The sequence below is a fragment of the Pomacea canaliculata genome, linkage group LG1 (assembly GCF_003073045.1).
Source record: "Pomacea canaliculata isolate SZHN2017 linkage group LG1, ASM307304v1, whole genome shotgun sequence".
In the NCBI taxonomy this organism is placed as follows: Eukaryota; Metazoa; Mollusca; class Gastropoda; order Architaenioglossa; family Ampullariidae; genus Pomacea; species Pomacea canaliculata.
Window position 1 is genome coordinate 35,548,754 of NC_037590.1, and position 121,008 is coordinate 35,669,761.

The window sequence follows — 121,008 nt, forward strand, 5'->3', positions numbered from 1 at the left end:
ATACCCTGTGTTTATCCTGGTGAGTAACACAAACTGCAATGCTGAGGTGGATGAGACTCAACAGTTGTTTAACCGTCAGGTTTTGATCCCTATCTTGTCAATTTGTGAGAACAGTAATTGAAATAGAGGAGTTACAGATGATGTCCCATGTATGTCTGAATGAGTGAATGAGTGAATGACTGAAGAGATAAGAAATGTCTTTGTACTGTGAATGTGCCGAAGACGACTTCTGTAGCCGACTGAAGTGTTTATGTGTAATCATGTGACCAACAGTACAGTTCAGTTGACATTAGGACATTGCCACATCATGAGTGAACTGTGTGTGATCACAAAGGATGGACTGTAGCATATTTCAATCAAGAGGCAATAGTAACGGGACACAGCGATAAGCTGCGACATACTTCAGTCATGTTTCAGTGGTATTGGGGCATTGCGACAGCCAGGGTAGGATTTCCGATAAGATGCTTCGATTACATTTATCAGATGTCGAAACACTTAAAGGACAACTCCATACAAGGTGTCCTTTTAAACCCTCCCCAGCTCACCCTCCCTATCTCACCATCCCTAGCTCACCCTCCCTAGCTCACCCTCCCTAGCTCACTCACCTAGCTCACCCTCCCTAGCTCACCCTCCCTAGCTCACCCTCCCTAGCTCACCCTCCCTAGCTCACCTCCCTATCTCTCCTAGCTCACCCTCCCAGCTCACCCTCCCTAGCTCACCCTCCTATCTCACCCTCCCAGCTCACCCTCCCAGCTCACCTCCCTAGCTCACCCTCCCTAGCTCACCCTCCAGCTCACCCTGTCCTCTCACTCCCTAGCTCATCCTCACCAGCTCACCCTCCATATCTCACCCTCCTAGCTCACCCTCCCCAGCTCACCCTTCCTATCTCACCCTCCCTAGCTCATCCTCACTATCTCAACTGTTGGCATCACTAGAGTGTCAATCACAATATACGATCTTAAAGCACACCATTGTAATTGTTGTTTATCGTTTTCAATACAATTCACTGTCTACTGAAACTGGAGACAGACTATCTGATTGCTAAAGTTTCTAACACTTTTACTTATAAAGACATATAGACACTAAACCCAAATGGCGCGATCGCTAGTGTATTTTCATTGGCCGTTGCCATGAGACACGAGAACGGTACCAAGGGACCGATTACAGTCTGTTTTCCCCATCCCCTCCCTCCTCCCATTGGCTCGCGTTCTGGATCCCGGAAGATCGTTCGACGCACGCAGCGGAAACTGGTGAAGTTTAACGGAAACAAGCGGAAGTTGTACGGAAATTAGCGAGGTGCGCAAGGATACAGTTGGCAAAGGAGTGAGATTCATACGCGTGTAGTGCACGTTGTCAAGGACTGAGTGCGGAAGACCACATGCGTTGTGGCGCACAGAAAGATGGTCGAAAACATATTTTAAAAATGCTTTTATTTATTTATTACTAATTTTGATTGAGACAATTGTCTCCCTGGATTTTTTTTTTCTCACCGCTGAGAGCGAAAAATCATGTGCACCTGCACTGACCCTTTGACCCCGTTTTGACTAAATTAAATAACATTTCTGTTGCTGACCAACAGACTTTTTTTCTCACTGTGTGTTTTGTTTGACTTTTGTAATGTCAGCGTCTGTAAACGTTGATTCCGTACCGGGCGTCTCCTGCGTTAACGTTGAGAACGGTCTTGTCGGTTTGTCACGTGACAACAGAGGGCTCAAATAAATATCTTCTCTAGACTTAAAGTTGCTGAACTGGAACGATCAGAAACCGAATCTGGATAATCAAAAAACAACCGCTGAAAACTTCAGTCGTGTGTGGCTTGGTTACAAAGAAACCGCGGTCAGTGATTTCATGATTTATTCTTGAAGACATTATAGAAAGACAAAGTATTATCTAGGTGACGGCTCGTTAAAATTATTACAGTTTTTATTGTCAGTTTATTTTTAATTTTGATACAATGTTATCCTTTTTGTAAATTTCTGTGGGTGCTTGTGTACGGACGAAAACTGAAACAGAAGTTTTATTGCTTTTGAAATGTGATAGGAGTTCGACGATATTTTGACAAGATCGGAGTATATTTCAAACGCCAGAGAAAAATTTCAACTTCAACCTTTGAGTAAGGGTGAAAAAAGGAAGAGGGACGAAAAGTACCCGTACAGACATAAAGGAAGTCAATCACAAAGACCAAGAGGTGCGGCGAAGGAGGGAGTGGTGGAGTGGGGTTTGGAGAAACCTTTTAAGATAAAGAATAGAGATTACACCAAAGCAGGATGTGAACCCCATTTATGATTTCTTTTAGGACATTTGATGGTATTCATTTGTCATGGGCTGCTTATCTTAAAGGTGTAGAGTTGGTAGATAGCAAAAAGTATGTGAGAGAGAGAAAGAGAGAGACGGGGAAGCTACCTGTTGAAGATATAGAGAAGGGATTTAACTTTAATGACAACATTTAAGACATCTTAACGAAACTTCTCATAAATTTTAAGTCTTTATGTTCCTCACTCGTGTAGTTGTCTGAATTTATTTAACCAGTGCTATTTTCTTACTGTTTGAGGCAACATTTTGTGGTTGTTTTGCCTACAATTAGTGCTCAGCTTCTCCGAAATACGAGAAGACTTGTCCATGGTTACTGGCAGCGGGAAGACCTTTATCCAGTCCCCCAAATAAGTCTCAAATATTAAAAAAAAATGGTGTAGCAAGAAGAATAACAAGCATGGTTGTTTCCGAGTGCTGTTATTGTGCTGTGTGTGCGAACGTGTACTAAACACTGACTGGCAAGCTCTGGTAATTAAGTGTCTCGACGAGTCAGCAAGACGAGCGCCAGATGCTGTGAGCTCGAGCTGGAGGACGGCCCGCGGGTTGCGGGATGAGAGAAGATTGAATTAAGACTACTTCTTGCTTGGACTTATGTTCTACACCCTTCTTTGCTAATCTGTCAACTTGCGTCACACAGTGCTGCACCTTTGACCTCTCGGTTGCTTTCGTCAACGAATTATTGACCAGCCCCACACCCTCGTGAATTAGTATTGACTAACCTCTCGGTGTGGCTAATTACTGTTGGCTAATTACTATTGGCCAGTCAGCTTGCACTCGGTGACCTACTATTGACCAGAGTGCTTGCTGGTGTCTGTAGACTCTTGCCCACTTTTCTGATTTCTGTTTAGCCCCTATCCTGAGGACTGGTGGGAGTTTCAGGACGACTAAGTGCGCTGGGGTTTTGGGGCAGGTGTAATGCGACCCAGACAGGTGAGGTAGAGGGGGGGGTTGTTGTTGTTCCTGCTGAAGGCGGGGGAAGGAGGGACAGAGTGCTCATTCATAACCCAAAACAACCAGCTCGTGATTGGGGGGATGGGTGGAGGATGGAGGGTGAAGCGTGACTATACATCAGCGCCACCTGTCGCACATCATTGCTCTTTAATGGCGGCACCTGAAAGACTCGAGTCGCGAGAGACAAACGAGAGTTGACAGAAACAGCAGCAGCAGTTAGAACCTCGCTCTTCTGGTTTGGACTGTTGGCGTCGTCATCATCATCATGAAGGTACCACGTGATTACCTGTAGACGGCGCTGCATTCTGGTAACACGGGGAGGAAAGATTCGTGCATGTGTCTGTGTGTGTGTGTGTGAGAGAGAGAGACGGACAGAACGCGTGTGTCTGTGTGTTTGAGAATGAGAAGAGGAAGAGAGGTTTGGGAGGAACAACTGTGACAGTGTCGTTGTCGTCCGCGCCATCTGTGCGCTTGTGATTGATCGAGAAGTTTCTGCTGATTCGCACATTTTGTCTGGTGGTGTGTCCTCCCCGCCATGATACACTTCGTCAGCTGCGGGGGTTACTTCTTATTTATCCTCTCTTCCTTAACTGTCAATTGGCTGTTGTGGATTTGACCGCGAGACACGGAATGGACATCATTTGATTGGAAACCAGTCAGCAGAGCTCATCAGCGACGAGAGGAAAGACAGACAAGGTTAGGCCCATAAATTTATGTGTCATTTGTAAAATCTTTCTATTTTTTTTTTTCTCTCTCTCTCTCCACACCCTCCACTCTTTCGTCAACCAACACAGAGTATAATTACACCTGCGACATTCGTGTTTGGAGTAGGAGGGAAGGATCATTTGTTTGTGGATTTCGTAATGCTAGTCGACTGCTGCTTATTACCTGTCTTACCTGTACAGACCTGAAACATTAGTCTGTCACACCTTGTAAGCAAACAAACACACGCACGCGCCATGTGCGCACAAAAGCTTGTCCGTCACGTGATGTGATGTTCATGACGATGAACATTTGTCCTCGCTCCAGTTCACTTTGTACTCCTTCCATCTAGCTTTTTGTATTCGTTCTGTTTCAAGTTTCTCTCGAACTATTTAGAGTTTTTTCCAGTTTTGCGATGTGGGTAAATTCGCGGATAAACTTCCCCTTCCTCCAAATTCATCAATAGACGATGTTATCGAGAATATCGCAGTTTTGGCTATTTTAAATATATTTAGTTTGAGATAAAGGTGAATGATCACAACTTTGTTTATTCTGAAATGAAGTTTGTCTGGAAAAAAAAAGAAATAGCAGGGTTACTTTATGTAGTCGCAACAGAAAGCAGAGAGAATGATGACATTCAATATGCGAGGTGACGATGCAGTTTTGTCAAAAGCAATATCTTTTTCATTTCATTTTATTGGCTATAAGCCCAGGGGACACTTTCAGCCATAACATCAGATAAAACATACATCACAGGATAACAATCATGTCAACAAATGGGGACAATATGGCAAAGAGACACAGGTGACTACATGAGACTTTAGTTTCACAGGTAACAAAATTTTGTGGTTGGATTTTGAGAAAAGAATCGACTCCCAAGTTCAGATTTTGTTATTGTTTTCTTTTGGTCGGGGTACGCTGGGTGCATGTCGGTGCAAAATCGTTTCAACTCACAACCCCAAGTCACTAAGTGCTTGACATCCTCATAATTCACAAGGGTTACTCAGAAAAATATAATCCTTTAACATCGCAGTTGGGATGACGAGGCATCAGACAGTCCGCGATGATGGAACGATAATAAGACAAAATAAAAAATGTCCAGCATGACTAAGGAAGGGGTCCGCTTCCTCCTGCTCTTGGAGGGTCCTGGCAAGTCCGGCACGAGTGAGGAGCAGACTCCTACACGAGATAAAAGTGCGCAAATAGCGGGTGTTACCCCCACAGCTGGCGCGCCCGTGATTCGAGACGAGAGTCTGCCCGTCATGGACCCTCCCCATCCTGTACCTCCACTCACCACTCCCGTCTTCTCTCCCTCCTCCTCGCTTCATCTACAGATTTATCTTAGTCAGCTTACAGAAGTAGGTTTCACTCAACTCCTGCGAGGGTTTAAAATGATTCCGTTTGTTAGGGGCGGAGGTGGGAGTGCGTGGGTTCATCTGACCTCATCTTAATGTTTTCTGTTGGCGTCAGCAGGGAAAATTCTTGTATTTAGCAACATGTTACACTTAGTCTGTCCCTCTCTCTCTCGTACACTTTTCTTCTGAGAGAGGGAGAGGTAATTAGACTAGCTTTACAGGGGAAGAGTGGAAGAACAGGTGCCTTAATCCAGCGATGAAAGTGCAAGTAGCATCTGCCGTCAATGAGACCCACTTCGTTTGCTGTCCAACCACTTTTATGGTGTTTACAATTTTTCTACAAAAAAAACAACAACAACAAAAACAAAAACAACAGCAACAACCAAAATGAGTTTTAAGAATGTCGGTGAGTTCATTCCCAGTCGGTTAACGAACTCTTGGGAATGTTCAGACACTGAAGTCTTTCATTCTGATTCTGTGCCAGATATTACATTGCTTCTGTATCCTTCACCCCTCACATACCCTGTCCACCCCCACACCACGCCAACAACTTTCTTATCTTTATTATTAATGTATTAAACTATAACTCTTTCCTGTGTGTGAGAGAGGATTTCTTTCGGGGCACGACCTCTTGTACAGAAGCAGATCACGTGTCTTGATATCATGTGAGACTATGTGTTAATGTCGTACTTAAAATTCATTTAGTGCATAAACAGAAACTCCATCCGACTGAAGGTACCCGAGTCGGGTCACGTGGTGAAACAGTAGACGAAGCACTAACTAGTGAAGGTGAGTGGCCGTAAACTCTCGGCAACGCGGATTTTCTCTCAAGTCTTCGGTCGGCGCTGGAGTGAGAGGCGAGTTGAAGGAAGGAGCGTGTCACGAGGCTGACGGAGGGAAACCAAATCGTGAACGGGTGGCGCAGGGACGAATCGGTTGTTCGCATTTTCTGCCGAAAGAAGGTGAAATGTGACGTAAAGGTAGGAAACAAAATCTACCCCGGGTGGCGCAGCCACGCGTTTATGCCAGACCTGGAATGGGGCGAGTCGGAAACAAAATCGTAGACGGGTGGCGCCGAGAAATGCTAGATCGCGAGCTGCACGTGCGAGACATCGCAAGGTGTCGTCGCCCTGCGTCGTCAATCACACGCTCGCACGCGCGTGCAGGAATTTGAGACAACCTCTCTCTCTCTCCTCACTTCCCCTATATTTTTCTTCCCCTCCTGCCCTCACTTCTCCGTCCGTTGAATCCTGCGTCCTGTCCGCCGGCCGGCCAGTCAAGCGCCGGGTTGTGTGCCGTGCGCCAGGCCGCGAGACGGGCTTCGCTAGGGGGCGCTGCTGTGTGCGTGCATGGCGCGCGCGGTAGTCAGGAAGTGCGAGCGCCGCGAGGTGAACGTTCTGGGTCTTGTGACCAAGCTGCAAGAAACTCATCCTGTGGCCGCCATCCTCCCGGCCAGGCCGTCGCCATATCAGCGGCGCTCACGGAACTGGTCAGCTGATCGCCTCCTGTGACTTTTCTGGAAAGAATTGCGAGTCTGGAGGACACATCCTGACATCCTGGTGCTGTGCTGATGGTAGATTGTTGCCTTATTGGCACTCGACGGCAGGAGTGAGCGAGGTACTTCAGTACTTTCTTTTTTTATTGTGTGTATCTTTCATTCCGAATCTTTGCCGATGGCGGACTATTTTTGGAAAGTTAAGAGGGCATATTTATATCAAACATTTGCCGTCGTTTCCAACCGAAAGTTAACAAGCATACCCGAAGTTCTTCCTTTTGTACTGGACTCTGATATTTATACACCTAGAAAACAAGTTCGTCTTCGGGTGTTGCTTCATCCCATATTTTATTACGAAAGCTGATGTTTCCGGGTTGTGATGTACGACGGAGCTCGGTCGTGATGACGGTAAGAAGACGTGGGCATGTCGCTGTCGTAAAGCAGGACATGATGTCACGTAGGTTTTGTCTTATGTAGATCACGTGGGACAGGATGTCCTAGCACGATCTGGACAAAAGACATTGTATCTCCACAGACACGTCATGAAACTTTAAAGAGATTTATAACTCAAGACGACATCCTAAAGACAGAAGAAATGAGCGAAACTTTTAGTAGCAGTGCCACTCAGCATACAAGAGTTTGGTATGGTTTATGTCTGAAGTTTTCTGATTAGTTGACTTGTTCACGTGACCTGAACCTCGCGCTAGTCATGACCTCTTCACGATGTTTCTTTCTTTTCGCTCCTTCTATCACTTATTGTGCAGCCTACTAGCAAACATTTGCCACAGGGCCCAAAGATGTTCTACTCTCCTCCGAATGCTGACCTTCTGAAAATGTTCCCTGCACTTAATTAAAGCCGTTAATTCCCTCGTGCACAAGGTGACAGCAGCATTCGAGCGACAAATGTACAGAGGACGCGGTTTATTTTAGACTCTCCGTACTTCCTGTCACTCACCTGAGCACGCACGAGACTCGTGTCCACGTGACTGGCAAGATTTATTTTCAGACTGGCTAAGTTGGTGACATACATTTCCGGCTTGCTTAAAAGATTGCTTTGACCTTTCAACCCCAGCTGCTGTCTACGATGGCTTGACGGTAGAATAAATGCTGTAGAACAGGTGACGTCACCTTGCTGGTGAACGACAGCAACAACAGTAGCAGCCACAGCGAGAGCTACACCGAAAACATCGACTACAACCAAAGCATCAACTACAACTACAGCAAGAACGACAGAGAAACTCTCAACATGAACAGCAGCAGCGGCTACAACCTTAGAAAGAAGCTCTCCTCTGAACGTCGACTACAACACCACCAAGAACTCCAGCAGTTACAACCGCAACAAAACTACATCAAAACAACGATCACAACCACCGCAAGATGTATAGCAGTAGCAGCAGTGTCTACCAGAGACATGAGGTCACAACTGGTACCCGTTCTCCTGATACGGGTGTTACTGTTAGCAGCGGTGGTATCAAAGAAACGATCAAAGGGCAATGTCGAAATTAATTATACCGAAGAATACAGTGCGATTCCATGCTTGCACCTCCCGGCAAAGTGTAGTTTGTGTGCCCCCCCCAGGACAGAGAACAAAGTGTAGAATCTGTTCAACACAAGGAGAGACAAAAACAAGATGTCTCTCGGGGTCATTTCTTTGTCTGGCTTGCGTCAGTCTGTCTTCGGGTGAACAAACTTAATTACCTCCCCACCTCGCAAAATTTCACAGAAAGAACTCTGTGTTTCGTGGGTGTTTCAGGCTCACCCCTCCCCACTCACCCCCTCTCTCGTTCTTTATTTGTTCTTTATTGCCGTTCTTCCACCCTTCCCTACCCACACAGCTCTCATTCTGTGACCGATTCATCCTTTAAACAACTTCAAAAGCATTTCATGATCCGCCAGACCATAATTATAAACGAGGTTTTCGGTATGAACTAATCACCTAGTGTCAAGTACATTTATTGTAGTATGAACTCTGCCACTGTATTGTACTGCTGTCGCTGTCGTCAGTGCTGCTGAACATTTGTGGAGTGGACGTTGTTGTTGTTATTGTTGTTGGTGTTGGTGTTTCCCCTCCTTTCCCCAAACCGATCGTGAGGTTCACCATTTCTGTAAAGTGGGTGTAAATTTTTGATTGGAAGTGTTTTCCATAAAACATAATCATTTACTTATCGCCTCTGTGATAAAGGAAGACAAGCATATTATCTGAACTCTGACCTCTCGCTTTCTCTCCTTCCTCCTTACTTGCTTCTTCCACTCCCTTCCTCTTTCTTACTTTCAGTTCCTCATTCATCTCACTTGCTTTCTTTCAGTGCAAGTTGTCTTCTCAAGTCTTAGAGTTCGTTCTTTTTTTCCCACCACTTGGGTTCAGTCTACAGGTAAATGTAGTCATAAACTTTATTATCCTTCTGAACGAAACGAACAATTTCTGCAAGTGAGCAATCTTCGCTTTATGGGTTACTCGGGTTACCTGGGGTACATCCTTGCCTTCTGTTCTTTTTGCCCAATTAGTCATGTCTAGACTCGAGTGTTAGAATGCCGTGCGGCTGTTTTTATTTACATCCGAGAAGCAGGCCACAGCTTTGCAACACCTTGTTTATTGTTGATTGTTTACAGCATGTTTGGGACAGCCGACGTCACCCTGCGGCGTTTTTACCTGGTCAGGAATGGGGTGGGTCGGTCGTTAGGAGGACCACGCTTATAGCGGATGTTTCTTGTTCCTCCTATTTTTCCATCTTTCTTCTTTCTCATACACACCTTTACCTCTTATGACAAACTAGTGTCGCGTGGTCTTAAGAAACTGCGTATTCGTTTTAAGTTTTGAGACATCGTTGAGAAGTATTTTTTAAAAAAATCCCAAACAGTATTCCTTATAGATAAGACAGTCTGCAGTGATCTGTCATTCTTTAAGTAGAAAAAAAACAACAACTGGTAAACACCAGGAATTCGGTCACAACTCAAACTCTTTTTTTAGTTTAATTGCATCATCGCAATGTGCTTGCTGACTACGATGCCATGACACCTTACAAAAGGTAGTAACATCTCAACTTCGTCAGTAATCTTCAAGCAAGACTTATCAGTGTTGTAACCTAACTGTAACCCTTGACCTGTGTGACAGGACACAGTGCTCTAGAGCGCAGTTACCGTGACAACACACGTGCGGCGCTAGACCACCACCATGGACTCACTACACCCAACGGCGGCGGAGAACGGCAGCGTCCCGCTCCGCGACATGGGCTCGCGCCGAGACTTCAACGAGGAGGAGATCGACGTCAGCGGTGAGGAGAAGCCCTCGACACGGCTTACACTCATTGTTTTTACCTCTAATGTCGTTATCGTCACTTTGTACATTACTATGGAATGCAAGGATGAAACAGAGGGATTAAAAAATTGTGTGTGAGAGATGGAGGGAGAGAGGAACAAAAGAAAATTAAAGCAAAAAACAAAACAAAAGAAAAGATAAATAAAAATAATGAATGAATAAAAAAAAATCGGAAAATCGAAAGCGAAAGACACTCAAAGAAAAGAATCTCGGTTCACTGTTAAAATATCTTCAGGTTGATAAAATATTGTTCATTGCGTGAACGAAGAGGAAAAGGGTTAAAGAAGAGTTTGGATGTTTGTGTTGCTCTGTGGTTGTCATGTCAACGCTGTGTGTGTTTTTTTTCACGTGCAGCGGACAGCCATCGCGCCACCTACATCCACCTGCGACTACCCAAGCGACCTCGACGACCTCACCGGGGCAGCAGTCACTCCCGCAAGCGCCAGGCCGAGAAACCGAGCTCTGTGGTGATGCCGTGAATCCAGGTAAAGAGACGACACCTCGTCTTTCATTCTGTTTACAGCTCTAGGGTTAATTTTTATTTTCTCTCCATTGAATCCAATAGACTGAATAAAACTCAGTTCAAAATATTATTCCTCAGATGCTTGTACCTGATATTTTGACTTGTATCTCGAGAACGGAAGAGATTGTTGAGGGTTGGAGGTAGCCACCCAGTGTTTTGCTTTATCTAGTCATTAGAAAAAAATATTCCATAGACTGTCTCTAGTACATAGTAAAAAAGTTAACACCCTCTCCACCCTCATCCGCCCCTTGGGAAAATTAATTGCCCATGCAATGCTCTGACTGCATTTAGTAAACACAGAATGTCTAGATTTTTTTAAAGGTTTTGTTTGTGTGTGTGTTCTGTCAGTGAGTTTTATCCACTTACAATTTTAAACCAGTTATTATTTTTTTAAAGCTCGTAGTCTTGCATTTCTAAAGCGATGATGTAAATTAAATATTTTTTTAAAAAACAGTCGGATAGAGTTGGTTAACATATTTTCAATAAACCCAAAGGACATGATGGGGCTAAAGAAATGCATGATCACTAAATGTCGATTGTAAAAATTAATCTTGGTGGGTGAGACCACCGCAAGTCTGACTTTAATGTTGAGTAGCATGGTTAAGCAGAGTTCAAACCCAGCTGAAGACAACAGGAGAAATCGTTTTAGGAACAGCCCGAATTTTTTTTAACTGTTTGATGACCTCATGACCCAGCAACCTGTTTGCTTTGATCCAGATCCCGGCCTGTCCTTTCCAACCCCTTGCATCTCGACGTGAACGAATACTAACATACCTGCTCGACCTTTGACCCTGTTCATGTGTGTGTGTGTGTGTGCGCCTGCAGGCGCATTTGCACTAGCAGGTACGCACTGAACATTAACTGTCGAGCTAAGAATATTTTTAGAAATAAATACTTGTATTTTGTAGCATCCTTCTAAACATTCTTACATATTTCCAAATGGCGAAATGTGAGACGTAGATGTAAAACTGTTTACTTCTGTAGACATTAACGCAGGTTGAAAGCTCTTTTCTTACACGAAAGGTGGCAATGACACACCTTTAGAGTAGTTATCCCATACACAGACAGTGGTTGTGGGTGGGGGACAGAAACTGAAATACTCGGTGAAAACTACTATCATCCCTGTTACAAGATATCGCATCCATAAAAAGGTGTGTCAAGTCAAGATCCGAACCACGGATATCAGGTTCTTGCTCTCAGCGATAGAGTTGTCGGGGGCAGGTGGAGTTGAAGACACATGGACACATCGTTGAACAACAACCGTATCGGTGTCCAAGGTGTAATCTTTGTAGTTCAAATTGCTTGTCAAACACAATCAGAATGAAAGCCACGAGAAATATTTTACAGATGATGGGATTTCAAATGTCTGACTCACTCTTTCAGATCCAGTCTCAACATTTGTTCCACCAGGTGAAGACATATGACAAGTTTTGTGCAATGCTTTTGCTTATGTCATGTTTAAAAACAGATGATACGGTGGTATTTGGTGCCTGTGTATGTGTTGCAATTACAACATGGGTGGTCGGTGTACTTATTTAGTTAAAATACTTATGTCGATATCTATTTGGAATGCATACAGTAGCATATGGGTGTTACCGATCTTACTATAAATGAATAAGAATGTATGTGTATGTAAATATATCAGTACAGTGCTCAGATGATAAACTGTCATTACGGAAGAAAAATATTGTCGTATGCCAAGATTTGACCCCACACACAACTACTATAAACAATGAAACGAAAAATTTGTTTTAAGCACAAATGAAATAAAACCAAATTGGACCTATCAACATCCATACCAATAATGAGCACTGTACTTGTTTTTGCGATGTGTATTGGGCTTATTTAGAGCTCTTCACACAGCTAGTATTATGGGATGGATTGTACTGAATACTAAGGTGGCTGTGTCTGTGATATATTGGTGCTTTACACAACGGAAGCTTGTCCCTGTCCTCATCCTCAAAAACATAAATTTCTCCAGCAATTTTTTTTAACCAGATCATGAGTTGTCTTGTGACAAGTAGTTATTGCTCACGATTAAACCGTCCATCGGGAGGTTTAATTGTATTGGTGCTCGTTGCCATGACACTGGACAAAGCCCAGCATCAGGGAAATCAGAGTCGTTATACTTGTTGTCCCCTCCTGTAGCTATAAAACTTCTTGTAGTCAAGGATACCACAGTCCTCTCATTGTTTTGATGACAGGCCAACACTTTAAGCATATTGTTTATATTTTCTTTTTGCCTCTATTTCACTAGCTCCCTGTGTTTAATTAATCAGTTAAAGAACTTTGTTCATTAGTTACCTCTCTGTCATGCCAATTAACTAGTCTCGGGTTTCTCCAGCCTTCCTCAAACGCAACAAGAACTCGTTTCTCAAGGCAGGTGAGACCAGGTTGGGTCTGAATCTTTGTTGTTTACATTCTTCTTTATAGACTTCGATATTCTGCTTTATATGGGATGTCTTGCCTATGTATAGTTCCTGTCTGTGATTGAAATAAATTCTCCTGCATGACCACCTCTCTCTTTAGCATGTACTTGGGCATGTTCCAGTTTCGTTTCCTTTTGTTTAGCTTTGACTTTACTTTCTCTTTAGTTTTGTTTTAATTTGTTTTTGTTTATTTATTTTTTTTTTTCTTTTTTTTTTTTTTTGTTGTTTTTTTTGTATGTTTTTTGTTTTTTGTCGCTTGTGGCCAATGACTCTTGTCAACCATTGCTTCATATCGTCTGCATGAAGATATGTGTCCAGAGAAGACAATGAAGTGGATGACATTAACAATTAAAATGATCGAAAAGCAACTATGACCAGTTTGAAACACTACCTTGCATGTAATAATATCAATATCTGCGTAAACTAACTAGTTCATAGCATGTTTGGAGGTTTGTGCATCATTTGTATCGAACTAAGATTTTAATTGTTTAATAAATTCTATTCGCAATCCTGTGGTCGTGCACGTGAGTTTGGAAACCAAGAACGCAAACGGATGGCAACAGCTGTGAACTCTTCTGAAAGCCTAAACAAAAAGCAGCATCTTTTAACAGTTCAATTTTTTTTAATCTTTCTGAACCTGTGGTCTGTATAATGCCATTTTCACCTCTTTTGAGTTGTTGAAGTATTTGTATGTGTCCGCCTAATTGTTGCATGGTATAGTGATAATAGTTGGTGGGCTTCATAGTAGACACTGATGGTGATGTCATTTTCGTCGGTGTATGATTTAAATATGTATTAATGCCCTGATATATGCATTTGCTTGTTTTAATGTAAACAAACATAAAACTGAAGCAGAATTTTGTTAGAAGCTATTCATTGACATGTAAACAGATGCAGGCATTCTTGTTAAATGGTAACAGTGTTGAAGCCACTGTCCCGACAATGTAAACAAATTGAAAGGCTAAAGATTTATTAAACATTTATTTAAGCAATTTTTTGAGGAGGAGCTGACGATACTGTATATAGACATAGTCTTTACTTCCTTCCTCAACTTTTCATTGCTATATACGTCCTAATAGTGGATGCCATACTTAGAATTCAAAGATGTCGCATTGAGCAGAACGATGACCTTACTCGTGATGACCATAAACCATCTTTTGTTGCGGGAGGGTGAATATATTTTGTTTACCTGTATTTCCTTTAACTGTTTTGGTGCCGAGCAGCCAGTCTTTCGCCGAGTGAGCAGATACAGATCCTGCTGGGAGAAGGCGATGACAGGGATCAGGCCCCGAAGGTCTTCTGTCAGATGGACGCCTTGGAGAAGCCCACAGAGTCCTACCAGTGGAAGGAAACCGCTAGGTGTGTGTTTGGTCCCTCCACCTCTTGTCTGTGTTTGTTGTCTGCACGTGTGTGAGCGTGCACGCATGCAATTGTATGTGTTTGTGAGAGACATTATGATGCTTTACAAGCTTACAGGTATACCAAGACCTCGAAGCAGATGTCGACTTTGAGCAGGCCTAACATCGTGCCTTTTGACCTCTCATCCTTGACAGGTGGGTCAAGTACGAGGAGGATGTGGAGGAGGGAGGCGAGCGCTGGTCCAAGCCGCACGTGGCCTCTCTGTCCTACATTCCCTCTTCGAGCTGCGGTCTGGACTGACGGCCGGCGCGTGCATGCTGGACATGGATGCCCAGAACATCTTCCAGTTCGCTGACCTGCTGCTGGATCACATGATCAACAAGAAGTTGCTGGAGGAGGGCCTGCGGGCGGAAGTGCGATCCGCTATCGTTGCCCAGCATTCCTTTCAGCATGCCAAGCGCCGACGACAGTCCACACCGGACGGAGATGGCGCCGCCATGTTCCGCCGTCTGTCCATGAAGCGGACTCTGTCGGAGATCGGCCGGTCACTGTCTGTGAAGAGAGGTGAATAATGAATAATAAATATGTCACACCTACTTTTTTTTCAAACATTAAATGCAATGCTATATTGATGAAAGGTGGACATCTTCAAAGATTTTATTATAGTTCGTGCTTGTTGTTTAGATGCTTCAATATATATTGAGTCTTGTAATTTTTGAAACCTGTGACTTGGCAAAGAACACTTAGTACTTTGGGGGAGAGTTGTGGTGAGTGGTGCTCATTTCTTGATGGAAATTACATCATGGAATTGCATTGCGTGTTGCTGTCGTTGCAGACTCCCACGGCTCCATGGCACGCATGCGCAATCCAAACAGTCAGCCCAACCTGGAGATGATGAACGGAGACCTGGTGGAGTCTCCTTCTTCCACCAGGGTTATGCAGAATAAAAGCCATCATCATAATTAGGTTAAAGTTTGTCTAGGAAAGGCGTTGCTCAAATCATTTTCTGGGGAGGTAGAGGGTCATGACCTTAATGCTTGTCACGTGGTTCGCTTGAGAGTTTTCTGTATTTTGATAAAGTCCGCATTGACAAGGGTGTAAGGGAAGTGGAGTTGAAGGCGGAGGTGAACCTTAGTGCGTTTGGCTCAAACCTCACTGATGTTTTCATATCACTTTTGAGTTCTCTCAATTGAAGGGATAGTTACTAAATGGAGGACTAGGACGGAATACGCGCTCGCGCATACAAACTCACAATTAAATATTTCTTCTTTAATAATCGTCGACAGAAAGTAATAAAATAAGAAGGACGAAGAATAGTTTTATTCGCGCTTTTATTTCGTTCCCAAAACTCTCGTGGTGTGCTCATTCTAGTTTGTTCAGAAGTAAATATAGCTTGGGGCGGAGTGTAAGAGGTTATACAGTCCACGTGACACTGAAGTGCTCCCCGGGGCATTAGGTTTAAACTTTGTGCGTCACGTGCTTTTGAAAAGCCGAGCTTTGACCTACTCACCCTTGACTCCAAAATCAGATAACTATGTCCCATAACCCAAACGAAAAGAAGAGGGAGGGTTGTAAGTTGAGCAAAGAGAGGGAATGAAAATAGAAAGAAGGGGCAGCGAGAAAAGAGACGGAGGATGAAAAGAGAACGAAATTATTTTTTTTAATAAGAAATAGACGAAGGGGAGTGGAAAGTTTAGCTTTTTGGTGTTAGTCGTGAAGGATGGGGAGAAACTTGTTTCCAACATCGTAGCATTGTCGGTGGTTGAGATGGCAGGCTGTGGGGTTGATATCGTGGTGTGAGACACAGAAGAATGTAGGTATTCGGTTGTCTACAGCAGCAGGAGGAACAGCCAAGAGGTCGCACGATCTAAAGTAGTTTTTCGCGATAATTGAATTTACATCGCGTGATTACTTGTCTCAAAGCTCTCGCCGACCCCAGAATACCCGAAAACCCGAGGCAGACATAGTTCTGGCGCGGTGCCAGGAATATTCAGACACGAACTTCTACCGTGCTCAGCATCTCCCAGACCCTCTCATCACCTAATTGCGTCTGAGAACAAAAATAAATAAATTGGACTGGTAATGGGAGAAAGGGGGAGCGAGGGAGGGATGAAAGTGGAAATACTAAGTCGCAACATGCGATGTACACAGTGGAAGGGAACCATTGTACCGTGAAGTTTATCAACCCTGCTCGAGAAGTGTCTTGGTGTTTGAACATCGTTCTTTTCTGTCTGCAGCTGAACCAGCAGTTCATGCGGAAGATTCCAGAAGGTTCTGAGGCGGCCAACATCCTGATTGGTGAGATGGAGAATCTCAGGTACCAGGTGGTGGCCTTCGTGAGGCTGTGTGATGCTCGCCATCTCGGGACATCACGGAAGTCCCGGTTCCCTCACGTTTCCTCTTCCTGCTGCTCGGACCCAAGGGAAGTCACTCCAAGAACCTGGAGATCGGCAGGTCCATGTCGACCATCATGGTCGATGAGGTGCGTGGGTTGAAGCCTCACCTTTTCTCTTGTAAAACTTGAAAATTCCTAGTGTGTATCTGGTACAAATTTTATAATTCAATAGAAGGCACTACTATACCAGAGCCATACTAAAACATTTGAGAAAAATTAAATGAAAGGATTTTTTCTGAAGGGAAGAAAATAAATCAAGTGCTTTTTAAATGTAAGAGAAAAAAAAGAGCTTAATCAACAATATGAAGACAGGAATGAAGAAGATCTTCAAGATCTTCATCCATCAGTCTCTTGGTTATTGCTCACATTACTACCTGACATGTAACTGTTGGTAGGTGTTCCGGGAGGTGGCATACAGGGCGCGAAGCAGACAGGACATCCTGGCAGGAGTGGATGAGTTCTTGGATCAGGTGACGGCCCTCCCACCTGGAGAGTGGGACCCCAAGATTAGAATCGAACCGCCACAAAGTGTCCCGTCACAGGTATGTAACATTGTTCATTGTCCGTGTGTGTGGGCAATTTTATGTATGGATAGAGATATCAATATTTATGTAACCAGGCTCTGAACACCCTAAGTCATCATTAGGATGTTAGGTTAGACTTTGCTCGGTGCTAGGATATTCAAACCTTCTTTTCTCTTTCAGGACCAAAGGAAAGCTCCTCCGCCTGCGGCAGGGGAGGAAAAGGAGGAGGAGGAAGAGGAATCTCACTGTGATCCCACGCTACAGCGCACGGGCAGGTAAGATTCAGTCAGAGAGGAAGGACTGTCATGATTGTCCACCTGCCTCACATGCCGACTGCTCGACTAATCGCACGCATAATGATAATCAGGCAGAGGATCATCATGGAAATATTTTTTCTAATGTGTCTGGAGGTTGGGGAAGTAGCAGGTTGAAGAGGAGAGTGTGGATCTTTCGTGGGTCCTGGTTTCGTACTGTGACCCTTCGACCTTTTTAGAAAATGTGAATATGTTACTGGCAGATGATTTTTTTTTTCGCAGAAAATGCGAGACCAAGAATGAAAAGTGAAGAAAGTTAAGAACTCACTTGAAGCTTGGACGAGTAAGATTGTTACCTGTGCCTTATCTCTGTGTGCAGGTTGTTCGGTGGTCTGGTGTCGGACATCAAGCGGAAGCTGCCTTGGTACCCCAGCGACTTCAAGGATGGTCTGCACATCCAGTGTGTGGCCTCTGTTATCTTCTTGTACCTGGCCACCCTCACACCCAACGTCACCTTTGGGGGACTGCTTGGCCAGGCCACGGACCAGTACATGGTGAGGCCTTCACCGGGTTCAAAACCCGACGGTTATGGATGCGTGTGTGTGTGTGTGCGCGTGATGCAAGTGGACACAAGAAAGTTCGGCTGATTGCGAAATGCACTTTGACTTGCGGAGGACACATTCATGTGAACGGATTTTTTTTAAGCTCCAGCATGTGGCAAGTTTAACAACTGGGAAAGGTCGTTCCAGCGAAATTCTCTACATATGTCGTGAATTATTAAGCACCACAAGCACAGGAGGGCTGGCTGCTTGTCAACCGCAGATGGCCAGACCTAGCATTAATTCCACGCACCACCATGCACTTTCTCTTCCTCCCAACTGTCTCGTTCCATCGCGTGAACTTCGAGACCAAGATTCTCCCGTCCATCCCCTCCACCATCCCAGGGAAAAAACTGTTGGGTCTATTTTTCACTTACAGAGCATGAAGTAATACTGTGTGTGTTGTGGCTGACTGTCACCTTTGCCATCTTGCAGGGGACCATGGAGTGCATTTTTACGGCCTCGGTGGTCGGGGTGCTGTTTGCTCTCTTCGCTGGCCAGCCTCTCAACATCCTGGGCAGCACGGGCCCCATGCTGGTGTTGGAGATGATTCTCTACAATTTCTGCAAGTGAGTTGCCCAGCGCCAGGTATGCACTACAACACTGTAGTGTGATTGCCGTTTGATTGCCGTCACGCATCAATGAACACGCATGCTCGAACATAAGACAGATTCATGGATAGAAGACTTGAATATGCACACAGACGGACATGCAAGTACTTGCGCACGTGCTAACTCCACGATAAAAATAAAACTAACGTGTACTCAGTCTGATTGCATTTGTTTTCTTTTTAATGTGTGGTTCTTTTTGTGTGTTGTTACCAGGGAGAACCATCTGGACTTTTTGCCGTTTAGAGCCTGGATCGGCATCTGGACGACAATTTTCATGCTGCTGATCGTGGCCTTTGACCTGTCGGCCCTCGTGCGTTACATCACGCGCTTCACCGAGGAGTCGTTTGCTTCCCTCATCGCCATCATCTTCATCGCCGAAGCCTTTAAGAAGCTTTTCGGGATCCTGGACGAGGCGCCGATCAACACGAACCCTGGAGTGAGTAGACAGGGTTCTGCCATGACAGCTTGTCGAATCAGTCGACACTGGAGTTAGGAACGTTAGGAACGTTAGGAACGTTATGTCAGATTGCCTGCATGTGCGCGCTTAGAACGTCTGGACTCTAACGGTTCTCTCACTTTGTCTGCAGGCGCCGCTCGACTACGACTGTTCCTGCTACCCGCCCAACACCACCTTCAATGACGGTAACATCACCTTCCCCAACCTGACCGACACAGTGACAACCGTGACGTCACTGCTGCTAGGCGACAACAGCACGAGCGGCGAGATGTTCAACGTCACCGACGTCAACACCACTGACCTGGGCGTCAACTGGACGTCGCTGACCAAGGCCATGTGCAAGGTGAAGGGCGGCGTGCTGCACGGGACTGGCTGCGACACACCCGAGTACAAAGCCGACGTCTTCTTCCTCTCCCTCATCCTCTTCTGTGGCACCTACATCATCGCCAGCTCGCTGTCCGACGCCAAGACCAGCTCCTTCTTTCCTTCAGTCGTGAGTTTTATCAAGTGACCCCACCTTGACCTGAAACACCCACGAGCGACTTGACTCCTGACCTGGACAGACGTGACCTGAGAATAGCTTTCATTCAAAAACATATCAGCACGGTCGACAACTCAGTCGCTGAACTTTGCGAAAACTGAAAGCACAAACAACCACATTAAATTTATAGGATAAATATAAACAATGATATAAATTTCAGTTTTAGCTTTAATATACAGCTGCCTGTTCAAACCTGTCAGTAGCCTTATCGCATCTCCGACCCTTGTCCACAGGTGCGTCAGACGATGAGCGACTTCTCGGTGTTGATCGCCATCTTGCTGATGGTGGGCACCGACGCCATCATCGGAATCGAAACGCCAAAGTTGACAGTGCCAGTGGAGTTTAAGGTCAGTCAGACTCCTTAAATGTTTGTTTGTTTGTTTGTTTGGTTGGTTGGTTGGTTTGGTTGGTTGGTTGGTTGGTTGGTTAGTGTTTTTTTTTTGTACCTCTTATAAACCTTTTACTTTTAATATACTTCTCAATAATAATAATTATCGTCGTCATCGTATCTGCAGCCTACACGCAATGACCGGGGCTGGTTTGTTAACCCCTTGGAGTGACAAGAACCCTTGGTGGCTGATCCTGGCAGCGACAATCCCAGCAGTGCTGGCCGTCATCCTCGTCTTCATGGACCAGCAGATCACCGCTGTCATCGTCAACAGGAAGGAGAACAAGCTGGTGGTGGGTACCTTGCTTTCATCCTTCGTTTGTAACCTCTCCCTTCAAGTAGACCTCTGTTCTGTTCTAGTTTATATTTTTACTGTATTACTAATTAATGATATTCTCTTTGTGAAAAGTATTTTTATCATTTTGTCGTCTTCTCTTAAAGCAAAAGTCAGATGATGGCAACGAAAAAAAAAATCATGGTTGGCTATGCTGGAGGCCATGTGACTGTTAGTGTAGTTGTTTGCTTGATGTCACATTTCAGAAAGGTAGCGGCTATCACCTGGACATGTTCGTGCTGGCCATCTGCATCCTCATCTGCTCGTTGATGGGCCTCCCGTGGTACGTGGCGGCCACGGTGTCCGCGCTGGCTCACATCATGAGTCTTAAGAAGGAGTCCGAGTGCACTGCCCCCGGCGAGCGACCAACTTTTCTTGGTGTCCGGTGAGTAGCCCGGCCAGTGAGTGGTGTGGTGTGTCAAATGGGAAGAGCAGAAGTCAGTCTCTAAGTGTGTGAGGTCTGTACATTTTTTAATGTGAATATGTGTTACAGAATTTTCACAGATATGTTTGTCTTCCTCAGATGAAAAAAAAATGCATTCGAAGTCAAATAATCCATGTTCTTTGAGATCAGTCACTGACCTTAATCTTTTAAATTTTATTTACGAATGGATCCAGCTTTTGTCTTCAGAAATAGTAAAACAATAGTTTATACTGCCTGTTGCCTACAGGGAAAACAGACTGACCGCTCTGCTGGTGGGTCTGCTAAGCGGATTGTCCGTGCTGTTCACCTCAGTTCTTAAGGTTTGGAAATCCGCTTAGAGTTAAATTATTATTGTTGTTTTTTGTTTGAGTTGATATAATCCTGAGTGTGACACAAACCTCTTATGATGCAGACAGGACACATGAGAGTGAAGATGGGTGGGAGAGAGATAGAACTTTTTATTTACGAAAATTCTAGAATTAAGGAGTCAGTGTGCTTTTATTTTACATGTAGACCTTTCTTCTCCAAAGGGAAAGTATGCTAATCTACTACAAAAGCTAAGGGTAGCAGGATAAAACAAGAATGTGGCTTAGGAACACATGGGTAGACCTCAGTACAAGGGTCACAGGTGTCAGACGGGTGCAGGGCTAACGACTACGATGACTTTGTTGCAGTTTATCCCTATGGCTGTCCTGTACGGTGTGTTTCTCTACATGGGTGTCGCTGCCCTCAAAGGCATGCAGGTAAACAAACAGCTGTTTAACACCCCGAGTACCAATCGTCTTGATCTACCTCTTTTATGAAAAAAAATTGATTATATTTTTACTGTGGAAGTTTAGTTGATTATTGTTTTTTTAACTACTTATAAATGTGATATCGTATTATAGTGTACAGTTATAATAATAATAATAATAAAAAAAAAATAAATGATAATATTCAATAAGATGGATCGTCTACCTTCAAATGTTTCGTCACGAAAGCTGTTTCTTTTTTCTACAGTTCATCGACCGTGTCCTCCTCATCTTCAAACCGGCCAAGTACCAGCCGGACTATATTTACCTGCGTCACGTGCCCATCAAGCGCGTGCATATTTTCACTGCCATCCAGGTGTGCTGCCTGGCCGTGCTCTGGGTCATCAAATCGGTCAAGTCCGTCTCAATTATTTTCCCCATCATGGTGAGTGGCTTGTGGTGTCAGATTGTGTCAGAAAGTGGTTTTATCAACGGAAACCCTTATTTTTAACATTACACATGTGTGATAATAATTTCTTTATTTTAATGTATACAAGGCCGTCTGGCCCATCAATAGCAAATACATGTGTGTGTGTGTGCGCGCGTTCGTGTGTGTGTGTATGTGTGTGACATCTCGCTTTAGCAGCTGATGTTATGTTGCTGCAACTCTATCACAGTCGAAATACAATGCGCGATGTATATTTGTTAATCTCTGGTAATCTGAGTCTTTGCTCCACCATGTTAACATGATACCAGAATTTCGTAAGCATGGTTAGGTGCTCTCTCCACAAAGAGCATCTGTAAGCTCGAAGAACCTTTTACACACACACACACGTACATATACACTTTCTCTCTCACTCACTCTCTCCTCGCGAAATAATTCCACACGTACAATCCAAAAGCAAAAAAAAAAAAACACAAAACAAACAAAAGCAAAACAAAATTTAAAAAAAACACAAAAACAAAACAAAATATACAAAAAACAAAAAAATAACAAAAAACAAACAACACAAACACGCACACAATAAAAGTTTATCTTAGCTGCAAAGCTCGATTTTCATGTCACAGCTTCTGGACAAAAAAAAAAGGATCTTATGTCTACATGGGCGGCGAGAGATCTTGTTTCTTTGTTATATTATCTTTCTTGCTTCTGCTCTGTGTGTGTTTTGAGAAAGTTGAATGGGGTGATTATGGAGAGCTTATGGCGAGGCTAAGACCCGAGTGCTGTGCTGTTGATAGGTACTGGGCACGTGTTTTGTGCGCAAGGCCATGGACTACATCTTCACCCAGCGCGAGCTCAAATGGCTTGATGACATCATGCCGGATGCAGCCAAGAAAGAGAAGGAGGACAAGATGAAACTACAGGGCCTGGATGACGAAGAGAAAGAGGTGAGAGAGCTTGCCACAGGTCACGTGACACTTTCCGTTCTCTAGAGAATCTCCTACAAACATAATGCACAGAAAAAATCAACAACGCTGACGTCAGGCTTGTACTTAGATACGTTTATCTCGTGAAAGCCTCAGGGGGAGAGAAAGCTAGGACCACTTGTTTAAGCAGGCGTATCCGTGTACAAATATGACCTCTTTCTGTGTATGGTAGCCTCGAAAATGGGAGGAGATGTATTAAACCAGATTTAAACAATCAGTCTCTTGCACTGAGCTTTTTCAGCTATAATAAGCAAATTTTACTAAGGGGTGGGTTAGTGTTTTAGTTTGATTTTATTTAATGCACCTTGCCGAAGTGATGAGCCTCATTCTCCTGCTGTGCAGAATGCGAGTCTGCTGGGTGAGGAGTATGACCGGCTGATGGAGATCAAAGTGCAGCACGAGCGTATGGGCGAGAAGTACGGACAGCGCGTGACGCGTCGCGCCTCCCTCGACACCGACCGCGTCAACATCAGCGAGGAGATGACTCGCACCGGCATCTGGATGCAGCTTCGCAACAACAAGCCTGAGTTGGAGGAGAGTAACAGGTCAGAAGCCATGGGCTTGCTCTTTTTCTTTCTATTCCCCCGCCATCTCTCTCTCCTGTTTTCCATTTATGTTTGTGTAAACAAAGCAAAGAGCCTCGGAAGCAATAAATCATGGGATTAGCTCGGTACAAAATCTTTGATGACTTTATTGGGGCTGAATGGGATGTGTATGTGTGATTTGAATGACTGAGTAAAGTATGTAAAATCTTAATCGTGTTTTCGTTAGCTGCTCGTGGGCAAAGCAATGGATTGCTTCAATTTTGTAAGATTCGCCCTTCTCTTACCTGTTTCTACAGCAGACTCCCCACCAACCCATCCACCCATCCATCCTCTTTCTCATTGCAGACATCACCGAAAGAGACGAAGTGAGAAAAACAACATCGCCAACGCAAACGATAAGGCTGCCGCCTTTTATTTACAAGACGACGAAGACCACGATCCAAAAGCATAAATGATGGACTAGTCGATGGATTTGTCATCTACTTTTGACATCAGTGCAGCTGGACTGGGCCACGCCTAGCTCATCAGTGGATCCTTATTTTCACACTATTCGTCTCGACAGGAGACAGCAAATGGCCGCCATGTTTCCTCTCTCGTTAAAAGTTTTTTAGTTTCAAAAATTATTGGTTGAAGCAGTAACATTTCCCGTTTTATTTAGACAATGTGATGGCGATGTTTTTGTGATGAACTAAATCGGTTGTACAGAAAATCACAAAGACATCAAACGATATGGCAAACAACTTTTTGTTTTTTATTAAAAGGAGAATATTATATTTAAATTTAATAAATATATATAAATATGTATATTTAGAACGGCAGCTTATAACATGTCATTGTTCATGATTAGTCCGTAGAACATTCTAGTGGCAAGGTCCCAGTGAAGAAAGGTGAAGGTCTTTTGATAGCAACGACTGTCGCGTGAAGGCCACAAAGGAAGTGACTGGCACACTGCTCAGTGAGCATGCTGAGTGTTGCTCAGTGAGCATGCTGGGTGTTGCTCAGTGAGCATGCTGGGTGTTGCTCAGTGAGCATGCTGAGTGTTACTCAGTGAGCATGCTGAGTGTTACTCAGTGAGTATGCTGAGTGTTGCTCACGCCGATGTTCCACCAACCGCAGGGACTCATTTCTTTTTTTCCAGATCAGCCCACCTTCTCGATGCCTGCGATGATCAGGCGTTTCCAGATCGATGTGATATTATGTGCATTTATTCTCTGCAATTTTCGTTTGTTTCATTTTAGAAAAAATGATTGGGAATCTGGTTAGGTGTGATGCTGACTATTTTAATTTTAAAGAAACATACGCTACAATCAAGTTTATGTTTATTTCCATGATCGTGGGAGATCACGTGGTCTTTTTTAGGTGGAGTTGGGGAAGATGTCGAGGGTGAAGGTCTTGAGACTGGGTGACTGCGCCCTGCTGTGCCTTGTGAAAGTGCCTATCGTTGAATAGTTGTGGTTGCACCTGTGCTCTGCATTCTTTTTTCTTTTGCTGGGCATCCTGTGTATTTACCTGCCATGAAAAGCTGACTCGTTCAGCGTCTGGAGGGAAGATAGTGTCCATGGAGGACATTGTCCTGGATGTGAAGAGTCACTAACGCGTGCATCACATCGAGGAGCGGGGTAGCAGAATAAGAAGGGCAGGGGTAGGGTGGGGTGGTGTCAATGACCGAGCTTCTCCCACGTCATAGACAGGCCAGTGCATTTATGCCAGTGTTGGTGAACCGTGGAGCAGTCAGGAATCAATCCACGATTTAGCCCGGTTTTTTTTTTTTCTTTGAGAGATTCGAGGTCACGTGATAATTAGTCAACAAGCGATACACAAGTCTTCCCACATTCCTGCCCTCCAATCCACCCCAATCCCACCCCTTATTAAACATTACAGTGTTGAGTTATGGTCATAGTACATCCGGGCTATACGTGGGTGTGCTCGCACTCTTATCTCTCTCTCAGCCATTCACCTGTACACACGCTAGTTTTTACTCTTAATTTCACCTGCACAAGAGGGCTTGAGTACTAGCAATTATTATTTACATGTCCTTGTTTTGCTCTTTACTGTAAAAAAAAAAGCACAATACATTATGCAATAGTTTTAGAACGAAAGATGATTCTTGCTTCGTCACACCACACCTCTCTGACCACTGTTGATGACAACCTGTTGGTGAAGGATTGAGTGAGACTCGTGTGTATCATGTCACGTGCCGGACTGCAGGTAACACCAGGTGATCACAACGGTTTCCGAGAAGTTAAGCCCTCGAGTTCACGTCGACCTCCATCACTGTACTTTAACAGCTAAATGTTTTCCTATTTGTAAAGGTTTATACCAATGTTTTAATGAAAGATGTTGGCTATTTTATAAGCAAATTACTGTGAGTTGTTATAGTTTTATTTACTATATCCAGCATCATCAACACACTATTGTATGTATGGAAGATTGTGTGAGAGAGAGAGAAACTAAGAATTTGTAGGTTCTTCAAGAAATGTACAAGTAGAGAAAAGGGACTGTAAATACTACATCACGAGGCCCGAAATATCGGAAATTTAAAAAAAAAAAGATCTGTATGTTTTTAACCTACGGCAACTGAAATGTTGGTTCAGAAATAACAGCTATGAGTGACCCTTAAACAGCTTTAAAACATTTAATTTGCTTCTTACACCGATAGAACTGAAAATTCGGTACAGATGGAACTTTGTGTGTATGTTATAAAAATATGTCTTAATTTTTGCTGCAAAATAAAATGTTTCTGTTACAAGTGTCCCTTCCATGTGCAAGCTAAGCTCACTTGACATTTTATGGTTCATAATGTTTCCCAACCTTTTATAAAATAATTTATATTTAAAACGTTTATCGGATGCTTATTTTAATAATAATCTGACCAAATAGAGTATAGACCTGTATAAAGAGATCAAAGAAGTGAATTATGAACACGAAATATCAAATAGTTTTGTCTTTATTAGCTCTGTACTATTAGCATATAGTAATTTTTTTAAATAGGTATTCATTTATAATCAGTGTTTCATAATCTACAAACTAAACATGAATTTTTTTTCGTTGCTTGGGAAAATCGTTGTTTTTATTTGCATCATTTAGGAAATTTTGAAGTTTCTTCAAAAAGACAGTATTCACCTGTAAATAACAGATACTCATGTCACCAAACAATTTTTTTCCCGAGGATGTAACAAAATAGTTTTTGGAGAGAGTTCAGTGTTCATGTGTCATACTATGAGCCGCTTTCATTCCGACTCAGTGAATGGACATAATTTTCATGAGTTTATTTTTCTATGAACCTAGAAAAGCTGTTAGCAGCTGGCTTTGTGCCTTGATCGACGTCTAAGGTTCTAAGTTAATTAATACATCCTCCTGTACATAATTCCATTAATAAAACTCGAACCGGACAATTTACAATTTTCCTGCCTCACAATATTTTACCTTGTACATTTGACGGAAAAATAAAGGAGATTAAAATTTTTGACTGTGTGGCTTTTCTTTTTTTCGTTTTCCTTTTTTATTTTCTGTACAAAAATATTTATTAATGGTGAACACATTCTTGCAAAAATGTTGATCTTCGAGGGCTCTACGGGACGCAGGCTGCGAGACTGAACTGCAAGAAACATCAGGATAATGCTTGTCAGTACAAGAAGAAGAAATACGAGATGGAGGGATGAAAAAAAGAGAAAAAGAAAAAGTTTGCTTTGTTCTCACCTCATCAATCTCACCCCGGAACGGGTGGCCTTGTTGCAGGCAATTGCCGATGGTCAACGGCGCCTCTCTGGGTAACAGCGATCCTTGACAACAGAAAAAGGACTGATCAGAAATACGAGGGGAAAAAAAGATGCTCGAGAGAAGATATCTGCAGACTTTCTAAGAGGGTATAAACGCATGCAGTGAGGCTCACTCACACACACACACAAACACAAATAACAAGTGCAACCAGAGACAGAAAAGCCACATCATCCAAACTTCCAGAAGATGACTCACCGGTCAGAGGCAGGTGTCTCTGTATTCCGTTAGAATATCCGATGAGTTTATTGCCGTCGTAGACAAACTGAACATCATTCATGCCTGGTGTCTGCAACAAAAGTAGTTAATTCATGTTACATATGAGACAAACTTAGTGAGGGTCTCCGGTAAAACCACATTACATAGCAGGTCGCTCGAATCATCATGAAAGGATTAATGACCAGCTGTTAATCTCGAGCACGATTCGCATTTCCTAATCCTATACAACGTAATGCAACATCAACATAAGTAAATACAAACTTAGAGGAACTTTTAACATTAACAGGACATTCATTTATTTGTGTAGGTCTCTTTCTCTAACGACTGTCTGTTTCGATTTACAAGTCCAGTTTTTCCAGGTAGGAATTTCTCGCACTATGGATAAAGCGTTACCCTGTACCATGGTATCAAAGGTAAAGAGAGGTAATGCGGGTGGGGTAGAGAAGCGGGTGGAACAACTGTAATCCAAATTAAATATCATAGCCCATAAACTAAAACGAAGCTCATGGTAGATTTTCCACGTGGAAAAAATATTTCATTAGCCTGCGCGCCAGGGTGTGTGAGTAGGCTTCACAATCACTGCTGTGTGGTTTCCCCTCTTTTCTTTGGTCACGTGCCATACCCAACTCACAAAGTGTGAGGACGGGCCCAGCCTCTCTCAAACAACCTCACGTGCAGTGTGAACTCACAGCTGGCAGGGTCAGGGTAGCTCCAGATGTGTTGCTGGTAGTCCTGAGGGTCAGTCGCACGTTGTTCTCTGTAGCTTGCAGCAGGAAGGAGGGTGCATCCCCCCATTTCCCAATGGCATACAGTTGCCTACTATGTCTTCATACATGGTGATGCTCCTTTTCAACCTTCACATTCCAAAACAAAAAGCGGCGGGAATGCAAATAAAATGACATATTTACAAAGGAAAGGAAAGTGTTTCTTTCTTGCTAATAGAGATCACTACAAATGTACTTCACAACTATTTAAAAATTACAAAGGCACAGATCAAACATTGCTACTCAGCTGTTTTGATTTCCTCAATCATGAAATTACTTTTGAAATTAATAGTTAATCCTAATGCAAGACTGCTTTTTACATGCCAAGGTTTTGTTCATTCCAGGATTGTGCACGGATAAAAATTCATATAATCATACCTGCTTCCACTGCCAGGATTGGAAGAAGGCATAAGCGCCCTGACATCAGCAGGGATCTCGCCACTTCCACTCCTGACCGTGCCATCCGGCATAGTCACCTGCCAGGACCGCTTCACCTGACCCCCTCCACTGACGCCGCTGCTACCAGATGTCAAGGCTAAAAGGTCGGCGGGCATTTCCCCGACACCTGTGCGCCGTGTGCCATCGGGCATGACCACACTCCACCGTCGTTCCGTCCTCCCGCTAGTACCTGCGTTTATCATAGCCTGCAGATCCGCCGGCATCTCCCCTTCACCTGTCCGCAGCGAGCCATCTGGCATCCTCGCGCTCCAACTTCTTTTTCCCGAGGCGCCAGCGAGGGAGGTCACGTCCGAGGGCGTGTCCCCACTTCCGGTCCTCGCCATTCCGTCGGGCATCGTCAGGTTCCAGCGACCTCGTCTCCTGACAGCCGCGTCTCCAGCAGAGCCTGACTGTGCAGACAGTCCACGACCCTCCACGTGTCCAGAACCTCCTCTCGCGCTCAGCAGAGACTTCAGGTCGGCAGGCATCTCTCCCACACCCGTGCGCTGCGAGCCGTCGGGCAGCGTCACGCTCCAGTGACTCTCACCTTTGACCGAGGCTTGGCCAGCTTCCAGGAGGGCCTGGACGTCAGCAGGCACGTCTCCAGTGCCGGACCTTACCGAGCCGTCAGGTAAGGTCAAAGTCCACTGACGCTGAGTGGCTGTTGCACCCCGACCATCACCCGCGCTCTCTGTCGCACTCCTTGGCCCTTGGACTGACTTCTGCTTGGCGCCTGTGTGTTGATGACCCCCCTGACTACCTCTGTTCCCAACCCTGTACCCAAGGTAGTTGGATCCTGACGTTTGAGCGGCATCCCCGCCAGCAGGTGACCCTCCGGTCATGTGATGCAAGGCCGCCTGACAGCAAAAGCAAATTTACTGCCACACCGTGATAAACAATGTTTCTAAATTCTACTTCTTAAAAAAAGAAGCTACATAAAAAGTTCGATTATTAATGAAAATGCAAAACATTTCCTTATAATAATTATTGGAATTCTTTACCAACCTTGAAAACGTCTGCTGGCGGTTCGCCGATGCCGCTAGAGAGGACACGCCCATCCTGGCTCATCAGCTGCCATCCCCGGGTTCCATGCGCCTGGTGAGACTGCTGTACGATTGTCACCTCCGAAACGGATTTATAGAACTCAGGTATCTCCTTGGGAACGATTCCATACCCAGAATTCAACACTTTTCCGGTAGAGTCAATTATAAACCATCTGTAGACAGCAGATCTTCAAATGCGTTACCTGAATACACCATGTTGCTAGATAATATGTTCAAATTTAATAGAAAATCGTTCTGTTAAATTCTTGTGATATAAGAATCTTCTTACATGTCTGAAGACATTGTCAATACCATACATAAAAAATAGTTTACACAATTGTAAATATTGGCAAGAAACTTTTCAATTTTTAACAAACCTTTCCTGTGTCGCAGTCTCCGTGCTTTTACTGCCGCCGGATTTGTGAAAAAGGTCCTGCAGGTGATCAGGAATCTGGCCGTGGCCAGTCAGGCGAGTGCCATTGGATAAAACCACCTCCCACGTGACGTTGGTCGTGATGACGGGCAGGACGATCGAGCCCCGCACAAACTGGGTCACGCCAGAGGGCAGGCTGCCAACGCCCTCGACCAGCGTCGATCCGTCTGCGCGTTTGATGCTCCAGATGGCGCCATCGACGCCTGCGTCCGACTGCTGCAGCAGGACGCCGGAACGCAGGTCGCCATACTTGCTGAGGACATCTGCCGGCAGATCGCCGGAACCGGTTGCGAGAATCTCGCCGCCTGAGGACAGCACCGCCCAGCGTGTCACTGATTTCCTTTCAGACGACAGAACTTGGTCAAGCTTCAACTGCTGTACGATGCTGGCGGGAATTGACCCTTGACCGCCTGTTGCATTGCTACCGTCAGTTTTGGACAGTTTCCACTCCACCACCTCAGGGCCTACTGTTTTTCACTTCCAGCAGTTTTCCTGCAACAAGACATAACATCCGAGTTATTTATGGAACGCGTTCAGGAATCAAAGACAATCTCCAGCTATCACATTTTTTCAGTAAAACTTTAATTTTCTTTAAAACGCTGGATCTTCCAAACTGCTGCTAGTTTCAGAATCTGAGTTTGTTCAACATACCTGGAGCGAATCCTGCATACAGGTTCCTAATGTCGTCGGGAATGTTTCCGATGCCAGACTTGATGACTTTGCCGGTGGGAAGCATTATGAACCAGTGTGATGTCGGCGAAGCTCGCAGCTGGAAGCTGTACTGGCTGGCCACATCAGCTGGCACCTCCCCTGACCCAGATCGCATAACTCTACCGTCCATGCTTACCACCTGTCGAGAAGTCGCCACACAAAACTCATGAGACTGCTAAGTAATGACCTCGGCGGACTTCGAACCCATCCTCTGGTGATAAGCTAGTCGTCGCTAAGGGACTGATAATGATGTTGATGTTGACTCTTACAGGTTACAGCAATAATTTAAAAAAAAAAACAGTTATGACTTCCAAGTGTCACCACAAGTTACCTGCCAGCTGCCCAAATCGGCGCGTGATGGGGCCGGAGTGAGGACAAGGAACTGGCCCCGCCTGTTGGGCACGAAGACCACGCCCCCTGACACTGTAGTGTCGGTGATGGTTGCCATGCTGCCCAAGTCCAACATGGTCATCTCCTTGCCACCATCGGGCCAGGTTCCTCCCGCCGTCTTGCCAGCGTCCTGATGAATGACCGAGCCGTTGGGCAGGACCATCAGCTTCTCGAGAGCAACCGTCTGCTGACCAGAGGGCAAGACTGGGTCAAGTCCTTGATCTTGCACCTCTCTTCCGATGAATGTTACGTTGTGCTTGGTGGCGGTCTGGCTGTCGAACCAGTCCTGAACAAAAGTCAGTAAATAAAAATAAAATAATAGTTACTAGACGATTTCCTTAACATAAATAAAATTACAGTCTACCTTTGATTGATGGCCAAATGCAAGTAGCCTTATTGACTGGGAGCGCAGTTTGTGGATTTAGCAGTTTACGAAGCGACTTACCTGGAACCCCCAGTTATAGTGATCATTCCAAATGAAGTTTGAAGGACTGCTGTGGTTGCAGACGATAACGGAGATGGAGAACAAACTTATTCGAAAATGGTCAGCAGGCAAAGTGTTAATCTGCACTCGCCCGGAGCCATTGAAGTAGGCGGTGCCATGCTGGCTGAAAGCCACGCCTTCTGCGCGTGCTGGGTGACGTTGCAGAGACTGATCCTCCACAGAGCCATCAAACTTGATGTGAAGAGAGGACTGACAGCCTGGACATACGAAAAAACTAATCATCGATCATCAATCATCATCATCATCATCATCAACACCACCACCAACAACAACAACAGATGAAAAGATAAACTACAAAATTAATTATTTGATGCACGTAGCAGTGCTGACGAAGTCAGATAGCAAACCTATTGCAACTGTAGATTCACAGGCGCACTGACTGTGTCTGTACACCTGTGCCTGGACGACAGGGACGAGTCACGTGACCCTTCCCTGGAATCAGCTGGAGATAGTTGTAGACACTGTGTGGATCAGGCCGATATTCACAGGCACCTGTTAACAAAACTCCATATAATTAAACGAGCTGTTATTTTGTGATGTGTTTGATGGCTAACATATATATAATTTTCTTTGTTCATTGATCATTAAAATAAGTATTTTAAAAGCATCTATTTCAGTCGAAAATGAGGAAAAAAAAATGAATAAATAAGCTTTAATTAACCAAATTAGAGGTATGATGGGTACTTTGAGAATTTCAAGCAATGTTTACAAAAACTTAAACATTCAAGCAGAAAGCATGGAACCTCAGTTTTAAAAGTACACAAGTTCCGACGCGCTGACATATTGTCTCTAATTCATTTTTATTTCTGATAAATGAAAAAATTTCGAAACCAATAATGTACAGCCAAAACAATGTGCAAATATGATCATAAAACAGACCAGTGTACAGGAAAAAACATAGTACAAACAATGAGAGCTAAATTCTTTGGGTTTATTCCTGATTAATGAACAAATTTAGAAGGGCCCCATTGACGAAAATTGAGAGTCCTCCAAACTTTTAATGTGCAAACTGTACGCATACAATAAGCAAGAAACAAGCTACAGCAGACGACAAACAGACAGACATGGTTCATTTCAGCAACTGTCAGGAATAATCAATTGAACTGTAGCTTGCAATGTGTCACTGACCGCTGGCCTGCAGTGTCCACTCCAAAGAACAAGCATCTCTACAGCTGGCATCCGACACACAGCCGCCATCTTGGCTGTAGCGATGGCCTTGCTGGCAGCACTGGGGGACCGAGCGCCCTCCTCCACATGTCCAGTACTCGCCACACCCCGCTGTCCCGTATTGTGAGTCCAGCCCTGAGGTTGTCCCCGACAAGGGTCTAGAGAAACAGAAACAGCGGTAATAGGTATGGGGTGAGCAGTCAACCAGTGGCCGGGACTAGCATGTATCAGGGTTAGTGATTGTCAGTGATTGAGTGAAGGGGGGTTCACTCCTCATTAACACTATTCTTGTGTACGAAATCGAAAATAATTTATGCATCAGTTGTCTCTGGACAGTTCTGGAAACATAAGCTACATCCACACTTGGGTACCTGAAGGGCAATCCACAAACAGGGCGTCTAGACAGGCCACTGCCTCGGAGCTCCAGTAAAGACCGAAGGGACAGGAAGTGACCACTGGCTTGTACCCGCCGTTCTGCGGGTAGCAGGTCACGTACTTGGTGCAGTCGGGTGGATAAGAGTTGTATCCGACCCCGCCAACCTCCAGACACTCGCGACACAGCGCTGCATGCAGATTACAGAGCATCAGATCACCACTGTCTCAAACCTTATTTACATTTATTATCAAAGCACTCGATTCTCTGCCTCACAATATGTGATTGAAAATAACTAAAATGAAGTAAAGTAGATATTTCTACTGTTATAGATTTCACGTCTGAGTGCAAAGTGGCAAAAATTATACTTTTTAATTAAAATTGTGCTGACACTGATTAGCAGTTTTTCTGCTCTCCCTTGATGTTTGTTTGTTTGCCGGATGTCTATTGTCAGCTGTGCCATTAGGACAAATTTGTAGACGACGGTCGTATAAACATTTTTTATATTTAAACATGCAGGGTTAGCGAGTACTTACCGGGTATTGACGGTGTTGTAGACACAGTAGGAGGCGGGATCGTTGACACAATGACTGAAGCGATCGTGAACACAAACAAATACACTTTGAAATTTAAAGTTTCAACACAAATACAGCCCTTGTTTGAAGGCTTTAAATAAGGTTAATAATTACAGATATTTTTGTATCTACGGGCAACTGCCTACCTCACAGCGACTTTGCATATTGTTTATGACATGAAGCACGACTGAAATTTTCATTCAGATTTCATGTAAATTGGTCATTTGAAAGATTCTCTCTAGGTCAGGTGTACATGCCTTTCAATGCTTCCTATACAGAATCAGGTTATAAAGTCGAATGGGTTTTCACTGTCCTCTTACCCTCGCAAATCTGGTCTCGGAGCGTTTCGACGATGTCGATGAGAGCAGAGAAGTCAGAGACGTTGAAAAGAGTCGAAGGTGACGAGGCCATGGCCTCCAGCTCCGTCTGCAGGGTGCGCTTACCCACCCCGATGACCAGCATGACGATCCCACTGGCAGTCTTGGCCAGGCTGGCCTCAGACTTCGTCTGGTGGACGTTGCTGGACTTCCCGTCGGTGATGACAATACCTGAGTGAAAAGGAGTCTAGAATAAGCATTAACTCGCTATCATGTCTTTCTTTCACAAAATTTCACAAATCGTCATCGGGGTGTTTATCATCATCGCCATCATCATGACATCATCCCCTCCTTTTGTGACCAACCTATATGGGGAATGCCTGGTCGTCCGTGCGTGGCGAACATTCCCCGCAGCGCTTGCAGGCCCAGGGCCGTGTTGGTGCGGCCCAACGGAGTCTGTCGCAGCCCCGACACCCTCCTCTTCAGTTCCGCCTTGCCAAGGAACGGCTTGATGGGGATGGTGTCGCCCACGTTAGAGCTGTACACGATGATGCCCACATGAATGCCCTCGTCACCCACCTAACACCAGAAACCACACGTGAGGTCGTCGGTCATATACTGTGACTCTTGTCGTCATTGCATTTGGGGGCTTATTTAATGACATTCCAGCAGTTATTACTTTAACGAACAAAAAAACTCGACAACGTGGTAAGGTATAAAGAAAAGGGGAGGAAAACGACTTATGATTATTTTTTTTAAATACCTGAGTCAGCAGACCTAGAGTGAGACGTTTGTCAAACAGGTAGAAAAAGGTGTGCTAAAATAAGGTTCAAGTATTTAACTGTTTAAATTTATTGCTCTGTGTTTTTTTATCTCCACTACTCCTCTCTATCTCCCTCATCTTCCCCTTCCTCTGTCTCCCGGAAGCGGTTGATCTGTCACATAAAAGTAAACACAGCAATGGCTGAATCACCTCCAGACTATTGATGAGGGTAGAGACGAAGATGCGCCCTCTGTCCCAGTCTTCCGCTTGGATGCTGTGCGAACCATCCAGCAAGAACACGACATCAGCTGGCTGCTGGCACGAGATGGCTGCAACAGACCACATGTCCATCAGGCCTTGCACGAGTCACGTGACAGACTGCCGAGAGCTGCAGAAGACTCGGCACAAAGCCCCTCATTTAAACAATTACTGCAAAAAGCTAAAGAAACTCAGCAGATGTTGCACAAATCTTGTATTGTTGAGACACCTGACGAGCAGCAGTTTTTTTTCTACCTGTCACATAGGGGTAAGCAACTTGTGGCAGGGCAAGGCAGCTTTACTGATTATGACATCGGCAGTCAGTATAACTGGTTTGTGACACTGTCAGTCGAAGCCACTACAACACCAGTGAGGTATTCAATGCAACGCCTGTAGTCTGAGATCACGAAGCCAGTAAACTATCTCAGGGTGTCCTCAGCAGGGTTTGAATGTAAATGATGCTCAAGAAAGATTTAGTCAAAATACCTGCAGGAATATTAGAACAGAAACCTATAAAGCTTGCGACGAGGTTAGGAAGCAAAAAGTCTAGTTTAACCTGTTGAACAACCTTTGCAAAAAAAGAGTGACATAATTAGAGATGTCTTTAGAAAATCACTTCATCAGCACAGACAAAACACAACCTTCTTAGCAGTCCCTTTTAACTGGACACATGTTGTGGAATATTTAGTCCTGACACTCGTATACAAACTAAATAAAGATCGCCAAGTCCCGTAGTTGACAATGTCTGCTCGGGTAGAGAGGTCCTTGTCTCAGCACGAAGCTGGCTGGTACAGGTGACTGTTAACAAACTCACGTGGTAAGTAAGGTGTTGTTGTTGGTGATGGCTCCACTGTAGTTGCGGTAGTTGGTGGGATCGTTGGTTCGAGGCTGGTCATCGGTACAACTGAAACAAATATCTTATTTTTCCTGTTTGATGTCATTCACTTACAGGAGGAAGAGGAGGAGCGTAAAACGTATGAAGTGTCTTCCATACCCTGCCATACACAAATAAGAAACCAGTTCCCACACTGTGATCTATTTAAAAAAAAAAAACCACCCCACCACCACCATCAAATATAAACATATTCAGAAACAAAACTAATGACCAAACGGTATGCACGCGACACACTCCAGACGAATCTCGAACATTTCTGAATAGCCTCTGACAAAGTTCAGAGTCAGACCAAGAAGGTTCATGCCACAATCGTAAAACTTTTAAGATAAGCAGTCCGGAGATAGGATGTTCATTCCAAGCCAACCTTTGCAGATGAGGTCACTGATTTCCTGGACAACGTTCTGGAGCTGAGTGAAGTCGCTGACCGTGAAGAGACGGTTGTGGTTGTGGTCCTTCGGGGCGATCTCTTGAAGCTCGTCCAGGTAGGTCTCATTGCCTACCCCCAGGGCGATCATGGTAATCTTTTCTACCTGCGGAGTGAGTAGCACCTTTTAAGTTGTTGTTTTAATCTTTTAGGGTTTTGGTTGCTCGTTTGGCGAAGTCTTGACGAATATTATTCGGACTGATGACTGATTATTAGGCGATCGTTGCTTCCTTTTGCGAAGAGTAAATCGACGAGTTTTATGAAGCTAAACATGAACATGTCCCAAACTTTATTTAGTATTCTACATAGAGGTATAATTTATAAAGGGTGCATCTGCCGGATATGACAATTTACTCTTACCCCGTGGTACAGAGCTGTCATTGTATAAAGAATGTATATTCAATATGATAGGTGCTGAACCTGCCTTCTGAATTCTGAAGCCATTCGTTCTAACCATTAGGCTATCATGTATGTATGATTGTATACAGGTTGTACATTGTGTATCCAGGTCTTACTGTACATCTGCTCTTACCGTGCGAGCGTTGAGTGCCTCTTGAATGGTCTTATGGACGTCATCAGACCGGCCGTCAGTGATAACGACGGCGATGGGTATGGCGCCAGGCCGGCCCTGGTTTGCCACCATAGACCTCATCCGAGCGACAGCAAGTGCTGTGTCTGTGCCTGCAACAAGAAGCAGGTGCTGAGACAGGCAGCGAGACCTTCTGGGCGATGTCTAAATATTTTTGTTTTATTTTACGACTGTAGGTTCGCTCTTGAACTCCAAAGCTCGTCAACTCACCCTGACCATCCTGTTCGAGTCCCCGTAGCATGGCCTTGAGCTGCGTGCGCGACTTGAAGGGTTGAAGGTCGATGACCTGCCCGATGTCCGTGCTGTACACGATGACACCCACGTGAATAGCGCGTGGTCCGACGGCCAGTGAGTCGATGAGGTTGGCCACAAATTCCTTCTCTTGTTGCCACTCGCCGGGCTTGATGCTGCCCGAGGCGTCCATCAGGAAGACCACGTCAGCAGGCATGTCACAGCGAACCACTGGCAGCACGTGCAGGGGCAGAGCGGTGAACATAAGTGTAGCATTACTTTTTTTTTTTTTTGTTGTTTTGGTGGGTGGGTAGATATGAATCCATGGCACTCACATTTAAAACATGCGTTCATCCCCTCTTTCACACTCCTGTTACGTCATGTCACGTCACATAATATCGTGTCACATTCCAACGTGTCATTCTACATCACTCACATCACGTGAACTTTGCTACTTTTAGAGTTCAGGTAACATAAAATCACACCACAAACTTACTCTGTTGTGCCGAGAGAGGAGTAACCGTTGAAAGCAGCATGACAGCTCCAAACAGTTTCGCTGCAATCATTCTCGTCACAGTCTGCTGACAAAGAATATGGGGAAAAATCTTTCTTTCCTCTCGGAGCACGTTTTTCTCTCATAATTTAAGGGTAGTTTATGGATCAAAATATGACAACTCGTTGCCCACTAAGCAGCAACTTTGAGAACTGAATGAAGTTCACTTGGTTTCAAAATGTATTTAAGACACCTATTGAATTAAGTTTTGCAGCAAGGACACACCAAAAAATAAATAAATAAATAAAATCAAAACAAGAAAACAACAACTTACGACAGCCGGTTGAGGGTTTTACAATTTTGAGGTTAGAAAGAAATTTTGTTAGTTTGTAAAATACATACAGTACAGTGCAGAGATTTCCTGCACTCGTTCACATCAGACCGGACTCCCTACCTTACAGGTCCACGCGTAGATTGTTGATACTGAGACCTGAACCGGACTACAGGGAGCGACAACTGGCGAGAACAACGACAAATTCGCACAAGGCACACAAACCAGTTTGATGAGAGACTCATCAGTCAAGACCGTCACTCTGGCGCCATGAAGGTCTGATACTTGAGGTCAAGACAAAATAGCACAATTATATATATAACAGCAAGTATGTATTGAATGTCTGACTTTTCGTGGATAATTATTTATTATTTATGCGAAAAGATAAGATTTTCTGTTTAAAAAAAATAATGTTTAAAATCAAAATTTTTTTGTAGACCTTTCCTGTGCTTTTTTCATTGTGGATTTGATCTGTTTGCCGTCCTCTCCTGTGAAACACAAACGAAGCTTTCAATACATTTTTTGTTTGTTTTGGATACACACCCGAAGGTAGCATATCAATCTAGTACAATCCCTTTGTTATTATCACTTTATATTCATGCGCTCAATGCCCGATATAACATGAAAGGGAAATGTTATCTGCGCATGCTCAATCTGCTGAGACTATTTCTGCTCTTTACACACGAGAGTATCATCCCTAACCTCATCGGACACTTCGTGATTTTCGTCCTGAGAGAAACTGCTGCATTCCCTCTCCTGTCTTGATGGGGGTGGATGTTGACGCTGATGTTTGCTGACACCGACACGCCCTCTAGTGTGTGACAGAACGAAAGGTGACTTGAGGTGAGTGAGAGACATGTCGAGTGTGATGATCAGTGCAAGCGCGAGTACTCGACACCCTTGTCCCCACGTGTAACATTTGTAGCGTCCCTTTAAGAAAAGAATTCAAAGTCTATTGATATTCTTAACTAATCAGTTTCCCGAGTAGCTATGCTGAAGAAATTTATATCTGGCTTTCATAATCGTTTTTTTCAGTAGGATATTACAAAGGGCTAGAAAAGAAAGGAAAGTAATGCAACTTGAAGAAGCAATGACATTGGTAAATTCGTTTTTGAAACGGCACTTAGATTTTTCTTGCTAGACATCATGGATTCCTTTCTGTAGTTTTTTTAAAAAAGTTTTCTTCTTCCTCTTCTTCTCTCTCCCTCTTTGTGCTATCTTAATGGTGTTTATGTTTTATGTGATTTTTTTTGTGTTTGCTTTTTTTCTTTTGTTTTTTAAATTAACATTTTTCATTTCTCTTAGCGAATTACAAATGACTAATTGTCTCACATTTTCCCAACTTTAATCTTATTGCACGATGCTGCAGAATGGACGATGGAGGCAAGTTCAAAGATGTGTGGCATGTCACTACAGATAAGAATAAACTGAACGCCTCCTCCTGTCGCTTCCTCTGGCCGTCACATCAAAGGACATTGTTAGCGGCTTGCCTGAGGCCGAGTTGCAAGGCCAGGTAAGGTTTTTAGGCTAGAAGAATGTCGGACTGCTCCAGCAGGTTGTATCGTGGCAGCCTGGAAATCACTAGCGAAATACTTCATCCTTTCTTGTTTCTCAGTCATCTGTCTCCTTGGCAGTAAGTGTTCTCGACTTTCCGTTAGACACAAAAAAGAAGAAACCATTTTGTTAATAGATTTGTACAGTGAAACTTTTCCCACAGATTTTCTGCTTTGTGAAATTAAACTCACTTTTTCAACCTATCAAAACTATGCATATTTCAATCATATTGTGTCATAATAAGACACTCGTAATGCATGGACAGTTTCAATGGATAGAGGTGACTGAATGTGGGAAAACATACAAGACTCAACAATCAGAAATGCAGTCACAAAAGGTAAAATCACATTTCGTATAATGCATAACTGAACGATGAGTTAATGGTTCAATTGCAGAAGGACCAAAATCTGTTTTTAAAAATACATGGTGTTAAAATGAGAAGATGTTAAAATAATCACAGATTTTTTATATAAACATTTATTTTCCATTAACACATTGCATGTTTAAACAATTTATACCTGTTGCAATATAACAAACATATATAAACAATATTAAAAACATAGGAGGTAATCCATGTCAAAATATATATAAAGATCTAGTCACTGTTTAAATTCTAGTCAACAAGTTGCATATAATAGTAGCCACTGTTTTACAAATTTGTCTTCTTTCATTTCCAAGCGTGCATTAAAAATTTCAAGTTTATATTTATGCTGCAGTATCCGAATGAATATTTAGGGTGTGTGTGGATTTATGTGAGTATGATTTAGAAAGCAGTAAAATTAAATCCAGGACTGCATCCAAATAAAACAAGGTGTTCAGTTAAAATTATCATTGTCATAATCCCACAGTTGTCCAGAAATCCTGGACATATTTCCATTTCCAAAATATGTTGAATGTTTTCTTTTTTCACATCTACAGTAGTCACAAGCATCACCCTTCTCTATACCATATTAAATAAAATTATTTTTTCCCTAGTAGTCTATGCAGCAATCACAGATTCAGTATTCCGGTTTATAGGCCAAGCTGACTGTAGTTGCTGTACTTCCTTATCTTTCACTTGAATGCAGATAAGCGTACTTTGGATTTCAACTATCATTCCATGGATGTGTATTTATAATATAAATAAGTTCGTGATCAGTCCTGTTGCACTTTTTCCACTCTAGGCGCAAGAGCTCTGCAGCAAAGGCAGATAACCGTGGCCTGTGTGTGCAACCAGCTTTCAAACAGTTCCACTTGATTCCTTCCTCAGACATTATGTCAGGTGTACACCAGATACTCACACTTGTCATTCTGCTAGCGCCTGTTGCACACACCGCAGAGTGTCATGGCAAGGTAAAAGTGTTTACATGCAAATAAACTTATTTATGATTGGTTACAGACGATGAACAACAACCTGAAGGATAAAGTATGAGGTCACTAAGAAACACACCTGTTTTACTTTTCGCAAATGGTGTTCAGAAATACCAGATGTAACACCATAGTTGATCTTTTATTACAATTCTTTGCGTTTATTTTTTATGATCATTGTTCATTCCAAGAGACATCACGAAATATGTCTTTGTATTGGACGATGCATCGTTTGCACGAAAGCTCTCTGTGAAAGAGAGAGAGAAAGAGAATGTGTGTGGGAGTGGTAGGAATGTAGGTGTCTGCATCAGTGTTTGTGTAACGACTTGAGGAGGTATTTCGACATGGGAAAAAATATGTTGTGAACTCGTCGATGTTTCGGTTAGCCTGACCCAAAGCTCAGCCCAATCTGACTCCAATCTACTCCGGGTCGCCACGACTGGTAACACAATCAGCAATGGCAAGCACTACATCGCTGGGGAGGGCGAGGACGCCTTTGACATCATCCACATCTGGGGTGAGTTAATGGTGTCTACTCACATAAGTGCTGCTGAATCTTTTCTTATTCTGAATGTCCGGAGAACGTCCTTTAGGGAACCGATCAATTGTCATAAATAATGGCCGATGTAAGCAAATCGGTATTGTCAGAAAAGTTTTACGAAAATGTCACGTTCAGACTAAAAGAAAAGACACGTGAAGACATTTGTTTGCATCATTAATACTGAAAACTTTATTCAGATAAATTTATGGGTTAAACTCTATAACGCCCTCGTCCCACATTGTTCCGGTCTCTACTAGCCGCTACTCCTACCTACATATGCTGTCAGAATCGGATGAACTCTCATTACTGCAACAAATTTACGATAACTAGTCTGAATCAAAGTAATGTTCTGTTTGGTGTTCACAAACCATAAGCCAAGATACAGCACGCACGCTGGATAAAAATCTCCCATTGTTCCTGAAAAAAGCACGTGCGTTGCATTCGTTAACAACTAGTCTAGACAAACACTCTCAGTGTCTGAGACAAGATTGTACATCCCAGGCACATTAGGAACTACCAGCCAAGACAGCGAGTGCCTTTGTTGTCCTAAGGCAATTAGCTACTGCAGACATTATTGTCATCTGCAATTGAAAATCGTGAAGGCGTGCAGCTGTTTGGGTGCACAAATAACAGTTAGACACTTGCTACTTGTGCTGTACACTGAGTGCACATCTCCCTGGTCGCCATCTTCGTGTCCGTGTAACGCAAGAGGATTCAGTCTACGAACATACTTTGTTTTGGCAAAAGTGTCGAGAAATAAAGTGCAGATAAAGCAGATTTTCATAAGACAGCACCACGGTTTAATATCAAACAATCGGACGTTTAGTCTACTCTGGGAATTAAACTTTCGTTTGGAGGGCAGATAATTGACTAATTAGATAAAGCATGTCGTTATGATTTCCATTCTTCTGAGAATCCGGGTTCAAAACTTGGGAAAGACCTCTATAAAAAGTGAAATTTAAAATTACTTTAACATAAAGAGATTGCCTCATGGTGTTTTGATCGACTGATTTAAACATCCACGGGGATGAAACTTTTTTTTTTTAAAAAAGCAATCTTCTTCTGTCAGGAACCCCGTATGAGATGGGTCGAGCTCATGGACTTCTCATGGGAGACAAAGTAAAAATCATGGCTGATGCTGTTTGGAGTTATCTCGAACAACAGATTGTGAGTTAAACGATTATCTCTATCCATTTGTATGGTTAAAGTCTTTCAACCACTTTTCCATTTATGAAGTCAGTGCTTAACGACGGTTCCTCATTGTTGTTCTCATTGTCCTCCTAAACGCCTCTGTCTTCTTATCCACCGACCTTTATTGTGTGTATCCGTGAGGAGATAATATCATGTATAACCAAGGTTTGATATCTGGTCATGTCAGATCAAAGGTCAAAGGTGCCTAGTGCCTGGTGTTGCTATGTTCTGAATCTCAGGTTTCGTAATTCTTTAATGTTGTCGGAATTTTCAGGCTGGTTTTTTTTTCTTAACTGTCATTTTAACATTCGAAAATATGACACGAATACTTCGCTTCATTTCCAGATTGATCCTATAAATCGGACGATCCATCTACAAGAATGGTTCTTGGAGGATGTTGCAAACTTTGGGTAGACCTGTTTTTTAAAAGTTCACCAGCCTGTTATTTTGTCTCAATGTTTGCACCATTTTCCCATAATTTCCAGGAAGGAAGTTTATACCCCCACCCACCCCTTATCTAATAAGCCACAACATTTTACTATACAATAAAGTGTTGAGAAATTTCGATTAGCTATAAAGTAATTTTTAATCTTCTTTAAAAATCGTGACTAGGCTATGGAATGGGATGTTTTTAAAAGCTCGTGTTATATGTTACTTGGATCTGTTCTCAGACTGGATGTAGCCCTTGACCTGGAACTACTCGCCACAGACAAGTACACAGGTGATTACTTCTTCGAGGAGGCCAGAGGACTAGCAGAGGCCGCTGGAATAGACTATAAGGTGGAAAAATCCGAGAACATTCTGTGTTTTATTTTTAATGTGCTAAAAGATAACGGTTGCAAGCAGAATTGCTTCCTTTATAATTTTTATATTTCTCGTGCTTTTTAAAAATAAAAATAACTTTTGTTTCAATGATTGTTCATTAATGGAGAACTGTACTTCTTCAAATTTCATCGCTGTGGTCTTTTTGAAACAAAGGCTTAACTGTTATGGAATTTTTGTACATATGAAATGTTTCAATCAAAACTTTAATTGATAAACATTTTACAATTTTGCATAAGCATTTAAGACACAACAATAGATATAATGCTACAGTATGTTTACACAAGAGACAGTTGCAGGACTTAATTTCAGCGAATTTATTCTCACAGAAACTCCTTCGTATCCACATGATTGGTGAACTCACGTAAGTACCATGTCGTCTGCTTTGTTAACTGCTCATTAACCCCTTCACAATACTTAAGGCATTGAAACAGCCGTGGAACTTCATTAAACAGTGTTTATTATATGAACTTCATTAAACACTGTTAGTTTCAAGAACTTCATGAGACAGTTTTATTCACATGAGCTTCATTGAAGTTAGTCACAGGACCGTCAGCAGATGGTGTCTGTTATATGAAAATCATTCGACAATTTTTATTACAGGAGCCTGATGAGAGCATGAATTCACTAAAACTGAATTTGCAGAAAAGGTTCGTGCTCTATGGTCGGTGCTTGGGGTGGAAGTGTGTCTACTCCAGACTCTCTCCTGCAGCTGCGCGCTCTGGACTGGGTAGTGGACGGTAATTGCATAAGTCATTTTTTGTGATAAAGGCTTTATTTTGTTCGAAGAAAGTCTTGCGTTCTGTCAATTATTTCAGAATCTTTGCTAATCCTGCATAGCCATAGCGATGTGTAGTTCGTGTTTCTTTTCTTGAAATTGAATCTTTCTGTTTTCCCGCCTTCTTGGGTCATCATCAACCTTTACATTTGTACCTTTGAGCCAGAAGAGAGGTGAGCTGAAAAATAACAACTGAAATAGACTTCTTTTTTTAGTTGTACAAGTAATGTATTTATTTTTTAAACGCTTATCGTAGGTCCTTTCAAAGAGCACCCACAAGTGACTGTCTATCACCCGACTAATGTTTCTAATGGTCATGCCTTTGCAAACTTCGGGTGGACATCCTGGATCGGGTCCATAACAGGTAAACTCTGAATCTCTATTCACATGTCAGTTACTGCGATGCATAATACAGGTGAGTATATTTTAGAGATGTGATAAGCTTTATATGTATATAGAGAGAAGCACATCTTCGCTGGCTGAGAAATAAAAGTAAAGATCAAAATTTGTAATTTAGAGCTCGCTTGTTTCTCCTGTGTAACATTGTTCTTCACAAACTGCAAAGTTGTGCCCAAACTACAAACTGTTAATCGTTTAGTTTGTTAAAAGTGGGCACAAGCTATATAGTTCCAGGTGGTATGACTATACAGAACACATACACAAAAGTGTTAGATATTTTATTATAGACAAAATAGGGGCCAGATAATTTCAGGAGCCAAGTAAAATGATAGGAAGTAGTCTGTAAATAGAACTTAAGCGTCCAAGTCCAGTAGAACCTTTCTCAGTTAAAAATCCATTTTTTTAAGAAGAAGACTGACACTTTTTACTTGTGAAAATTAACAAATTGTCCAGTCAGACCTTTTGCACATGTGAGTGAAAGAACTGTGAAATATTGAATGTTGTGTCGTTCGGCTGGCCAGGCATGAGCTCACAGCGCATGGCCATTTCCGAGATCGGCGTGTCGTTTCCCGATGAAAGTTTTGGAAAGGAGTCGCGGTTTGGAATTCCATTCACGGTCAGTGAACAAACTCAGTGAACGCTCTACAGACCTCACTATTAGCTAAGCCTGGGATGAGGGGGAAAATCAGTGTTTAACACAGAGCCAGGAACTAAACCTATATAAAGGCATAGCTAAGCCTGGCGAAACTCAGAAAAAAAGAATGGTTGGCTTCTGAAAATCCACCATGCCGACGAAATGGTCATCTTTATTAATTTTTAATTATGTGAGGAAAAATAATCATCCGGTATTAAAAATTTTCAGCAGTAGTTCAGTACTTTATTCAATAGTTTCAGACAGACCAGCTTGTGCACTACATCTTTAAAAACATGCTGGGTCCATCTGTTATCAGTTTGTTCTTAGGGACATCCTACAGTTCGACAAAACACTCAACGACAGCATCAAACGGATTACAGAGGCACACCGTACATGTGACCTCATTCTCGGAGTGGGTGATGGAAAGGTATTCTAACATGCGACCTCATCTTGAATGTATGCGATATGTGTGACCAGAAGAAGGGTTTAGGTGATTATGATCACAGCCTTAAGTGCATTGTAAAAGGAATGTTAAACCCAGTTGGCTATATCATTGTCTCCCCGTTAATCCTACTTTACATCAATAGAAATAAACTATTCCTACACAGTACAAGCATAGAGAAGCAGCTACTGTGGTTATATTTTACTGAGTAGTTCAGCAGCTGCGGCATATGATCAGTATATAAACTGTAAGCAACAGATGTGTAGATGAACATCACGGCATACTGTCTTCTCCATTATGCAGGAGAAGGAATTCCGCGGCATACAGTATTCTGCTTCTGTGGCAAACTTCTTCACAGACACCAACTTGGAGCCAAAACAAGATTGGCATCCTCGAATTACAGATATAGTTTACTTCGGTGAGTTTTTCCGACATCAATGATTAACGTTCCAACGAAGAGTAAAATCCCTTTACATCATATAGCTTTTTGTGAAAATGATCATTACATATTTTATACATTTTTTCCACCATACGTATCGGTGCTTATAACAAGGCAATGGAGATTATTGTAATCCCTTGCATTGTTGTTTCTCGTGGACTGGTGTCAGGGATGGACTGGTTGTGCCCTGGGTACAGCGAAGTACTGGCGCGGCAGCTTACCCTCTACCATGGCAACCTCACAGCAGAACTGTTGATGAGAGAGGTGGTTCCGATTGTTCAGACTGGCAGTCTTCAGGTGTGGTATTCGTTTATCAGTCAGTTTATGTGACATGGCGAAGTAAGACAGCAGTATCGATAAGTTCACTGTGTACAGCTGCGACAGATGGCCGAGAAAAGATAGGCGTAAGGCGCATGCGCGTCCGACATTAACATCATTAACAGCGCTCATCAACAATAGCAGATTAGAAGGGTATTGGGGAAAAAATCACATTATCAAGACATTTAAAATGACATTTTCTTTGGCTCCCTAGGTGGCAGTATACAATCTCACATCTAACATGGTGCTGCTGGCCAACGCGCGTGCTAGTTATGAGACAGGGCCTGACAACGCTTATGAAAGGTAAGTGCTACGAAAGTTCTTGTTCTAGACAGCGTTCTGCCTGATATTCTTAGGGATATACACGTTTATAAAAGGGCAATCAATGCATGAGTAAATATAGAGGCCCGAGGTCAGATATACTTGCTGTAGTTCGTGCACACTACTCTCTTGTGATGCACGCACGAAGCACGCATGCACACGTTTTGGTGCAGACGATGCGGAAACGGTGTGTGTGTAGGGAGGGGGGTATAGGTGTTTTGTCCCGACCCAGCAACTAAGGTTATATCACGGTAAGGCAGCCACCCTGTAACCAGATGACGCATGCAGAGAAAGAACAGCGTGCCCGAGACGAGAACTGAACCCCAGACAGCCAACCTTCCCTGTATTGGTGACAACCGCTGACCTTTGCGCCACCGGGGCAGAAGCGGAAGTCAGAGACGACTAACAATGCTCGTGCTATTTCAACACTTTTATGCGTGGAAAGACGAGATAGCAGCTGTCATTATACAAACATAGTTGCTAACTAGGACAAGCATCAATGCATGTGATTATGCAAGGCGATGTGAGACTAAAAAAAAACAACCCCAAAACGCGTCCATCCACAGCGTACAAATGTCACACATGTCATCCGTCCACCAAACCAGGCCAGCCACATATTACCTCCGCCTTCACACACATAGCCCTTTCAGGGGTAAGACAGGGTATTTTCCCCCTTTTGACCCAGCGTTCCTGATTCCGTACAGGGTCGGAGAAGGTACGGCGGCAAGGGAAAGGAGATGGGTATCCCTCACAAAAAGCTGGCCTCCAGACAAGTGAGGCCCCTAACACCTCACTCCCCAAAGACCATAAGGTCATGAGATGTTTACCTTTCGCACCATCACAGCCACTGTACCGCCCTAAGGTCAACATTTGATGTCGAAATACCTTTGCCCCACAAGTAATTAAGTCAAAGATAATGATTTGAAATGAAGATCGCCAAGCTTTAACGAAATCTTTGAGTGTAATTTTTTCTGTTTTCTCCTCAGGCAATATGTGGAGCTAAACATGACGGAGTTATTTGAAGAAAAGCCCCCATCAAATTCGATATATTAATTTGCCGGTCTGCACAAAGCAGCAGAACCATTAAACCTCCCCCACCCTCTATCTTTTTCGTCTACTTTTTCTCCAATCCTCTCCCTCCAACTAGTTTCTTTCTCTATTATCATTGTTGTTAGATTATAAAAAAAAATAAGTGCACTAAAGACAAGTAACAATTTCTGCAACAAAATCTTTAAATAAACCTACTATAATATTGTGTCCGTGCGTGTGAGCCTGATTACAAGGAAGTGAGTGGAACAGCTGTTGAAGAATAATTAAGGACGACTGTACTGAGATTGATTTGATTGTTCGTGTAACCGACAGTACGACCAGAATGTTACCCAGCCGCAGGGAATTTAAATAATTTAGACCACGCATTGGAATTATGCCTTTGCCAACAGCCTTCGCATCTTCCAGTAATTCTAACAAGACCGTAGCAATGTAAAAAACTAAAAGATAAAGATTCTGACAACCTAATGGATATTAAGTGGTTCAACGTGCCTAGGATACGGAATGCGATGTGTGGAAGGCAGAGCTCTTCTCTGTCCCTGATAAAGCAGGTACCTGTTTCTGCTAGACAGATGCTGGGTGGGCAGGGGGAGTTCTCCTGCCAGACCCAAAAGCAACAACCTTCTCCTCAGTCGTGCACACTGGCCACCAGACTACCGAACCTCCTTCAGAATCAAGAGGAAGCAATTACACACTCCTCATCCTACAGCTGCCGAAAAATTTCTTCCTGGTTTTATTTTAATGACAATGGTAGCATTGTATGTGATATAACTTATCACTTTCATTGCACTGACATATTGTAATTTCTTAGAGTCATTGGACAACTGTCCGAAGACTCAGCTTTTGTGTGTTTTTTTGCATTTTTGCACACTGTTCTTGAAAAAAAAGGGAGTAAAAACTGTACACAAATCTTTAAAAAGCATTTTTTTAATACATGAATCTTACGGTTTCGTAAAACCGTAGTTTTGGTAATTGGTAATTAATCACACACACACACACAGACCACACATTTTTTTTTTAATGTCGCATTCAACTCTGGCAAGACACTGTTAATATCTGTTAATATCCCACATACCACACTCAGACTGGTACACGCGAGTGCGCTTGCGGAGAATGTGAAATATGCTCCTCTGGCAGAGTATGTTTTACGTATAATGGTAATAAGCAAACACATGTTATATTTATCCTTGTACACAAATTATTAAGGCCTCCACAAGAGCTGTCTACCCGCCTAATAAGTCTGAGTATTTCAGAGAAATGCAAGGACTAGACTAAAACAACGAACAAAAAATAAAATGTACCTCATTGTATACTGATTATAAACTGAGTCCGGATGCCCAGTTACCAAAAGGACAGATTTTAAGGAATCTATCAGCACATACATCAATCTCAAAAAAAAAAAATCAGTTAACAGTCAAGCAAACTCATGGTTTTTCGCCGCTGGCGAGTCGCCGGTTCACGTCGGCCACCACCTCCGGCAGATCGGCGAGGGAGTCGATAACGTAATGGGCGCCAGCCGCTCGCAGAAGCTCGCGCGTGCGTTCCAGACGCTCCTGCACGTCCTGTGGCGTCAGGCGTGCCTCGTGCTCCAGGCTGTCGACGTCCATGTAGTTGCTGTAGCGTGCCACTCCCACGGCCCAACAGCCGGCATTGAGGGCTTCGCCCACGCCAGGTACAGTGTCATCCACCTTTACAACGGCCTGCACGAGGTCCACGTCCAGCAGTTCCAAGTTGCGGAAAAGCATAAAGGGCTTGGGCCGAACGCCATTGGCTACCTCGTCGCCCGTGACATCAGCGTCAGGCACGAAGCCTTGGCGGACAGCCTCCTCTCGTACGATGTCGGCCATGGAGCGGAAAAAGCCGGTCGTGACCCCGATGCGGCAGCCCAGCTCCTCACGCAGCTGCCGCGCGGCCTGCGCGGTGCCAGGGATCAGTTCGCCGTACTGCCGCAGCACCGACAGCTGCATTGGAAGCAACTCCTTGAAGAGCGCCTGCACGTCCTGCTCTGTTGGCGGCCGCCCATATGCCTCCTGCCAGCGCTGGCTAACGGCGGGCATGCGCATGATTTCCCGGATGTGCTGGTCCTTCCTGAGCCCCATGGGTACGCGCGCTTCCTTCATGGTGATGGGCACCTGAGAAACATTGCATCTATCCGTGATTACATGCAACGCAGCTTAAATGATGACTAGGTCATGACGACGATGATGGACAAGGATGAGGCCGACGACAAGCACGATGATGATAATGACGACGACGACGATAGTGATGGACGATGACGGTGGCGAAAACGAAGACGACGGACAGTGACGACAATAGCGATAATGATGGACGATGACGAAGATGACAGTGATGAAGACTTTGCTGTCTGTGAGTATGGTAGCGCTGATGATGATAGCAAATATACTCTCACTCTTTCACGCATAATCCTTCTCTCCCCTCCCCCTCCACACACACACATTACTGGTTTATAAGTTTCCGTCTCTATTTACACCAGAAACAAGAAAATTTTCTTTTACATAAAATTCGTCCATTAATATCTCCTTAAGACTGAACTACGGTATGATTATGATTAAATGCAGACAAACTCGCTCCAAGTAGGTCATCGTGTATCGAATCAGGTCAGAGAATTTCCTCCTAAATTGTGTACGCTCATGGTGACAATAAGATAAGCTGTCATGACCACTGTAACCTACGTTACCTTGAATTTCTGGAAGACTTGCACGAAGACTGTGGCCGGCGCCAAGACATATTTATCTATCGTAGTGCCACTCCAGTCTAGGATGCAAGCGCGCACCGGGCCCAGGTAGCTGCGTGTGAAGCGAAAGTGGTTCATCCGCTCAATCTGTCGACAGTACAGTTGTACAAGTTACAAAACAGTTTTCCTTTGGCATGGATCGTCCTAGAAACAACCTTCACCCACTCAATGATTCACACTTGCCAGTCACTCATTTTGCTTCATTCAAAATCATTCTCACGGAAGGTCGCAACAAGATAGCTGCTTCTATCCAAGTCCTGTAACCTTGACCGCATGACGAAGTATAATCGTGCTATCTATGAATACAAAATTGCCTTTCACCGACATTTTACTATTGTTAAAACCTGGAGGTGATCTTACTGTCTTTATTACAAAGCCCGTGGACAGACATGTTTCTGCGACCATAGCATTTTCGGAAGAATGATTTACTAAATTACTTTCAAGTCCCGATAAATGAGCACATTTTCAGACCATTGAATGCGAGTTTCCTCTCCACCACAAATATTTTCTTCTTCTATAACTGCTCCATGTTCTCTTTTATACTAGTAGGTGAATGGTGATAGAAGAAAGAGAGAATTGGTGTCGAGTGAGAGTCGTAACAAAACCACATAGTCTGTTCCTACTACAAAGATTCTTTTCGCTAAACACAACAGCATAATGTTCAACTGACCTGACGCGTCTAGAGCCGACAAAATTCTGCCTCCTGCTCGTGCCCGAGAAATAACTTGTCCCCGGGTCAGCCTAGCTTTTATATGCCAACCGTACTCAAGTTTACCTCCTACCACTCCATCTGTTCACAAGGAGGGCAGGAGTTCATGCAGGCTGGTCAGTCTGTAATCACGCCACGCAGAGTAAACGGCCACTATTGTCCACTCACCCAATGACCCTGACCACCGGTTGTGCGTGCTGATAACCTTTTGGCACGGTCACACACCGTTATCAGTTCACAACGAGATGAATATTTTTACCTTGAAGATATGAGAGAGTGCCACATCGACAGATTTTGTTACTATGTGGATGTACTCTGGTTGTTGCGCGTACAAACCACCAGTTCTCCCTACTCTTCACTCCCCCACCCCACTTCATCCCCTAGTTCATTAATTTGTTTGAGTTTGTTCTTATGCTTTTCCATTAGAGCTTTTGCTTCAAACTGCAATATATCACCCTCTCCAACCTCCTTTCCACACAGAAAAGAAAATGGAGTGTGCATCAATTACAGGACTAATAAGCGTACTCAAAATCTCTGAAAAGGGTGTGGGCCGAAACAGCCTCTATATAGGCATTTTGAATAAATAGCAGCATTTGTAACACGTAATAGGACCGAACAGGATCTGTGCTAATGGAAACCATTAAATCAAACACTAAATGTGGTGGGAAGCCTTCCTGTACGTTTTTAAATGAAAGCGTCTGTACTGGGTTTTTTAACAGTTAAAACTGATGCTGCCATCAGGATTGCTGACATATATAAGCCACGAGATCTCGTTTCACAATTATCTTTTGCTGCAGATTGAAATAGCTAGAGATATTGAAGTAAAAGGGAGCTCATCCTCTGGTTACCAACGAGCGTGAAGACATGCTTCTACATTGATACGCAAGTGTGATGGATTGATGCGTGATTGGGTTAGAAGTTCTAAGTTGGGTTAGAAGAATAACAGCCAAGATCTCTATGTACCTACCTTTCACAGAAATGCTCGTAGTTGATTCAGTTCCTGTCGAGTTTGCTTCGCAAAGCTAAATAACGCGAAGATAGCGTCCCTTGCAGCGACAATTGTGATTTTCGTGGACATCACGCAGCCGCACTCAGCATGACCTTCACCTGTTGGAGTGCTTCACTGATGGTGATAAGTGTCGATACCAAATTATCCGTGGTGTGAGGGTCGATCTTCGCGTGACTCGCAAAGTCGATTGTTCTATTCAACAAGAAAAGGAACCAGACAAATTACACAAGTTTTTGCCAATTCTGAGCTGCACGCAACAGCTGTTGTTGTTGCTGCAAACTAGAGCCTAACACACGGATGTTTACTGATCGGCAACATAGCAGACGACGTAAGAGCTCTTGTATTAAATAAGTATAAAAAAGTAAGCGCTTACAGGTTTACGCTCAGCTCCTTGCCAGATACGAGCTGCAGGGTTTTTTCTTTAGCTGAAAAATACGTTTTTGGGGAGTGTGTGTGGATGGGTGATGGTGGCACAGTGGCTAAAGTGTCTCTACCACGATATTGGAAACTGAGTGTCGTGGGTTTGATTTCAGACGTCTGTCTGAACATGACACCTGTTCACATCGATAGTTTTCACCGGGTACTCTGAATTCCTTTACCATGTGTGTGTGGTGGGGGGATGAAAGATGTGTTTGCGCACAAAATTTTACAAACCACTTGGACGGCATTCTCACATCAATAAAAAGAGTGAAGCAAAAGTATCTTGGGAAATGACTGCAAATCTAAACAATCACAATTCATGCAGAAATGGGGTCCTATATGCTAGCAGATGCATTTTATAGTTCGTGACTTGGCGAGAAAATGGTGTACATGTGCTGATCTGAGCTATGATTGAGCCGTCTATCTGGTTAAGAAACAGCAGCATGGTTTGCGCCTTCTTTTAATGCTATTGCGTGTATTTAACAGTGTAAACTGATTTCGTATACTTGAAGTATGTGTACTAAATCTTTTTAAAGATTACAGTTGCTGTAGCAGTAGCAGCAGCAAAAATATTTGTGAAGTATACATCAGCTTCTTGAGCTCAAACCATGGAGTATGTATATCTCTGTGTCTGGACTGTGAGCCACTTAAGTACATGGCACAGGATATAAAATGCACATGAATGTCTGTGCATAAGCTCTTGCATAATATGTGGTTATATAGTTCACAGGACACATGTAACTACAAAAAGCATTGATTCGACTGGGTCTTATTTTGAAGAGAGGAAGGAAGAAAGTAAGAGCTAGCATCTGAAATAAATCGCTATGCCTGACAGCCACTCTTGTAAAGGTCATACAGAGGAAATGTATGACCTCAACCAGCAATGTCCTGTTCTTTTGCCTGATGATGAGCAATTTACCATGCACTGCTGGACTGCCATCTTTCTCTCCTCTCCAACTCCTGTTTTGCTGGACACAAATACAGTCATTAAGTGCTGGCTATTTTTTCATCAGTCTGTTTCACATTGAATGATTTCATTTAAGCTACTGATCGATTTTTAGCTGTTTGCATCAAAGAAAATCTCATTGCTGCATTTTAGTTTATGTTATCATAAAGATACCATAGCAGAATAAAATATTGATCCAATATTAAATAATTACAGCATTTTAAAGTTTTGATTTCTTACAAGGGACATTAAAAAACTCGCATCAGCATGTCTGTCTGCCGCTTAGAGTACTGTTTTTCAAATCTTTTTTCTCCAACTTTCAATGACTATAAATTCAGATCTGTGGGAAATGCTATGAGCTAGTTTGGAGTTTAAAACCACATCTCTCATTCTCTGGGTTTTTTTTGGCAGATTCCCCAATCCCCTTTAGCACAGGCATTCATTGTGTAAAACCTGAAATCCAGGACTGCATAATACTAACCACAAGCAATAGCCTTAGCCTAAAGTCAATAGCCATACCCAGTGTAATAAGTCTTATTTAAGTGACTTTGTTCCTGCCTTAATAAAAATTGTTACAAGGATGCTATAATGGATTTAAAGGTGAAATATTAGCAGTAATTTATTTAAAGTTTCACTTTGATTAGTAAAGTTTCTTGATAACATTAGAGACATGAAAGAAACCTTTCTTTCTTGCAAATATACACAGTTGTGTGCATGCTGACACGCACACATGAAAAAGCAAAAGAACAAGTGCCTGCAAGGAACACACTTTTATATCACCAATATCAGTCAATCCTTTCTGGAAATCCTTTCAGCTATGATATAAGATTTCCTTATATCATAGCTGTTAATAATAATACAAAATCAGGACCTACAACCAGAAATGGTTGTCTAGAGCTTAATAAGGTTATCTCTCTTCACTTCAAGTACAAAGATAAAGACCTGTGTTCTGAAGATATGTGGCAGGTGCTGTGGTCACAATGGGGTATGAACCAATATTTAGTACTGACTCTTTTTCTCAGCAGCAGAATAGGAACAAATTTGACTGAGTGCAGTATAAAGTGTACACAGATATGTATTTCAGTAAACACTGCAAAAATCACTTGAAAGAGAAAAAAAACTATGCTGATCATTCAAGTCACCATGTGACCATATAAGACCACAGAAGAAAAGACACACTCAAACAAGTCTGCTTTGGGAGAACCATTCAAACTGCAAGCTTTTAAATACTATACCTGAGTCCAATATGAAATAAAGCTCAAAGCTGCTGGATGCTTAATACAGCATAGGCTGCCATTAGTTTGTCACAAAAATATGTTGTGACTTTATAATATTCTGGGAATAGCACACATGGTTAATTCTGCCTATGAAGATGGTAGCCAGTGCAAGAGCTTTGAGCTCATGCTAATGAAGTGTTGCCTTAACAGCAAACATTCATATGCTAAATGAAATGAAACCTTGACTTTTCCTTCCCCACCTCCCTTTTAAAACACAGCCAAAGGCTTGGATTTCATGAACTTAATTATTCACTCAGATTAGTGAAGTGTATATCTTTCAATGACCTCAGCCCAGTTGTTCGAAATAATTTTGCAACTGGGTTAGTTTTTAATTTTTCTTTTTAATGGGTCTCCTTATAGGGTTTCAAGGAGTTATAAATACTTTATCAATGGAGCGAAGTACTATAAAGGGGTTTCAATAAGAAAGTCTCCTTTTAAAATTAAAATGTAATTATGCTAAATTTTCCTACATCTTGCGAACAATTTTTCTCGTTAAAAAAAGAGAAAAAAACCTCTTTAAACACATTTTACACTGAATCAGAAAAAAATGTATGATTCTTCTGGAATCCTGAAACTCTTAAATATTTTACCAGATTAGACAAAAATTAATGTTCATTTACAAAGGAATTCTTAATGCATTTTTGTTCAGATATATTCAAGTCCATATGGACACAGGCATGTACAAATATACACATGCTCTCACAAGCACTTCAGTGAAAAAACATGATTTCCATCTCATTCTTGCATACACATTCATAAACATGCATATAAATATAATACACAGAAGTATATAAGCATTTTTAAGCGGCCCTATGCTCCTCAAAGAGCAACAAGGAATAAACTAATATAAGCATTTTACTAAATTAAATTATGAATATGACATGACTCTCATGTTCTTTGTGGTAATTGACTAGTATATTATTAAGGCCTGGCAATTAAAAACTGAAAGCAAAGTGTGACTGCTAAATTATAACAAAAATCAACTGAAAACACTGAAAATATTTGTTTTGCACTTCTAAAGCATATCAACCCAGTCTGATCTAATGATACAATAAAACAGCAAATTTTTAAAACTCTAAATCTGTGCAATAATACTGTATTTTTTTCAAGCCACTTATGGTCATCAACGTGAAGTGTAAACTACTAGACAGTAATTGCACATAAATATTTTACAACTTACTGAAGAAAAAAACAGAACAAAATATTACCACTACTGCACCCATATTAAAAAGAAAACTAAAATCCAGCGCAAGACACCATGGCCATTATTTTAGCTTTGCCACATCTATTTTATCCTTAACACCATTCCACAAAGCTAACTCTGGTTAAAGACCATCTTTACAAAACTGCCAACTGAACTGGCCAGCACCAATCAACACTCTATACACTCTACATTCTAGATTCTTTACACTACACAGGCAGCTTATAGATACTTATTTTGGTGTAAAATCTGAAAAAAACCATTGTCAGAAATTATTCATGCAAATGTGCTCAAGTTAAAGTCTGGAAAAAATATTATTTATAATCTAAGTTAATTTCAGGGCCCATTAAGCGGGCATTTACCCTTTTGAACTGTAAAACCTAGGGTAGTCTTGATATTTTTCCCAACATTGGATGGATTTTCCCCATTTTCGTTTCTCCAGCAATAAATGGTTATACATATTGTTGGATAGTACTGAAAATGCTTGTATATGTATTTCATTTTTATAGTATGTAACAGCTATAACAAAATATGTAATAAACAATACATACCCACTTTTTCAAATTTTCCTGTTCCTATTTTTTTTTTTGCAAACCATAGTATAACATCTGCATTTTAGCACCTTCTTGAAAACTGTTTTCTCACCAGCATTCCTTTTCATACAAATCCCTTAAATTGTGCATATATTTATATAGTGGAAATTATGAATTTACTACATTTAAGTGTTTATGAGTATGTGTTAATATCTCTTCTTTAAGGTCCTAGAGATGGTAGGCCATTATTAACATTTTATCTTCTTGTTCCTTTCTTGAAAAGGAGCCAATTATTCCCAAATCTGGAGCCTGATAGTGTTCTTGCATGATAAACATCTATGAACAGAGATTTACATACTGAATGAAAATGAGTTTCGATAAATTCCTGCTGTACAATTTTTTTTAAATTTCAAAATGCCTGTGATTTTATTTATAATTGATAAATAACAATGACTATGCAATGGTGTTATTCTACTTAATATGGCACCTCATACCAAGAGACAGCATATTCTTTTTTTAACCTATGTTTTACTTAGCCATCTTTTTTAAATTACATTGTTCTTTGAAGCTTCCCTAAAAAAAGTACATAAAAGTTCTGTTAAAGACATCTGGGTAATAAACATTAACATGACAAAATTTAGTCACCAGGAATGATTTTTAAAACAATTAATTATCTTACCCATCATATACAGTAATAAAAAGCTTTGACTTGAAATGGCAAGCTCATGAAACTGCATTTGTCCAGGCTGGCTGGTTGAGTGGACAGTCTGATAGAACAGGTCCAAAATCAACACATTTTGTTTTTACCTTCTGGTTTTAATAATTTAAAAACTCTATATCAATGAACTTTTCACAAACCAAAGCTAACGATTATCAGGCATACTGTTAATAAATTGTGCACCAAACAGGAACCACTATTCTGCAAACAGCATGAGCAAAGTGGAAGTGAGCACACTTTTCAGAAGCACTTTTCCATCAGGCGAAAGTCAGCTTGATAAAAACTTTTTTTAGCTTTTAATACAGAAAAAAATAGGAAAGTTAAATACTCAACCATGTGAAACTGAGGTCTTTTTTAAATAAAGACATTGCAAATTTTAACCCCACAAAACATAACCATGAAATTCAATCCATTTTCAACTATATCATATAATTTTTTTAAAAAGTAAACAATAGACATCAAAAGTTCTATTATTTGCTCTTTTAATATCTGTTTAGTATAAGAAGAGCTAAGGTGAAAAGTTGTTTTGACTTTGTACCAATTGAACAGCAGCTATGAACTTTCCCAAGCCCTACCAATCATGACTTCTTTTATTCCCATGCAGGTACAATGATTCTGATAATTTTTTTCTGTGAGATGATTTTCTTTGTTCAATGATGAATCCAAAGTTTCACAAAATGTGGTGTCCAAAGCAGACCCACTTAGACTTGTGAGTGATCTCTCAAAATCTTACAATCTTCAAAGTAAACTAATAAAGTTAAATTAACATTAACAGGAAAATAAGAAGAGTACTACTTTTTCTATCTTCAAATAATTCAACCTTTTAAGACGTGTCTAACATAAGTGTCATGACAAAAATCTTAGAAAAGGCAAACTATATTTTGACAGTAGGTGTAAGAAACACTTAATTAAACAGAATTTGATTTCCATTAGAAGAATGTCAAACAGAAATAACCTATAATAATTTTGATCCCCTTAACGGCAATTAAATTAACTAATAAATGAGTTCATTTTTAAAAGATAAGCACTAATCTTAGTCTGAAACCAACAAGAGAGAGGTGAACAATGTGAACTCAGTAACAGCTAGTCAGCTATGTGGATGTCTAATTTTTATCATCACATGCTAGGTTTAGTAGAATACAAAAACATTATTCAGTAAATGTTCAAATGTATGTCAACTCTGGTATTCCTGTGTGTACTCACAACAGCCTACAATTTAGGAGCCCTACACTGAAATATTATGGGAATCCAAAGTCAGATCTCAGACTGATTGTTTCACCTACAAATATTATTCTATGGAAAAAAAATGCTGCTTAAAATATAAGGAAAATTAAAAATAATACACAGATAATTTTTTTTTATCTTGCCATGCCATATTTCAGTGGCTTTAGCTGTGCAAATGTTTTATCCTGCAAGAAAAATACTGTCTAGTTTCAAATAAGTTAAAGGTTTGCCTTGATGCAAGAAATATCACTTTCACATCTGAAATAAGCACAAAAGTAACAATAACTAAAAATTCCCCACAGGAGACAGACTTTACCTTCACACAGCATAGAACGCTATAAATCCACATTAATTATCATTCTCCATTCTTCCATCATTCACACCATCTGTGACTAAAACATCAAGCTATAATTATCTCTTGGCATATGTCTGAATGTAGTCTCTCACTTTTGTCTTGAAGGATTCCTGAAAAGAAAAGAAAATTGAATATAAATGAAGCTGAAATAAATTACAAGTACTTAGAAAATCAGGCTTCATTAAGCAAACTTTTCAAACATCTTACAAAAATATTAATATTTAAATTTGTGAAGAACAAATAGCAGATTTCACAGATTTATACTATAAATACTATGGCACAGAACACTCCTTACGGTTTTACTTTTATCAGAAAGGTAGAATTAAGCTGGTAATATGAAGTTCTGTCTAGGTAATATAACAAACTGATGAAACATCACAAAAGAACTCAAAGAACTCATATAAACTCAAACAACGAACCTTATCTCTTGCATAATGCTCAGCAGCTTCTACATTTAATGGATCATCAAAATTGAGGAGATCCTGAAACAAAAATGTGAACCAAAATAAGCATTTGCAGAGGTAAGCACCAAATGATGTACAGCTTTGTAATCCTTTGACAAATGTGGCAGTGTGACATCAAACTGCTGACCCTTATGTAGATTATATTCAGATTATGTTCAGATATGCTGATTAGATTTGGTTAACAGTCATGTATAATGTCACATTTGTTCTCCAGAGAGCTTTCCTTGGGATTTTGTACTTGTGTTTGTTGTCTCCAGGTGAAATTGCGTATTTTTGTGTTCAGGCTCTGCCACTCTTTTGACAAAATTTTTTAGCTTACTGATATTCTGTACCCTTGTATTTTGTAACCCACTGGTTGTTTATTCTGCATTAATATAAAGAAAAGGAATTTAAGCAGAGACTTATAATTTCAGTTTTGGGCTTAGCATAAAGTTCATGGGAAGTTCACAGGCAGATCTTTTTTTGCAAAAGAACATGCACAATTGTCTATATGCAGCATAGTTTGTTGTGACAAAGGCTATTTTAAGCACCTCTGCCATTTTATACATCTTCATTTATAGTTCTATGGTTTGTTGAGGTGTTGCATTTTCATTACACTGTGGGTTATTTAATCGTTGCTTGCAATGAATATTTTTTAAATGATATTTAAAATAAACATCTAACAACTTACTGAAAATAAAGAATTCAGTCCCCACACCACATCCTTCAATCGTCGTGTGGGAGCCCAACCAAGCCCATCATAGGAATTTTGACGAAGCAGACTAAGACAGATTTCTCCATTTTCTGTTATATTAGGATGCCATATCTTTGTGGCACATATAGCTTTTGGTGGCTGAAAATGAGGTCAGAATTTGTATTTTTATTAATCCTTCAATTCATATTAATGGGATGGATATTACTTCAAGTTAAGTAAATAAAAGTGTGTGCCCTTTTTAAGTATATTTATGTGTATCAAAAATAGTTTTTAGCCTTCTTGCATTTTACTATGTACACTAAAACAGTCTAATAATGAAAAAAAAATAAAATTTTTTATGTTTAAATTTTAAAATGGTTATTTTTAGCATGATAATTTGTAAGAAGCCATTAAAGATATGTGATCTGATGGAAAGTACTTGACCTCACTTTTATTTGCTATCAACAAGTCAACAGCAAAGAGCAAAAAAAATACAAACAAACGAACAAAAAAGATTAACATGTGCTTTTAATACGCATCAACTTTTTTTCTAATAAATACTGTCATGGTTCTAAAGCAAGTTTTAATCTTTAAACTCACCAAAATGTTGTATTCTTCTGGAATATCTATTTGAAACTTGAATCTCCCACCTTGCCATAAACCTTCATCAGGTGTAATGGTAAGAGAAAAATGGTGCAGAATACTTGGATCTTCGAAGTTGACTCTGCAAGTTCGTGGCATGTTCTCCTCCATTTCTTGCACCTCTATGATTGATAAATTAATGATGATTTCAGAGTGGTTGAAAGGAAGATAAGAACAGGCAAATAATAGGAGCAAAATGAAAATCCAGAACTAATCAGCTTCCCAAGATCCTGGCATTAAGGTGACACAAACATTAAGCTAGGATTTTACTATGAGAAAATTGCAAAAAATACTTAAATCCCTATATTGTGCTCTGGGAAAAAAATATTACCTTCAAATGTATGATTGTGTGTGCGAGAGGAACAAAGAAAATGAGTGATTGGGAATGCGAGAAAATGTGAAAAATGCTGACAGAGAGCAAAGCAATATTTTTGTCACCTTTAACAAGCAGCTGATCTCGGATGGATATCCGTTTAGGTTCTGTATCTGCCTCTCTTTTAGATCCTGACTGCTGTTTAATTTTTTTTGACAAGGTAATCATTTTTCCTTCAACAGATTATAAACAAAATATTGAAATAGCATCAATTAATTCAATAAAAATTAGAAGTCCTGAAAATTTAAAGTTGTCTAAAATTTTTATTCAGACTACTTTAGGTTTGTACCGATTCCATCAATCTCACTTATCTCAATCAATCTCAGTGTCACTGTTTATGGTGATTCTCATAAAAATACAAAAGAAATTGTTAACACCTTAGAAAAAGGCACAAATATCAAGTCCTTGAAAATGACACTATAAAGATCCGTCAATTAATTCTTAATTTAAACGATGATTGGAACATTGATTATTTAATGCATGCAAATTTTGAGAATTTAGACTTCTATAGATATACTGGAAAACGATCAAACAAATCTAAATTTCTTCCAAAAGTAAAATAACCCCCAAAATACAATGAAGTAAGCAAGGGTCTGTTGCTCTTTAAAGCTTTCTTTCTTAGGAGCATGTTTGAGCTCAATAATGGGATACATCTCCACCGAGATTCTCTACAAAAGTTTATTTTCTGTATCTCATCTTGACTTCCTATAAAGAAATAGGCTGTAAACAGGCTAATTTAGCAGCCAGTAGTAGGAGCACTGGGGAATATATACCTGGTAATGTTAGTTATTTTGTGAACAAGGTGATTACAAGTGAGGAAGCCGGATTGGTGAAACAAGCATATATATAAGGTATCCAACAGAAACCTTATGCCGATATTAAATTATACTTGAAATTTTAATTTAAACAGTATTTTTCCTCAAGAAGACGCTGTAATGCGACCATGAAAGTGAACAAACCTTATCAACTATTATCACTTATTACAGTGCTGAGCGAAATAAGTTGACCCGGAACTTAACATCTTGTCTCCTACATCGTTGATAAGTTATTTACATAAATTGTTTATTTATTTTTATGAAGTACAAGGAATACAATAACATACATTTTTAATAATATAATTTATATAAAAATAATAAAGTAGTTTTTACCTAATTTATGTCTTTTGTCTCAAATGTTATTTTCTAGTGTCCATTTTGTGCAAATCCAAAATGGCAGATCGACGAAGAAGACGTACGCTCGAAGACGAAGGGGAAGAAACAGTCTCTCCATCTCAGGTTGCAGAGGTTAAACGAAGACCCTCAGAATGTGTAAGAATTATTTATGTAATATTGATTATGCAGCTTATTGATGAAATGAATAATATAGTAAAATATTGCATAATTGTTGACAGACATCGCGATGAATTTCGCTGGGTTTCACTAATTCTACATCGACAGAGAGGGAAAAAGGTAATCGTGTAAGCTTACTATGAGTAAGAACTACAGTTTATGCATTGTAAATTGAATGTGCGGGAACATAGTTCATAGTATTTACTGTAGTTTGGAATAGTTTCGACGCAGGTTATAATTATCGGCGAGGATCTTAGCGACTGTTCCGTAATTTTTTTTCCCAGCAGAGTGTGTTACAAGTATGGTAGATAGCAAGCAGTCATAAAAGTTCAGATGGATCATGTTAAAATATTGGCTTTGCAAATCTTTAAAGTTTTTTGCGTCACTGTACATGGGGGTGAGAGTGTGTGTGGTCACTGGTCATTTTGTCCCACAGCCTTAGTCAAATAACGAACTAATATACACGTCCTTGGTCAAATCGTCATAGCTATGTCTAAACACTGAAAAGTCAAATCGTTCTAGGCCCAAGAGACTCAAATAATAATAATTAGCATGTTTCTTTCTCATATTATGTTTTGAAGGGTGAATTTAATTCTTTTTCATTAATCTGAAGATGTTACACCACTTCTTCACTCTCTTTATTGGCTACCAATTAAACTTTCTCAGCTCTGTGCTATGGATTGTTTGATGGCTTCTCCTCTAACTACTTTACTAAAATCTTGTCTGTCCACACTCCTGACCAAAACCATCGCTTTTAATCAGACTCATGCATTCTGTCCCTCCCTTCTACATAGACAGTCACATACAGACAACAGATGTCCTCCCTCTGTGCTGCAAAGCTGTGGAACTCTTCCACATCACATTCACCACTCAGACTCCAAGGCTTCTTTCAAGTGTTCTTTTAAAATATATCTGTTCGTTAAGTACTATCCCTGAATTACTATCCTGAACTCCTTTTGCAATATTGTCTTGTGAACCATCATCTAATAACTCCATCTTGCACTGTTTATGGTTCCTATATCCCTTCATACTATTATCCATTGCTTTACATTCTACTCCTGTACTTCATCTTTTTCAGTGTGCCTACACCTATCTCACCATCCACTGTCGGTTATCCATTCATCATTACTAGTCTGTGCAGAGAGTGTGATCTTAGTTGTGATGCTGTGCATTACAAGTACACATTATTATTTAGAAAAAAATCTTTAAGATTCAAAAAAAATTTTTTTTTTTTTTCACTTTACCCTTACTTTCTTCTGCTGATTGATTCGAAGTTAACAAGATTGAAGGGAAAATTAAAAAATACAGCACTAATTATTTAGGACATGACTGATAAATGTTTTATGCCAAAAGATAAATGTATTGTGAAATTTTCTTTTTTTCAGGAAAGTGAGGGAGAAGCAGCAGATGGAGGTATGTTCAATTTATTAATAGTAATGTTTATTTATAGAGTGCATTATCTCGCTAACAAAAGCTCAAAAAGGGGTTTATGTAAAAAGAATTCGCACAAGCACATACAGTAGGCATCAAATGCATTTTACAAATCCATCCACCATCATTCAGATCAAGACTGCTCACTTAGCCTGTGTCTCATTTATGCACACACACTAGAGGAAATCAGAGTGCCCAAAGAAAACACACCAACAATCAGCCCTATAAACAGGTGTCACATTCAAAGAAAGATATGTCACAAAAGTGAGATACAAATCCATGACACCTTATCCTTACTGTTGTGGTGAAGGGTGTTATAGCCTCTGCACCACCAATCACTCTTATTGGATTGATTATTTAAAGCATCAGTATTGGAGACCTACCATAGATCTTCATTCTTGACTATTCTCAGTTTCTTTGAGGGGTGGTCAGTACTCATAGCACAGGGGCTCATGCCAGCATAGGAAGAATCCATACTTCTCTCTGTGGAAAGGGGGCTATGTAGAAGTGATGTATTATTCTTTCTTGTTCTACTGCATGCAGAACACTAATCATAACATTAACTGGCTGGCTCGGCATCAACACCAATTTGCCCTAGCTTGTTTGACTTGTTTTTTATCTTGATTTTTGTCCTATCTGCTGCTTGCTCATTTCATGCTAGCTCATTACTTTTCTCATTTTGGAGAACTTTTTAGTTAGATTTATATGCTGCAGACATTTATTATTTATATTCGTCATATTCTGCTTTAACCATTATTGCTGGTTTGTTTTCAGACATTGCATCAGAGTATGAGAGTGCTACAGAGGAGAGTCGTGAAGCGGGGGTATGACAAATACATTACATACTCTTGAAAAAAAAAACTTTGCTGTACATAACAAATTTTTTTCTATATATATATAAACTTATTTTCTTTAACTTGTTCATCGCTTCATATAACAAATATAGGTCAAGGTAGGTCACTCTAACAATAGACAATTCTGAATGCAACTATTCCCTCCTTCGCACAGTCTGTAGTTCATGAGTAAAACTAATCAAAGTAAATGATTTTAAAAGCGCCATTTCAGTAATGTGTAGCATTTGTTTAACTCTTTAGGGAGATGAGGAGGAAGAAGAAGAGAGTGAGGAGGGCAGTGAAGAAGAAGATACAGAAGAAGAAACAGAAGAGGGTTCAGAGAATGAATACTCTGATGAAGATGTGATCATAGAGGAGGAAGAAGAGCAGATTGTTGAAGAGAGGCAGAGTGGTGATGGGGAGGTAAACTTTGTATTTTTACTTTAATTGTGGCTGTAATATGTCCTTTGGCCCATTGTAATCCATGCAGAAGTCATCTAAAGTAACACGGCAAGTATTTTTGTCAATCCAAAATGGTCAAGTGGTGCTTGATATAATGCCTAGCTATCTGCCTGTGTTTGTTTCGCAGGAGCAGCCAGATAAGGAACATGTAGATGATGATGAAGACAAAAAGAATCCGGCCTATGTTCCTCGCAAAGGGGCTTTTTATGAGCATGATCTACGCACAGGTGAAGAAGCACCACAAGAGCCAGAACTAAAGTGAGGATTTTTTGTTGGAGGAGAGTGTGTGCAGATGCTTGTTTTCATTGGGAGCTTATCGAAGTGAGGAGCAGCTTAAGAAAATAGTGGTTTTTGAGTGACCTGGTCAAATTTGAGATAATGTCAGATAATGTCTCGGACACACTGTTCTTTCTCAGTATGTGGCATCAGTTAACAGGGCTGGCTGCCTTGCCGTGATATAGCCTTAGTTGCTAGCTCGGCATAAACCACCAATCCCCCCTCCCCCTCCTGGGTCACTCTTTTCCAAATCATTCACATTTTTTAGTTTATATAGTAGTTTCCAGTTTAAAAAATGTGAAATGATGTGGTCTGATTGGTTCCTAACCTTAACAATGAGCAGTTCCGTCATCAGCAATGAAATTTGTTGATTTATTCCAACTCAGTTGTGATTGATACATAGTTTTTTTGGAAAAAAGGTCTCTATTTGCCAAGTTCTCAGGGTGGAGGGTACCATGTTTGATTGCTTACATCTGGAAATCTTGAGATATTAAAATGTTCTTACATCATCCTTTAGATCATTGCCTCTAGTTCACAAAAAAAACCCCAAAAGATTTGGAACATGACTTATGGTATTGTGTAGCTGTGTTTCAAATACTTGTACATTTTTAAACAAAACTGCTGATTTAAGTCACAATTTTCATTGTAGGTCTTCAAAAACATTTTTATGTATTTATTTACATTTTATTACTCTATAATAATTCAAAATATACATTTTAATTTTTGGAGTATTCTCCTGACTTAATATTAACGTTTGCTATGTTCATTATTGTGCAATAAACTGCCATTTCAGGCCCAAGAAGAAACTATGGCAGGATGAAGGAAAGTGGGCACATGACCGATACCATGATGATATGCAAGCCCCCAAATCCCGCGAAGAACTAATTGCATTGTATGGTTACGATATTCGTGCTAGTGATAAGCCACCAGATGCACCCCCTCCTCGCAAGAGTAGCAACCGGTAAGCAAGTAATGGCTTTCAACCAGATATCCTGAGGTTATCTGGTAGACTGCAGTTTGTAAGACATCGATGTAAATGAGTAATCCAAGAAATCAGTTCAGATGTAAGAAAAGGCATGAAAAAGGGAGGCAAGAGAAGAGTTTTCACTCAGCCTCACAAAAATATGCTTATCATTGGCATGGAGCCAAAGGAACTGGCTGTAGTTTTTCCGAACCATTTCTTGGTTTACATTGCATAATAATCTTTCTGCTGTGGGCATATTTAATAGAGAAGTCTTCCAGCACCAGCATTTTGTTTCTAAGTACCTTGTATAAACCAGTTTTCTGTGTGTGTTTATGTGCTTGCAACGTTGGTCCTATTTTTACTGGGAACCGAAGAATCGGATGAGTAGGATTGAAGTTTTTGGTGGTATAGTGGAGGGGTTGAGTTATTTAATGGGTAGGGAATGTGTGAGTTAGGGTGCTTAAAAATTTTGTGGCTGAGATTTTGGTAGAGAGCTGGAAAATGATTCATTTAATTAAAATTCTAGAAACCAAGATTCTGGGTAAACCAATGGCTTTACCTCATTCATGTGTCATTACCCATACTCATTCATGTACAGTTCTCAATTTCTGTTAATGATAAGACTGTACCTGTGTAAATGCTTCAAGTGACTAAAGCCTTGTATTTTTGTTTTTGACAAAGGGGACGAAGGCAGCCACAAAGGAGAGCGAAACTAGAAGAATATATTGAGCCTCCACAGCATCAGCGATTTGCAGTTATTGATACCACAGATCAGCATAGGAAACCTCGTGGAAAACCAAAACAACAGTCATATGAAGACTATGAGGACGATATTGATGTTCCATATATGGCAACCATTGACACAACAGAGAGCTCAGCTAACCAGTATCGCTCCAAGAATCAGCAACGTCGAGGAGGACCACGTCTAAGAAGAGATTATCCATCATTCAGTGAAAGGTCTAGTGGCAACCCAGGGAATCGCTTACAGGATGCAGAATTCAAAGAAGAGCGCTTTTTCCACCCACGAGAATCACGTCCTTCCAGATTTCAGGATGCTCACCACAAGGATGTGCCATCACAAGAAACTCGCTCCAGGGATGCCCAAATCCTCAGAGATCAACCTCAAGATACAAAGCTGCAAGAGAAACGAAATCAGGATGCCTATAGAATCAAAAACAGTTATCGAAAAGAAGAGCATGCTGACAGTAATGTTCCATATAACAGCCAAAACAACAACTTTGGAGGAAAACGAGGAGGTGCTAGAGGGGGTGTGGCTAATCGTATGCAAGTGCGAGAGCATAAAATCCGAGGTTTTGTTCATGGTGAGGTGGAGAGAGATCAGCAACCATCAAACAGTGAGCATTCCAACAGTGAAGTTGTGCCCAACCTGCGAGAGTTTACTAATTCAACGTACAAGAATACAACCGTGCAAGAAGGTGGGAAGAGCATGCAGGTGGATGTGACAGGTCCCACAGGGGTTAGGGGAACCCAGACCAGCCAGGATGTTGTCATTTCCAACAAAGAGAATGTACAGACCATCAGTGTTACTATCACAAATACCACAACAGAAAGGAAGTCTTATGCAAAAGAGAGACGCGGAAAAGGTGGGAGTCGCACTGGACTTGGCCAGGTGGCCGTAGAGGAAGTTGATAGTACCGGAGATAGCAAAGCCGTCAGCGTGGCCGAGAATTCAGAAGCTGTGCAGTCGGTCAGCACCCAAGGTAATTACTTGCTGTTGAAGCAACAAATCTCAGCTAATGTGTGAGGGTTTTACACTGTTCTGTCCATTCTTGTGCTGAGCTGTGATTGTCAGCCTATTTTCTTGCCTTAGATTTTGTAGTAATAACATTATGTAACTAATATAATAAGTCTCATTGATATATTTTGTCTGAAAGTACATTGCATTCATATTCTCCAAAGTTTTTTTCCTCTTGTTACAGGTTCGGGTGATCAGAAACCTGCTGGAAACACTTATGCTTCTGGGTCTAATGGGTCTAAGCAAGAAGCAAGGGAACCAAGTCGTCCAAAACGCTATTCATCACAACGCCAGCGTAGCATGCCTGAACCAGTCTACCCAAGCACAACTCCACAGCAGGGCCCTGTAGACACTGGAACTAAATATTACAACCAGGGTTAGTTTCTGGTGGTGTTTTTTTTTTTAAATTAATTTAAAGGTCTTCTGAAGAAGGCAAGTTTTTTATTTAAAATAATCTTGTTTACCTGTGCTATGCATTTGTGGCTTTTTATAAAGATGTTTTTAATAGTCTTTACTGTATGCAATCGGTGCTTGTCTTCCATGAATTTCCCCCACCCCTCTATGCCCATGAAGTGGTAAGCAAAAAACATTCAGTGCTATGGCATCTGTGAAAGTACATGAGTAAAAGTGATGAGTGTCTATTATTTCAGCTGTGTATCCACCTACGCCACCTGCTTATTTCCACCCTGAAGGGCCACCTCCAATCCCTCAACGACCTCCACCATCCCAAGATCCTGCTACCTTCAGTCCTGCTATGCTACAGCCGCCAATACCTTTTCACCTTCCAGGTAAAGAAGTATGGTCATGGACAAGAAAGAAGTTAACATGTTGCTGAGTCTTGCATTTCATAATGTTCATTTGTGTCTAAAAATCTCTCATCACTTTGCTAATTGCTTTGTTACACAACAGTGTCTGGTCCTGGAATGCCAAGTCCACCACGACTCTTTGGCCCCTCTGCAGGTGGTACTCCTCCTGTGTCCATCAGCAATGCTTCTCCAACTCTTTTACCTGCCCCATACTTGGCTGCACCAGGTGTCATCTACAGTGCCCCTCCTCCACCCCCAGTAGCAACTGCACCATACCAGGTGCCACTAGCATACACGTCACCACCCACTGCACCACCTCCAGCAGCGCTCACCCAGCCACCATTGGCCTCACCACAGGTTTGTAAGGCTTTTGGTTGAAAGATGAAGACAGAGATTATCTGTATAAAGAAAGAAGAAAAAGAAAACTACAGATTTTAAAGGTGTGCAGTAATGCAAATAGGCCATGAGGCACAAAACTTTAAAGCTTAAATATATAAACATTAAATTAGAAGACTTAAAATATAAATTGTATTTATTTTTAAATGTTTGGAGGGATCTTTACTGTGCTTAAAAAGTGATCTGACGGTGAGAAAGGTAGGCCTGACATGGCTGGTATAACTGCAGAATCTTTCTTCAGGAATATGTTACTAATTCTTCAAAAGAAAAGCCAAATGTTTTCCTTTGTAAAATGGGCAAAATAAAAATGAAATCAAAATTAAATGTAAATCTTAACCATTAGCTGGGGTTATTATACTAGCACAGTGTGGACCAGATCATTTGTATCTCCAATGTTCTCATCACCACAGAATCAGTCAGAGGTGTACCGAGGAGGCACAACCTATTACCCACCTCACCTTCAGCAGCCCTCTGCACGGTCACCTGCACGGCGACCAAAAGTGGCTATTCCCATTGTAGATCCACAAGTAAGTATAATCTCACGGTATGTTTATGAAACAAATGGGTGGATGGATGTTATGAGGAAAAAAAAGCTCGCAAAGTACTTCTTACCTTCCATTCAGCATTCGCCTTATCGCCTGTATTCCCAAAACCTTCCTTCACCCCATTACGTAAAGAAAATCAGATTTTATTAAGAAACTAACATATATCTACTCCAGCTTCTTTCAACGCTTTTCTTGTCAAATAGGTCCACCTACATCTCACATTAGAGTCAGTCTGTTTTCTTTCACTAAGGGTACACAAACATGAGGGCCTTCATGATTTGAATTAGAGCTGTGTTTGAGATGACGATTGTAAGTGGACAATTCATTTGCAACCTAAAATTACAATCACTTCAGTATCTATCGCATAAATTCTTTTGCTTTAATTTAAAAAGGTAAATTTTGTGAAGGCAGATTTTTATAAACACTTGAATGTAAGGAAATAATACAGATGAATTATTATGACATAATATGGCACAGTATGAATAACAAGTTTAAAATATATTCTGAGTATCTGTTTCTGGTCAGAATCAAACGCAGGAAGGTTTAGTCTCTCTGAAATGTGCAGGAGCTGAAAAAGAAGAACGTAACAAATGGCAAAGTGGAAGAAAGAAGAGTTGATAGTGGCATGCAGGAGACCATGTCAAGTGATCAGGATTCTGTGCAACATCAGGAACTGTCAACATCTGATGAGACCGAGCAGTTGGACCTTTCAAAGACTGTCAAAACTGTGCCTGCAGGAGAGAAAGAAGACTGTACAGTCAATCCTCCAGTCCCAGAAAAGCCCATGACTGCAGCCTCTCCAGTTTCTACAGTGACTGCTGACCCAAAGATGTTGGAATCATTATCTACTGACAGTTCTATGCCAATCAGGTTTGGTGATATAGGTGCAACAGAGAATGTAGAAAATGCCAGCTCTGCTGTCACAGTTGAGCAGACTTGCTGAATGAAGTAGGGGTTTTTTGTTGGTTTTTGTAATTTCTGCACTCGTCTTTCACAGACTATCAGCCAATGCCATAAGGCTACACATGCTGCAAGGAAGGTGCATATTCAGACTTGTCCATGCCATGCTGCCTGCTATGTCAAGAGATAAAAGTAACTGCTCCAATTGTTATGAAAACTGTATTTACAGTTGCAAATAGTGTAGTTTGTTTCTCTAGTGTGCTATTGTTACTTGAAACTAGTATATGCTTGTTCTAGACATAATTGCTTAAACTTGTTCAGGATCTGGTGTGTGGTTTATCATTTCAAGTTGAGGGAGACAACGCTGAAGAAAAAAATACTGCAGACTGGTTCTCCTTTTCATTTGTATTGGATAGACATTCTTTAAAGATTGGTGTTATTTTTTTATGTTAATATACCAGGCATTAATAAAGAGTGTACATTAACTCTTTTTAAACAGTTTGTACTGTTAATTGTTATAGCATTCACAGTGTTGTTGCATTAGGCACATAACTTGTTGTGGACTCTAGACTTGTTTTAGGTAATTCTTTTCATGAGCTTTTGGCATAATTCTCTTTTCAAGGTGCAGACCATGTTAGTAGTAGTTCTTTCTCTTGAACTGGCAGAGTGTGTTTTATGGTGACATAGCCGAGTCTGTAGAATGTAATGACCTTCTTTCATGAATTATCTTGCCTTGCTGACTCAGAAAATATAAGCTATCTATACCATCAGCTGAGTTGCATGGAGTTTAAAATTATGGATCTGTATAACTACAGCTAAGACAAACATAATTTACATTAATTTATAGAAAACTTACTTTATTTAAAGCTTTTTTCTGAATGTGATTAGGCTTTCGGGGTTTCAAGTTGCTTTGATGTATGCCTTATCACTTTTCCTCCTCCATACAATCTAAAATTAGCATGATTTATATTTGTCTTGACTGGTTAAAGAAAGGGTTTTTAATGTACTACATACACTTGCACGAACCACTCTGGTATGTCTTTACAGCTTTGCCTAGTTGATGATTAAGCAGAAATAACCCAGGAAAATAATTTCGTTCCTACCTACATGAACCTTTTCAGTTCCAAACACCAGCCATCCAGATTTTAGCATTACCATCTGTCTCCTATCTACTTGCTTCATTTTCAGCATAACATGTGCTAATTTGGTCTAACAAAAAAGCCCAGTTAATACTAAGATTCAGTTATTCATTGAGCTGGCTAGACAGTCATTGTGTTTTTCAGTTAGTTCGGCAGCAACAAAGATTTCCCACTCCTGGTCTTTGGCTAGTTTTCTTCATTTACTCCCTTGTCATCTAGTTCTGCTCAGTCCCAAGCTATCTTCAGTCTTCCCCTCTTTGTTTTACCTTGTAGATTTAGAATTGCTGTCGTGACTACATGATTCCAATGTGCACTAATTCTTTTAAAAGCAGCTTTAGTAGAGATAGATTTTGTAGACATTGACCACATGTGTTTGCTATTTTGTTAGCTGATTAGTTCATGTGGAAGGGTGATATTTTAAAATCTCACAGTAGTTTTTGACCTGCTTGCTGGCAATGTAGACTGGTAAAATTCAGGCCCTTAGTTTTGTAAGATGCTGTACGTGATTAAAGTTTAAAGCAACCAAGGAATACTGTGTTTTTTTTTCCTTATGATACACTCTTGTATATATTTTTATGCCTCTTCTCTCCTACTTGCACAGGCACCAATCCTGTAAGGTCAGTGGCTTTCCTGACATTTAAGAGCTTGGGTAAAGAAGGAGGAAAAATAAATTGTACAGCAATGTGTACATTGTTTTTTTGGGAAGTAGTTTTGGGGAGACTTGTTTATGCAAATTGTGTATGTCATAGTTATGGTGGATATTAAAACTGGCTTTGTGCATAAAGTTCTTAACAGATAATATAGATTATGATCTGGATTTAGATCACCAGGACAGCCAGTAAGACTGAAGTCTTATCAGTAAGTGGTATTTATCATTATCAAATTACCAAAAGGTTAGAATGGTCATTGCATTTTCCTGGACAGAGCAGGCAAACACTAATTCATTAATGAAAGACTCAAGGATGTTTATACTCACCCTGTGCATAATTTTCTTCCTTTTAGCTGTAAAATGTTTTTCTTAAAGATATTATCTGGCATGTTAGTATTATTGAGTATTCTACTACTGTTTATTTGATTTTTGTATTCCACCTAAATTTCTTTGTTTTTTTTTTAATTCCTTGTATCCTAAAATGTTTCAAGTATTTAAATATTAAGTATTTTGTCGAGGCATGTAATTACTGGAAATAAACATAAGTTCCCTTCCACCACCATTGCTACTTGAGTCACACAAATTTCAACAAGTTTTTAATGCCACCGGTCAAGTCATCAATATGTAGAATGTCAGTTAAGCTATTGAGTTGGTTCTGAATCTTTCCAGCATAACAAAAAGGTAATGCAGAGTAATAAGTGTTCAGGTATCATCTGTTTGGTCTAGTTGTCAGGTTTGTTTAATATTTTTAATATAAATCAACTTGAAATAAACTTTAAAAAAAAAAATGGTAGGTCTGTAATGTTACAGAACTGATATCAAATCACTTCTAATTTATATGAATGTGTATAAACTTGCAGCATCAATGAGACATGATTGTCTTCATCCCCCTGGAAGCTGCAGACTAGATTCAGCAGTTTAAGAGTATGTTTATTCTAAATACAGTTTCAGGCTTAACAATTAATATTTAAAGGTATTAGTTTTTCTATATTAGTTTTGATTTATAGTAACTGCCTGTAATCTTTGTCATCTGAAAAAGAAAATGTTTAATTAAGTAAATGAACATATTAAATGTGATTTTGTTTTTCATTTGTACTTTGTTTGTGCACTGTCCTATTGAATTTGAGTCACCAGTCTGTGAAAAGTTGTATTCAAAAACTTGATTAGTACTTTTAACATAAGTGTGGAGCTGTGCTCATTAAAAACAAATAAAATTGATTGATATAAAAGCAAGCATTATTTTGTCAGCATTTCCTAATTTTCAAGCATACAGCAAAGAAAACTATTTTAGGTTCAATAGAAAAGTAGCTTTAAACAAAATTAAGGCCAGTTATAAAAACTGCATACATGTACACTGTAATGCTATTAGTAATTGTTCCTTGTACAGTTTTGGCTCTGCTGGCAACAATACTGTATTGTAGTACCCTTTAGTTTGTTGAGACGTGCCCCCCATATGCAGCAGTGGTGTATTGTATGTATCTCATTTAATTTAGTAATTGTTCGTATTTGCAAATTTCTCATCTAGGCAATTTATAAGTAAGCAGGAAGTTACTTTTCTGATGAGAGCTGCTTAATAATTTCCAAATTTTTGGAAGTACTTCTGGCATTTGTTGAATGTATTGTTCAAGCCTGATATCAGTGCCTGTTGCACATATTTTGTAAGCAGTCTTTGTAAGTATTCTGATTTCAGCAACTTTTTACTTAAATGTTGTATGTATATTGTTTTCAGTCATTTGGATTAAAAGGAATTGTCTGAGTTTGCCATTATAAATGTTCCATTTACAGCTTTTTATCTGCATTAAGAACATTAGTGATTTTAGTCTAAAAATATGTGACAGGGTGGTTTTAGAAAACAGAGTTGTTTTCACAACTTTATATCTTAATTGTTGCAAATTAGTCATTTACTGAAGATTTTTTAAATGTAAAATTAGTAACCTATTATTTGGTTTCCTAGCAAATCGTCTGAAACTGTAGGCTTGAAGGAAATTTTAAATGTCTGTAGACCTGTTAAAATGCAAACAGAGAAGACCTAGGAGCTTTATTCATTTGTTGGTGTTAGGCTTACTTTCAGTATTGTGTGTGTCAGTGGTTTGGAAGCTTTGCAAGAGTGTTTATGTCCTAATCTGGTTGATTCATATTGTTTGATAAGATGCATGGCACATGAATATAATTTGTACCAAGTTGGCTATTTATACAACTGTAAGTAAACTTTCCTTTTCAGTTTTAATCTTTGTTCATTCATGATTTAATACTTTGAGCGTTGGGAAAATATCTATCATTCATGCAGATGCTCAGTTTGTCAGGTGAAAGACTAAAGTGGTTTTGGAGGGATGACTGAATCCTTAGTAACAAACAAGATGGTGCCTGCTGACATACGGGCACATTCCTTATATGCAGTGATGTTGAAGTTTCAGGACATGCAGTTATTAAAAGCAACAAGACCCACTGGATCACATGGAAATCTGTAAAAGCAGAAATTCATACAAACATGTCGGAAAGCAATCTTTGGCAATATTACCTTCGGCTTTCGTACTTGGGGAGGTTGGGGGTTACGCAAGGCAAATGTTTCACACTTTGTTAACTTTTGAAAGCACCAGCATGAAATTAGTGCTCACAGGTTTCATGCAAACTCTGCATTTAAAATCTGAATTGGATGGAGGAAAAAAAAACCTCAAGCCAAAACAATCATTTTTGCATTTTGATGAAGGATCATAATGCATTTAAGATTTTTCAGCAAATCGAACAAAAAAATAAACACATTTACGGGGTAGTATTCACATGTTTTACCCCTTCTACCTTTGTTGCTTTCTTCTTTCACAAATTTTTTTTATATCTTCTCCTTGAAGTCTTCTAAAATATTCAGTTTTGTAAAGCTCCACCTAAATTTCAAATAATACTATAGCGCTGTGGTGCCCAACCTTTCTCGGTCTCACCTGCCAGAACATGTAGGTTTTGCCAGAATTATGATGTTAAAAAATGAAATTAGGTTGTGTCTTGTTAAAATGAGCGGAGTGGATGTGACCCATAGGTTGGGCACACCTGCTATAGCGAAAATTAGCCATTGTGCATACTTGAGGCCATTTAACATCATTTAGTTCCTAATAACAATAACACTACATTGCTCTACATTTTCATCAACTTGTGCTACAGTAAATAAGATCAAGATTTATAGACTGTATGGATCTTTCCATATGCATTTCTAACTGTTCTTAGCATGACAGCTACCAGATTTCTTAGTAACCAACTTTGTATGAAAAACCTCTCAAACAAGTTGCATCTTGAAAGTGCTGATAACACTTCATAGGTGACAACACTCCGCTGCTGTATCAGCATTGTGTTGGTCTGTTTATCTTTCAACTGTAGTTCATAGCAAAGGTATCAAACTTTTTAATGCCACATTTGTGTCAAAAAACGATGATACAGTACAGAAGTCGAAATACAAAAAGCCTAATACACAAAACGGATTTAGATTCAACGATTTTAAATAAATACTTTATGCACTCTGCTGCTTACAAATCTTCAGGTATTTCACTTCGACAAAAATGGGTTTCTAATAAACTTCATCTTTTAACTAAATTGTTACAGCATAAAAAAAAATCAATTTAGAAGTAATATAATATGTCATTACTTTTGTTACATCTCTAGTCATATATATAGCTATGTTCATCTGTGTTGACACCTAAATATCTTGACTGTAATTGCGAATGAAAATGATAAACATTGAAAACAGTGTACTTGATGGCAAGGAACTTATAAAAGTTATTTTAATTATCGCTATTTCACACAGATGTATTGTACCACGAAAAGCATGTCATCTAAGCTTTCATTAGTGTATCTTTTAACTTCACAGTGTAGCTGGTGTTTATGTGAGAGTTTTTATAGATGTATATTTTTATCATGTCTGTAAAAAAACTAGTTCGTAAAGATAGACAAGCTTACCTGGCTTATGACAGGTGTGAATATCAGATGACAGAGTTATCAGCAAAGCCTACAGTTCAGATGTGGCCAGCTCTTTCACAGGCAGCTTTTGACAGTAAGTTGTGTTCATGCATTCTGTCGGAATAAAAATATCATTTGTGTGCACATGCACACACATGGAATGAGAGTAGGAGTGGTGTGTGTGTGAATGAGTGAGTGAGAGGGGAAGGAAAGTATAAAACAGCAGGCTTCCCTATTAAAAAAAAAATGAGGGCAGTCTTGTGATAAAGCCCTTGACAACACAAAAGTGAAGTATAAGTGTCACTGGTTCAAATCTCACCCCTGAAACATGATTGCCTTCTGAACCACCTGCCCTAACAGCGATCATTTGTTGTTTCAGCATAAAGCACCAACAGCCATTCCCAAAAAAGAAAAATGGTTGACTTTTTAATACTTTAATTTTCACTTTAAGAAAAAAAATTATGACAATGCTCGGTGATCAGAACTGTAGCTGTGTGAAACATTTTAATGGTACTAATATTTATTAAACATAATTGTATCCCTTCTATAATCCATTGAACACTTCTTCACTCAATTCCTCATTTTTGATCATATTCAGCACAGTGTCATCTGTTTGCTGTTGCCTGAATTTTCTTTGTTATAATTTAAGTATAGGATTATTTGAAGTCTTTCATGCATAGCATGTTGAACTCACCTCCACACATAGAAATGTGCTCTGCATATTATTATTATTTACCAAAGAAGTCGTCCATTTTATTTTCTTAATTCCAGGGATATTCTGTCAGCCTGTAACTACAGAGATGGACACTCAAGACCAAAATGACAATAACATTCCTATCTGTAGCATATGCAACTTAATCAGTTTTGACTTGAAACCTTTAGAGCACTGCAAGCATCTTGCTTGTCAGAAATGCCTAAATGCTTTAAAAAGCCATTCAGAAGAAGGATTTGTTTGCAGAAAGTGCACTGAATTGGGTGCAGTTGTCAAAGACTCAAGCAAAGAAGACCAGCTTTTATCATCACTAAAGCAAGAAGTGTCTGAACTGAAAGAACAGCAAATTTCACTTTCCCATTTTTCAGAGGAGGGCTCAGTAACAATGCTTGAAGAAACTGTTCAAAGTATTCGAAAAGCTGTTCTAGCAGCTAGCAAGCACTCTTTGTGCTTCGGCTGCCTTAATAACAGAAAGCAAAAGACACCGGATGTTACTTGTACAGACTGCAACATCAGTTTCTGTGAAGGGTAAATATAAATTTTCTGAAGGAACGAGAGCAGTACCCGTGCATGTTTCTGTTATGCTACCAAGGTGATGAGGCAGGTAGTGAAGTAAGGCACTTGTTGCTATTAAAAGAAAAGTGTCAGCAAACAGTGAACGTTTAAAGCAAGCTTGTACTCATATATGACGAAATGTTCTGATGCTATGATTTGGGAAATTTAGACTGATATTCATTATGGAATTACTGTTGTGTATGTGAGAGAAGTTTCTGTTCCAGTTAAAAATCGTGTTTACAGTCCATACTAAGGCTTCCACTTTTGCATGAGGCAGATTTATTGCTGGACTCGTATGCAAACCTTACACATTTTACTTACACAGTCCTCACACATTTTCTGTGGGGTTCATTTAGATCTTGTAACCTTTCAATTCACCTTCTGAACTTGAAGCGTTCACATGTCACAGGTGTGGCATAAACCATAAAGCCAGTAATGCAGACCATGTGATGTTACCTGAAAAACAAGATGATAAGCAGGAGAGGAAGACAACTAAGCCACGGTGTCACAAACACCCAGATGTGGTGATGGCCCTGTTCTGCAAAGACTGTGAGGTTGGCATCTGCCATGTGTGTGCCAAAACTCAACACTCACAGTGCTTGTCAGTGACCACTCAAATCAAGCTTGCACAAGAAGAAAAAGAGAGGTTAAGAGAGTGTTCCAACCAAAATTCTGAGGTAAGTCTGTCTTGCTGGTTGTTGTTTAGTTTATCTCTTAATTTTTTTTTTTTAATCTTGAGAAATGCAAATCTGACATAAAGCAGTCTTTAGAATAAGGACCTAGTCCTCTTAAAAACATTTGGTAAAACAATTGAATACTATCCTGTTATTATAAACAATTCTTTGTTAGTGATCTTTAGTGAAAGCTAAAGGTGACTTTTTTTATTTTTACATTGTTTTATTGCTGCAAGGACATTGACTAATAAAGATTTGTTGAATTGTTTCGGAGAGTTGGCATCAATAATGCTTTGTTCATTTGTATTTACTTTTGTATTTTTAGGTCTATGGCTTATTGACATATGTTGGAAAGTCTGGAGGACTCTTTGTTTATCCAAGTGTGTAAACATGTCACACAAAAATCTGATGACAGCTTTTAGAAGGTTTTAATCATATATGCTGAGTACAAATAGCAGTCTTATTTTTGTAGATTTGTGACCATCACAAACATGAGACAATTATCAGAAATAAGAAATGCACAAACTTCTCTTAGGTGGTGAAGGTGTTCTTTGAGGAGCAACAGCAGACAAAGGAAGCCTTGATTACCCTGACTAATTTGAAGAAAGAGTCACAGGCCAAAATCAGAGCATTCTTTTCCACCTTGATCAAGGCTTGCATGGATACAGAAGGGACATTGCTGCATGAACTAGAAATGACCGTATCTGATCATGTGGATACTCTGCAGGAACAGGTGCAAGCCTGGGTTCATCTCCAACAGCAGACCCAGCAACTGCTGGAGTTGGCAGACCTCATCCCTTTGCTTTACCCTGGAGGTATTTTGAAGAAGTATACTTCAACAACATGGTGTTTTAAATTCTTACCAGAGTCCTTACCTGAAATTAAGCTCAATGTTAGTGGTATTTGTTTTCAAAAGTGTGTTGTAATACTTTAGTTAAATATTAGGATGTAAAAGGACATATGGGTTGGTCTAAATTCTAATTTTGTTGTTGAAAGCCACAGCTAATGTGAGAGCTTTGAGCATGTTATAATGAGGGCTTTCTGTAACAATGAGTCTACTTTCACAGTGATGCCTGAAATGACATCTTAACCTCTTGTCCAAACAGAGGTGAGAATTGTGATGCTCAAATTCTTGTATCTGTTGCTTGGAACAGAGTTATTCGGTTTGAGAACCTTGCAATAAACTAAATGCAGGCCTTTTAAAATAGTTCTAAAATAAGTTTTCATGTAGAGAAGCCTTTAAAACATGCTTCTGCCCCTGCCCATCACTGAAAAATAATACTTGAGAGAGGGTCATGAGATGAAATGCAATGAAATGAAATGAAAGATTATTAGACGAGCAGTATTTTATTGAGGGCTTTGTTTTCTATCAGTTTGGATTTGTTTTTCTTCTTAGATCTCTTGCCTTTGTCTGCTGCTACCAAAATTGTTCTCAATAAACTGATGCGGCAAGGTGAAAACCTAGTGGCATCAGCACCTCCAGCTATGACCTTGTCACTTTGCCTGGACCAGTCCTCACAACGTGCGGTGGTCAAACGCATAAACGAGATAGGCCAGACTGCTTTGACCATACATACACATGCTTTTCTTACACTGAAAGAGGTCACCACTACATCCTTCAAGGTCTTGGGAGAACACAGTGAGCCCTTAGTCACTGGATTATTGCTGGTGAACCCACAGCTCCTCATTGCTGCTGACTTCAACAACCACTGTCTCAAAGCGCTGCGAAGAGAAACTGGCAGGAAGGAGTGGTCTGTAACGAATGTCCTGAAACTGAAATGCAGGCCGCACAGCATCACATTAATTCCTAAATTTGAAGGAGGAAATGAAGTTGCTTACAGCTCTGAGACAGCCAAACTCAACAACCGTTCAGCTCATTCTGCACCAAAAGGTCATGTTGAGCAGCACTTGGAAAGTGATGAAGGGAAAATTTCAGATGACCAGACAGTGCCATTGGTAGATAAGCCCTTGGTAGATGATACAGAACAAGTAGCAGTATCTTCTCCAGACGGCCATTATCTGGTGGCATCAATTCCCATCATGCCATCTGCACAGATGTCTGTGATTTATTCTATACAGACTGATCGAGGATACTGGGGCTTAGCCAGTATTAACAAGTCACTTGTCGCCTCACACTTAGGTAAAAAGAAAACTAGTTATCTAGAGTATGATAGTAATATTCAATTTTCTACATTTTACTAAAATTTATATGGAATTTTTACTTTTAAAGGTACATGTCCTTTAGCAGATGTGCATAGAATAGAATGTTCAGTGGTCTTTCACTCTTTTAAGATGAGTTTTGATCCATACTCCCCAGTGGAAAGGACATTTTTCTGCATTACATTCAGGGGTTTTGAGAATGAGAGGATCTGGTTGGAAATGCTGTTGTCATATAAAGCTTCTTACTGCAGTTCTGTATAACAATTATTATTGTATCACATTAAAACATGTTGTGCAGATCAAGGTCGAGCTGATCTTGCCATCCTTAACGAAAAAGGGATCCATCAACGTCTGCTTCCCTTAACTTCCCCGTCATCTTCTGATGTCTTGGTTTCACCTCGACACCTTGCTATTGCTGATCAGGGGTCCCGCATTATAGTGTCAGATCAAGGCAAAAAAGCAGTCTTTTTACTGGCTTCCGATGGAAAAGTTCTCTTCACCTTTACCGGTCATGGTGGTCAACATCTGGACCGACCCGAGGGCCTGTGCGTGGACAGTCAAGGACACACGTTTGTTGTGGACAGTACTCATAACTCTCTGATAATGCTCACCAGTTCTGGACACCTCTTACGCCAAACAATGCAAGGTTACTATGGCCTTAATTGCCCTCAGGCCGTTTGTGTGGACAGAAACAGTCAGATCTACATTTCTAATCATAGTGGCAAAGTACTTAATGTTTATGAAATGCTGTGAGCCCTGAGGCCTTAGCCATGTTCATGGTCCATACAATCCATACATCCTGTTGGCACCAGATTCAGTCTGATGTCATTTGAAAATCTTATGCATGGCTTGTTATTTTGATCACTTTATATTTTTTGATTTGCATCATCAACTTTAAGGCATTCTATTCTGTTAATTTTTTGTTTAGTTATACTGATCAAGAATCTGGATGTTTTAAAGTAGGCTGTGTAACCAAATAAGTGTTCCAATTAGTGGTTTTGTCAGTGATCCCCTTAAAGGTAAAATTGCACACACCACCCTGAGCCTTTGAATTGACAATCACTTGAATAGTGAATAGGCAGAGTGTAACAATGCAGGAATAGATTAAAATTTATTTTTAAAAACTGTGTTGTATTAATATAAACTTGTTTATTTTTCTTAGATATAAGTGAAATTAATAGTTATAAGTGAAATTTTTTCCTGCCTTTCTAGTAATATTCTGCGTATCACTTAATGCAGTCCACTAACATTTTGGAAGCTGTGTTTTTGTGGTTTATAACTGCAGTTTTTTTTTAATAACTATAACAGAAAGGAGAATTTTGTGTTTAACATACAGAATAGATCCTTAAAAGAATTCATTTTATCACCTTGACTGCTGATGAATGTGGCTGATGATTCAACTGGTTGTGCATTATACGTTAAATATGGGAGGTATTTTCACTTTTCCATGCATAAATCTGATCAGGAAAATGCAACATTCTGCAACTTCTAATAATGCTTTTCTTGCACTTCACCACAGTGCGCTGTACCAGACATGCAGTTATCATTGTGGGTTTGATAGATTGTTTCTATGAAAAGACAGTTGGTGAGTGGAAAAAACTGCTGTCAAATGACCTAAGAGATTGTTTTCAACAAGCGTATTCTTCCTTAACAACTAATAAGTATAATAGCTAGCCACAGGTTTCAAACCAACTGTGAATGTCATGTGATGTGGCACATGAAATTATATCATTTTATATGTAATATAATAATATACCATTATTCTATACATTATATGATTTTGTCATTTTATAGACATATTTTATATTACATATTACAATTATAAATGTATATCGTGCTGTGTGGGTAATAAAATCTAGTTCATGACAGCATGCAGATCTGTACAATTTAATCTTAAATACTATTTATTTTTTAGCTTTCGGTTGTTAAAAACGTATGAATGGCCATTATTTTGTCTGACTCTACCCATACTTTTGAAATCTGCTAGCTGTCTTTTACATACATTTACTTCGAATAAATGGTAAAAACCTCTCCTGTATATAAAATATTGGATATTTTAAAAGCTTAGTATAAATATATTTCTTGGATCAGCAGTTATATGGATTAGGTTTCTGAATACCTTGTAAAAGTGCAGTAACCATATGATATACAACAACCTCTAGATTGCTTGGGAGAGGTGAAGGAAGAAAATAACACAATGAGTCAATAATTTAATATTTTTTAACTCAGTGAAGCCTGAGAATAAATGCATATAAAAATATGTACATAGAAACCCATTTCTACTTTTCTACTAGTTTTATTTTCTTTCTGCAGAATATATTCTATTTCTCACGAGTCAAAGTGCACCACCGATAAAGTAAAATGCTGCTCCATTTTCGAAAGAAAATTAGTGTCTCTGTCATATCGAATTAGACAAGACAGAAATACTCTTGTTTTTATTGTAGTGAAATGAAGAAGAGTCGCAGGAGATCTGGAAATGTTTCCTCCACATATATGATGTCTGCTCCTAAAATGACATCAAAGTCAGGAAAACTATAGATATTATCACGTGTCCAGTCAAGTTCTTCCACAGTGATTAAATAGTTTCCAGAATTAAAATTATCTGCAATAACAGCTTCTAGATGCGGTAACACCTCAAATCTCTCTGTGACTGTTACATCTCCTCCTGAAAACAATGAGACAAGTGTGACAAAAACACATTTCATATTGTTTTGTGAATTTCTGTAAAAAAGCATCACACTAGAACCTCACAAAGTGGTGCTGGCAGCAGCCAACAATAGAATAAAAAGGCTGTGTTTATTACCATCTTCCCATCATCTATCATTACAGAAACCACGTAACCAAAGTGGGTACAAAAGAAAATTACACAAATAATTGGTTCATATAGACCCCATTATTCAAGAGTGGCCCGACTTCTCACTCAGCGTATCACAGAGAAGGTTGGAGCCATCCCTTGTGTTCCATCCTGTTTCTCTAAACTGTTTGTCTGCAGACTGTTCATTTCCTTTGACTCATGCATATAGGCAAAACCTGAACATCTACATTACCTGCCAGAGCAGCTACCATGCCAACCAGTCCAGTTCCTGCCCCTAGCTCCAGAACCCGTTTCCCAAACACGATCTCTTGATGCTTCACAAGATAGTCACACAGCACCACAGCCTAAGGCAGAAGATATTCACTTTCTTTAGTTAAGCTCCTTTACCTAGATGGTCAAAAGGGGACTTGGGAGAGAAAGCCAGTAATAATATGATTGTGGTCTTTAGATGTCCTTGTTAACAACATCATGTTGAGAAACTTCAATCTGCATGCTTACTAAACCAATTCCATGTACCAACTTCATTTTCTTAAACTTTTTGCATCTTAAACATGCGATTGCTTTTATCTTTAGGTTTGTGGGTGCTGCAAAATGAAGCTAGAGTGAATCTTGCCTTAAAGTGATTTGTAGATTATAGGGTAGAAACAGTCTTAATGTTATCTTTTTCAAGTTAAGGATAATTTTTGCCACAATTATAACTGATTCATGCATATTTGACATTCATTGACAATTATGTATTATAAAATGATACTCAACAGATCAGTCTAACTTTCATGGGTCAAAAATCAAGTCTACCAAGATCTAAAACATACAGAATCCCAAACCACTGCAGCCACACCAAGCTTGCCCCAGTCTTGCTGGATTCTCAAGGTCTGACCCAGGAAGTTAAACTCCCGTTGTCGCTTGTGGAAAGGCAGCACATTCTCTTCCTTATACAGTGCAAGAGCCATCACGTTCTCTGCTGATCTCAAAATCATGAGTATGAAATTTTTAAAAATGCAAATTTATGATAAAAGTGAATGTTCATAGTATATGTAATGATCTGGGCCAGTTCTGTCAAGTGCATTAGGCATTTATCCAGAATATATGGAGGGAATGAAGTGATATGAAAAGACTGAGAAGAGAGGGCTTCACTATTAGGTCTTAAGCTTAAATGTGATGACCCCCAAAAAACTTAAAAATGCTCCTCATCCTAATGAATTTTTTTGTCTGCTTTCCCACCCACCCCAAAAAAACTCTTTAACCTGTGGCTCTTATCTGGTACTTTACAAAGGACAGTAGGACATTGAACTATGTGCACTTTTGGGTCAAAATGCAATCCTTGAGTGTGGGTGTTTTCCCGAGAAGGCATTGGTACTTCCAGATAAAAAAAATTTTTTAAAGTACAAGATAGGCTACGATGGGACTGTTCTAAATATATATTTCTCTTTGTGAAATCAAAATGATAAGCTGGATAATGTGTAACTTTTAAGAAGTTTATTTCATCAGACTTGCACAAGATGCATGTAACACTCAATATTTTTAAACAGAAAATGGTCTATAATGGTTTCACTATGATCATAAACTCTTCTGGGTCTGAAATGTATATAATGCTTTAATGACCATTACAAATGTTAAATGCTGTCCTTTTTTCAACACACTGAACAAAATTTTACTTATTTAAAGGAAACAAGCAAAGACAATACCATCTTGCACTTGCTGATTTGAACAAATGACAAACTTTTCGTTGCCTTTTGCTGATTCTTGAAAACATTGACTAGAGCCCAAGTCATCTTCATGAAGATTTTGACCAGTGATAAATTTCTGCTGACAAAATTGTTAGGATACTGTCGTTTGTTTTTAATTGAAAGACAATAGTCCTACTGCATTTTTTCCTGCCTATAGTGATTCTCCATTTGGCACATTATAGTCATCAAAACGTCTGTATTCTACCCCAACTCACTCAGCCATGCACATCATGCAAGCTTGATCTGTGTGTCACAGTCACAAACATCAAATAATTGGGAATTTATTTCGACCCAAAAGCACATCGACCTGAGTCGGATCGACTCTGTCATGATAAAATTGTTCCACCATAAGTCGAATCGACCCAAGTCCAAAAGACGAATCAAATACGATGACACAGCTTTTATACACACCTATTAGAATTAGATGTAACCGAAAGTCTGCAGATGTATTTAGAATGAACCATAACAACGAAAATAAAGAATTAAGGCAAACTTTTCTTTTAAAAAAATTGTTTTGTTTATATATATACGTACGTGGAAAGATGTGAGCTATGTTTGCTTGAATAATGCTTGGCTCTTGGAAACAAATGACATTTCCAGCTATTTGTGTCATCAGTGATACGACTTGTTGGGACTATTAAATATTTTTATCTTGCGTGGGACGATTTGGCTAAGGCAGGGGTCGCCTAGCGTGAGGTGGGCATTGTTGAGTGCCACGATCAGAACATCTGCATCGCGTGTTTATTGACATTATTAAAACTGCATGAACATAACAACGTATATGCGTCCTTGGTTATACGCGTGTGCATCTATTCTGACTGGGGCATGAAACTTTCAACTTTAGTACATGTAGGCGGGGAGAGCCTCGAGTCTATACTAGACCCCACCGCCTAGCCTAGGTTTTTCACGTTCACATGTTTGCATATACGCGCACACAATCACACAGAGACATATGCTTCTACAAACACCTCATCACAACATTAACTATTGACTGCTCACAGTGTTATTATACTGTTAATACCTGGTTCAAAAGAACAAGAAGAGTTGCAATACACGTATTCATCATACCGGGGTTCGAATTAAATACTACACGAACATTTCTACTGCAAGAAGTTGATACCAAAAAGACATTTTAAACTAACTAAACAGGTTTAATGTCCGGTCTGTGTCAAGATAGCGGTAGAAACAAACTTTGAATATTTCCACTTGGACCTTCCCCGTTCCATATTTTTAAACAGGAAGTAGAAATCAGCAACCTCTTCCTGTTCCAGGTCGTATCCATAGACAACGTGACGCTGTCAGATCACAGCCGACTTCTCGTCAAGGAGTGTTAATTGCCAATTTTTGGTGTTTCTAGCTAATGATGTCAGGCCTTAATCATAAACCCAACGAAGCCGGTGCGTTTTAATTCATATTATCCATGTCCACTTTTGATATCTGCTTTGTACCTTTCGGGGGTTTCTATATTTTAAAAGGGGTTAAGCAACGATCATCGCAATTGCGACGATACGTACATCAGAAATTCAAACGTACATTCAAGTAATCACGATCGGGAGTAGGAGAAAAATTGCCTAGCATGTCTTTAAGGTTAAATATTCAACCAGTTTGAAAGAAACAATTTTATTTGAGTTAGTTGGACTGGAAAAACAAATTGTTAAAATGAAACACAAATATCGTACATACACGACAAGCATTAATTTTTGAAGGCCTGTCGAGGCTGACAGTTTTAAAAATATGTGGTGCCAGTTTTCTGGTGAATTTGAAATGTACTGATTACACGGAACAATGTAAAAGTTCTCATGCATCACTCCTCATATATAGACTATTAGTGTATCATGTCATATAAATTCTAAATTATATTAAAAAACGTGCAACCATGTTATAAATATGGGAATACTTTCTTCATGTAGCATCATAAACACAATAGCTTAACTATCATAAGGTCTGTATTTATTTACACAACAGTTCTAGTGTATTATACTCTGAATAGTGTAGAACTTTTTTAATGTGAAAAGTGCATGCTTCCGTGACAGGGTGGTTTTACCATGCACCAACTAAGAAAGAGACAGACTACCAGCCTGTGGGTGCTCCACCACCATCTCAGATCCCAGGTCTTGGGCAGATGGAGGAGTTTGAGCAAGAAAAGCCAAAGGAACTGGTTTTCAGAGAAACAGATACAAAATACATCCGTTTGGCCAAGATGGGAGGGAGAAAAGGTAAATCACAAGTTAAAAAAACACAACCCAAACTCTTTCTCTCCAAAGCTAGATCATCTATGAAATTCATAACTGTTTTTGCGCATGTGTGTATATGTGCAAGTATGCATATATCCATTACCATCTTCAGGAAATGGAGTTTTGAGGGTCTGTGCATAATGCTACCTGCATGGATTTTTGTTAAAGATCATATTAGAGACAGTAAAAGAATTTTCCTAATGGTATATATGGTTTAAATATGCAGTTCAGTCTTCAAGTGAGACCAGGACTAGACAATTACAAAAGACAAGTTTACCATAGGAAGTGTTTCCTATCATAAGTGTGAAAGTAATATTGAAACTGTTCTTTTAATATGCATGCAAATATATTCATCTTGGTAACATATTCTTAACCATGTTTACACCTCTGCAGATCTGCTTACCATAAACTCTAATTCAGCAAATACATCAGAGCCCGTTTCGTATCCACGCTGTGACTGGTTTTATCTGGAGGACAATGCTCTGGAAGACAAACCCAAGGAGGACAAGTAAGTTTTTGTCATCTGCATTATGCAATAGTACATGTTCTGTTTGAACAGATCTAGCACAACTGTTATTTCTTTCAGTGTCAGAAAATAATATTGCACGCCAATCAATATTATCATAGTTAGGTGGGAAAACAGTGTTCATAAATGTACATACCTTGAAACTTTCACATTCATGCATAAGCTATTTGTTCTTTCATTGCGCCAGATGACTGGCCAATGCCAGTTTGCCCCACTTCAATTGTACTTCACTGTTTAATGCCAACTTTCTCCACCTAGTTGGTAAACTGAACTCAATGACATGCAAAACTATGATAAATTTCAAAATAACTTCAAATATACAACAGTATTTCATTCAGTACTGCTGCCTACCTTCCTTTAAATATAAACATCATTGATCCTTGTGCTAAGGAAAGACTTTTTCTTTTAAACTGTTGAATATTGAATATTCCTTTCATATAAAGGCTATAATAGAATTATTGTATTATAGGAAATGGGAGTTTTTGCTGCCAGAGTATATGGTACACCATGCTTATCAGCCTCATGGTGATACAGCTGCAGAAGCCAGTAATGGTGTTCCCATGAGACGTCCACCCTATGCAACAGAAAATCAGTCTTGTTTCTACCAAGATGGACATTCATTGTCAGATAAAACTGTGTCACTCCCTGAAATAAAGCGACCAGGATATGGTACACGAAATGCAAAAGCAGCCAACAGCAAACAGCCAACCTTTGACAAAGACAATCCTCTAAGTTCTCAGGCACTGAAAAATCATCCCCGTCCAAATTACCAGCTGTGAGTATCATGCCATACATTTTAGGTTGTTTCTCTCAAACTATGACCATAATTGCTTCTCAATCATTCAATATAAATGTCTAACATTGTAATGCATATTTTATTTCAACAAAGTTGGTTAAGCACTTCATCTCTAAAAGTCACTCAAGTAATTTTTATTTTGATGGCATTATGGTAACTATAATATGCTTCATCACTCTTAGTATGAATTATTTATTCCCCTAAGAAGCATTATGAACTGTTTCACACACAATTTTATGTTTTTAGATGTGGACTTTCATTTTCTTCCATTTTTTCCAGCCAACACGTAAAGGATTCTGAAACTACATGTCTAAACTACTTTCAAACTCCTATGAACGAGAGTGGCATGAGCAGAATCGTACAAAGCAGGCTGAGCAGCACGGTGAAGCTCCCACTATGGTCAAAGAAGAGAAGACAGTGCAGGGGGAGCACAACACCAATGACGGTCATTCTCCTCCCACTGGTGCCACACGTTCTGGCAGGTTAATATCTCAGAATCTCCCATATTTCTCTTTCTTCCTCTTTTGATGGCTAACCACTTTGCACGAATAGTATTATGGGCTCTCCTCAAACTGCCTTTCACAACTGTTTGTCCCATATAACTTGAAATGTGTTTATCTGGACTTTAAGGTTCCACATAACTTCTTAAGTAGTTACACGCAAGAACAACATTGCAAAGTGAATCATGCGCTGCCATTTATTCTTGGGGTTTTGTAACAATTAATATGATTCTTGGATTAAAATTTCCAAAAAAAATGTTAGCATGTTGCTTAAGAAGTTAAGTGATGTGGATTTTAAGTCCATAACATGTCATGGCTACATAATCTGACATCATTGTAGGATCATTCAGCAGTCGACTACTTGACATTATAAATAGGTTTGTAGCTACTTCTTATAAGATTTCATTTCCTTGCTTAAAGTGAGCATTTAGCCACAAACACTCACTTAGACATAGGGATAGACGTTTTGAAAAAGTTTTTTACAGTCTTAAAATGGAGTGTATATATAATTAGTATTACTCCATGGTTCTAGATTTGTTGCTGGTAAAACATTAATAATTTCCCTCTTTTCTCAAGTGTCATCATGCATGTGTGCAAATGAGCTTGTGCACATAGGTTTGTTTTGTAAGCCTTTATGTGACAAAAATAGAAGCAGGGAACCTCTCGACGCATGTTCCTTTAAGTGTTTGTTGAATCATTTAGAAGTTAGAACAAGCATTGTAGTAGAAATTGTGTGTGTGTATGAGAGAGAGAGAGCATGCACACATACATGTACCCCTATGTGTATGTAAAGACAATAAAAGATTACTTTTAAATTACTAGGAGAAATTCTGGCCCTAAAGCCATCGCCAAAAATACACAGTCAAGCAAAAAGAAGGAAGATGAACTGAAAAAAGAGCCTTTCAAACTGAGCAAGTAAGTAATTTACAGAGCTGTAATGCAAAGTAACCCATACAGAAACTATGACCATCACAAATTAAACATAGTGATGTTGCTAATGTAATGAGCTTATACACCGATCTGTGCCCTACTCTCCACAAGCATATTAAATTGCTGACTCCTTGACACACATACTTGGTGTCAGATACAGACTGTAAAGGATGCATTTCAAATTTACAGAATAACTTACAAAATGTTTATCAAAAAACTCTCAAGAAATTTACCTATCAATTAATGATATTTCTTCCTCGGAATATCTGACAATTAATATTGTCACTAGGATTAAAATGTTACATCTTTCATGGATCCATGGAGAGAAAAGATCTAAATATGAATAAAAGAAACAAACTGCATGAAATGGATAGGATAAATCATTGCTTTGAATAATTCTTGCTGTAGCGTATGCTCTATGAATTCATGAAGCTTTGCATATAGCCATAAGCTTTTGCATTCACACACGCATAACCTAGCTATTGCTATGTGTCCAACTGACAAAATGTGAAAGAGTCCAGAATATCACAAACCCTGAAGATCTGCAAACCTACCAAATGTTGGTAACTTACAGACAGATGCCACTTCTTGTTAGTTCACTTTGAGCTGCCATTAATCCTTCCATTATGCATGCACTTACAATGTGTTAAGCCACCATACACTCAAGATGAATGCCTCCTCTGGACCAGGTCAGCAATGCTCAAAATGATTTTTAAATAACATATGCTTTCATCAAGAAAAGAATATGTGTTTATATTTGCATGTTTTGTAATTATGTACAAGTAATGTTTAATTGTTTAATGAGATTTTTGTAAAAATGTTTTTGACAGGTTCAAGAATGTCCCTGCTCGTGTTGACACGCACCAAATACCAGAAGTGCTTGCTGCTGTTGGACATTAGAGAAAGAGCTGTTGGTGGTTTATTAAGACCTATGCTCTCTTCTCTATTCTGGAAGCAAGATATAAATTATTATAAGAACATAAAATATTTCACAGAGGCACTTGATGTCTCCTGTAAGCACTAACAATAATTTTAAATAAAATAGACTTTTACTGTCATTTAGCATATGAATATCTACAAGCCCAAACACTGTTTGGACTTTTGTTCATGACTGATACAGTTACCTATAATTTACATATGCTGTGCTGTGCAAACATTGCAATTAAAAGAATGATTATAATAATGCCTTTTAGTTTGTTTTTTTTTAAAAGGGCAACTATAGCAAATTTAAACAGTACCATGTGTAGGTGTTGTTTGATTTGTTGGTTAATATATGCATGCTCTAACTCCCAAACAAAGCATAGTAGTCAGTTACAGTACCATTAAAAAATGCATCCACTCTATGAGAAATAAAAATGTGGCTGAAAACCTTTCATCTAACTCTGTGTATTTTATATCCTATATGATTTTACGATCTTCTGCACACAAGAAATATTTCTGTGTGTGTGCATGCACACATGTTTTTTATACTGTTTCAAAATCCATTTCATATTAAAATTCTCTTTTTCTCTCACACACACACAAAGAGAAAGAAAACAATTGCTGCAGTTCTTTGCAAATCCTCCATTTCTTAGTACAAAAAAGAGCAAGCCACATGCTGGAAATGAAACATTTGAAATTGCAGTACAAAGCAGTTCTCTTCACTAAGCTCATCTCAATCTGCTAAGCTGCTATGGTACAGTATGTGGATTAAGTGTAAGCCACCAATTTTAACACTGACAAGCATAGACAAGCAAACCACTCTCCTAAATCCAGGCTTCCATGAAAGATACTTTCATGGGAGTTAATAAGCTTCCTTCTAAATATTCCTGAGATTACAGTTTTATCTTCTCTGAACTTCAGGAAATCTTTAAAAAAGCTGGCATCCTAGTGCTAATAATTTTCTTTTGAGAAGGCTCACATTTACACAATGTAGCACTACTTATTGCATAAAACTAGAAACAAATGAAAACCATTCCAACAATCTAGAAGATAAAATATTCATTTGTCAGTAAAACCAGTATGTATATAATACCACTGCATGAAAAATGATAATATTAGTTTATTTATATGACACAAGAGCATAATTTGATTGTGCTTATACGAAAAAGTAAAAAAGCAGCTTACACTAACAATAAATAATTACATTTTAGCCTGTTTGCATGCTATTTGCACATCTTATTTGTGCTGCCTTGAACAGTAAAATAAATAACAAGTCAAATATCACATTCTTTTAAACATGCTCTACAGATCCATTTCAACAATTCTTTCATGAGTTATAGGCAACAAGATTATGGCTTAGAAACAGTCTTCAGCAATAAATAATGTTGAATCTGAACAAGAGAAAAAAACAGAGAGGAGAGATATGTGACACTTCAAGCCATTCTTCTTCTTTTTCTTGTTCTTAATCGCCCCCAGAGGAGCATAGGGCTGCATCCACACCCTACCATCGGACCCGGTTCTGGGCGTCCCTTTCCAGTTGGGACCTTCAAGCCATAACTAAACAAATACTGATTTTTACTGTGAATTGCACCAAACCCATGTTTAAAGAAAAGTAAGAAATTTAAACTCACTTCTTCTTACCATTTCTGTCTACAACTGCCACCAATCTGTACAATTCTGTTACATGAAGAGTTTATGACTGCTCTCTCTTTTTTTTTCTCTCTCTCTCTCTCTCAAGACAGAGAGATCATTTGATTGTGCACACTCATACACACCACACACATGTATGCATGTCTAAATGATTTTACTGGTAAAAAGCACACAGATCACAATTTTCCATCTACATGAGATCATTATTATTGCTTTTTTGGGGGTCAAACACAGTTGTCTTGCTGGGATCATTGCAGTGCAATCTAATAAATATAGCTGAACAGTTAGCAGATTCTGATAAGCAGCATCTCTTAAAAGTAACCATGTAGATACCATGCCAAAATATTAATGTCAAGCCTCATTTGGCGAGCTAGCTGTGATAAACAGACGGCTCAGCAAAAAACGTGAAATAATTATTTTATCATTTCCGGAAAAAATTATTCATGATTTACACCAGGTTATACATTATTCCTACATGTATAACCATTCACATCATTATGTGAAAATGCAGAAAATTTAAAACTGAAAGATCTGATCGTCCTAACAAACGTGGAATTAATCAAAATAAATCTCATAGTATAATGTGATGTAGTCTTGATCAACAGCATCAAAATGACAAAGTGCTTCCACCTTGTAGTGACTTCACACTTCTAGTTGCTGGTATTAGCTCTTCTAAATAGATTAAATTGGTTATGTAAGTAATGATTATTTAATTAGCACAAAATCAATACAATTTAATTGCACAATTAATTTTCTACCACAGTAGAATTTTGAAATGTTCAAAGTTATATAAATTTTTAAGAAAACCATAAAAACATTTATGATTTTACTACCAATTTTCTACCCATGACAATTTCTTCAAGAAATATTGCTGCACATCAACTTTAATATGGGAATACAGAAATTTCTTCTCTAGCCTCTCAAAGGTTTCTTTTATGAAACACAGGCAGCTTAATCTTAGCAATGATATTGGCATATAGCGTAACTGTGTAGCTGATGCACTACTGCAGGTATCACACTTCTGCTACTCCAGGATTGTTCCATTAATTATGGTCCCTGAATGACTGAATTGACTAAATATAGGAACGATTTTAACTTAAATAAGTTATATGTCTTAGGTCTCAAATCCATAAAGCCCAAGTTCTAAACTATAGCTGCTGTATGGATGATACATATTGTAACCTCTTAGATGTCTGCAAAACTTGCACATTGGCTCCCTCAAGAAAACCACAAATCCAAGTATTACAAAGCATAAAATGTAGATTGAGATGATCACCATGTACACAAATGAACCAAATGCCATGTTGCTTACTTCAGCTTATCTCACAAAACTTATTTCTGAAGTATACTGGGCACTGGCCTCTGACTTTCTGGCTGCTGCTGGTGTCTTTTCTGTACAGTTTGTCCACTCCTGACACAGTGGCAGCAGAGGTTCAGATCAAAATGTAAATGATTACCGAGAAGAATTCACAGTACTAGGGCTCTTGCAGAAAGTGTTTTCTTCTAACATCAAGCCTTTTGTAACTGTCTAAACTGCAACATCAAATGATCTTGAAATGGCATTGCTGAACAACTGTCGATTGGGTTTTAATATCTGAATTGATGGGTGCTCTGCAAAAATGTTTATTTTAAAAGAGTAAAACATACTGCAATTCTTGGACAGCACATAAAAATAAACAGCTGGTTCCCTCCTCAACTTTCAAAATTACAAAATTTATCAATATATCACATCTGCCAAAACTAAACAATATAAGCCATCCCTCTATACGCAAAAGAAATTGCGCTTGTTTACTCCTGGCAAGTTGCCAGTTAATATATGTCCTATTGTTGCACTTTATTCGGCAAAACAGTTCCCCCTCTACCCCTTCATCTCTCCCCATAATATTTTCCATTTCAATAAAGCAGTATAACTATATAATATATATATAGTTCTCCCAATAGCATGAGATATTACTGCTGTACTTGTTGCTATTCCGTTCTATAATAAACGCTCAATGACATACGAAAAGTGAAAGTAGTAAATAAACATATAGCTCCTTCGATTACCTCAAAGGGGTCTGCTGTAATTAAAGAAATGACAAAAAGAAAAAAAAAGAGGAAATTATCGTCAAACCCATTACACTCACCACCTTTAGCAGTGAAAATACAAGATATTTGATGCGCAGACCTCGAATTTTCGGTAACAATCACCAGTCACATAGCATAACATTGTTGTCATAATCCATGCTGGCACGTCGATCGCGATCGAGCCAAGTGTATACAACAGCTCGAGCTGCAACAATTCACACGATTCAACAGAAAATACTTAAGATAATTGTAAATGCTCTTAATACTCAGTCACGTAAAACTGGTTCAAAGGCCATGCCGACTCAGAAGCAGTATGAACAACTTGGTTTTTATTTGCGGTAAGACCCGATGAGGCCTGTGTCGTATTTACGTATGCAAATAATTGCTTATGCAAGTTGTACCTGACGCACCGTGCGGTACGCAGTTTCCTTGACGTCGACCTTGGTTATGGTATACAGTTCCGGAATTTTCCACTGGCCAATTCAGGGGCTTCGACAAGTTACTGGCTGTAAAAGATTTTTTAGTGTCTGTCTCAAATATCTTTTTTAATTTTTGTAAAGTAACAATTTAAAAATCTGGCAAATGAACCAGTGTGCTCAAATTAAGTTTGTCACAACTCACAAACCAAGTGCAATAATCATGCAGCTTCTTGCATACGTATGCATCCGTGCTATCACTAGAAGTTTCGAGGAACTTATTGCTACTTTAATAGTTTTTATCTTTTTAAAAAAGTATGCCTTATCACGATTTTATCGCTAGATTTAGAACTACCAAAGTTAACTTCTGAAGCATTATAAAATCTACTGAAGGCTGGTCCTACATTCAACCTACAGGTTCCGTTCAGGAAAAAAAAAAAATACTGAGATGGTTTTGCAAGGTCTTTTTTATTGTCGCCGAAAACTGTTAAGAATCCGTCGCTGGCTTATTAAACTTTTTTTTATTGTCTGTGCAAGTCCAGGACAGATTAAATTCTTTGGCTCACAAATCATTATATACACATAAGCATACAATATGAATATCTACATATAAAGTAGCCCGGCCCATAAATAGCCCTGGCCCAAGTAGATTCGATTGTAACTGCTATCATATATGGAAAGGTTTTCATAAATAAATTTTAAAAAAGCAACAAAAATCCATTCACGCATAAGTGGTTTGTATAGCGTTCTACAGGGAGAGAATTCAGGATTTCAGGGGCAACTACTCTGCCAGCAAGGAGGCTCTTCCGTCTGTGACAAACCACAATGGGTTTTGGCGATTATCCTGCTGAATTTAACCCCAAAATACATGGACCATATCATCCAGGACGCTTCTATGGAAAAGGTACTCTTAAGTCTCATTTTTATAAATGTGGGAAAATTCATGATTATAAGAAGAATGTCCTGTGTATAAAGTCTTGATTGGGTTGATCGTGCACCAATGACCTTGGGTTTGGCTTGAATGAGGAATGACACGAGTGCGGCTAAACCGATATAAAGAGACCAATATCCAGTTCGTTTTCATGCAGATTGTCTTTTTTAAATTTAGGTTTAAATATTTAACTAAGTCATATCTGTGTTGTATATTTTTTTATTCTAGCTGACACCCCACTTGGAGAAGTGAAGTTAGGAGAGTTTGGAAAGTGGCTGAGTCGACGAAACTACACTCCACAGGGAATGGTAGCTTGTTGTAGCAGAGGTATATTTTTGTATCATACTCTGTTGGTTTTAAAAGCCAGATTAAAAGCTATTTTGATATTAATTTCTAGTGTTACTTAATATACATGAGTCGTTCGAAAATGATTTGTTGAAGCAGGGGTGGGTGGGGAGGCTGCTTTCAAAAGTCTGAAGTGAAAACAGTTGTGATAGTCAATATTTTTGGTGTTTTGTTGTCCGGACCATCTGGACAGTTTGCTTTCTTTTTTTCATTGGTCTTTCAACCACTCATGAGATAACCACAGGTGACAAAAGTAGGACACAAAGTCAACTATTGCCAGTTTAGCCATGTGGTGGCACTATAAACAAGATGAATTTGTTTTTTTATATTAATAATGTGTACTTGTAATGCACAACATGCACAACCAAAATAAATGGCATTCTCAGCACAGACCAGTAATTATGAATGAACATTAGATAACAGAAAGTGGAATGTGAGATTTGTATAGGCACACAGAATAACATAAAGATGAAGTACAAGATTAGAATGTAAAGCAATGGATAAAGGTATAAAGGGATATAGGTACTAGAAACAGTGTAAGATGGTGTATAATAGTTAACATGGCAGTGTTGCAAAAGGAGTTTAGGATAGTGATTAAGAAATAGTACTTAGTGAACAGATGTTTTCAGAGAACGTTTGAATGTAGCCTTCAATTCAGAATGGCGAATGTGATGTGGAAGAGAGTTTCACTGCTTTGCAGCACAGAGGGAGAATGTCTTTTGTCCGTATGTGACTGTCTTTGTGAGAGGGAAGAATAGAATGTGGAAGTCTGATGAGGAGCAAAGGTTTCAAGATAAACTTATGACATTTGCACAGACCATCACTCATTTAACCAACTGTAGACTTTACAACACTAGGGGAGGGAAAAGATGAATAGGGAAGAAAACAGAGACCTAATGACCAGGCCTGTGACAGTGCAAGTAGAGTTGCCAAAGATGACCTGATGTAGTTCCTTCAGCCTTATGATCCACACTGAACTGGTGAAAGGAGCCTTACTATTGTGCTGTTGCACCTTCTTTTAATATGAGTTGTTTTTTTTTTTTTTTAAAGATTGGTCAAATAGCATCAAAAGCTCAAACTTAAAGCACATCAAAGGAAGGAGAGAGTAATGCACATGCACACTTTTGTGCAGCTCAGTTTCTTGTTCCCCTGTCCTCCTATGGACAAGGGTCATCTTGTGGCTATAGTTGAATCATCTCTTTGTCATCAACTGGGAAATGGTATTGTCAGTGAGCCACCAATTTCTTTTGCGTAGATGATACTAGATGGGGCTGTCTGTTGTGGTATTTGCTCTTCTTATCTCGCTATAGTCTTTTCTTACCATTATGTGTAAATGATTACTGTTCATTTACTCCTTAAATTACTTTTTAAGAAATAAAAGCATTTTTAACTGTTTGCCAATTACCCTACTTGTTTGAACTCAAAAGCTTGATTGGTCAAGAACTGGATACTTGTTTTGTCTTCATTACCTTCCATTTTTTTATGCATATGAGTGCATTACTGCATTTTGAAATTGTCTAGTATTCATCATTTACATGTTAGAATAATACTCCCATTTTTTTCTCTTTCTTTTTAATAGCATACTGGCGTTGGGCAACCAAATACCTGCTTGCCCGCAAGACAAGTGTAGCTCCACTGATACATTTTAGTGCAGCCCTAGCTACAGCTTATTATTTTCTCCAGTATCGTTCCCACAGTAAGTAACTTACATGTTAGTAGGTATTAAAACTGCTGTCATTTCAATTGTTGTATTAAGCATAATTTAAGTAGAAAGATGGTTTTCTGCTTGAAAAGATAGAATGGATGAATTACATGTACAGTTTCCTGCTGCCTCAAACATTAATCTTATGTTTTAAAATTCTAGTGATCACTGGTGTGACTACTGAATTTTCAGACAAAAGAACTAAATTATGTATATGACATCTCTGTGAGCTTTTATAATTTTTTTGTGTGCTCAATTTGCAGCCAACCACCGCCATGCTAAATACCATTAAAGATTGGTCTAACCATGGGAGACAAGATGGTGCTTTGAAGTCACTACAACGTGATGGCTAGGCAGAACTTTTCATAGTATAGTACTCCTAATCAAGTTCATAAAGAATAAAGTTTGGAATGCAACATTAACTTCCGAGTTCATTTATTTGGGACTATTGCAGTTAAATCAACAATTGATCCATCAGTAAAACAGAAGAATATTGTGTGTAGTTTTTAGAAAACAGATCCAGGATGCTGCATGGAAACCCAATTCACAGCTGCAGTTATATGTTTACAAATTATCTCAACTGCTTCTGGACAAAATAAAATGTGAAAAAAAACATCAGTTAGTGTTGTTTCTTTGAGAGATGCAATTTAATGGGCCAACTGAAAGCTTCATAAAAAGATTTTTGAGAAACAAATTTTTATCTCTCGTCTTTGTATTGTGCAAAGGCAAAGCACTATAAAGCATGTTTTGAAGACATGTTTCTTGGACAACAAAAGACCTAATCTCTTGATCAAACTATCACAGGGGAAATTCTTAAAGATGATTAAGAAACATTTTTGGTAATAAGTAGACAATATGGATCTGCAAAAATATATCTGGAATCAAAAGATGAAGTCAAATATTTTGAATTTCAGCCTTTTCCAACTTCCAAAAAGGTAACCAAACAAAATTAAGTTTTAAATGGAAATAGATGCCAACAAATACAGGAGTCTTACCCAAAAATGTGCTCGCATATTAATGACAAATGCAGTGTTTATCAACTTACAAACAAGATTAATGGTTAAAATTTAAAAATACAAGGTAAAAAATGGGCTTGCTTTTTGAATGACAATAAAAGGGATAATATTAATAGTTAAATGCAAAATGGTGTGTAGCATTGATGGCTCTGTAAAAATGTCCTCTAAATTTTCTATATCGTGCTTTCAATAGCATTTTATGATAAATTTTCTCTCTTCAAAAATTAGTCTTCTACCATTATTAGGGTCCAGTATATTTTTCAAAAGAAAAAAAAAATCAGTGAGTTGAGTCTGTATGCATCATAGCTTATATATTCTTCATGAAGCAGATAATTCTAAAACTTGAAAAGAAATGATTACAAATGACATTGGAATCCAGCATTACAATGACATTGGAATCCAGCAACCCAGAAACAAAAAGATCCAACATCCTGGATGCTAAGATTCCTAAATTTTTTATAAAAATTGAACTTAAAACCTCCAATCCAAATTCTTTGGCATGGTGGGGTGGGGAGACCCAAACAAGTCTATAGTTGCATGATAATACCATAATTTATTGGATACAGTGTTCTGCAAAATATTTTACAATTATTGGTTATGCTTTGTGAAAACTCTGTTTTAAAACACCTGGAATGACTGAACCTGATTTAATAACTTCATCTACCAGCTCACCAACAACTGGACTGAATTATCAAGAATCTGAAACTAAACAAATCCTTGCCTGCATCATCGTCCAGCCAAAACTGGTTTTCAGCTGCTGAGAATACCGACTGCTTGGAATTGTGAAAACAGTAACGTAAATGATGATTGGCCATAATAAAAAAAAAAAAAAATGGAATGCCTTTAAAAGCAATGCACACTTATGCATTAAATATTAGATAATGCAGGCTGTGGTTTCAGAGAAGAATAAAGAAAGCTATTCATATTACGGCTGCAAAACCTTTCTTCAATAAAGGATGACACCAACTACTGGTAGTCTACAGTCTTAGTCTCATGACCTGAGTTCATCTCTTGAGTGTGCACTGAACATACTAGTCACTTAGCTGTTAGTTGCAGAAAAAGGCATGTGAATAAGCATTGAAAGCTTCAGTGAGGGCTGCTTGCTTCTTGAGTGTAAATGCTTAGTTTTCCCTCTACCTTTCCAAATTTCTTTTGTAATATTAAGCATTTCACTTTCATACAACAAACCCACATTGCCTGCAAGAACAATCTAAAGATAATTTGTTTCAGATGATAGACTGTTTTATAAGGGAAAGAATTGACTTGGTTTTACCCTGCAGGGGTCACAATATGTAAAACTTTCTCAATTGTGAAGAACAATTTTTTGTGATTAATGCTTTTAAATACACCATTCATTAAATCTTTCACACAGGCCACAGTTAATTTGGAGGGAATTATAAAATGCATGACAGAAAAAAAACCCAAAGCAATTAAAATCTTATGGCACCACCTTAAAAAAACCCACCATTTATAATAAAATTTGTTAGGACCAAACATGAACACAGGATCAGATGCATTGTCTGTTGCAGCCCATTTTTAATTTGGTCACAAAGTCTGCACAATGTTTAACAGAAGAAAAAAAAACTAACAACAATTTTTATATTGTGTTACAAGGTACTTAACATGCACCCACATTCAAATGAGTCAATCTGATAAATATTTGTGGGGAATGAGTTGATTCCATATATTTTTTTAAAAGTTTCATGTGTTTATATATGTCATAAGTGTACTGGCAGGGAATTCCAAATTGTGGATCCAAATACTGCAAAAGAGCACTTGTCCAAGATGGAAAGGGAGAACTTTGGAATTCTAAGCAGGACGGCATCCTGAGATCGCAGTGTCCATGATGCACATAAAAAATATATCCATATACAAAACATTCTTTAACCTGGCATCAAAATGTAAGGTTATAACAAGGCAAGGAGGCAGGGACAGTCCTCTTATATAAAGGCAGTCTACTTTTAATGCAGAAAAGAAAAAAAAAATTGGTTTTAAAACCACATATTTACACTGCTTCAACTTCTTCCATGCCAAATTATTCTTTATAGTATAAGATAAACAGATTTAAGCAAATCTTGGGTCTTTTTGCAGTGCTAAAATCTAGAAACTCTGTACTGAAAAGAAATGATCTTTTCCCACAAGACCTCTGCTAGAGCTAGTTTATTAAGTGTAAAAAGCAAATACAGTGTACACTATAATGTTCAACTGTCTAAGACAGTGGTTCTCAAAGTGTGCATGGTTTATGAACTACTTGTGGGTCACACACATAAGTCAGACGGTCTGCAGCTGACAGTCATCATATGTTAGCAAAGTGATGTTTAAATTGCCAGATCCACTAATTAGTCCAGTCTTGATTTCACATGAGTTTTAATTTTATCGATGCCCAAGTCTTTATGTCATAGCACAAGCATTGCGTCATCTAACCACATCATCCGTTACCCCCTAGTAATGAAATGCACTTCCTTATTTTTAATTTTCATGAGTACTTTGCGATGTAATTTTATATAAACTTACTACTATACTGCTGTCACAAAAGTACATTTAGTTTTGAATTGAAATGAAACAAATGTGGCAAATTAAATATGAAATTCATGGTTCAGAGTGATTTTAGGCCTTGGTGGTGTGCCATATTATTTACTTTAATAAAGTAGTCCACGGTCCGAAATACTTTGAGAACCATGGGTCTAAGAAAAAGAAAATATTTCAGTCAAAGGGTTTATATTGTGCTTATAAACAAGAATTAAACTTGTTCTGTTTAATGATAGACAAAAAGTAGTGTAAGTACTAATCACAGTAAGTAACTTTCTGCACTAGTTCAAAAAATACAAGTTCAAATTATTATGCAATAAAGCATGCATCCACAAATACTTCCATGTACATTCTCTCATGCAATTGTTTTTAACTTTTCAGCTTACTTGAACACATACTGTTAACAACAACAAAATTGCAGGTGAGCAGGAAACTGTACAGAAATAAAAATTTAATACCTTCTTACTCCCTAAGAATAATCTTAATTTACATAAGAAAACTCATAAAGGTGTTATGATTCATAAAGCTATTTACACAATAATCTATTAAAATGTGAAGGTATCAGCAGAGAAAATAAAAAAGAATTTCAGAGGTTAAGAGCACTTAAATGACATGTCCTCAATTTAACCTGGAGCTTGCTGCAGCAGTGATCAGCACTATACACATGTATTAGGCAAACACATGGGTATGCCTCTTTCCTGCTTGCAGATTTTTAGATGTATTCTGTAAATCTCTCCAATCCAATGCAGGGAATGCTTTTGCCGTTAACAAAAATAAGTCTGTTCCTTCAGACTTTTTCCAAATCTTGTACAGTATTGTATCTTGTAGTCCTCTCCATCAGTTTTCTTCTTTAGAGTCTTCTTTTGGCAGCACAGATGCATAAGAGATCTTCTATCATATTCTACCATACAGAAAGTTCACCTTGCTTTTGATGTAAGATGTACAAATTATCACCCATGACATCCATAAGAAAATCTACCATGATCCATGTCATCTGTAGAGGTAAAAAATAAAAACCATGCTTTATACTGAAAAACCAAGAAGAAAAATAAAGTAACTAAAATTAATTCATTTTTATTTCATCAATCACGGTGGTCTTTCAGAGAGCGGATGACTATACCCTGGTTGACAATACTCTGAACAACTTTGCTCATGTCAAGGTCTGGTACATGATCTGCTACAGCATCTTCATACCCTGCCTCCTTCAGTCTCCTCCTCATCTCCTCTTTGTCGCCCTGATCATCAACACTTGAAGATTTCATGGGTACTACTAAGTCCTTTCTTGCTCCTGTCTTTTCCACTTCACCTTTGGTACTTATGTGCTTTTCCACTGGACTGACAACAGGCATGACATTTCCTACAACCTCACGCTTACTTCTCACAGCATCAATTTTAACATTCTCAGGAATAATGGGAACTTGGTCCTGCTGAACAGCGATACCTGGCTGTTGAGCTAAATCTGCTTGACCACTTTTTGCACCAGGCAATACTTGCTCTTGCTGTGGGACTTCCTGAGCCTGAGCTTGTGGCTGCTGATCTGGAATCTGTGGCTGCTTAACCAGATTTTGTTGTTGTTGAATCTGATCCTTCACCTGTTCTGGTACATTCTGAACTGGTCCTGGTAACTTATCAACTTGGAGTTCCTGTTGGCTCTGAAGGTTTTGAGGATCTCCCACATCCTGAAGTGGCTGTTTTTGTTGCTGAGGTGCTACCTCATTGGCTATGACAACTGGCTGTTCTTGCTGTTGGTGATCCTGATGAGGCATAGGCTTAGCCTGGACATCATTTGGTTGTTGGGGAATGATGTTTTGGTCCACTTTTTGGTCCACAGGGAATGCCTGACCTGGCTTCTGGTCATTCGCCACCTGTTGTATCTGTTTCTCTGGCCCATCAATCTGTTAAAATGTTAAAGAGGCATAATGAACATTAATTATCAGCATAATTTTTATCTATTAAAATCATTTTTTCTTTGTCTTGGCTGAGCATCTTTGCATGCTGCATGCATATGGACAAGTGAATGTTCATCTGCATATATGTGTGCATGCATGCATGTTATTTTTAAAATACTTCTTTTACAGTCATATAAAAGTTTATTTAGAAACTATATCCAAGAAGGCAGACATGTTGAAACACTTGATGATGTTAAATAAGAAAGCATGTGTATAGTCAGTGGCTGTTGATCCCTTAAAGAAATGAGCCAGCTGAAATACTTCTGCAAAGAACACAGAAACAATGGAATGAAAATAGAAAGCCTCTTTGTGGAGAATACTGAGTAACAGGCCATCACATAGCAATCATAGTAACGACACCCCTCCCTCTACAACATTTTAACATTGGATTGTTCTGCATCCTCTTACTAGTACAGTTAAAATCAATACATAAATTTACCTCATGTTCCTTCTTATGATCTTTCAGCTCTTGTAGAACAGCCTTCTGCTCAATTAGAAGCCTCTCCTGCTCAGCACGCTGTGCCTCCAGTGCTGCAAGCAATTCCTGCTGCCGTCTCTTGTCATCATGTCTCTCAAGATCTGCCTTGTCACCTCCTCTTCCTTCCTTTGCAGCTTGGTCTTGTGCACCCTCTGCAGGAAACTGTTTAGCCCTGTTTACATCATCAGTATCATGCTGGTCCAGAGGCTTTGGTCCTTTCTCTTCTGCCACAATATTATTACCTATAGCTTTTTTTGCCAAATCTTCCTGTAGAAAATGAGGCATCAACATATAAAACAATGAACACACCTTTGGAGCATTAAATAAGATTTTTTAAAAGCCAAATAAACATAAAGAACATTCAAAAACTGCACAGCATATGCATTTAATAGACTTAGCACACCAATGAGCCCTCCCCCACACCATCACCAAAATCTTCATTATTTTACTCCCGCCTTCAGCATTGTGTTAATTTTTAAAAACATAGCATATCAATAGATTTCTACACCTATGCAAATTAAACATGAAAAGAAGCGAGACTACATGGGAGAGAATTCTCTGACTTTTTAAATCTGTTTAAGGAATAGCTGCATAAGCAACAACAGGAAACAACTGATCTGTATTGAAGGACAGGTAAACTGGGATAAAATTTCTCTAGAAAAAGGCATAGAACAGAGCTGTGCTCTGTAATTGGGATTAGTGGGATTAGGAAATGCATTTTGCCCAAATAGCGGATGCTTACAGAGTTGATGAATGCATGCATTCCATTTCCAACAAGAGTTCTTAACTCTTTACTCTTGAAAATGTCCGCTCACACTAAATTAAGGTGGCTCTTCCACTATCCAAACTTGTTTGAACTGTAAAGAGCTAATTGTTGAAGTACACACCTGAGGGTTGGGGGGTTCCACTCGCTTTTCAATGTCCGCTTTTGCACCTTCAAAGTAGCCAAATAAGAAAAACATCATACTTTACATTATACCTGTATGCCCTAAGGTAAAATAAAACACCCTGCTGAAACCAGAGGCAAAAAAAAAAAAAAATAAAATGATGATAACAAGATAACTTCAGCAACTCATTAGAAGAAAAACATAAAAAAAAGCCCACTTAACTGATTTTACTTGCAGGCTTGTTAAAAACATTAGCTAGCTTCATTTTTTTATCTTTCTAGGAAAATGAAAACTGAATTTACCATCTTTTTTAACAGAATCAAGTTGGTCTTTGTGCCAGTTGCTGTCAATTTCTGGATTTCCAGCGAGATGGTGGCTCAGATGATCAGGTATTCCTGCACTTTGCTGAACTTGGCTGCTGTCAGGAGTCTTCAACGTGGTGAAAGTGCTGACAAGGAGGAATACCAACCCTAAAGCTAGGACAATCTGTATTGAAGAAAATGCTATATTTGGGTGTTTCTGATAGACCTGAGTAACACACTATATTTTTACACTGTATTTTCTACACAACATGTTCTGCAGATGTTTGCAGACCTGGTTAACTAGTCCATGCAGATAGTAAAGTCAAAATAAACATATGACATGAAGCATGTCCTGCATTATGGAAAACATGAATGAATGTCTGCTTTGTGTGCACCATCTAATTATTCATTTAAATGTATTCTAAAACACAGACAAGCCAAGCAAATCTGCATCAACAAAGGTGGGAACATCTCCAAACACAGATAGATGTGAACACAGACATCAGTATTATACATACATCTATGTTGTCAATGACTCAGCTAGCAGGCAAAGGGAAACCATAAGTTAACTTTGCACATCTTTGTGTAAATGTGGGGTCACAAGCTTGACCTCTTTTTGTGTTTGGTGATTTTTGTAGGCACATATATTGCTAATGAAAGGTGGTTATTTACTTAGATGTTGGGAGTAGTATTTTGCAATCATTCATTACAAAAAATTTGCATGCTACTAGACCTTTAAGAAAATCATTAAAAAAATTAAATTATTGTAAATTGTGTGTCATATAGTAACTTAAGTGGAACATGAAAATCGCCCACAAGGTCTAGACTAAAATTGAGCAATTATTTAGTCAGAGAACAAGTAATTAAAAGGATTTTATGAATAGACTTTTATGAAAGGATTATGCAGGTTAAATGGCTAGAGCAAGTGTAAACACACTACCCAGTGGAGGTGTGAATAACATTTGTGACAGACCATCTTAATGGTAATGTCTGATGGCAAGAAAGACAGAAAACATCTGAAGGGTGTAACACCTGACAGGCTGGACACACCAACATTGCTGGAGGACAAAATTAGTCTTTCTTCTCCACCTTGCAACCTGTGGGTAGGCTGAGGTTAGTCATTAATCAACTGAAGTGCAGTCCTCCTCTCTGCTGCGCTAGCTAGCTGTTGATTAGTTTAAGGATTCTGGACTTATGTGTTACTCCAATGGCATCCCAGGTTGTATGAGTGTGTGAATGGACAAAGTTCAAGTCAAGAAACGAGAATTTTGTGAGATACCTTTCAGCAAAAGGTCAGAGCGATTGGAGCACTTTGTCAAAAGTTGATACCTCTGCAGCTTTCTCCAAGACCAAGGGACTTCTAAGACTTGAGCCAACAGGGCAAAGACTTGGAAGAAAGTTGGAACATTTGAGTAAGAGAACCTCAATGCATGGGGCCAGTCAGCAACAATGGAATGTCAGGACTGCCAGCTGTCATCCTCAAAACTACAAGGACTATGCTACCAAAACATGGGTTACCTGTCAGAAGAGGCAGGAGCTTGGTGCCAAGATTGGCAAGAGAAGTCGCCATTCTTAAAGATAGTCTGTGTATTCAAAGCAACAAAGTCAGAAAAATTATGTTGCATCAGGGTGTTTTTCATTCAATGGCTGAACATAGCATGTGCCACTGTGCATAGTTAGGAGACCAAGCTGTTGTCGATGGAGCCAGGTGCCATCCCTGGACTGGCACAGTGGTCGGTACCTGTGTTGCCTTGGGATCAGATGTCCTTTCTGACATGGTTGGCATACCAAGTGGTGGATTGACACCAACAGTTAGACAGGGCACTCCAAGAAGAGAGCCCTCAGCATGCTGTGAATGTCAGCTGGAGACCTGCTACCTATCTGATAAGAAGCATGGACTCGCAATATGAAAGACTGAGATGTAGGAAGAATTTGAGAGCAGCAGTAACAACTGTAAGAGCTAAGTTTATGTGCATATGTACGTGAATGTAGGTGGTAGTTTTAACAGGAGATAACAGCACTTTTGCTTGGAAGTACAGATAACATTGGGACCCCTTTTAGATCAGCCTAATTGTTGTATGTTTTCATGCAATTTTGATGCTAATAAATCTTCCTTATGCTGTGATCCACACATATCGTTGTCTTTTTTTTCGGGAAGAGCAGGAGTAGGGGCTCATGAATGATGTAGAGATTGATATGTGAACATTAGATTCAATGTTTCCCTACAGGATTATGTTAACGTGGGTAGTAAGTGTTATGTCATAACTGCCACCGATGTGCTCAGTTCCCTGGGCCAATGTTTAATGTTAAATAAGAAAATGAAGGAACATTGTAACACCGTGAAGAAATAAGACAATGCACATGCATTTACAATCAACACATTTAATTTCTGACATCTTGGGTACCTGTGCAATTGTCTTTCCTTCTGCTTTGCTGGACATCACATGCAGGAAGAAAAGGGCAGGAAAAATATAGCAGATTAATGTTCCTGTAATGGCTCCATTTAAACCCAAAATAAACTCAACTGCAAACAAACATCAAAATCATATTAATCTTTCTACATATTATGAGATTCAGTGGATCACATAAAACTTTTAATTGTATAGGTTTCCTTATTCAAATGGCCTAGATAATCTTACTGCACAAAGATACTGGTACACAAATATGAATTGTGAGAAAAATACACTGGTAAATTCTTTTTTAATGGCATATGAATGTATTGTGCAATAAAATAAATAAAATTGAAACTGATATTTTCCACTTGCTGTAATTGCTTTGTTATAGATAATTTAAGCACTAGGCGAAAACAGTGGATGGGATAAGAGAGTAACCTATCAGAATCAGATAGACATTTGCTTTGTACTTTATTGCACCACGGGATAAGTTTTATACAAACCTGCATTGTCTAGTTGTGCATTATGCATTAGAAGTGACTTTGTCATGCTTCCCTTTACTGTGCTACTTCAAAAGAGCTTATAAAAATGTTAATGATTTTTTTTCATTTATGCAATGTTACACGAAGAGAAAAAAAATGTCAGCAAATACTTATAAAGCTTATGGTTAGTCATAAGGTCTGAAATAAGCCTCCAGAATTTAATGATTGAATGCCCTGCTCCAAGATCATATTCCTCACCCTCCTGTGCTTTGTTTTTTTTCACTAAAATCATTTGAAGTATGTGGAAATATATGGAAATATAGCAAACCAAACTCGAGAATAATCTTTTTGCAAAAACAATGCAGAAATTCAAACCCCAAATGTCTCTTGAAATTCATGGCAAAAAACTTGACTTGGTGTGTTTGTTTCGCTACAGAAATAGCCACCTGAATTATAATAAAATTATGACTGATTTTCACTTCATGCTTCCATTGCACAACACTTCTGCAAGATCACTGTGTTTAAATAAAATTACTGTGTGTAAGTAAAATCAGGACTCTGGGGACAGGAATCAGAAAACACTAACATGGAACAAAACACTAAGACATAAGGCAGAGTCCAGCGCACTGGCAAGACAAAATAAGCTGCAGAAATATAACTGGAATGACCACAACCCAAGAAGTAACTAAATAATTAGGGCACGGCTGTGTTGCATGGGAAGAAAAATGAAGCATAAAAACCAAACTTCTGGAAGATTCTACACCAAACAGTCATACAATTCTACTTCCAGCCATACTTTTAATTAAATTCTTTCAATAAAAATAAAACTTTGATTACCATGGCATAGGTATTACTGGTGTTTGAAGAATTCCGAATAAAGCATATAAGACTTAAATTACTCACTTAAACTTTTGCCAAAAGCAATTTTCAAAACTGGATACACTCACCATTGGGAATAAGAATGCCAGTGATTGTTGACACCAAAACGATACCTATGGTAATGGCCTTGAAAATCTGTTCCGGAATGTAGTTGCCAATCACATCATCACCATGTTTCATCTTCTACAAAAGCAAAAGCCCATTTGTGTCAGGAATGCAAACCCAAACAATACAGTACATGTATCTTGTGCATAGACTAAAAGCAAAATGATAATAATAGATAGCCAATTCCTTAAACAGTTACAGATGCAGATATCCTATGCACATTTACAAGACAGAGCTTAAAAAAAACTTAAAGGACGTAGTGTTGAAGTTTACAAAAAGCAATCTGCCGTTGAATACCAAATCTAACAATTTATAACAAATGCTGACTAACAAAGGAAATAATGTGAAGTTGCTGATAAAGAAAGTATAGCAGAAAGAACATCCAAGAAATCCTCAAAATATAGTCGCATGAATATGTTCTCTATACTATCAGCTTTTTAACAGTTTATGAAATAAGCAGTGTACACAAGCAGTATTATTCACTCTCAATACTCCCCACTGAGATGATTTCTAAGCCTTCCCACGAAAGGATAAAAAATAAAATTGAAGGATATACATTATTTTATCATGCACCAACAAGTAAAGAAACTTCATAAACATTTTGAAAAATGACCAAAAATAATGAAAGAATCATTTTATTTAGTCTAGATCCATACATGTGAAAACAAGCGTGAATAAATTAAAACAGTTTTCTCCAGTATGAGGAATTCCTATCTTATTCATACAAACCACATTGTGCAATGACAACCATCACTCCACAAATAAATCTGATTTTGTTTTACTTTTAACTATGAATAAGCTTACTAAATGACACTTAAAATACACGAGAAAGCCCACAATACAGATTAGTGTGCATATGGTTTTAACAACAGGATATAACTACATCAAATGGTATGAATTTACTCATTTATTTATCAGCTATAAAAAAAGGTGTAATATCAACGTAGTCTTTTTGGAAAGTCTCTTCTTCGTAGACTGGTGTGCAAATAATTACATGTGGACTTTGAAAAGGTGAAATATTCAGTCATGAAAACAAATAAAGAACAAAGAGACTGTGGCACTGGAAAAGAGACAAAAAGATAAAGAAAGAAACATATCTAGGAAAAACTGCATGTGCAAACCAGATTTCTTCCTCCACTGCCCCAACTGCCAAAACGCTCCCCTCCCTTACTTTACATGAACTTAAAACATCAACTGAGTCACAACCTTTGATAAAACAATTGCACAGCAAACAGATGCTTTCTGATTAAATGCAAACAAGCTTCAGTGTTGGTACACTGCTCAATTTTTACCCTTTGATGTGTATAAAGGCAGTGTGGCAAGTGGTTGAGTTTTTAAAGGCAGGATATTTTTCACGTGTTTTAAGTACCAGGCAAAATGCTCTACACTGTCAGCAACTAAAAAGCACTCTAACACACAGTGACTCAGGTTATATTACTTTATAAGCCAAGCATGTCAGCAAAATGTTTAAAAGTCTACAAAATTGAACCACTGGATCAGGATATCACAAGCATGGACTATAAATGGAAGAAAGAATGAGAAAGAGTGCATGAGGGAGAGAAAATGTGTGTGCGTGAGAGAGAGGGAGGGCCCCCCCCCAAAAAAAAAGGTATTCGTTAGAGCTAACAGATGTTTATTGCATCTTTCTACTTCTGGATTAATTTTCGAATCCTGATAATTTTTGTAGAAAATTATAGACTGATAAGAAATGCACTTTATATAACCTAACAGTTATTCAGACATGTTGTACATGAACCTTTTCCAGAGTGTGGTGCATAATCAATGTTGCCTTCAACAACTCAAATAGAACTATAATAGCAAGCTTGTGATTGGGGTGGTGGAGAAATTCCATTCACTATATATATACTTGTATAAATAAAACTCATCAGTATTTGTACCATCTGGCACAGGAGATAATGAACAGTGTTGTGTCACGAACTAATATCCCTGGATTGCTGGCAGATGATTTTTTCCAGTTAACTGCTAAAACGAGGCATTAGACGACATAGCTTCCAGTTTATTCACATTCTTTGTTAAGGCTCACCGAGACTAATAGTAGATCACTTCGCAAGAGGATAAGAGTGAGTCTTGGCATACAGACATCAGTCCCTAAATACACGTCCATGGTTATATCTCCTCACATGATCCAAAATAAATAATCTTTCATGCAGACCAGTAAATTGGTGTTAAAAAGCAAGATTTCAGGACACACAGCAGATGTGCATGTGCCTAGTTAAACTGAAAACTTTGGTAGCACCATTTCTTCAAGAGTTTACTCAGGTGTTGCTGCTTTTTCTTTTGCCCTCATTTGTTTGTCAGAGTATCATTATGCACTCACCACTGGATATGATATCACCCAATGGTGAGTACATGTATTATAATGTGGATTTGTCAAAGTTTCTAACTTTAACAATCTAGTTGTGACTGGTTCATCTTTCTTCTGGCTATTTTACATCAGAAATTACAAGACAGTAAAAGATTCATAGTATGCAGCATCAAGGTGCATGCTCAGATGAAAGGCGTTTCAAGGTATAGAAGGAAGGTTATATAAAATAAGTTTCAGGACGCATCAGAAATATTGCTGCGATCAAGCAAAACATACAGTGTATTATACATGGTGAAATTTGCAAGTGAAAACATTTACATCTAACGATTGAGGTGTTACAGTGATGCTGGATATGACAAGGAAATGTTGTTGCAGTGACTTACCTAAATGGTTCTAAAATAATTCAGCATGCCCACAGTCTGAAGGAATGAATTAGCAAAGATTCTCAAAATAAACAATAATGAAAGCCTGATTTATGTTTTCTGAAATCTTTTAAATCCATTTCTTCCTGTTCAATTTCCCAAAGGAATATGAATTACTACTTTTTGCATATGTTTGCCAAATTATTTTCCTTTGCTATTGGTGCCTTCAGACCATTCAAAAGCAAGGTATTTTAAGACAGATGTCTTTGTATGTATGAATTCTTTGCATAAAAAGGAGAAAAGCCTGACTAGCACTTCTTTATTTCGAGGATAAGTTATGACAGCAATACTTCTTGTTAAATTTAACACTACAGTGAGACAGAAGACCCACTCTTTAAAAAACAAAAACACACAAGAAATTTAAAAAGAAAAACTAACATTATAATGCCTCAAATGATTAACATTTAAACAACAAAAGGAATCCCACAAGCAATAAATAATACCATATTTATAAACACTACCAGAAATACATGTTTGTAAGTTATTGTTTAATAAAAATGAAATAACTGCAGTATTATTGCTTAATAAATTTCTGTATTTTTCAGTTATGGAAATAATCATAAATTGCTATGAGAATTTTGTGAAGTACATGAGTTTTTAAAGTCTTAAGGAAATAAAAGTCTAATTAAAATTAGTTTCAACTTAGTAAAAATTAAACTCCCAAAAGCACTGCTTTGAAAAAAAGGGGGTTATTGAAAGTTCATAGCATATGTAGTACCAGTAAAAACCCGAATCTCACACCTTTACATCTGATGTTTCCATGGCTGAGTGAGCTAAATCATGAAAATCCTGGAAAATAAAATCACCAGTTTTGCTAGACATTTTGAGTATCGCTTCAATATATGCTTGCCTGACACTGGGCACCATGGTGTCAATACACACTGTAGAGGTCATTAAAACACACCTAAAGATGGCAACTAAACTGCTGACCGTGATCATATAAACTTCAGACAATTTACTCCAGAAGTAGTCAGCCCCACTGTAAAGCTACAGTCACTAACTGTTGAACAACAAATTAATCAACTATCATACATTAAATCGCTAAATTTGTTGGTCTTGCGTTTAAGTGTATTGTTCCCAGCTGGATCTGTGCACTATTAGAGTTACATCTCATCCTCTTAAGCTTTTAATGGAGCATATATCTGAAGTAAAATTATATCTTTGTAACCAAATTACAGATATCTCTTGTTTGAAAAACTTGACTGTCTTGTGTAAATACAAAGGTATATCTATTCAAAGAATTTTGAAACAGATTAAAAAAAGAAAAACAGGTTTGCTTATCAATCAAAGTTTGATGAGCAAATAAAAACTTCAGACAGAAAAGGTTTTAGTATTGTGTCCATCCCAAGTTAAACTAATTTTTTTAAATTTTAGGTAGCTTATACATGTGTTTATTCCAATAATCTCAGTAGTTCTTCTCACTACCTTGAAAGTATTGTAAGTTCTGAAGATAAAGTCTGAATCGCTATTAGTCTGCAATCACTGTTAGCAATCACATAAAAAGGGATGAAGGGTCCTCAGAAACAGACTGAAGTTGTGTTAATGGTTGTGTTTAAATTTCAGGAGTAAAGAGAAGATGCACATCCATTGCACTTCGGTGGGTTTTTTAAACTCACTAAACACTGATTCTGACTACTACTATGTTAATGTGGAGTGACCAAAGGTTGCATGGCAACTACAGTAACATGCTGGGCCCAGTGTATTAAAGTTATATTCATCAGTTAATAAAAATATACAGGGACAAAACTGACAAAAAAGTCTGCAAACCATAAAATAATATGTAAAAAGCCTGTGTTATATCAGCTTTTGCGCATGCATAGGATCTCATTTGATACTGACAGGATTCCACAAGCATCTTCACATTAACAACAAGCAGTCTAGCAGCATGCATTTGCTGCCATCATCTGCATCACATCCTTGCTGATAAGCAGAACAGGTCTGATGAACAACTGAGATAACCTCAGATAACCAGTTTTATGTGCTGTTGTAGCCTCTATATGGTTATTCAGGTCTAAATAATCTTTGACATGCTTACATTTATGCTAAATCATATCTATAACCTGGCAGGGAGGGGTGATAGTGATTGGGGGTCTGTCTCAATAACTCAAATCCCTACTAGCTATCAGACACTTAGTATAGCATGTCATGTGTGGGTAGCTAAATCAATATTTTTTATTCCTTAATGTAAAAAGCACATTGGTGTGCTCCCTGTTTAAACTAGAACTAAACTAAAATGCTGAAGAAAGCTGATGAAAAAACATATCAGTGGTAATGCCCTGCACATGGTTACAAGGAAATGTGATGAAGTGCCTGCTGCTTACAACAAAAGTACTACAACCAGACAGACTTTCTGTTCCTAGCATTAATTCCATATTGCAAAGAGTGTGGTGGGAATTTTGAGAAAGATTTTATGTAGATACTGTCAGCACAGATCAAAAAGATGATCAAGAAGTCAAAGAAGCACTATAAAAAAAAATAAATAAAAGGCAAACAGTAATGATCAGGAAGATTGAAAACAGGGACTGTTCAGATAGCTGGCTTTGAGCCTCATTGCACACCATGGATCTAAGGTGTTTACCACTTTTTGATTCCTTATAGCACAGAAGTAACAACTTTATTATTAAGGCTCAAAGAAAAAAAAAAATGATAGTTTATAGTTTTACAATGTGTTTGATGCTACAGAGAAAAACAAGCTATATAACTGAGACATCACAAAGAAGTAATTCACCTTCAGTAAGCTGATGACTAGCCATTGTCATTTAATCCCAATTTTATGGACATATCGCCCTCATCATCCCCATGGCCATGAGCACACTTGATGATATTACTACCAACTTTTGCCAGCTTTCACAGTTCTCCACCATTTACTCGGGTCCATTAAATAAGGCCACTGTTTCACTTTTTTTTCAATGTTGACTGCACATTTCTTCTTTTGTACACCTCTTTTTCTGCCTCCCTGTACTGCTTCTAGCAGATCATCTTTGCGAATCCCGATGAACTCAAGATGTGCCCACACTACTTCACTGTTTCCTAGCTGTTCCTCCTTAATATATAAAGAATGATTAGTTACGTACACTTTGCACATCCAAAAATGTGTCTTGTATTGCAAAAGCAGATTTTTATTGTATAATTTTCTTGCATTTAATTATTACGGACGGGTGGCTGTGAATCTTATAATGACATAACATTTACACACACAATATGCTGTTTAAAGACTGTAAGACTAGTCTATTTTGTGGAAAGATAACAACAGAAGGCAAGGTACAGCTGAAAAAGCTTTTTAAAGTTCCTGTAATGCAAAAACTACTGAGAGAGTAGTATGCACCAGTGTTGTATTTTTTCTGATTTTTCCGCTTTTTTATTTTAAGAAAAGATGAATTCCTGTTTAATCCAGTCACTAACACATTTTGTTATAGAACAATATGAGAATCAATATAATTTATCTCTACACATAATATGGCACATTCTTAATTCAATTTGCTTGAACAAACACAGAGCAGAAGAATTTAACACTTAACAATGGTTGTCACTGCACAACTGGGACAACATAATCTTTGACTTTTTTCTTTGCACTGTCTCCAAAATAATGTGGATGAAAGCACAGCTCTGTCTGTGAATGTGAAGATCTGATTTTATTAACACTTAAGAGTATTACCTTATATTTTAACAATATTCTCAACATTCTCATGTTATTCTTTTTTATGTCATGCAGATTTAATTGTACTTCCTTCATTTTTGTAAGCAATAAGACTATTTTTTATTATGGTCTACATTTTCTGCATAATTCTGGGTGGTTAAAAGCACTAAGTTAACACTTACAAACTTCCATGAACGGCCCACATTTTTCGTAACATTTTGAGCAGCTGGTATAGAAACTTGACACGATCATAGAACTATAAAAGAAATCAAGGGTATTCTGACATTCTATTAATTTTGCATTTAAGTAAAAAAAATTAATGCAATCAAGGCTGAGTGAATGCATATGTAGTACATTTTGAATATTACCAAAGTCCAAACAGACATACAAACAGAAAGCCCATACCCCAGAATTTAGCTACAAATCAAGCTAATGCTTACCTTTTGAAAAACAAGAGTATAGATGCTGGCTCTGCAGGGAAAGATAATAACAGGGAATGTGATGGCAATAGACAGGACAAAGCCTAGCTTCATGACATTTGCACCAAATGTAGATGGGAACAACTTCATCACGTCACCAGGAATGTTCCCTTCATAGAACGTGACGTATCCAAGGAAAACCAACCTGTCAAATAAAATACATAGCACTTATATCAAAGAAGACTGAAGATCACATTTCACTATGTATATTAGCTCTATCTCCTACATTTCTATATAAAGCATATGCAAGACACTGATCTCGACCCTAACTGAAAAAACCTGAAACTTACCATGAAATAGGCTAGAGCACATAAACTGACAGCACTGTTGATGATGCCTTTTATGGCATGCAGCGATGGTTCTGGCAGGGCTTCATATAAAATAAAAAGTTGCCTGTGGATGATCAAAACTCTGGTAAAATTTTTTCATGCTTACGTAAAAATAAATGGTAAATCTTATGTAAAAGTACATATGGATAATGCAGATTATATGTCAATTGGCTTCTTTTACAAAGATGCCTGAGAAACTGATTTCAGACAGTAATCACTAATAAGAAACCAATTACTTTTTGTCTTTAACAAATAGATCATTCGAAAGTATGGCAATTTAATTAAAATAGTTTTCAAAATATAACTGACATTTTTTTCTGGTGAACATTATACAGAGAAGAAAATTTAATGTGGAATGTTTTTTGTTGATGGAACAATGTCATTGACACATCATATGACATGCATGACACCATCTAAATGATGAACAATTTTTACATGAAAATGAAGTTTTCACAAGAAACTTAAAAAAGATAACTTACGTCTGACAACCAAATGAAAAAGAGAAAATAGGAAGGCACTGGAAAATTCCCTCTTTCCGCCAGAAGTTTACATGAGTATACCAAGTACCTGACATCAGATTCTTTCCTGAGATGAACAAGATCTGTAGCAACAATGTACAGAATACAGCTTGTTGCCTAAATCTTCTACTATACAATTAATTACAACATTCTTTATAACAGCAAAATGAGTAAAAAATCAATTCTATCTGCTAATTATGACACTTCCCATCAGCACCAACAACATTACATACTGTACTTGGTTTAAACTTTCCTTAATACAATGATTTTAAAGGAAGGCAAACTTACATATACAATGAATGTAGTATAAAACATGACACAAATTGTGCTGACACGACTGACACTGCGCATGTCCTTGATCAATCCCAAAGGAAGTCCAACACACAAACATAATGTCAGCATAAGGTAGAGACGAGTGTTTGCTGTTTTCTGAAAAACAGTTAAACAATAGTGGGAGTCAGTAGAATACATAGTAAAACCATCATTGATGATCCTCACACCATCCATCAACAATGCAGTGGCAACTTGACCACACTGCAACTAACAGTAGAAAATATTTTCTACACATTCCCATCCTGCTTGAGTAGCTCAGCTGGGACATCGTCGACACCAGGTGACTTTCTTCCCTTCAGACTGCGTTACCGCTCTTTCGACCTTTACACTAGAACTGATAGGTCTGCTGGTTCACTGGTTCTAATCTGGCTGTTTTACGGGATCAGTCCATTGGTTGAGTACAGCAGTGCTTTATGTGAGAAAGTGACCATTGTTGTTTTTGACAATGACTTAGGTGTTGTGCTGACCTGTCTTGACGAGGGTCTTTAATACTTGGTGGGCCTTTTTACCATCACCCTGTGCAAATCCCTCCTTTATGATCCAGTATTTGCCTTCAATCCAGTTCTCCCTATCTACCTTCCTCCTTTTCCTGGAATATTCACATCTTTCTACTTGGAAGCTGTTTTAGGTTTACTTTTCCTTTCTATCTTAAAGGCCCTTCTTTGGTCACAGAAATCTAGGATATCATTTGTGATCCAGAGTTGTTTCTTCTTCCTTTAGTACCCTAGCATTTCCTGGGCTGCTGACAATAGTACCTTTTTGATGTTTCCAGCAAGGGTGTCTACATCACACTCCAACAAGTTTAGTGAGGCAAATTTACCTCCAGTTTTGGCCTTGAAGATTTTCACAGTATTTGAGTCTTGCAGCTTCTTCAAATCCCAAATCAAAGCAAGTTGTCATCTTCAAACTTGTTGAGACAAGTTCATGGTTGCTGCCTATGTCAGTGCCTGGATAATTCCTAATCTTGGTCTTGTTGATACTGGATTCGAAGCATCTATTTGATTTGGTTATGGACCAAACCCTCTTGCAAGTACTAAGTTGCTGTTCTTGATTTCTTGAGGGAATGTAAAATATTGGCAAAGGTTAGTCAGTGGATCTGCAGAAGCTCTAGAAGCTCTGTTGTTTGTTTGGCCAAGGCCAAATTTACCCACCGTTCCTGCCCATGGCTGGTACCTTGTCAGTGGGACCATTCTTCCTTGGCTAGAGTGGTGGTAGAGCAAAACAATTATTTTATTCATTGATCTAGACCTAAACATGATTACAAAATGTAACAAACCAGAAGAATAATTGAGTGTTTTCTCTGACATTAGTCAGTTTTCTAGCAGCTCACTCACTATCCACCAATTACATTATTTCAACTACTACAACTACATACCTCTACACCAAAAAGAGTGTTTATAATATCAGGTCCCAGGTCACCAATTACCACTATTTGAGCTATCAGTGTTCCAATCTGCATCCCGATCATGCTGTAATAAAAAACACATTATTATGACAGTTGAATAAAAGACAGCTTGGACATCTTGCTTGCAAAGAAACTTTTTATTCAAAATACTATGAGAAAGAAAACATATTAATATGATTCCACACTAACTCCCCTCCATGCAAAGATGTGCACAGTTTACATACATAATACTAGAAAATCAAACAGATGCCTACTGCAGATATAATGTCATAAAACTCCTTTAGTCTCTTTTGATTGGTTAAATTGCTATTGTGAAAAACACATGGAGAGCTAAATGCAACACTAAAAAGACTTAACTGTTTTTTCTATTACATTCTACAGACATTTTTTTCTTCTAAAAAATTACTGAAATTTTTTCAGAATAGTTTGCTAGGTTAATGATCATCAACACTTACCAAACCTCAACAACAAATTTTCCTGGAGCACCATAAGTGTGGTAAGCTAGAATGGTACAAAATATAATCAGACAAATTGTCAGATAAAAGGATTGGGTAAAACATGCATATACAAGCCACACACACTCGTGCATGCGCTCATAAATGTACATCAAAATAAATAATCAGAATATAAAATGAACATGATATAATAGCTTCTAAATTTTGTCTTATAATTCTCAATTTTTATTATAAATGTAAATTGTGTAATCAGTTTTACTGCCACTCAGTTTATAGCTCCAACTGGTGAGAAAATACTGTTTTATTTGCTAAGCAAAGCAAAGGTGTACAAATTATACTTCTGTGTAGCTGATTCTGTATATCCCCAACTGACATAAATTGATTCATATTATAACACTATTTGATCTTTAGTTTTGAACCTTAACTGAAAGACTGAGAAAGGAAAATTATCTGTTATGACAGATGCACGAACAACATAAGTCAACAAAGTGCTTACACATGACAACAGTAAAGATGTAAATGAAAAGACATTTCTTATTTATGTGATAAAAGATAATGCTGAAATATTAAATGTTGCTGTCAGGAAATATTTATCCATTTCCAGCTTACCTAAAAATTCGTATGACCTCCGATGTGACACAATACCAGCTTTAACAAGCAGCCGACAGGAGGCAAGAGTCAACCAAGTGCAGAACAGTAGTACCAGTGACCCCAATATGATCCCACACTATAAGCAACAGAAACATACCAGTGCATGATGTAAATGGAAAGATTTCTAATTATTTAAATTTTAAATTATTATTGCGACTGGAAAAATGCACACACACACACATGACACATTCTTTCTTGAAATAAATACTGAAAAACTTTAACATAGCTTCATTATTTCATTTGATATATGCTTACAGTTTTTGTTGGAATAGATACAGGTTTAGGAGTATATTTAAAAGCTTTTCTTACTTGTTTAAAACAAAATGGCATAGCCAAGATGGAAACTCCAATAATGCTGTTCCCAAGGTTGATCACAAAAGGCCAGTTTAGTTCACCTTCTGATTTCATTCTCTGATGCTGCTGATGCTGCTGACAATGGTTTCAAAATTCCTGATTCATGTATCACTTTTCATATGTGCCCTTTTAGCACCTTTGTGGAAAAAATACCTTAAAATGTTATCTACAATTATCAAAGTTATTTGATCTCAGAACTATCAAAAGGGGTATGTCATAAAAACCTTTTGACCATAATCAAAATGCTTCCTCAGATACCTGGCTTTCTAGTTCTGAAACAGAGTAATTATCTAATATAGTTTAATAAGCAGCTCCTATTATATCATGCATGGTTCAGCCACCAAGGATTAAGACAATAATCCCCTCATTAGAAAAGATTTTGCCACTGTTAGATTATTTGCTCTAGATTTCCCATAGTCAACTATTTGCGGGTCAAGCATGACTTGCTTCCGCTTTTTCTGCTTACCTCTGAAATCAACCCGCTGTGACGCG

General features: G+C 39.2%; 12 protein-coding genes and 2 long non-coding RNA genes across 20 annotated transcripts; 6 read left to right on the plus strand and 8 right to left on the minus strand.

The window, feature by feature from the left end:
• The first annotated feature begins 8,193 nt into the window (after positions 1-8,193).
• Positions 8,194-27,140, plus strand: LOC112561130 (electrogenic sodium bicarbonate cotransporter 1-like). Its single transcript, XM_025233399.1, is given in 26 exon segments — positions 8,194-8,284; positions 9,929-10,088; positions 10,487-10,617; positions 12,039-12,065; positions 14,308-14,443; positions 14,638-14,705; positions 14,708-15,007; positions 15,279-15,376; positions 16,681-16,810; positions 16,813-16,925; positions 17,234-17,380; positions 17,543-17,637; positions 17,996-18,170; positions 18,651-18,784; positions 19,040-19,262; positions 19,414-19,776; positions 20,058-20,171; positions 20,340-20,363; positions 20,365-20,505; positions 20,753-20,931; positions 21,218-21,290; positions 21,645-21,713; positions 21,970-22,146; positions 22,941-23,090; positions 23,472-23,674; positions 24,020-27,140. Coding segments are annotated over 26 exon segments (3,627 nt in total). The 3' UTR covers positions 24,126-27,140.
• Positions 27,141-27,179: 39 nt separating this feature from the next.
• LOC112562914 lies at positions 27,180-28,520 on the minus strand. Its single transcript, XR_003098942.1, has 4 exons — positions 28,360-28,520; positions 27,650-27,740; positions 27,374-27,456; positions 27,180-27,272 (listed from the first exon to the last, which is right to left on the minus strand). It is a non-coding gene; the product is annotated as an uncharacterized LOC112562914 (long non-coding RNA).
• Positions 28,521-28,953: 433 nt separating this feature from the next.
• LOC112561133 lies at positions 28,954-32,176 on the minus strand. Its single transcript, XM_025233413.1, has 6 exons — positions 31,895-32,176; positions 31,391-31,735; positions 31,000-31,198; positions 30,293-30,840; positions 29,878-30,088; positions 28,954-29,729 (listed from the first exon to the last, which is right to left on the minus strand). The coding sequence occupies exons 1-4, from the start codon at positions 32,174-32,176 to the stop codon at positions 30,806-30,808; spliced, it is 861 nt and encodes a 286-aa protein (XP_025089198.1). The 3' UTR covers positions 28,954-29,729; positions 29,878-30,088; positions 30,293-30,805.
• Positions 32,015-38,612, minus strand: LOC112576104 (cartilage matrix protein-like). Of its 2 annotated transcripts, none has more exons than XM_025258364.1 (14): positions 38,494-38,612; positions 38,043-38,124; positions 37,526-37,774; positions 37,259-37,407; positions 36,667-36,832; positions 36,222-36,311; positions 35,360-35,478; positions 34,752-34,965; positions 34,390-34,617; positions 34,031-34,084; positions 33,493-33,684; positions 33,083-33,279; positions 32,302-32,446; positions 32,015-32,151 (listed from the first exon to the last, which is right to left on the minus strand). In XM_025258364.1, the coding sequence occupies exons 2-13, from the start codon at positions 38,110-38,112 to the stop codon at positions 32,393-32,395; spliced, it is 1,782 nt and encodes a 593-aa protein (XP_025114149.1). In that variant the 5' UTR covers positions 38,113-38,124; positions 38,494-38,612; the 3' UTR covers positions 32,015-32,151; positions 32,302-32,392. The 2 variants fall into 2 exon arrangements, with proteins under 2 accessions (XP_025114149.1, XP_025114140.1); XM_025258355.1 differs by having other exon boundaries at positions 37,526-37,777; positions 38,494-38,611.
• Positions 38,613-39,072: 460 nt separating this feature from the next.
• On the plus strand, positions 39,073-48,413 carry LOC112571199 (protein dcd1B-like). Its single transcript, XM_025250030.1, has 16 exons — positions 39,073-39,213; positions 39,740-39,883; positions 41,088-41,256; positions 41,658-41,788; positions 42,882-42,979; positions 43,349-43,413; positions 43,675-43,783; positions 44,155-44,189; positions 44,471-44,565; positions 44,860-44,967; positions 45,524-45,618; positions 45,953-46,063; positions 46,382-46,496; positions 46,687-46,814; positions 47,050-47,138; positions 48,143-48,413. Exons 3-16 carry the CDS (start codon positions 41,249-41,251, stop codon positions 48,207-48,209), a joined length of 1,254 nt encoding a protein of 417 aa, XP_025105815.1. The 5' UTR covers positions 39,073-39,213; positions 39,740-39,883; positions 41,088-41,248; the 3' UTR covers positions 48,210-48,413.
• Positions 48,414-49,110: 697 nt separating this feature from the next.
• On the minus strand, positions 49,111-52,982 carry LOC112571202 (phosphonoacetaldehyde hydrolase-like). Of its 2 annotated transcripts, none has more exons than XM_025250056.1 (3): positions 52,635-52,982; positions 50,902-51,045; positions 49,111-50,335 (listed from the first exon to the last, which is right to left on the minus strand). In XM_025250056.1, exons 2-3 carry the CDS (start codon positions 51,034-51,036, stop codon positions 49,628-49,630), a joined length of 843 nt encoding a protein of 280 aa, XP_025105841.1. In that variant the 5' UTR covers positions 51,037-51,045; positions 52,635-52,982; the 3' UTR covers positions 49,111-49,627. The 2 variants fall into 2 exon arrangements, with proteins under 2 accessions (XP_025105841.1, XP_025105831.1); XM_025250046.1 differs by lacking the exon at positions 52,635-52,982 and adding an exon at positions 51,629-51,841.
• A 1,815-nt stretch (positions 52,983-54,797) lies between these two features.
• Positions 54,798-62,535, minus strand: LOC112569278 (NEDD8-conjugating enzyme UBE2F-like). Of its 2 annotated transcripts, none has more exons than XM_025247025.1 (6): positions 62,462-62,535; positions 61,568-61,675; positions 61,088-61,251; positions 60,485-60,646; positions 59,770-59,832; positions 54,798-59,460 (listed from the first exon to the last, which is right to left on the minus strand). In XM_025247025.1, exons 2-6 carry the CDS (start codon positions 61,668-61,670, stop codon positions 59,407-59,409), a joined length of 546 nt encoding a protein of 181 aa, XP_025102810.1. In that variant the 5' UTR covers positions 61,671-61,675; positions 62,462-62,535; the 3' UTR covers positions 54,798-59,406. The 2 variants fall into 2 exon arrangements, with proteins under 2 accessions (XP_025102810.1, XP_025102817.1); XM_025247032.1 differs by having other exon boundaries at positions 62,276-62,517.
• A 162-nt stretch (positions 62,536-62,697) lies between these two features.
• Positions 62,698-73,874, plus strand: LOC112565082 (protein CASC3-like). The gene is made up of 12 exons (XM_025240340.1): positions 62,698-62,809; positions 64,216-64,243; positions 65,036-65,085; positions 65,356-65,517; positions 65,684-65,814; positions 66,626-66,793; positions 67,478-68,517; positions 68,737-68,928; positions 69,203-69,340; positions 69,462-69,715; positions 70,165-70,281; positions 70,865-73,874. The coding sequence occupies exons 1-12, from the start codon at positions 62,711-62,713 to the stop codon at positions 71,240-71,242; spliced, it is 2,757 nt and encodes a 918-aa protein (XP_025096125.1). The 5' UTR covers positions 62,698-62,710; the 3' UTR covers positions 71,243-73,874.
• A 9-nt stretch (positions 73,875-73,883) lies between these two features.
• LOC112565088 lies at positions 73,884-82,132 on the plus strand. 2 transcript variants are annotated; one of them, XM_025240348.1, is made up of 6 exons: positions 73,884-77,020; positions 77,698-78,166; positions 78,603-78,870; positions 79,403-79,682; positions 80,264-81,007; positions 81,326-82,132. In XM_025240348.1, the coding sequence occupies exons 1-6, from the start codon at positions 76,870-76,872 to the stop codon at positions 81,778-81,780; spliced, it is 2,367 nt and encodes a 788-aa protein (XP_025096133.1). In that variant the 5' UTR covers positions 73,884-76,869; the 3' UTR covers positions 81,781-82,132. The 2 variants fall into 2 exon arrangements, with proteins under 2 accessions (XP_025096133.1, XP_025096143.1); XM_025240358.1 differs by having other exon boundaries at positions 77,885-78,166.
• A 1,223-nt stretch (positions 82,133-83,355) lies between these two features.
• LOC112565106 (protein N-lysine methyltransferase METTL21A-like) lies at positions 83,356-86,807 on the minus strand. Its single transcript, XM_025240394.1, has 5 exons — positions 86,591-86,807; positions 85,528-85,648; positions 84,655-84,803; positions 84,075-84,186; positions 83,356-83,692 (listed from the first exon to the last, which is right to left on the minus strand). The coding sequence occupies exons 1-5, from the start codon at positions 86,633-86,635 to the stop codon at positions 83,463-83,465; spliced, it is 657 nt and encodes a 218-aa protein (XP_025096179.1). The 5' UTR covers positions 86,636-86,807; the 3' UTR covers positions 83,356-83,462.
• A 14-nt stretch (positions 86,808-86,821) lies between these two features.
• LOC112561137 (uncharacterized protein C7orf57 homolog) lies at positions 86,822-91,738 on the plus strand. The gene is made up of 8 exons (XM_025233427.1): positions 86,822-86,966; positions 87,603-87,785; positions 88,197-88,311; positions 88,799-89,104; positions 89,405-89,607; positions 89,966-90,002; positions 90,448-90,540; positions 91,386-91,738. The coding sequence occupies exons 1-8, from the start codon at positions 86,930-86,932 to the stop codon at positions 91,453-91,455; spliced, it is 1,044 nt and encodes a 347-aa protein (XP_025089212.1). The 5' UTR covers positions 86,822-86,929; the 3' UTR covers positions 91,456-91,738.
• Positions 91,739-92,103: 365 nt separating this feature from the next.
• On the minus strand, positions 92,104-96,335 carry LOC112565131. Of its 2 annotated transcripts, XR_003099352.1 has the most exons (3): positions 95,595-96,335; positions 95,256-95,398; positions 92,104-94,737 (listed from the first exon to the last, which is right to left on the minus strand). It is a non-coding gene; the product is annotated as an uncharacterized LOC112565131 (long non-coding RNA). The 2 variants fall into 2 exon arrangements; XR_003099350.1 differs by lacking the exon at positions 95,595-96,335 and having other exon boundaries at positions 95,256-95,588.
• Positions 96,336-96,353: 18 nt separating this feature from the next.
• LOC112565122 (putative ATP synthase subunit f, mitochondrial) lies at positions 96,354-99,200 on the plus strand. The gene is made up of 4 exons (XM_025240428.1): positions 96,354-96,513; positions 96,769-96,867; positions 98,465-98,581; positions 98,851-99,200. The coding sequence occupies exons 1-4, from the start codon at positions 96,435-96,437 to the stop codon at positions 98,877-98,879; spliced, it is 324 nt and encodes a 107-aa protein (XP_025096213.1). The 5' UTR covers positions 96,354-96,434; the 3' UTR covers positions 98,880-99,200.
• A 6-nt stretch (positions 99,201-99,206) lies between these two features.
• Positions 99,207-116,864, minus strand: LOC112565096 (putative sodium-coupled neutral amino acid transporter 10). Of its 2 annotated transcripts, XM_025240372.1 has the most exons (9): positions 116,762-116,864; positions 116,433-116,616; positions 113,097-113,144; positions 109,571-109,685; positions 108,154-108,272; positions 105,749-105,932; positions 105,447-105,493; positions 104,521-104,826; positions 99,207-104,027 (listed from the first exon to the last, which is right to left on the minus strand). In XM_025240372.1, the coding sequence occupies exons 2-9, from the start codon at positions 116,559-116,561 to the stop codon at positions 103,215-103,217; spliced, it is 1,761 nt and encodes a 586-aa protein (XP_025096157.1). In that variant the 5' UTR covers positions 116,562-116,616; positions 116,762-116,864; the 3' UTR covers positions 99,207-103,214. The 2 variants fall into 2 exon arrangements, with proteins under 2 accessions (XP_025096157.1, XP_025096167.1); XM_025240382.1 differs by lacking the exon at positions 113,097-113,144.
• Between the last annotated feature and the right edge of the window lie 4,144 nt (positions 116,865-121,008).

Bases quoted from the DNA above. Each gene is read 5' to 3' on its own strand.
- LOC112565082 (XM_025240340.1), top strand. From the start codon at position 62,711: ATGGCAGATCGACGAAGAAGACGTACGCTCGAAGACGAAGGGGAAGAA. The intron at 64,244-65,035 runs GTATGTTCAATT...GTTTGTTTTCAG, and splicing joins GGGAGAAGCAGCAGATGGAG to ACATTGCATCAGAGTATGAG. The intron at 69,341-69,461 runs GTAAAGAAGTAT...GTTACACAACAG, and splicing joins AATACCTTTTCACCTTCCAG to TGTCTGGTCCTGGAATGCCA.
- LOC112565088 (XM_025240348.1), top strand. From the start codon at position 76,870: ATGTATATTTTTATCATGTCTGTAAAAAAACTAGTTCGTAAAGATAGA. The intron at 79,683-80,263 runs GTATTTTGAAGA...TTTTCTTCTTAG, and splicing joins CCCTTTGCTTTACCCTGGAG to ATCTCTTGCCTTTGTCTGCT. The intron at 81,008-81,325 runs GTAAAAAGAAAA...CATGTTGTGCAG, and splicing joins ACTTGTCGCCTCACACTTAG to ATCAAGGTCGAGCTGATCTT.
- LOC112565096 (XM_025240372.1), bottom strand. From the start codon at position 116,561: ATGAAGTTGTTCCCATCTACATTTGGTGCAAATGTCATGAAGCTAGGC. The intron at 113,145-116,432 runs GTAAGCATTAGC...TTTATTTTCCAG, and splicing joins ATACTCTTGTTTTTCAAAAG to GATTTTCATGATTTAGCTCA. The intron at 104,827-105,446 runs GTGTGTACTTCA...CATTTTCTACAG, and splicing joins TGGAACCCCCCAACCCTCAG to GAAGATTTGGCAAAAAAAGC.
- LOC112571202 (XM_025250056.1), bottom strand. From the start codon at position 51,036: ATGAACCACTTTCGCTTCACACGCAGCTACCTGGGCCCGGTGCGCGCT. The intron at 50,336-50,901 runs GTAACGTAGGTT...AATGTTTCTCAG, and splicing joins AAGTCTTCCAGAAATTCAAG to GTGCCCATCACCATGAAGGA.
- LOC112569278 (XM_025247025.1), bottom strand. From the start codon at position 61,670: ATGATTACCTTGTCAAAAAAAATTAAACAGCAGTCAGGATCTAAAAGA. The intron at 61,252-61,567 runs GTGACAAAAATA...TATCAATCATAG, and splicing joins AGATCAGCTGCTTGTTAAAG to AGGTGCAAGAAATGGAGGAG. The intron at 59,833-60,484 runs GTAAGTTGTTAG...TTTTTGTTTCAG, and splicing joins GACTGAATTCTTTATTTTCA to GATCTCCTCAATTTTGATGA.
- LOC112561137 (XM_025233427.1), top strand. From the start codon at position 86,930: ATGATGTCAGGCCTTAATCATAAACCCAACGAAGCCG. The intron at 89,105-89,404 runs GTGAGTATCATG...CATTTTTTCCAG, and splicing joins CCCCGTCCAAATTACCAGCT to CCAACACGTAAAGGATTCTG. The intron at 89,608-89,965 runs GTTAATATCTCA...ACATCATTGTAG, and splicing joins GGTGCCACACGTTCTGGCAG to GATCATTCAGCAGTCGACTA.
- LOC112561133 (XM_025233413.1), bottom strand. From the start codon at position 32,176: ATGATTAGTTTTTTCGTATGTCCAGGCTGTCAGTCCTCTCTTCACATC. The intron at 31,736-31,894 runs GTAAGTCGCTTC...ACTTTTGTTCAG, and splicing joins ACTATAACTGGGGGTTCCAG to GACTGGTTCGACAGCCAGAC. The intron at 31,199-31,390 runs GTAACTTGTGGT...ACTTCTCGACAG, and splicing joins CCGATTTGGGCAGCTGGCAG to GTGGTAAGCATGGACGGTAG.
- LOC112576104 (XM_025258355.1), bottom strand. From the start codon at position 38,112: ATGATTGCAGCGAAACTGTTTGGAGCTGTCATGCTGCTTTCAACGGTT. The intron at 35,479-36,221 runs GTGAGTTTGTTA...GGTCTGTTGCAG, and splicing joins AACAACACCTTACTTACCAC to CCATCTCGTGCCAGCAGCCA. The intron at 34,085-34,389 runs GTAAGAGGACAG...CGATCGCTTCAG, and splicing joins CCGAGACCAGATTTGCGAGG to TCATTGTGTCAACGATCCCG.
- LOC112565106 (XM_025240394.1), bottom strand. From the start codon at position 86,635: ATGATGAATACGTGTATTGCAACTCTTCTTGTTCTTTTGAACCAG. The intron at 84,804-85,527 runs GTATTGTCTTTG...TTTTGAGATCAG, and splicing joins AAATCAGCAAGTGCAAGATG to CAGAGAACGTGATGGCTCTT. The intron at 83,693-84,074 runs GTAATGTAGATG...CATTGTTTTCAG, and splicing joins CATGGTAGCTGCTCTGGCAG to GAGGAGATGTAACAGTCACA.
- LOC112565122 (XM_025240428.1), top strand. From the start codon at position 96,435: ATGGGTTTTGGCGATTATCCTGCTGAATTTAACCCCAAAATACATGGA. The intron at 96,868-98,464 runs GTATATTTTTGT...TCTTTTTAATAG, and splicing joins GGTAGCTTGTTGTAGCAGAG to CATACTGGCGTTGGGCAACC. The intron at 98,582-98,850 runs GTAAGTAACTTA...CTCAATTTGCAG, and splicing joins TCTCCAGTATCGTTCCCACA to CCAACCACCGCCATGCTAAA.
- LOC112571199 (XM_025250030.1), top strand. The intron at 45,619-45,952 runs GTCAGTGAACAA...ATCTGTTATCAG, and splicing joins GGTTTGGAATTCCATTCACG to TTTGTTCTTAGGGACATCCT. The intron at 46,497-46,686 runs GTGAGTTTTTCC...GACTGGTGTCAG, and splicing joins TACAGATATAGTTTACTTCG to GGATGGACTGGTTGTGCCCT.